The sequence below is a fragment of the Papilio xuthus genome, unplaced genomic scaffold (genome assembly GCF_000836235.2).
Source record: "Papilio xuthus unplaced genomic scaffold, Pxut_1.1 DF827714.1, whole genome shotgun sequence".
NCBI lineage: Eukaryota > Metazoa > Arthropoda > Insecta > Lepidoptera > Papilionidae > Papilio > Papilio xuthus.
Genome location: NW_013530935.1, coordinates 1,210,729 through 1,354,907, shown reverse-complemented (window position 1 = coordinate 1,354,907; position 144,179 = coordinate 1,210,729). Strand labels below are relative to the sequence as shown.

Here is a 144,179-nt window from a genome sequence, read left to right as displayed (position 1 = left end):
AATTAAATAATCTGAATTTATATTTTTAAATTTATAGAGAGTTGAAACTAATTGTGATGGAGTTAACATGAGAATATGAAGTTAACAAAATCGAGTGTAAACAAAATCGCATAACGAACTGTGCAAATTGATTTTCACGTTGAAAGATTGATGGCGGGTAATCATTCGAGCTCTTGTTGGTTCTGAAATATTGACGCTCGATTGATATACGTGAGTCACGAACATACCAGACTCACACACAAATTATGTACAAAAAAAGAAATATTTTTAATATTAAAAATATTAGTAGTGTTTTCTGAACTTATGTGCTAACTAGCTTTCGTACGCGACTCCGTCATCGCTGAATTAAAAAAAAATAGTAGCCTATGTGATATTTCAGGCTATGTTCTCCATCTATGCCAAATTTCAGCGGGATCCATGCAGCCGTTCTAGAGATACCTTCAGACAAACATTGGTCCATCTAAACATTCGTATTTGTAATATTGGTATGATGGTAAGAAGTAAGATATTTATTGTAACAAAAGATCGAAAAATCATGCTGTAGGATAGGATTTAAGATAATAGTTGATTGGCATGATTCAAACCCATGATCGCAAGATCGGTAGTCTACATCCTTCAAGATTACGCTCTTAGGATTTCGCGCGCTTTTTGATATACTCAGCGAATTAATGTAAAGACAAGTAAAACTACGATATTTATAAAGCGACAATTTTGTAGTTTTATCGGAAAAAGATAAGTTTATGGGACCTTAGCATAATAAAGTATCATATCCTTTTATTCCAGCTATAGTTTAGAATAATAAATCACGCTGTAGATATTTTAATTGCTTTTCACTGTAGAAATATCTGTAAAAAGGTGACAAAATATATGGTACTCAGCATAAACATATCAATATGTTTTTCGTAGAATTTTATCGTCAGTGAAAATAAGATAGTCATAATATTAAGGCAGTAATTTAATTTTAGCTAACAATAACTTTTGTTTACAATGTTTCCAAGGTTATTTGGAGTGTTACATTAAAAGAATACAGAGTATAAAGAACGCCGGGAAATTGGAAATTAAAATTTCACACTCATATGTGTTACTTTCAGCAAATTTCATAAATACAGCCTCATACTGTTTACTCACCCTCGCTTGTTGAACGACCTTATGACGTCACAGCCTCTTTATCATACTGCCTGAATTCCAAGGATAAATACAAACGTGTTTTGTATATGTAGTAGGTAGGGTCAGTAAATAAAAGACTCAACTTGTCGAAGTATGTTTAATTAAATATTTATTGGATTTTAACAAATACATAATATATCTTACTAATATAATAAATACTAATGTTTGGATAGATGGATGGATTGGATGGAGAGATTAACTTATTCAAATTTTCGTGAGACATTATTATAAACTTATATATTATAAAAACGGCTAAAACACTCAAAACCGGTGACGGTACAGCAGCAGTGTTTTAGCTGGATGGATAGATATTTGAATAATATATCCAGAACAGCTACATGTAGAACGTAACTTGGAAGAACACATCATCATTAACCTGCCCTTATCCCTATCGAGGATCGGCAAAGTATGTGCTACTCCTCCATACATCTCTATCAGCCGTCATATCCGAGTCTACCCCCTTCTTACGCATATCCTCTTCCACACAGTCATTCCATACTTTTTTGGTCTTCCTCTACCTTTGTAGCCATCCATATTTAATCTCATTACTTTTTTGCTTATATCATCATCATCCCTCCGCATAACATGTCCAAACCACGCTAATCTTTTACTCCTTAATTTCTCGATCACTGGCGCTACTTTCAAACTTCTAATAAAAACATTTTTTGTAGCTTGGAAGAACACATAGGTTACTAAACCAATAGTTTAATTATATATTATTTGTTATAAAAATCGTTGATCGATTATTTTAATAATAGTTATTCTTTACGATATTTTTAATAATGTCAGGCACAAGTCGAAGTAGATTTTCATTTTATCGAGTTAACTAAGAGAAAGGCGTGGATGGGCAGTCTCTGATAGTAAATATCTTGGGATTTGTGGCCTTAACGACGACACGATAGCAGACCCAAGCGTTCGATGTGTCCCCAGGCTGCTTTATAACAACACGAGTTTATACGCTACTTAAGAATTATCTTCAATATTTTCTTGCTTAAGTTAAGTACTTAAATAAAATATTTACTTACTTAAAAATCAGAATATTATTAGAGTATTAATTATAGGTACATGTAATTTGAAAGGTGGGAGAATAAAGTATAGAATTCTGAGTATGAATTCTTTTTAATAATTTATTGAGGTCTTTGACCCCCACAAAGCTTTACATCCTCAAATGTTACACCCTTTATAACTGACTAAACGACTACTAATAATTAAACTGATTGAAATTACTCTCTTTCCGAGAGAGCTGGCGAAACTGGCCTGCATGTATGCGTAGAAATATGAATTTAGAAGAAGCGAGAGAGTTGTTCAGGAGGTCTCTGCCTACCCCTCTGGGTTTCGGGCGCATATAGTAACACAAATTATTTGTGTAATCATAGATCAACTATCTTTAAAATATGCAATACACTTTCGATATATAAATAAGAGTTTGAAGGTGATGACCTTTTCAATCTCTCAATGATTCCTTGATTTATTTACAGATAAAATTACTATAAACATAACTTGAAACACTAAACATACATTGACATAACATACAAGGAAAGGAAAACAATTTAAACGATTCTCAGACAATGCTGTGTTTTGTATTCTCTTGTAGAATCCTTGCATTGCACAGCGTCTGTAATAACGTAAACATTTGAAAAATGCAAAACTAAATTGTAAAATCTCCAGTCTTGTACCGGACAACTGAAGCAAAATGAAATTTCTATCTCGGGATTCATACAGTTATCTCAGATATACATAATATGTTAGGTTTCATACCTTTATTGATGCTTTATTTATTTCTTAACGAATTAACTTAGTGAGTAGAATGTGTTCTTTCAGACTATGCTCTACATGCGTGCCAAGTTTCATCAAGATACGTTGTGTTGTTCCGGAGATTTCTTCAAACAAATATCCATCCAAACATTCGTATTTATACTATTAGTAAGACTCCATCCACACCATCTCGATGGCTGGCAATCCACAACCGTGCAGTTTGCGCGAAACTTCCTGCCTCGCACAGCAGCGTTGTGGAATGGTCTGTCCTCGGCGGTATTTCCAAACCGGTACGACTTAGGGTCCTTCAAGAAGCGAGCTTATCACCACCTAAAAGGCCGGCAATGCATCTGCGGTTCCTCTGGTATTGCTGATGTCCATGGGCGTCGTTGAATACCTCGGTGTTCCCGCTGCTCATTTGCCCCCTTCTGTTATATATAAAAAAAAATAGATTTTATAGGTAAAGATGAAACTTCTTAGCATAATATCAGCTAGAATTTTAAGCATCTTTTGTCCTAAAAAAATGTATTTTTTTTAGGATTATTAGTATTCTCGTATAATATGTAAAACTTATATTCAAATTCATGTTATAAGACAATAATTAAATACTGCTAAGTATTCCAAATATTTTGGCAGCCATTGCGACGCGTTTTCCCGCCAACCCGTTGACAGCTGTCATCTTAATCGCATTACACGCTGAACGGACGCCATTTTGTTGAGCAATTAAGCGAAAGAAATTCCAGTAGACTTGTTTTAGGTTTGTAGAAAACATTTGGTAATCATTTCTACTTCTTTCAAATTAAGAACGATTTTGACTTTTAATTTCAATTGTTTCTACTTAGTTGTCTGCTTTTTTATTTTTATAAAAATTTACGTCAGTTATTTAATTCACGTTCATGTTATAAGTTTTGTTAAGACAGGAATAATTTTAGAGGGCATTAATACGTATTTAGTTGAAAATTAGAAAATTCCAATGAAAATTTTCTTTTATTTTAGATTACAAACTGTATACGAAAAAATGTTTTTGTACATTAAAATTAATTTATTATTCTGATCAGTTTGAATATAAATATTATAATTGATGTCGCCTGCGACTCCATCCGTGAAATTAAAAAATTTCCATTTTATATCCATTTCCAGACTATGTATTATATGCTTGCAAAATTTCATCAAAATACGTTGAACTGTTCCGGAGATACCTTCAAACAAACATCCATCCATCCATCAAAACATTCACATTTATATTAGTAAGATATATTCTGAATTAAACTTGAGATTTAATGAAGTTGGTCGTCATCAATCATTTTGCGCCATCTGTCGCCCGCTGACGGAAACAACCGCCGGAATCTCTCTTGGACCGTGAAATTTCCTTTAAAATTTTTACGATTTATTTGATTACGTTTGAAGCAAGTAGATGCATCTCAATTGTGCTAGGTAGATATGTTTTTTTACTTAATATCTACAATTGATAATATTGTCTCTAGTAAAAGTCAATAAAATACTTTATCTAAATTTTTAAGTAATTAAAACTTACCTTTTTTTACAAATAAATTCTTTACGTGTATGAAAGGCAGTATGGTTGGTTCACACGGGACCATTCAAACCGAGGCAGTAATGATTGATGGTGGTTAATGACGTCACAGTTCGGTGGCCACAATATTGTATACAGGTTTGATTGAAGCGTTGTTATAAAAGTTTGACGTTAGAATTCTACCAGGTAGGTAACCGACTAAGTTGACCACCTGTTGGAAATGGATGCTTGTTGAAGGTAAAAAGTTGAAGTTACTAATTTAATATTATAAATGCGAATGTTTATATGGATGGATGTTTGTTTGAATGTATCTCCAGAACGGATAAATGAAAATCGATGAAATTTGGTATACATATAGAATATAGTCTGGAAGAACGCATAGGCTACTAGTTATGTTTTTTTTTAATCTTGTGCGGACGGAGCCGCGAGCTACTGCTAGTTGAGGTATAAAGTAATAATCAGGATTAATAAAAATTAATTTTGGAAATGGAAATCCAAGTTGCAGACCAAAACAAATTTCAATTAAGCGTCAATAGCCTAATGGTTAAGTGTACGGATTTCTGATTACCAGTTCGGGGGTTCGAATCCCGCCATTAGTCTATTGTCGTAAACCATATCCTAGCACAAGCGTAGAGCTTAGTTGGAATGGTAAAAGAAATATTAGTAAATTTACAAAAAAAATCTGTTAATATTTAAAAAAAAAATTAACAACAGACCTAAAGTGTGTTAATAAAGTTTTTTGTACGCATCCCACTTAAACATTTAAAGTATACTTTTCTTAAAACTTAGTAACATTAAAAAAGAACAATCGAGAACATTCTTAGGAACGTTATCCGTAATTGGCCGATTTTCAAGATGGCTGCATCCTAATGGTTGTTGTAACATTAAGCCATTTAAATGAGTTTACATTTAGAACGTTTACGTGCACATTTTATTGCACTTAGAGTAACGTTGAAATGGGTTTTCACTGCCGGAAAATCTGTACAAAATCATATAGTCATCCCTTTCTTTCATTTTGAAAACAAAGAGATAGCACTGTTTTTTAGGGGCGTTATTTTTCAGTTAAAAGGCATCTTAGCAACTAACATATCGAAATATCTTGTGGTATTGCATTTGATACTTAGTCACTTTTCACAAGCTTATGTAATCATAATCATCATCATCATCAGCTCACTACACGTCCCCACCGAGGGGCTCGGAGCCTATCCTAAGTTAAGGGTGATTAGGCCATAGTCAACCACGCTGGCCAAATGCGGGTTGGTTGACTTCACACATATCTTTGAATTACTTCTCAGATATGTGCAGGTTGCATCACGATGTTTTCCTTCACCGTAAGAACGTCGGATAAATGTACATATGTAAATCGGAAATCGAAAAACACATTGGTACATGGCGGGATTCGAACCCAGGACCTGCAGATTGCAAGTCAAGTGCTTGACCACTGAGCCACAGACGCTCTCATTATGTAATCATTGTAAAGAAAATAAATCATTTTGATCGTTTGTCCCGAAAAAATGCAATATTACTGAAATTATTTTTAAAATACTTGCACGGATAGAAAGTTTATTATATAAGCTACTAAACAAGGCTATATATGTATTTATTATTTCTAATTTATGTATTAAAATATCTATAATTATTAATGCTTATTTACCTAATAGTTTTATCTTAACTTAAGTTTTAATCTAGATGTATGCAGTAAGTTTTTACTTATTAGGTTAAGGAATTTCATTAGGTTTGTGTTGAACGATCACCCATTTTCCAAATTATTATGAAGTTAAAGTAAACTGGAGTTATGTTCATTATAGGAATGCGTTCAACAATTACCCGCAGCCGGCCTTAAACTTTCAAACTCACTGGAGCTCGTTTTAAATGTCGATTTACTTTAAATTTAAGAAAATGAATTTTAAGTGATTCCAACAACGATTTTATACTCAAATATTAAAGTTTTTCCTTTAAAAAATATATATAAATAAGTATTTATACTACAAACACACTCGCAAACACAAATATACACACGCACGTACGTATCCAGTCAGTCTAAAACATCATAGACTCGGAAAAGAAACATTTATTTGATGGTTTATACATAATTTAATTAAATATAATATTTTACACAAAAAACGTAAGGGAGGTCGTTTGCTTCTGGAATACAGTTTTACTAGTTAAAAAGCCAAGGCAATATTTAATATCGTAAACATTGTAATTTTAAAGATTTTTCATCTCCTATTTTCATTTATATATGAGTACAATAAAGAGTATTTTTTTAAGAGAAGGGGGAAAACGGACAGCGGGTACACCGAGGTGTTCATCCACGTCCATGGATATCTACAATACCTGAGGAACCGCAGACGCGTTGCCGGCCTTTTAGATGGTGATACGCTCGCTTCTTGAAGGACCCTAAGCGTAGCGTAGACAAGGTTCGCGAAAACTTCACGGTTGAGGATTGCCAGCCATCTAAATGGTGTGGATGGAATGTGGCGGTCTTTTGTGTCGTCCGATCGTCGATTCTTCAGAGCACTCCCCGTGGTAGGTACGATATTTTTTTTTCGTAGTCAGGTATTTTAAATGAAAGATATCGAATGAGTTGCTAATAAATATTATAAAATAAATGAATCTAACCTATTTAATTTGTAGATCTCGTTCATTAATATTCAAATCAAATCTTAAACCCTGTCAGCCTTCGCCCGAAATAAATTACCAACTTTTGGAATTTTACTACGGATTTTATGATTGGATTTGACATTGCCAGATAGAATTATATTAATACAACTCTATTTACATATTTTATTTATTTAATTAATCCTTCATGAATCTTATTTTTTAATACGCCACGATCGGAAATTAATTATAGAGCGTCGGTAGCTCAGGGGTCAAGCACTTGACTTGCAATCTGCAGCTCCTGGGTTCAAATCCCGCCGTGTACCATAGTATTTTTTGATTTCCGATTTACATATGTACATTTACCCGACGTTCTTACGGTGAATGAAAACATCGTGATGCAACCTGCACATATCTGAGAAGAAATTCAAAGATATTTGTGAAGTCAACTAACCCGCACTGAGTCAGCGTGGTTGACTATGGCCTAATCACTCTTAACTTAGGATAGGCTCCGAGCCCCTCGGTGGGTACGTATAGTGAACTGATGATGATGATCGGATATTATAAATGTAAGCCATTCACTTGTATATTTCAAATTATTTCATTACTTACTAGCCGTTGCTTGAGACTCCGTTTATGAGGAATTTAAATAAAAGACCTTAATTAATAGCCTATTTATTCTTCCTCACTAACTGCATCAAACTAGCTTTCGCCCGCGACTTTGTTTGTGGTGAATTAAAAAATAACTTAATAAGTAGGGTAAATGTTTTCCAGACTACGTTCCACACCTGTGACAAATTTCATCAAGATACGTTGAGCCGTCCTGGAGATATAAACTTTCGAATTTTTAATTTTTTCATAAGTGCGCCTTAAATTCTTGATATATTTTTGATACAAACGATAGAAATTAATAAATACAATAGCGTTACACTCTAACGTCAAGTTTGTTGATCTACTTAAAGGAAACATGACAAATTCCGTAGACGTTCTACGAATCGTAGCTTGGAGAGCCCTACGGCCCCGGAAGTCTTATCAAGCCATTAAGTGTTCCATTAGATTTAAGTGTTTTAAGGCGTCATTTCGACGAGCGGAGGCTTACCATTTGTATAACATACAATCAATAATTTTTATATTTCATAGCATTTTTTTATTCGCGATTATTTTTTTTATGTAATATTATCTACTTGGCAACTTAGTAGCTGTAAGTAGCGATGACAGGTTACATATAAGAGTTTATTAAATCTAGGAATTGAATGAAATATTTAAAAAAAAGCATTAGCATATTTTGGTAATAAACTTAGGTCTCTAGACTTGTGCTAGGATATGGGCAATACTCGGATGGCTGGATCGAACTCTCGACCTTGGAAATCAGTACCTTAACCATTAAGCTATTGGAACTATAAATTAATTACATACTTAGTTGTAAATATATAATATCTTTTTATATTTAAGCAACGATAATCGTATCTTTGTTACTAATTTAGGATGTAACATCTTACTACTGGGATATCGGGTACCGAATTAATCGCTTAAGTACCCTAGTATTCATTAGTTAGCATTGAATAGCACTGAAACACTTTAGGAACAGCAATGGAGCCAGAGTCGGTATAATTGACCATTTTACAGATCATTGCGTTGTAATTGCTACATAAGAACGTTTATAAATGGAACGCTTATTGTTTCCAAAGCACGGAAAGATTGAAGTGAAACAAAAGAATGCTTTAATTACTAGAAATAAATAGTCTCCATTTTTATACTTAAACTAGCGAACCCGACAGACGTTGTCCTGTCTACACGTCTTTAATTTGAAAATTTCAAACTTTTTTCAATAAGCTGAAACATTCTGGACTATTTTGATGAAAATTATTATTCAAATGTTATGACAATATCTAACGTCATTACATGTAAATAATATTTAAAATTTGACACTGCGATGGTAGCGTCGTGTGTCGGATCCAATGTAAAACATTCCAAAATCAACAACTACTAATAAATTAAAAATTAATTAAAAAAACATTGTCCAGCGGACAAAATTGTGAATCTAAACCATTCCCAGGTCCCCTTGAACACACACAAAAAATTTCATCAAAATCGGTCCAGTCGTATAAGAGAAGTTCAGTGACATACACACTCACAGAAGAGTTATATATATAAAGATAGTAGTAATTTAAGATAACAAAGATTTTTTGATAATATATATAAACAATCAAGAAGATTGTTTTGTTCCCATCTTGACATCTAGATCAAAAGTTTTTTTAGTTAAATTAAACTATACATAAACGAAATGTTAATAAAATTAATATGTTAGTTTCGGAGTTTATAGTATTACTAACTATCGCCCGTGACTTAACCACAGAATTTAAATACTTTTATAACTAGCCTATGTGTTCTTCTAGACTATGTTTACATCTATGCCAAATTTCATAAAGATCCGTTGATAATATCCATTATTCTAAACATTTGCGTGTATAACATTTGTAAGTTACGTGTTTAACGTGTAAGTTTTCTTTATTCAATTATCAATGTTAGTAATATAAAAATTAACATCTAATTTCTTACAATAATTCTCTTTAGCCTTAGAAATAATGTTCTTAAACTTTCTAAAAGCTTTAATTGAAAGGAGCTTAAACAAAGTGAGACATTTGACAACACTTCAAGATTTCAAAACCATTTAAATTTTAATTACATCAATGTTAAGATGAATTTGGATGAAAATTGACGACAAGAGAGTTGGACATTGTGATAAAATCTTATAAAATGACTCGCCCGGTGAAATGACCCCGTCAATTAGGATCACACTTACAAGCACTTAGCTCTTACGAAGAGTTTCGAAGTAACCTTGTAATATTTGGACAGTAATCTTGTACGTTTTAGTTATTAAAAGTTACAATATCAAATATGAGAGCGTCAGTGGCAAGGTGTTTAAGCACTTGACTTGTAATCTGCAGGTCCTGGGTTCGAATTCCGTCATGTACCAATGTGTTTTTCGATTTACATATGTACATATGTCCGACGTTCTTACGTTGAAGGAAAACATCGTAATGCAACCTGCACATGTCTGAAAAGAAATTCAAAGATATGTGTGAATTCAACCCGCACTGGGCCTGTGTAGTTGACTATGGCCCAGTCACCCCTAACTAAGGGTAGGCTCCGAGCGCCTCAGTGGGGACGTATAGTGAGCTGATGATATCAAATATTTAGTTGACTTTGATTGAAAAAACACATTGAGTAATACGAAGGAGTAGAATATACTATCTTTAGTATTTTCATTTCTTGCCTCGCACAGCCGCGTTGTGGAACAGTCTGTCCTCGGCGATATTTCCAAACTAATACGACTTAGGGACCGTCAAGAGGCGTCTGCAGTTCCTCTGGTGTTGTAGATGTCCATGGGTGTCGGTGATCACCTCGGTGTTCCCACCGCTAGTTTGCTCCCTTCTCTTATAAAAAAGTAGTCTGTTATCCGCGACTCCGTTCTTTCAGACCTATGTGTTCTTTCAGACTATGTTCTACATCTATGCCAAATTTCAGCGAGATCCATGTACCTGTTTCGGAGATACTTTGTAACAAACATCCATCCATCTAAGCATTTTCATTTATAATATTATAATAGTAAGATAAGATAAAAACACATCGAGTAGTAGAAAGCTATATTATGAGCTTCAACTACTGTTTATAATAAATGGCTGTTTTTTTATTATTATATTTTATTTTTGTTATATTGAACCTCGTAGAAATGTTAGTTCTTCCAATAATGAGAAATAAATTCTTAGGAACTTAAGAGTAAAGTACCTACTCGAATTATAACGAGATGTGTTCTCAGACGGGGACTTGAAAAAATTGTTTTGAATGCTCTTTAATGTTATATGACCTTGATAAAATATAATTTTGTTTATATTTAAAGGTTCTTTAAAGTCAATGAGGTTGTTAGATCAAATATGAGATGAAGGAAATTGATTGGAATGATTAAAAGGAATTGTTTGTTGATTATGAAATTACTAGCTTTCTCCCGCGACTTCATCCGTGAGGAATAAAAAGAACTTAATTATTAGTATTTGGTACTTAGTTCTTTATCTATTTCAAATTTCAGCGATAGTCATTTAGCTGTTCTGGAGATATTTAGCGTGGCATGGTCATGTTGTGCGGAGGGATGATGATGATATAAGCAAAAAGTAATGAGATTGAATGTGGATGGCTACAAAGGTAGAGGAAGACTAAAAAAAGTAAAGAATGACGGTGTGAAAGAGGATATGCGTAGGAATGGGGTAGATTTGAATATGACGGCTGATAGAGATGTATGGAGGAGTAGTACATACTGTGCCAACTCTCAATAGGGATAAGGGCAGGTTGATGATGATGATATTTATTTTCAAACAAACATCCATCCATCCATTCAAACATTCGTATTTGTAACATTAATAAAATGTAATAAAAAGTACAATGCCATTGCCGAAAAATCTACGTTAAAAACCTAAAATTTTACAGTTTAGTTTCAATAAAATAACGAATAAAAACTTGCCGTTTAAAAGTACTAAATACTTTTATAAGTGTTATCGTAGTTCATATCTAATGAGAATCGAGTAAAATTTAAGTAACACTTCCAAATGCGTATTCCTTAAAGTAAATATTTAATTTGTAATGAGAATAAAAATGCGTACCAATCTCTCTCATAACAGGCGGTATCAATCGTTTCCCTTAAAACCCTCGCTAGAGTAGGGATAGGCCGCAAAATGCTTTTTCATTCATTTCCTTCGTATGTACGCATAGAAATAAACATTAGGGCGTGGTTCCACTTACAGCGTTAAGTAGAGAAAAAATTGAAAACATTAATACTTCTTGCCTCGCACAGCCGCGTTGTGGAACGGTCTGTCCTCGGCGGTATTTCCAAACCAATACGACTTGGGGACCTTCAAGAAGCGAGCGTACCATTTCCTTAAAGGCCGGCAACACATCTGCAGTTCCTCTCGTATTCCAGATGTCCATGGGTGTCGTTGATCACCTCGGTATTCCCGCCGCTCGTTTGCCCCCTACTCTTATAAAAAATACAATAAATAACGATATAAATCTTACATACTCGTACTTACATATCCTCCTTATAAAAATAAAAAATTTTGCTTATCTTAGTAATATTATTAATGTTAAGATGGATGGTTTTTTTTAATTACGCTGGTTGTTATATAAATTTTTAGCAACATTGAATTTTAGCATATTTATTTATGTTTTAGAATCAGATTAAATTTAAATATTTAATAATTTCAAAATTAAACTAATATTTATAAGACGATAACATTAAATGAACTCAGCATATATATTTAAAATTTTATAATTATTATATTAGAAACAAAATTTTCACATCGTATAATACAATTCTTTATTCCGCTGTCAGTAAAACCACACCTTTATGTAATAGTCTTACGTTTTAAGAGATATTGTATTGCTTTTCGATCAAGTAAATCAAGTCGATATGTACGCAAGCTTATTACTAAATTGTTCAAAATAAAAGAGTAAAATAAAGACTAAACGCGATATCCTTAAGTGGTTGCCATGGAAATTGAATGCCATGTTTACAGGAATTATCGTAGGTTTCTAAGATAAAAATCGCAATATGATACATATCGTCATCCCTCTCATTATCTTTGACAAAATAGAGATAACAGTATATTTTGATTTTCGTCTTAGAAACTAACGCTTCATTTGTTTTTTTTTATTACGTGAAAGTTATTATTATTAATTAATTTAAACAAGCCTTTTAAAATACGAAATGCCAGCGTCTTTCTAAGAATGCAGTGTAAACGTTCGTGCTTAGGATAAAAGATGCTGTAGAGAGCAAAGCTTTTTAAAACGTGTGTTTCTCAAGTTAATTACCTAATAGAACTTGATTGGATGTGAAACTTAACTATATAATTTTCTAAGCTATAGTTTTTAAAGTCATAATGTTTGTAAAAGGTAACTTGCCTTGGGATTGAGTAAATATTAGTTAAACAAGCTTTTTGTAGTGAAAGAGTTTTGTAAATTAGTTGAGTAGTTTTTGAGTTTATTCGAAATAATATAGTCTTATCTCTCTTTCATCTCCATGTCCTTATTCCACACTTAGGTAGGGTCATTTAATATCCCGGACCTGCATTGCACGTTTCGTCTCTGAGGAGTGCCTACGGGCGCAGCGCCCGAAGCATGTCTAAAGCATTCCCCTCTGAAAAAAAAGGTAGGGTCGTTTCAAGCAATCCGTATATTCCAAAATCTAATTAAAATTTCTCTCTTTTACAATTTTATTCATAAAATAAAAATGAAAATTTTATTTTCCAGGCATAGATGGAAATTGAAAATACATGTATTCTGTATGGAGAATTCTTTAAGATATTCAGTTGGCGAGATTAAATGCATCCCAGCGTGTAGTGAATGGCTTCGAAGGTGGCTTCGCGATCTCACGGACCGGCTGCGTCCACGAGAGGGCAGCACAGGTATAATCTAAGTTCGTCGAGTGTTTCTTCAATTTATTTCACAAAATATAAAATTGAAATAACAAGTTTTTTTGAAAAAAATATTTTTAATGTTTCAAATAAGGATTAAAGTTTATAAAGCAACTAACTTGTATCGGTATTTTTTATAATGTAAGGTTGTAATTGAAAATTCGCCGAAATAGCGAAACGACCGTCACATTTAGACAATTGCAGATGTATTGCCTTCTTATAATCTACAGAGGATACGCACAAAAAGAGAATATTCCCCCTTCCTATGTTTCCCCTTCTCCGGCAAACCTTCTTCCATTTGCCATCCTTTCCTTACAAGAAAAGGGGTGGGGGGGGGGGGGGGTGGAAATTAATAAGCCGCTATCCGTTGTTACGTTGAAAAACACTCGACTTATAAATGGAAATACTATGTAGTTCACTTAAAAAATAAACATTTTAATAGAATATTAAGTGAATATACTTGCTACTTATAGAACATACTTCCGCCTTGTAACAAAGATGCATTACTGATGTTTTCTTATTCTTTGGAAGTACGAAAACGCGTATGTGATAATATTATATAAACAATTTCAGCACTGGGAATGGAAGCTTATACGTATGGAATGTATTTTATGTAGGAATACTAGATTTGCGTCACAACATGTTCAAAATGTCAGTGCAGGTTGCTCTAATCTAAGAAGAAATTCAAAGATATGTGTGAAGTCAACCAACCCACAACCAGCGTGGTTGACCATGGCCTAATCACCCTTAACTTAGTACGCTCCGAGCCCCTCGGTGGGGACGTTGATATGATGGGGTGATGATGATGATGTTCAAAATAAGTGTGTGTTTCTTTTAGCTACTTACTAATATTATAAATGCGAATGTTTAGATAGATGGATGAATGGTTGTTTGAATCTATCTCAGGAACAGCTCAACGGATTTCGCTGAAATTTTGCACAGATGTAGAACATAGTCTGCAAGAACACATAGGCTAACTAACATAGAATAATTAACTTTCTTAGCCTATGTGTTATTATTATATTAGTTATTTAATTAAGAGTAGCGTGCTAGTATTCTATATAAGATCAGTTTTAAGGTTTGAATCGAAGTCTGTAATTTACTTCTCAATTGATATCTAATATTTTTTTGTAAATAAATAATAAAGTAAGAAAGATGATACGTTTTGCTAAACAAAGATTGATAAAGACTCAAACCAAGATAAATCATAGACAAGTTTTTAAATATTTTATCTACAATTCCGACAAATATAAAAAACGTTTGCATATAAAGTAGCTTACAACTAGTAATATAAGCAGTCGGCTAAAAATAGTAACAAGAATGATCGTAAAATCAAATTCGTAATACAAACTAATGTCACTATATAAAAACAAACAGTAAACAGGCGTCGTTCAATCAAAACCAGGACGGAAACTGCCGACGCTAAGGGATCGGTCAAGTTGAAAACTAAGTTAGCCAATTTGGGGTTCCGTATGTTACGTACTTATTTTATGCTCAGTGAATCGACTAGTTTGGATATATTAGAGAAAGTCTGAAAATAGTACCAGTGATAAAAATTAAGAAACAGAAGGTGATGCAACATTATGAGGATGGAAGAATCGAATGGGTGAAGGAGAACTTTAGGTGGAGAGTTGCTCTGGTAGGAGTAGGCCTAGGAAGACATGGATGGATTGCATATTGATAAGATCAAGAAGGAAGTGACGACTGAGATAAGGGAAGATAAATCAATCTGGTGGACGAAAACTGTTGCGCTTACCTTACATAAGTCGGATAAAGACAGGGAGATGATGAGTCTACTAGTAATTTGAACTTGTATCATTTGCGTTCTAAAATTAATGTTTTAGAATGATAATAGATGGCGCTGTTATAATTGCTAAATCACGATATTAAACTCTTCGCAAAACTTGCAGAAAAAACAGAATCAAGAAATCTTAATAATATTATAAACGCGAAAGTTTAGATAGATGGATGAATTTTTAAAAGTATCACCGGAACGGCTCGATGGATCTTTATGAAATTTGGTACTGATGTAGAACATAATCTGGAAGAACACATAGGCCACTTATTAAGTTTTTATTTATACTAAACGAACGTAGTCGCAGGCGACTGCTAGTAATAAGATAAATTCTCTTACATATCTCTGTTTCTATAATATAAGTAAACCAAAGCAAATAACATGAAGCGAGAGCTATAAAAATAAAACGAATGCTGACCTAACTGTGGCAATTAGCAATTAACAGTTGATTGATCAATTGAAGCGGGTTACATCGCCTACAATGCGGGCGGGCTTTGTACAATCTTGTTTTGAGGAAAGGTACATACATGATTACTTGCAATTTTATCTTCGTAGGCATTCTGTGATTTTTCCTTTTTATTCTTAAGCTTTGAAATATTTCTAAAGCAAACATTATTAAAATGGAACTTCTTAGCTGTTGATTTATTCTGATGCGAGATTTTTAACATTAGATAGAGTTGTTACATGATAGAGAAGAAAGATACATTGTTCAATAAGGAGAGAAAGAGAGAGGAATAATGCAGTTTTAACAGTGGTAGAGCCAGCTTTAACATCTTCGCACGAATCGGCCCCGCTCGCCCAGTGATATACCACGACCACACAGAAGACAGGCGTTAAGTGGAAGTAATTCCGCGTTTCGTCTGATGAGTGTGCGTCCCGGAGGCCTAATTTAGTCCTCTTTCCCTTCCCATCCTTTTCTTTATAAGGAAAGGATGGGAAGTGGCAGTGGACTTTCCGGATGAGAGGATGCATGGAAAGGGAAGATATTATCTTTCTGTGCATCCTCTCCTCCGTCGATTAAAGGTAGGCAACGTATTTGCTATTGCGTATGTCTATGGGCAACGGTCACTTCGCTATTTCAGCGATTTCAGGTGGCCGCTTGCTCGTTTGCCACCTTTTGATAAAAAAAAAGTTGTTTTCAAAATTTGTTTCTGTTTTTTGGTAGTTAAGCATCGTTATTTATCTAATATCGAATGTATATGTTGGTTTGTTTTTAATAATTCATTTGTTAATTTTATTTTTAAAATGTTTGCGAACCCGTACACAAGCCAGGCGTAACTTTCGGCCCCCTGAGAGATGCAGGCAATCCGTGTAATTGTTTTTCAATTCAGTTGCCACGGTCAATGGACGAATTTTTGTTGAATGTGAAAATAGAAATTTATGGAGAATTAGCTGGCGTCCGTGATTCCTTCCGTGCGGAATAAAAAAACTTAATTAGTAGTCTATGAGTCCTTCCAGATGTTCTATATGTATGCGCATCCATCCCTCTAAGCATTCGCATTTATAATATTAATAAGACAACAAACCTTTACTATAAACCAGACAAAGTTTTTGGTGATTGAGGAAAGATAATAGATATAGAACGCATTCAATTTTGTGACCTCGATATCTTCATCATCATCATCAGGTCACTATACGTCCCCACCGAGGGGCTCGGAGCCTACCCTAAATTAGGGGTGACTAGGCCATAGTCAACCACGCTAGCCAAGTGCGGGTTGGTTGACTCGATATCTTACCTACTTATAAAACCTATGCAAAAACTGAAAAGCTTGTTTTTGTACGTTTTAAGCGCTAAAAATTCAATTTAATTTAATACAATCAACAAATTCTACTTTTATTACAATGAAAAATAATTCGAGAATAGGATGGTTTGGTCATGATGTCCCCAAGTTCCTAGTAAATGCATTTTACACTCCAAAATCCTACAAGTAACTACGAGTAAAAACGAGTACTTACATTAGTTTCATACGAGCGTGAATAGATTTTTTAATTAACATTAAATCTAGTTATTACTTAGGTTTGTGATTCGAAGATTGTTTAGTTTTGGAAGTAAGCTTGTAACTCCGCGTACTTTGTCGGTATTAAGCGCTTTGTATGTTAGGTTACAGGAAAGCGGAACTATGTTAAATGGATATTATGTTTGTTAACATATGACAATGTTAAATTTAATACTATGTAAATAATTAAAAAGATGTAGAGTTTAGGTCATAAATGCAAAATGATTGTCAACAATTTTGTATCGTTTTTGCACAATTCCTTTAATTGAATAAATAAATTCCAGCTTGATACCTTAAAGCGTTTTTAAGGGTCTTGACACACAGACGGACGGACAACAAAGTAATCCTTTAAGGGTTCCGTTTTTTTCCTATGAGGTACGGAACCCTAAAAAAGAAAGAAACCTTATTGCAAACATTAATACAATCATTCAAACGATCATGCCCTATAGAATAGAAATAATAGAATACAACTACATTCGTAAGAAACAATTTGACACTCCGTTATCATTGTTAACTAGAAACTCGACCTAATTTTGTCTGACTACATAGAACAATAATGTAAAACGAAACAAAAAAAAAAAATTGTAACTATAAATATATTCTACAACGTAGAGACAAGATATAATATTTACAAAACTTACTACGTGTCTTCAAAAGGAGCCTTGAATTAATTATCTATACGAATAATATAAAGATTTGGTTGTTTGTTTGCATTGAATAGACTCCGAAAGTACTGAACTGATTTGAAAAATTCTTTCACTGTTGGAAATGGACACTATCCAAAGGTAACATAGGATACTAGATTTTTTTACGCCGGATAAAGTCGTGGAAAATCTTACATCTTACTAATATTATAATAAAATAAAATAAATATATCTTGTATTAATGTGTACTTTTTGCATATACTGTACATCTTTCAATAGTTACCCACATTAAACTGGCCGCACTGCCCTGCCGTAATACAGTTTTATACTAGTACGGAGGGCAGCTGTACAATACTAAAAACAAACTTGTCTACAACTTTGTAAAAAAATAAATAAACATATAGTAATTAAAAAAAGAGAACAATTTAGATGTATACGTAATAGTGGTAAAATAACTTGTAATTTTAATTTCTTTTTTGCTATATACATGTTATAGCTTTATAATGTAAAGAAGCGTAATTTTGCATATCAGACTATTTAGTTATAAATAAATATTAGCATGTAGAAATTTATTGCTTTGTATTTTAAATTAGCTCTGTTTAATGCTTACATAACTTAGGGTCATATAAATCACAAATATGTAACAACAAAGTTGTGTTTGTACTTATATGTCTGTATTTGTTTGTGAATCTTGTAGTGAGAATAAATAAATATTATTATTATAAATGCTAATATTTAGATGGATGGATGTTTGTCAGATATCTCCAGAACGGCTACACGTATCTTGATAATATTTGGCATAGATATAGAACATAGTCTGGATGAACGAATAGGCTAGTAATTGTTTTTTTTTTAATTACACGTGGAACGTCGCTGGCAACTGTTATTTATTTATAATTTCCCTAGCAATCATTCTTTCGAACGGAAACATCGTTGAATAACACGTGTGATATAATAAATGTAAGACTGTGCTGCCACCTGTCGACTCATTACGTGCTTACATTATTTATTATTCAATAGAAATGCATTTAAAGTACGTTTCTGTTTTTATTTTTATGTTTTATATTGATATGAAACATTAGAAATTGCATACGTATAATTAAAACCAGAATACAGGCTTCAATTGGCAGTAATTCCGCATTTCGTCTGATGAGTGACTAAAAGGAATGCCTACATTAGTCTTTCTGTGATACTAAAATGAAAACTTTATCAGCCTATTTGTTTGGTTTACTTAGATTATGTTCTACATCTATGTCAAATTTCAGCAAGATCCATACAACCGTTCCGGAGATACCTACTAAGAAAAATAAATACATCCAAACATTTTTTTTTATATCATAAGGTGGCAAACGAGCGAGCGGCCACCTGAAATCGCTGAAATAGCGAAGTGACCGTTGCCCATATACATACTTAATTGCATATGCGTTGCCTACCTTTAATCGACCCAGGAGAGGATGCACAGAAAGAAAATGTTTTCCCTTTCCATTCATCCTCTCATGCGGAAAGTCCATTTCCACTTCCCATTCTTTTCTTATAAGAAAAAAGGTGGGAAGGTAAAGAGGACTAAATTAGGCCTCCAGGACGCACACTGATCAGACGAACGCGGAATTGCTTCCACCTTACGCCTGTCTTCTGTGTGGTCGTGGTATTTCGCCGGGTGAGCCGGGTCAATTCGGGCGAAGATGTTAAAGCGAGCTCTACGACTGTTAATTTTCTGTTAAAAACACTCGCATTTCAGTCATTCCTTTCATTATCTTTGATTAAAGAGAGACAACACGATGTTTAACTTTTGCGGTTAACTATATAACATTTTCAATACTAAATTGTCTTACTTTGAAACATAAGAAGGGTGTAATTTAGATAAATAGTGTGCCGTGACCAGGAGTACATATGCTAAGAGGTAATAAACCACGTAACAATGCAGTATATTGCTCCGGCCTGAGAAGTAATAACAAGGGAGCCGTCCTAAATGTTACTTAAGACTGGCTTGGCAATAATGTATAAATATAGTGTGTAAAAAAGTAAACTAACTACCGTGGGTTTCTGAGACAAAAATCCCTATCTTATTAATATTATAAATGCGAATGCTTGGATGGATGGATGTTTGTTTGAAGGTATCTCCACCACGGCTGAAAGGATCTCGATGAAATTTGGCATACATATAGAACATAGTCTGGAAGAAGACATAGGCTAATAATTCTGTTTTCTTTTATTCCGCGCGGACGGAGTCGCGGGCGACAGCTATTTAAAATATTTTTTAATACTATTTTTGTTTCTTAGAGATTTTGGGCTCAGAAACCCAGGATTAGTGAGTTAAATAGTTAACTTATAAATTATCATTACAAAATCAGATAATTGCTTGTTCGTGTGCCTTTTCATTAATATAAATAAAATTTAAAAACAATCCTTACGGAACGGAATCAAATGTAAATCTTTGTATTATAAACATTTGTTTCGGAATAAATCATACTATATATTATAAATGCGAATGTTTAGATGGATGGATGGATTTTTAAAGGTATCTCCGGAACGGCTCAACAGATCTAGATAAAATTTGGCACAGATGTGGATCATAATCTGGAGGAACACATATAGACTACTCATTATTTTTTTTTTATTACCACGCGGACGGAATTATCGGCGACAGCTAGTGAAACATGAATCTCTAAATGCGATATCATTCGACATGGTATGTAGAATGCGCTCAGCATGCATCCAATAGTTTATTTATCCATCGCAACGAGCTCTGTCAGTCGATTACCGGCGTGATACGACACGCGATAGAAACCACGTTATTTATTCCGATCCGAGATAAACTATAGCTCCAATAAAATTGTAAACAGTTTTATATCGCATTCAAATCACATTGAACGGATCCTTTTAAATATTGCATAGTATTTTTTTGTTAATTTACTAACATTTCTTGTACCATTGCAAGTAAGCTTGTGCAAGGACATGACAATAGTGGAATGGCGGGATTCGAATCCTCGACCTCGTGATCGGAAATCCGTACCCTTAACTAGGCCACTAGCTCTTTAAATAGTAATAGTCTTCATTGTATCAAATAATGATTAACACGTAGAATATGGACGGATAATTGTTAAGAAGGCTGTGTCAGAAACAAGTATAAAACAACAAGATATTAAGAGAGTTTCCATTCCAAAATACATGAACAAAAACATATTGTTATCTCAGATTTTAGAAAGAAAATGAGCGGGACCACAATATGTTTTTGAACATGTGTTTTTACACTAGGCTACATCTAATTCTAAAGAATGAACGTTGACAGCAAAGACTATAAACATATAAACTGGGATAGGATATTTTATAAATTTTGCTTTAATAAAAAACATTTCACGTTAGAAACCTGCTGACAAAGCCTATTGGAAGGCGAAAGACAACGTGTGAATTAATAATAAAGGGAAGCAGGTGGTCGCGTCCAATCGATGCGTGATTACATCGCGTCGTAAAGACTTCGCGCTTTGCGACTTTACGCTGGCTTGTGTTTTATGGCGTTTTAAAAAACAGATCAAAGGTTTTTTTTACATAATAAAATAATCAAAATATTAGATGAAGATGGACAACAGATCTTAAAAGAAATCCCAAAATCAGCTAATAGGAAAATCAAAATAAAAAAGAGGACCAGTTTCAACTGTCTATAAAACTTAATAAGTAGCCTATGTGTTCTTCCAGACTATGTTCTACATCTATACCAAATTTTATAGTAATCCGTTGAACCGTTCAGGAGATACTTTCTAACAAACATCCATCCATCTAACGACACTTTTGCATTTATAATTCTTGTAACATTTTCTCTGTCTTTTCAATAAGAGTTTCTTACAAATATTTTTTATTTTAGTTTTGAATTTTGTGACTTAATTTTTTGATGATGAATTGAAGATATTCCAAATTATAACAACGAAATCTGTAATCAGTCTTTTTAAATGAAGAATTTCATTATTATGACAAACAGATAGTTCTGTTTTGTTCCTTTTATTTAACTTTACTTCACCTCAATTGTATTTTCAATCTTCATCGAATACAAAACAAGCATTCGTATTCAAAGTGTGTAAGTCAAGTTTTACAACCGGCACTAATTTAAATCAATTCCTGCTACGTCGCTCAAATTATTATGAGTATACGCGCTTTGAGGTTTCCCAGAAAAATAGGGGTTATGTGTTTATATAATAAAACTAATCTATATGTCGAAGAATATAGTTATGACGTTAATTATTTTGCTCGATTGGCAACATTGCTTGTAAGGTGCATGATTGACGTGTGTCAGTGTCACTGTATCTGTCAGTAGAGCGCGTGGTCGTTTGACAAGTGATAGGCTTGGTCAAGAGACAGCGCCCGCGCCGGTGTGCGCACTGACTGAATAAAGCAGTATCGGATTGTGATATCGAACATTTAAATAATAAACCGCTCGGAAATCTCCGACTATGTATATTGATTTATATATTTTATTTGATATATAAATCCATTGCTGTTTGTTAGTTTCGATAATAACTCGAGAATGGCTGAATGGATTTATCTTATCTTTGTCTTGAAATATTCGTGTAAGTCTAGGGAAGGTTTAAAAGAGAGAGAAAATTTAAGAAAAAATCGATTAATTGGTAGTAAGACCCTATAATCAGTCATTTTCTTTTTCCTATATAAACGGTTGAATGGAACTCGCTGAAACTTAGCATAGATGTAGAACATAGTCTGGAAGAACACATAGGCTAATAAATATGTTTTTAATTACGCGGGGACGGCGTCGCGGGCGACAGCTAGTGAAGTATATAAAATTTATAATTTTTAATTTGTCAGAATTAAGGTTTTTATAAAAGGGTGGAAACATTGTTGCGTTGAATAGGCTACTAATCATGAATAGGCCACGGTCTTCAAGTCCAACATTCTATTATACAGTATGTAGTTTTATTGAAATAAAGAAGTTCCGAAACATAAATAAAAATATATGTTAATTAGAAACTCGTACATCGAAACCCTAAAATAACGCGCAAAATAACTTTTACGATATTATTTCGAGAGTAATTAACCAACTATATGGCATTTTATTACAATACTTTTTATTTGAACAACACAAAAATAGTGGCCTAAAATTATAACTCAGTTTAAATGTCAAACAGAAGCAATATAATCCTATATTATATAATATTTTTAACTAGATTTAGACATTATTAGTTGGAATCTTTTGGCGCGGATGGAGCGCTTTCATTACAAAGTCTTGCGTCAGAATGATCAGTGAGGAGATATAAACGTCGACATTTTAGTAAGGCTAGTGTTGTGCAAGTACACCGGCACACTGCTTTTCATTTTTGGCATTTTCTTCTAGCTATTGCTCACAACTTCTGCATTTTAATGTTATCGATAATTTTAGGCTACACCTGTAAATTTTTAGATATAGGAATCATCATAGAGATTCGTCACTAATTGTACTAATATTATAAATGCGAATGTTTGGATGGATGGTTGTTTGAATAGAAGGTATCTCCACAACAGCTGCATGGATCTCACTGAAATTTAACATAGACGTAGAAAATAGTTTGGAGGAGCACGTAGGCTACTTATTATACGAGTATATATATATTTTAATTCTGCACGGACAACTAGTCTTAAATACACTTCTTTATTCGTCGTATCAGACTCACTCCCTTTTTACGAAAATCCTCAGATTATAGGTTTACTGTTGTAAAAAAAACATCTATGAAAGAATTTGTCTAGCATTTAAAAGCGATTTTTAGAGATGAAATTGGCTAGACTTGTTCTTTTCAGTTTACCGTTCGTCAAGCAGGAAGTAGGGCAATTGAAAGCGAACTGGCCGTTGATCAAGCCGATGTTGTACAATCACGATGACCTAAAGGGCTGCGAAATATTCGCCGCGAGGTAAAGTCTCTACAAATATGTTTTGAGTCATCACAATTTCTCTTCTCTTCTTTCTTTCTTCTTCTTCTTCTTTCTCTGTATCTTTCGTTGTCTATTTCAAACTAAAAACAACAATGAACTAATTAATAATCGTATGTTTTCTATCTTCAAGATTTCCGTTGCCTTGTGACCTAACACTTCAAATGCAATGTTTATTTTAGGTTATTAACCGTTGGTTTCTGAAATCAAAATCTCTGTATAAAACATATTGACCCTGTCATTAATGAAACAGTGATGTAAATATGTTTTTAAATGGTCTTTTTGATTTCAGAAACTCATGATAAATAGTAGTGAATTAGAAATCGCTACTTAATTTTCAGTTAAGCAGGTAATGAAGTTAATAATATAGGTTTTGATTACCAGAAATATTTAAATATCCTAGTAATAAAATCGAATGTGCGATCGTATTCATTTTACAGTTGAGTCTGCACTTGATGTAGGCGTAAACTGGAACTCCAACTCGAAATGTACATTTCATTGTCAAACATAAAATGTTATCGTGTTATAAAAACATTTTTTTTTTCATTTTCCCTGTTGACTATAGCTATTGATAGAATAAAAACTGATCAGTTTAACTGTGAGTTTCTAAGACTAAAATCTCCGATTAAAAAGTATTGTTATATTTTTGTCAAAGATAATGACATGTTTATACAGAGTTTCGTTTCAGAAACCTACCAAGAAAGATAATTTAATGAGTAAATCTTACTAAGATTATAAATGCGAATGTCGCCAGAACGACTGGACGAATCTTTATGAAATTCGGCATATAGGTATAGAACATAGCCTGGAAGAACACATAAGCACGTCTTTTTTTTAATTCCGCTCGGATGAAGTCGCAGGCAACCGCTAGTTTAATGGCTAGTAGCCACTAAATTTAGTAAGGTGTACTTATGTAGAGACTGTATTGATTTAGTTAACATACTGGCTTCATGAGTTAAGTAAATACCTTATTCTGGGTATTTAGATATTTATTAAAGAAAGCTATTAAAATAAATGAAAGAAAGCTTTATTAAAAAAAAAACATAGTTAAAAAGATATTCTAAAATAGGTCAGGTCATCTATTTATTCATATTTCTATAAACAGTTGAAATAAAAAAAAACTCCCATGTAATATACATTTTGGAGATTCAAACGTATCTTGACCCGGACAGAATTTGCTAACCAAAAGTGCGGTCTCACAAAGAGAACACGTATTTCTATATATTGATGTTACATCAAAGGAAACGCCGAATACCATTCAATCTGATTCTTTGCTTTTGTATATTGCAAAGGTAAAAGACGAGTTTGTTGTGTTTTTAAATATGTAAAATATACGATTATTTCATTCTAAATCATGATTATTTTCATTTTATTTCATTTCAACCTGACTCCGTTCGCGCGGAATTAAATAATACGTAATAAGCATGTGTTATTCCAGACTATGTTCTATATGTATGCCAAATATCAACGAGATCCGTTTAGCTGTTCTGGAGAAACCATGAAACAAACATCCATCTAACTAAATATTCACATCTATATGTAAAAGAAAGTCGTGTTAGTTAAACTATTTATAACTCAAGAACGGCTTTACCGATATGGCTGAAAATTGGTGAGGACATTGGATACTGTTTATTAGTTTTTTTTTTGAATTTATGCCTTGAAGAGCTACTTTTTATTTAACTTACTAATATTATAAATGTGAATATTTAGATGGATGTGATGTGGATGGATGGAGCTACACTAATTAAGTTTTTTTATATGTCTACGCGGTCGGAGTCGCGGGCGATAGCTAGTTTAAAATGTAAATTTATTTATAGTTTTAGACAATTTTTAATTAACATCTTTGGCGCACAACTTTTACATTGCACAGTCAAGTGTCAGAATGATTAGTGAGGAGACATAGACCTCGATATTTTAGTAAGGCTAGTTGTGTGCCAGTACACCGGCACAGTGTCGGATTTTCTTCCTAACATTAGAAAGGTACAAAATTACATGCCATAAATTAGGTCAAAATACTCTCTACATCCTTTATAACTGAAGCGTGTTTATTTAGTCAAACAAATGAAAGAAATGATTTCTGTAAAGTTGGCGCGATGTTCCCTGTCAATCGGTAAGAGATTAAATGGAGATAACTTCAAAGGACGACATCAAACTACTTCGAGAGATATGAATGTAAACGATTGCACCTGTCGGGAACTCGTGACGTATTTGTCGATTGCATATGGCGGGAAAGAAAACTGATGCTAGGATTTTTTGTTAAAAATATACTTTAATATTTTGAATAGCCATTTTATTTACTTACATCGGTATCTGATTTATTTATATAGTAATTAAACGTTTGTTTTCATTTAAAAGTTAAGTTTAATTTTTATTTTATAAAAGAAATTTTACAAAAAATCTTTGTACGAAGTAAATATTTTCTTTCTGCACTTTTTACAAAAAGCTTGAAATATTTTTAGAATAAAAACACAGTATGAATTGACTCTAAGAAAATGATATTCAAAGCTTGTTTACAACTTGCTCGTTAGCCGGCGACGGAAAAACTCGCATTGGCTCATACAATCTTAATCCCTGACTCTACAAATATTAACCTGCAAAATTGTATAAACCATTTTGTGTATACTACTGCGTAAGTAAGGCGTATTTCTTAAATTATTCGGTTTATACTACGGTAGCTCGTAGTAGGTGTGAACATGGAATTTTCTCAGTGCGCATCGAGCTTTCGGGAGGGATGGTCGTTTTGCCCTCATTTTTCTCGAGTTCCCGCCGAACGTGTTTCGGCGAACTTTTTTCGTGTACCGGATTCTCTTTGTCTGTGAATAACTAAGCTAAGTGCAGTTAAAAGACAACAGTTATTGTTTTAAAATTGTCGGAAAACTGCTCAAAGGATAGTTATGTAAGTTCTTCACTTTATTTTATTGGATTTTTCTATGTTTTATGTCCGAAAATCTTTCTTAAAAAAGCCCAACTTATTGTACGTATTAAAAGCAATAACTTGAATTTATTTAGCAATAAGTAAAGATAATTTATTAAGTATAATATATTGACGAAGTCGAAGTAAAAATAAATCTTTTACTTTAGGCATTTAATCGAAAACTTAGATGTTTCCGTTAAGTAATTAAAAGTAAGTTCATGATATAACATTAAGTTTTTAATAACAAAAACTTCGTAATAATACCATATAAATAAATGGTGCCATTTTTTTTATTTTATTAAGTAGAGTCACTGAATTGGCTTTAACTTAGCATAGTTTTAAGCCTAAACATGAAAATCCGTTAAGTAGTTTTTAAGCTTATCATCTTTATACATACGCGGTGAGAAAACTTTATAACATTATGTAGTGATAGCAACACATAACTTATTTTAAAGTCACTAATACATTTTTACATAACACTAATTCGCGTTATTTAACACGTAATTTTTCTACAGTATATGTCACCGTTAAATTGTAAACATTGTTAATTTATAATCTAATAAGCGATATAGTCGGTTAATCTTACTTCTTGCTAATATTATTAATGCGAATGTTAAGATGGATGGATGTTTGTTTGAAGATATCTCAAGAACGGCTGCATGGAACTCGCTTAAATTGTAGTAGAACATAGCCGGGAAGAATACATAGGCTACTAATTGACTTTTTTTTAATTCCGCGTGAACGGAGTCGCGGACGATAGCTAGTTGTTAAAATAAAATAATGAGATATTTACAATTTAATTGTGTTACACAAATGCCTTTAGTTTAGAAAAGGTTAATGTTTACAAAGTACTGAATACTATCAGATTCGGTTTTGTAATTGACTGCTGACTCTACTCAAAGTTTGTTAGTCTCTGACTCTCGCAGATCTGGAACTATCAGAAACAATTATATAATTTAGATAACCGTAATAAGGAAAACTGGATAGCGTTAACTTGATAAATCTTACTAAAATTATAAATGTGACTGTTTAGATGGACGTTTGTTAGAAGGTATCTGCAGAACGTCTCAATGGATCTCGATGAAATTTTGTTGCAGAACATTGTTGGAAGAACACGTAGGCTACTATTTTTTTTTATTTCGCGCGAATAAAGTCGCGGACGACCTGTCTTTTTTATACTTGACAGTTGTTATCAATAAAAACAATGCCGCTATTCCATTATTAAATAAAATAATCAGAATTTTCTGTTTCTTTTTTTAAATAGGATATGGCACCGGTACGCATATATTTATTACTATTATTGCATAATAAAATAAGTATTTATTTTATTTATAAGTCTTGACTTGAGTTTTATTTTATTGGTCTATAGTGCGCAATATATTTGTCGGAAGTCGTTCAGTTCACGTAACCAGAGATTTAAATTTTCGATAAAGCCTTGCGTATAATATGGCTAATAATGGTATCACGAATCGTGTTTAATATTGAAATATTTGAACCACATTTTATGTTTTATTTATTAATAGTATCGTTGCAGGTGGAATTATGGACGTTTATTAAATCATATTTCATACGTTATATGAAAAATATATCAGTTAAAATAGAGCAATTAATCATAGATTAGTCCACAGAATTGTGATAGATAAAGCTAGTGAACGATATAATTTTTGTTTAAAGTTTAATTCTGCCAGTTAGTAATTTAATTGTTTAAAATTTTGTAATAAATTATAATATATAAAGGAACAGTTTAATTAGTAACTTTAACAGTGGTAGAGCCCGCTTTAACATCTTCGCACGAATTGTCCCGGCTCGCCCTGTGAAATACCGAAACCACACAGAAGAAAGGCGTGTAGTGGAAGCAGTTCCGCGTTTCGTCTGATGAGTGTGCGTCCCGGAGGCATAATTTTGTCCTCTTTCCCTTTCCACCCTTTTTCTTATAAGGAAAGGATGGGAAGTGGAAGTGCTTTCCGGATGGGAGGATGCATGGGAAGGGAAAATATTTTCTTTTTGTTCATCCTCTCCTCCGTCGATTAAAGGTAGGCAACGCATATGTAATTGCGTATGTCTATGGGCAACTGGCACTTCGCTATTTAAGCGATTTCAGGTGGCCGCTCGCTCATTTGTCACCTTATAACAAAAAAAAACTAAACCATCGTCCGGTAACGGTCCCGATTAGTTTCAGACCCGTCGGGAGTCCATCTTTTAGGGCGAGTGCTTATTTTAGGTTGTTTGCGGTCGTGTCGCGTCTCGCACTATTATTAATGTGTACAAAATTATACATCTTGTCTATAGGTAATCAATTTATTGCAGATATATCCAAATGCTTTTTTTTTGTCCTTTCAAAAGTTTACTGAAATCCTTGGAGCAATCCTTTATCGACTTCTGATATAACGATTTTATTTCCCCCTATCATTGACGGGTCTTCCGTATACCCATGTTTTATATGGATCACTTCAAGAATCATTGTTTAATGAGCTGTTTTTAGGGTTCTGTACCTCGATAGGAAAAAAATGGAACCCTTATAGGATCACTTTGTTGTCCGTCCGTAAGTCAAGACCCTTTTTCTCAGGAATGCGTTAAGATATCTGGAATTTAGCTTGATTTAATTATGTATGAGTTATTAAGTTTAATACAGTCAACCCTTTTTGCAATCATATTGAATAGAATGCAAATTCAATGTCACTGGTGGCCACAGATAGCGGATATTAACATACATTTGCAAGGATGTTTGTCCGTTAATCTGTGGGAATGGACACAGCGCAAAAATTCTGATATTTACACATTTTTATCTCGCACATTTTTCATTTTAATGTCGGCGTTAAATTTAATGTTTAGGAATATGTTACGGTGTACGTTTGAATATGAAAATGACATGTTTTATAAGATAGTAATTTCTGGAATAATTATAAAAGACTAGCAGTTGCCCGCGACATCGTACTCGCGGAATTAAAAAAAATAGTAATAAATATAGTTAGTGTAAACTGGGGATAGTACCAGCTTTCCAAAAGTGAAAGAATTTTTCAAATCGGTTCAGTAGTTTCGGAGCAGACAAACAAACAATCAGTTTTTCCTCTTTATAATATTACTGTATACTATATAATATTAGCTATCGCCCGCGACTCCGTCCATGCGGAGTTATAAAAAAAACAATTAGTCGCCTATGTGGTCTACCAGAATATGTTTTACGCCTTTGCCAAGTTTCATTGAGAGTTATGCAGCTGTTCTTGATATATATTCTAACAAACATCCATCCATCCAAACATTCGCATTTATAATATTAGTAAGATATTAATTTTTGTTTTTGAAAATACTTAAGTATGTATTTTTTGCAGGTAATTACTGGCAGTTTTAGTGATAAAAGTTTTTTTTTTATAAAAAGTACGATGACATAAAATTCGTGGAATCCAAGATGGCGGACATGTCTGGTGGGATAGTGTCTGTGCTGATATTGACAATTTTATTGGACAATGGCTTCTGTCATGCATTGGAGAATGAAGATCTGGGTGAGTTTTATAGTATAAGAGCCTTCAGTTAAATTTTATATCGAGATTATAATAATATTTATTTTTGTGAGATTTAAATTTTATAATAAAAATATTTTGATGTAGCTAAATTTCTATTAGTCGAATTTCTTAAACCTATTTTTTTTAATTCATTCTTTGAGAAGAATGAAGAAAAACATGTTGATTTAGAAAAAAGGTTTTTTCTACATTTTTACTATAACGATTCTAGATTCAAGAGAGACGAGAAAAGTTTTATAGGTTCGAGCTAATAGTGAGCGCGCCGGGTCTGCGCGTAAATAAAAAATATGGCCAACACCTGATAATAAATAGATGCGAGAGTTGTGACAGAATGTCGATTTGATATCGATACTAAATTAATTTACTTAATTTGGAAAAAAAATCTTTTAGTGTTATAGATTATTAAAATTAAAACAGGATATTATAGAACATACCTTATTGGTGGCGACTAGTATTTTAAAAAAAAATCTTTCGCTAATAGCATACCAATGAAACGATGTCTGTAAAAGTTTATTTTTCATTTTAAAATGAATATCGATATACGTTTTATCGATATTGATATTGAACAACACTAGTAAAAAAGAGCGGTTTACTAGCTGAATTATATTTGGAGGCGCGATTACAGAGGTAATAAAAGTTGTTGAGTTTTTATCGTCGGGGGGTAAATTGGAAAGGCAGATGTTTGGTATTCATTTACGGTTGTTGTATGTTTACGGCCGTGGACCGTGGTGTATTGAAATAATTGAGATGGCAACATTTTACAATCAAACTCAGTTAGGATGATGTTATATAAAAACGGCTAAACACTGACGTATATTCGTTCGGTGGCGGCACCGACTAGTTGCGAGCCCATCGGGGGCACTTCATTAGGGAGAGTGGGAGTGGTATACTTGGGAGTGACCTCTCGCTTCCTGGCGTTATACACGCCATGCTAGGAAGCGAGAGGTCATCGACAGCAGTTGCCTCCTTCTGCGAAACAGTCATGTCGCAGAAGGAGGCAAAAGAACGGGAGCGCGAGGGAGACCCCCTGGCGCACCCGCTCAGTCGTAGAAGAGTGGGAAGAAGAAGGCGGCAATATGCCGCCGCCTTCTCCTTCCCACAATAGCCCTTTGGTGATGGACACGGGGGAGTCCATCACCGTCGACTGAGGGCTACCTCCCCCCCGAGAGGGAGCTGCCTCGTCAGCTGACGCAGACGGGGTCGCGGACGGGAGTGAAAGCGTGCCCGTGGCCCATCCCGATGCGTTGCAGGAACAGAGAGGTTTAGTGGGTATTGGACTAGTATTACTTCGCGGACGCAGCCCGTCACTCACTATTCTTAGTTAGGATGACCTAAATTACGATGTTATTAAGCGACTTATTTGTTAAACTATGAACTTATAAGTTGTTTTTTTGTTACTTATATCTTAGCAAAGATTAAAAACCATACATATATAATCATAATCAAACCTTTTAGTAGGTTCTATCTATATTAGGCAGTAGGGAGTTAATTATAACGTATTATTGGCATTGTTATCTTCTAAAATTTACAATTTTCTAACTGTTTATTATAAGTCTTGGCTGGTTATCAAATAACGAAGAGGTCGGCTAATAAAATTGATTACGTAAGATTATAGGACTATTGTTATGTGCAAATATTTTCATATTACAATAATTTTGTATGTATTATTTCGTAATTATAAATCAGCGGTAATTTGCAAAATAAATGTTAATTTCAACATAAAAATAAAATTGTTGAAAACATTGAGTATATAAATCTAGATGTTAATTATACGAAATGAACTTGTTGTAAAAAAAAAACAAGACGTAACAGAATGGTAAGGGGAAGGGAAAGGAAGGGTAAACTAATTTTGTATTCAAGACAGATTGTAGTAGCAAGGGTGTGTTTAATGCGAGTATATTTTAATACCTAATTTGTATTCACTCGAAATATATTTTTAAATTTAAATTAAATACTGCGAAAATAAAAATATCTCGCACATTGTCTTAATAAGAGTAGAAAAATATTTAGAATACATCCTTGTCTTTAATATAATAAAGTTTAAGAGTCAGTTTGTAAGAAAATCAATCTGAATTCCTAATTTAGATTATACACTTTTTTATATTACGCTGCTACTCTTGCGAGCCAGACAGAAATAAGGCAGACGGCGGCGGTCAAAGGTGGACGAAATCAAGGGCTATATGATGTTAAAATTATTGAATAGCCAATAACTAGTGCTGTTACCCTAAATTGACTTAATGTTTTTTTATCTATAACGTCAAAATATGCAAAAGAAAAAATATAATAGTGTTGTACAGTCAGCGTCATATAGATCGTCACAGACAAGATATGCAAATATATAGGTACATCAAAAGTAATCAATTATATCGGTACAACAAAAGTCCTCAAAATAATAGATACATTCACCCTGCTCAAATACATCGGTACATACACAGCGTCAAATATATGAGTACATGCAAGATGCTCATAAATATCGTAGCAGCCACAGCGTCATAAGTAACGAAGCAGTCAAGGTGCGCAAAAATATCGGTACATTTGACAAAATTGAACTCTATCTCTATATACTTGTGATACAATTTGGAATAAACTACTTCTGTTACATTCATTTGACACTTTGTATTAACATTATAGGTTGTCCGGAAAGTTCGTTCTGATTTTCGATATAAAGCTTACAATAGACTGTAGCTGAAGTGGATTCATTTTTGGATTTCCACCATTATCAAACGTCACAAAAATTTCTATATTGTGAATAATTTCATTTCATTGGTTGAAATAAAAACTAATTTTTAAAATTTTATCCAATAATAAAAGACGTTTTAGGTATAGAGTCGTACCAATATAATTTAAAAACATTTCCAAAAATTTAAGAGAACAGGGTTTCAATTTTCATTATAAAGCGGCAGGAACTTACTGGGCAACCCAATATTTTTCTTCTCCTGTCATAACGCTTAAATATAAAAGTTTGTCACGACGAATACGACAGATACGTATTAACTATGACACGCCGAATATGACACACGCACACACATCGGAAAGCTGGTGCTTGCTAAAAGGAAAAAACTACCTACATATAAACAAGAGTAGTAGATGATCATTATTGGTTGAAATATTATATATACTTACTTAACAGTTTCATTTTCTTAAATTGTGTGTCTTTTAATTATCTGTTCGAATATGTTAAACGCATTAAGTATTAAGTAATAATTTGTTAGTTTCTGATTTTTAACTTTATGAATAGTGTACAGCGACCATCTACTATCTATTCCCCCTTTTTCATCTTGGGAAGGGGGGGTGGCTGAATACCAGCTCGACACTGGAATATGACCTGTGTTGGCAAAGCTGAGTCACCCCCTTTTGCCAGCACTATCTCTGTATAACAGTGTGTTGTATATTTTTGTTCAGTTTTTTTTATGGCAATAAAGTTTTATTATTATTATTATTATTAACTAATATCAAATTTTGCCTTGTCACAATATATATAATACTAGTTTGGCGCAGTATTCTAGTATGTTTGCCGTAATATGTAAGTTTACCGGTTCGAATCTCAGGCTACTTTTTTCATTTTATCAATCACGGGGTTATTTTTTCATAACCAGTAAAAATTTGGTAATGTAAAATTTTGCTCGACAATTGTTTTTTATAATTTTCGCTGTCGGGTAGAAAGAAATTTAAATAAAGTTAACAACAATTAGGTCAGACCATCGCGGGTGAAGTGAGTGGGCGGAGCGTGGATTATCTTTGCGGGTTTTAAGAATGGTACGCGCAGAAACTATACGTACAAGTGTTATCTACATATGTGTGCGCGCCCACGCACACTGGAATGTTTATTGCAATCGACCAAAAATTTGATGTAGTTTGGATATTGACATTCAGTTTTTTTTCTTTGTTTCTTAAATATAATCAGTATCAGTAAAAGGTAAAAGTAAAAGTGTTATTTTTACCGGTACAAGTTTAACAAACATGAGTAATAAACAAATTACATGCCAATAGCATCGCTTTATCTCCTTCATTTTTGTTTGAAATAGAAAAGTACTTTAACGGTCAAACTCATTGGTCCAAGGCAATATCAAAAAGTACCTAATAACTACGGCGATAGAGTTTAATTACATGTGCTTCGATATTAAAATTAAAAAGTTTAAATATCAAAAAAAAAATAGTGGCTTGGGATTTGAACCGCCGACCTTACGTACGGCGGCGAACGGTAAGGCCACGAGACCAAACTAGCATATATGATGACAAACTAAAATTTGATGTTGGTTTTATCTACCTAATATCTGTCATCCGCGTCGAACACTTTTAGTAAATTTTGAGAAATGGTTTGATGCAAAGTGTCAAATGAATGTAACAGAAGTAGTTTATTCCAAATTGTATCACAAGTATATAGAGATAGAGTTCAATTTTGTCAAATGTACCGATATTTTTGCGCACCTTGACTGCTTCGTTACTTATGACGCTGTGGCTGCTACGATATTTATGAGCATCTTGCATGTACTCATATATTTGACGCTGTGTATGTACCGATGTATTTGAGCAGGGTGAATGTATCTATTATTTTGAGGACTTTTGTTGTACCGATATAATTGATTACTTTCGGTGTACCTATATATTTGCATATCTTGTCTGTGACGATCTATATGACGCTGACTGTACTTGAATATCGATAAAATTCATATGTAAAATTGAGTTTGTTTATATTTATATTTTGATGTTATTTTATAAAGTCTTACGAAACATAAGACTGTGAATGTTTCAGGTAAGATTTATGGAACCAGTTTTGGTGCAGATTCAACGATGATTCAGTTCAGAAAATCTTACTCTTACTAATATAATATTATAAAAGAAAAAGTTTAGATGGATGGATGTTTCCTAGAACACATCTCCAGTACGGCTGCAGGGATTTATTCAAAAGTGTCATAGATGTAGAAGACAGTCTGAGAGAATCCATATGCTACTAATTAAAATTTTTATTACTCCATGCGTACGGAGTCGCAAAGTCGCTAGTAGATAATATTTCTAATATTTAAAATATTAAATACCCATTTCACAGCTCTACATTTTTTGTTTTATTTACAAGATAAAAGAATAAATTGTATGTAATTGTATGAAAATACCACAGCAACATAGTGGTACATTTGGGGAATTTTATTTCCTAACCATTCGGTAAAATTTCGCTTCACAATGCAGTTAGATGGAAAACTTATCCTCGATGTGCGTATACGGTATTCGAATCTAAGTGGGAAGCGAATTAAATTCTTTGACTACACCTACATATATAGGATATCGATGATATTAGTTTACATGTAGATTCAATCAAGTAAAACTGTAACATGAAACTATTTCTGAGCATAAATGCGTTAGCGTTGCAAAGGTTAAAGATAGACGTTTAACCTTTCAATCGCCGTCGGTAAAGAATTGATTTTCTAACATTGACCTTGTTTAAATTACACAAACTTTTCTAATAAAGGTAATTTACAGTACATTCTCGTATTCAATTTGATAGTTTAAACCAGATTTAATTTTGATAGCAAGGCTATTTACTGATACAGTGATATAGAACAATTAATTCAAAAATAGAGATAGATACCTAAATTACTTATTAACACAGAAACATTGTAAGATAAAAATTCAATAAAATGAGTTGACTTGACTTTGGCAAAAGATTATTTGGACGCGGCATAGTGGAAGGTATTGGGAAAGGCGTTTTTTCAGCAGTAGAAGACAAAGGCTGATAATGATAAAATTAATTGTTATTCTAGTCAAAAAACCAATGATTGAAATGAAATTAAAAAACCAGAGTTAAACTATTATACATTTTACATTTAACATATGTCAATCCTTTTATCACTTGCTTAGTATCGCTCGTGACTCCATCCGAGCGGATTTATAAAAAAAAACTTAGTAGTCTATGTGTTCTTCCAGACTATGGTTAACATCCATGCCAAATATCAGCGAGATCCGATAAGCCGTTATACATACTCATTTATAATATTAGTAAGTAAGATTGATATTAGACTTACCGTGACTAGCGTCCATAGCGGTTTTTTTAATTAATTATGGTTTTTGAAACCTTCCACTTAACGCCTTTCTTCTGTGTGGTCGTGGTATTGCACCAGGCAAGCGCCGATTCGTGCGACAAAAATTGTTGCTGGCGTCTACCACTGCTTACGTTGTCCTCTTGATAAGAGGCGATTGTCGTTCGATATTTCCGATGAACATAAAATACATGAGAAATACATATTTTGACTTGTATACACTATGTATTGATATCTGATTAGAGTGATTCCCTTGAGGTAAGGTCGTAGTTTTTTTATTCCGAGCAAGCGTTGGTAACGTTGTATGAATTTTTGAGATCTCTAGGGAATTATCGAATAGCGGTAACGTAATAAGCTAGATTTAGTTTATATTTTATTATCGCGGTAAACAAACTTCATTGGAACTGTATGTTCGAGTTTGCTATTTATCATATCCTATGATAATATAATATTTTTATTAGTTAATTAATATTGTATTTGCTTTTTAATCGACAAAGATCGTAATGTGTTTTGCGCGTATGTAAGTTTTTTTTTAAATTATATTACAGCTAATAAGCTGTCGCCCTAAGCCGTCCGCGCGGAATTAAAAAAAACTTAATTAGTAGCCTATGTGTTCTTCCAGACTATGTTCTATATGTGTGACAAATTTATTCAAGATCTATTGAGTTGTTCCGAAGATACCTTCTAGAATCGGAGAACTAATTAAGTTTTTTTATTATCTCCGCACGGACATAGTCGCAGGCGACAGCTAGTTCGTTATATAAAATGTATTTAAGGTCTTGTATTATTGGATGAATCGTACCATTACGCAGATCCCAAGCTCTGTTTCCGTCTACTTAATGCAGATTTATTTAAGTACCCGATGGAATATTTAAATAATGGTTAAAATATTTTTTTCTTTCGACAACATCGTCTCTTTATACGGCCGAATTTATCTGACGCAAACGAATTTGCGTATTTTATTTACTGCGTATCTAAATTGCTAAACAGGCAAGTGCGTTATTTTAATTTTTTTTCCGTAAACATTTTTATACAGTTTTCAATGAAAAACAAACCCTTGCCAAATGGAAGTCCGCAGTCTCTGGCAACGTCGGATAAATGTACATATGCATATCGTAAAAGATAATGGTACATGGCGAGTTTCGAACCCAAGACCTGCAGATTGCAAGTCAAGTGCTTTCCTGAACTTACCCCGGAACCACTGACGTTTTTCTTACGACGCATATATTTTGTAACTCTATTTCAAATTATAAATAATGTAACATATAATAGATATGACAATATGAAATAGGTATTATGAAAATTTAAAAGAAATAAAAGCTATCTGTCGAGAGATTCGTATTCCCGAACGCATTGGTATAGTTTTGAAGTGTATCGGCGTATTATAAAACTTTGTATGCTGCAGGTGCGCCGCAGAACTGACTGAGTCCTTTATAAATTCAATGCATGAGGAATATTGCACGTCGGGAATAGAATAATGTTGCTCGGAGACTTGTGATTTATCTAAAAGAGAATCGTTTCGAATGTGATTTTTCACATTTTATTATTAATGTCGTTAAAAACTTTTTGATTTTGTTTTATTTTTCGAATTGGCCAGTAACTAGTTGGCACACTATGTGCGATTTAAAAATTATTACCAAGAAAATTACGGTAATATTTTTTACGTCGGATCTTTGACTATAACTAACATTTGTAAGACTGTTGTATGTTCTACATACTTTTATTACCATATTATTTTATATCAATACCATTTCAATTTTATTTTGTTAGAAGGAAAGTAATAAAACACACTATTGTTCATTAAAAATTGGTGTCGTTATGTACAGTCAGCTGCCAAAATATTTATACATTATCAACTTGTACAGGTCGTTGGTTTAAAAAATACCTTTGCACTTATTCATCAAGAACATGTACTCATGGACGGAAGAATATGGACCGATGCATTCATACATATTTTTAAAACCAACAGCATATACAAGTTTCTATAACTTTGTAAATGTCTACATATTTATGTAGCTGACTGTACAAACAGTGAAGAGACATTTCCAATCAACACATACAATATTTAGAAGTAAAGCAATCAAAATAATAATTACATTACACGACCTAATTACATTATATTTCGTAATTAATTACCAAACTTAATAAGATATCAATCCGTATGTAACTCTCTGTGTAGTAATCAAATTAACTACCGACAAAGTAATTAATTTGGAAAGGAATTATTAAAAAACAGAAAATATTATAAATGCGAATGTTTTGATAAATAGGTAGATGGATATTTGTTAGAAAGTAACTTCAGAATGGCTGCATGTAATTGAAATTTGGTATAGACGTAGAACACAGTCAGGATAAACATATAGGCTACTAACTAAGTTTTTTTTTGTAATTCCATGCGAATGGAGTCGCATTATAGAGTAGTGGATTGATTCTCGAAGGATTCCTGGATATAAACTTACTTTAAGTTTATACAATCTGTAAGTTCTTTCTATCAAAAGTTAAAATTTTACTTTAATAGTCTGCGAGCTAATATTTTAAAAATTAATCAGTCTATTATGTGGTTATAACCAATAATCTATTAAAACTTCAAATTACTTTATAATAATGAACAAAAACCACTTTGTTAGCCTTAAAATGTTATATTTAAAAGTAAATTTTGTATTATTACTTGTCATGCACAACCTTAATTTCAAACCGTACAAAGTAACCGCTAGACTAGCAGTAGACAAGCTACTTACAATGGCATCCGGCTTTGTGGAGTCTAATTAATATAAATTGCATGTAGAGCTCGCATACGACTTGTTTACGTGATTACTTAGGGTATTATTTTATGTTTTATACGAGGAAAATATACACATTTCTAAATCATTTTAACAAAAATGTGTAGGAAAATGTCTAATTTTAGTTCTTACGTTTCATAAGGGGATTGAACTGGGCTGAGAAAGGTACCTATAGGAACGGACTCTACCTCATACTTTACGTCCCCTCCGTCTTATTAAAGAACGATCATTGAACTATGAACTGGCCATGTTTAGATAGAAACACTAGCTGTCGCCCGCGACTCCGTCCGCGTGTTTGTCTAAAAAATAAAAATTAGAGGTGGACAACTCTTAACATTAAGGGGGGTGAAAAATAGATGTTGCCGATTCTCAGACCTACTCAATATGCTTACAAAATTTCTTGAGAATCGGTCAAGCCGTTTCGGAGGAGTATGGGAACGAAAATTGTGACTCGAGAATTTTTTATATAAAATTTAACTACTGTTAGGAAGAAAATCCGACACTGTGCCGGTGTACTAGCGCAACACTGGGATTTTTCTTAAGAATATATCTGAGAAGGAAATAAATATATTTACTCAATTTTGAATCAAGCACATAATCGGTTATCAAAATGCCTAAGGATGTCATTGTAAAACAACGTATGTGAAGTCAATATTCCGCATGCACGGAATTTATAAAGATCTCACAGTTTTCAGTGTGTCTGATGCATACAAATATTCACGCTGTAAAAATGTTATCTTACTAATATTATAAATGCGAATGTTTAGATGGATGGATGTTTGTTCGAAGATATCTCCAGAACGACTGCATGTATCTTGTTGAAATGTGGCATAGTCGTCGAAGATAATCTGGAAGAACACACAGGCTATTAAGTTTTTTTCTAATTCTTGCGGACGAGGTCGCAAACGACATCTAGTACTATTATAAATGCGAATGTTCAGATGGATGGATGTTTGTTAGAAGTTATCTCAAGAACAGTTGTATGCATATTGTTAAAATTTGGCATAGATATAGAACATAGTCTGGAAGAACCTATGTTCTTAAAGCTACTAATAAATAATTTAAACTCTGCGCGGACGGAGTCGCGGGCGTTTGCTAGTGTGCTATATACTACGACCATTTGTTTTAATTTGAATTTAAATTATCGTTACGTTTGTATATGAACACTATTGCTATCTCTGTTTTTCTTAAAGACAATAAAAGAGATCGCAATATCGTCTTAATTCATCGTTCGCGCGACAGACAACTGTTAAAATTAAAGTTAATAAAACATATCTCTTATCATACTATGAAGTATTGTATTCTGTTTTTTATTTTAAACGTTCATTCCTATTATGACAAACTAGTTTCTGCTCGTGACTTCGTCCGTGCGGAATTGAAAAAAAACTTAATTAGTGTATTAAAAACTTAATTAAGCCTTTGTGTTCTTTCCATCCATTCATCCATACATCTACTCTACATAAACTTTACGATGGCTAACATCAGTTTAATGTGAAAATGTATTTTAAAATTACGTGATTATTTACGAACTACAACGTCTCTGTAAAAAATTAACTTAAACGAGTTACTCTTCTCAGTATGCAAGCGAGAAATTTGTGCAAATATTTTTTTTATATTCGACACTATACCTTCTTTACATTATTAATTCAATCTTTTAACGAGAGCCTTTGCTTTATTAAAATGTATAAAGCTTCTTGCTTTTTATAGAGTTAAAATTATTTTAACAGGTTTATAGGAGAGTCAAGCACTTGACTTGCAGTCTGCAGGTCCTGGGTTCGAATCTCTTCATATACCAATGTGTTTTTTGATTTCCAATTTACATATGTACATTTATCCGACGTTCTTACGGCGAAGGAAAACATCGTGATGCAACTTGCACATATCTGAGAAGAAATGCAAAGATATGTGTGAAGTCAACCAACCCGCACTTGGCCAGCGTTGACTATGGGCTAATCACCTTTAACTTAGGGTAGGCTCCGGGCCCCTCAGTGGGGACGTATAGTGAGCTGATGATGATTCAATTTGTGTTCTAAATCGTAGAACAATATTTTAAATTTATAAAACTCTTACTAATTTTGGAAAGTGTTTTTTTAACAATACTGTGTCGAACGAGAACATGTGTATACAACAAAATGTTATTTTTTCTAAATCCGAACAACTGCCGTTGCCTTTTAAAGTTTAGTGACCTACATTGAAATGGACACATTCTAAAAGTGAGTGTTGGATGAATGGAGTTTTATTCTTTTAAAATGGTTTCCTTTATTTTGTTGCAATTCTTAAAAACTTAAACAATCTTTTCCAATAGATAAAGATATAATAACTTTTTACTAGTTTACGACTAAGAACTATTAGGAAGAAAATCCGACACTGTGCCGGTGTACTGGCACATCCCCCGGCTTACTAAAATGTGGACGTTTATGTCACCTCACTAATGATTCTGACACTGGACTTTGTAACGAAAGCACGTCACTCGCACCAATTGATTCTAACTGTTCTTCAAAGTCTAATGTATATTTATAAAAGAAAGTCGTGTTAGTTACACTATTTATAACTCAAGAACGGCATTACCGATATGGCTGAAAATTGGTGTGGAGGTAGCTTAGAGACAGGAGACGGACATAGGATACTATTTATTCATTTTTTTTCGAATTTATGCCTTGAAAAGCTGCTTTTTCTTTAACTTACTAATATAAATGCGAATATTTAGATGGGTGTGATGTGGATGGATGGATGGGCGGGCTACACTAATTAAGTTTTATTATATATCCACGCGGACGGAGTCGCGGGCGACAGCTAGTACTGTTTAAAAGAACTAACAAATTTCACGTTTTCGTATAAATAGTAATAGCTTTTAGTATTTGAGTTCGAGTATTCTAATATCTGTCTGTCAATCGATCGCCCTCACCGGCCACTGGAGAATCTCGTATTCAGCTTAACCGCTTGATTTTCAATCGCTTGGATACGTTGTCTATTCGAATATCAAGTATTTTCCTAAATCATAGTTTATAAGGGATGTGTTTTGTTACGAACATTGGGAATAATATTATATAAAGTTATATTCATACGTTTGTAAGTTACAAATAACAAATATCAGTTTATTTTTCAAATGAATATTCTATTCATGATTCACGTCAGTCGGCCTACTAATGTCTTATCATTCTTTCTTTCCCTCTTTAATGGACAGAAAGAGAATATTTTCCTTCCCAATGCATCCCCGCATCTAGCAAATCCACTTTTTTATACCAAAAGGTGGCAAACGAGTGAGCGGCCATCTGAAATCGCTGAAATAGCGAAGCGATCGTTACCCGTAGCATACACAATTGCATATGCGTTACCTACCTTTATTCGACGGAGGAGGGGATGCATAGAAAGGGGATACTTTTTTTCCCATCCATCCCCTCATCCGGAAAATCTATTTCCCATCCTTTCCTTATAAGTAAGAAAGTGGGAAGAGGAAGAGGACTAAAATTAGGCTTCCGGGACGCACACTCATCAGACTCTACGCGGAATTGCTTTTCCTTCACACCTGTTTTTTGTGTGGTCGTGGTATTGCATCGGACGCAGCAGCCAATTCCTGCGAAGATGTTAAAGCGGGCTCTACCACTGTTGTATAGTTAGGTTTGTTTTATAAAGTTATAACTTTGTTATCATTAAATGAATCAATTTTATTTAATGATAACGTTCGTAAAGTTAACCTCAATTATGAGGACGTTAATCATTAATCTGCATCCGGTAAGCCCCGGCCTAAATTGTAATAACTGATATTAATGATTCGCGAACGCATGAAATTATTTTATACATAAATAAAATCAAACAGGATTATTCTATATTGTTTTTTTATTGGATTAAATATTTTTTATAAATGATCATCGGTGCCTCACATGATTTGTAATCTGCAGGTCCTAAGTTCGAATCCCGCAATGTACCAATGTGTTTTTCGATTTACGTATGTACATTTATCCGACGTTCTTAAGGCGAAGAAATTCAAAGATATATGTGGTTGACTACGGCCTAGTTACCACAGATTTAAAGTTGGCTTCTAGCACCTCAGTGGGCAAGTATAGTGAGCTGATGATGATACAGATTAATGCAATGCATCTACAATTGTGGATGTCTATTTGCTTCGCTATTTCCGCGAATTTAGGTGGCCGTTTTTTCGTTTGCCAACGTATCTCTTTCTATTCTGTTCTCCGTAAAACATATTCTAGAACAAGGGTTGAGTTTAGTTGAAGTGGTTGCAAGAAATAATAGTATTTTTTTTAATAAAACAAAGAAAATTATTTATTGTCTTGACAGTGGTTGCTTTTTCTTATTTATTGTTAAAATAAAGCTAAGATAATCTTATTTTTAGATATAATCTCTGTATTTTCAGCATCGAATAGAAGGCACTTATTAACAGAAAGGATTAAACAAAGTATGTAGGCGTCTTAACTCTAATAGATTATATGAAAAGTATTTTAAATTAAGTATTTTTTCCAATACTTCCTTCCTACACAAGACGGATTTATCTACGTTCAAGAAAGTTTATTCTTAGCATTGATTATTTGTTGTGTTCTCGTTTAATTTAAATAGCTTTTGCCCGCGATCCCGTCGAGAATTAAAAAAAAAATTAGTAGCCTATGTGTTCTTCCAGACTACGTTCTATATATCTGCTAAATTTCATCGAGAGCCATACAGGCTGTCTGCAGATATCTTCCAACAAACTTCCATCCATACATCCAAACATTCACATTTATAACGTTAGTAAGATTTTTTTATTGCTTATGCCTATGGAGTTTTAAAGCACTGAAAATTGAGTTGAAACTTTGTCATGATTAGGACAAAAGAGAATGTTTGTTTCTTTTAAAAAAATGTTTTTTAATTTTGTTTAAACTCCTTGCTTGCGCATTAAATCCTTTGAAATTTTGCTTAATTTTATTGCAACTTTGAGTATATTTAGCAAATTATAAACGTCAATATACAAACCATAATCACCAGAGGAAATTGGAATCTCGACAAAGTAAAACCAAAGGCATATTGCCTGTCAAAGGCAGAATAACCGGTCTAAACCGGTGTAAACCAGTGTACAATGATATATACCGGTTTACAATGGCCATCAGCGCTTTGCTGTAGGTTACAAGATATTGGATCGAGGCTTTGTATTCGATAATTAGGTTTCATTTGATTTCATTTCTTACTAGCTGTCGCCCGCGACTCTGTTCGCACGGAAATAAAATAAAATAATTTGATTAACAATCTCTGTGTTCTCTAAACTATTTCATACATCTACTAGTAGATACTCTAGAGATTATTTCTGACAAACATCTATCCAAACATTCGTATTTATAATATTAGTAAGATAGTAAATTATTTAATCAGTCCTTTTTTAAATATCAACAATATGTTACATTTTTAAACATTTAAACAAGGATATCGTAACTTCTAGATAATTCTTCACGATTATTATATTCAGGAATCAGTCCACGCTGAAATTCAGATGATCCACAGTCAAAACTTTAAGTTAAAATTTTAACACATAATGTATTAAGCTGATCACTTTCTCAATGTCCATTAAAAGCTCTATGACGTAATAAAAGCTCCCAATAGACATATTATACTTGGAAAATTACGCGAAAACATAATGAAACGTAGATAAAGCTTCCGAATTTCTCCTTGGTGCGTGCTTAGTATTCCAGTGGATTTGTGTAAATATTTTTTTTTATGTTTGACGGACTAACGGCTTAACTTTATTAATTCAAATCCGCCTAATGAGTTCCCCTTCTCAAATTATACGAAACGTTTCTCCTTTTTGAACATTTTGTTTGTTAAATGAAATTATCCTTGTTAAGATTTATGTTTAAAGAACCGCTGCTGTATAGGAACTGAGGATAAGATGTTTTATTTTTTTTAATGTCACGTTTTTTAAATGTTATTTTTTATAATCATAAATTGCGAACGAGCTATCAGGCATCTGAATTCGCTGAAATAGCACAGCGACAGATATAGACATCAGAAGGCAGATACCTTGCCTACCTTTCGTTGCCTTGCGTTGCCTAATCGACGGAAGACGTACTGAACGAGGATGTTTCCCTTCCCACGCGTTCGGGTGAGGAATCCAAGGATAAACATAAACTACTTTGAACTTAGTATAGTTTTATTTTTTTTAATTAAAGTTTTAAGTTTATCGTAAGATATATATTGTCTTAAAAAGAGTTAGAAAACGAAAATATATACTTGGCCACTTTTTCTATGTCATTGTAGCTTTGAATACATTGATCACTTTTTATTTCTAAAACTAAATTTAAATAAACTTTTGAGTATCCTAAAATAAACTTTCGAGGTATCTGTGTATGTTCATAGTGACCATTCAATTTGACAACTTTTAATTGCCTTTTATTTGATAGCTGACTGACTGAACTGTGCGGTTAACTCGTAAATAGGCGGAGCTATTGTAATGAAGCAATTGCAATAGCTTGGTTGCGTTTAAAATATATTATAATTTGGGAAGAGTTAAAAACGTTACAAAGCTTCTGAATGTGAGTGATGACAACAGTGGAAACTCACCTTTATAGAAAGAAATCTCTACTACGAGTTAAAGTTTTAGTTTACGTTGATATAAAATTTTATGTGGGTATTGAACGTCGTACATATATTCTGTAGTTCGACTTTTAGTTCCGCCAATACTGTATCCACAGACAGGAGTTGTGCAAAAGTTGCTCGCAATCTGAATGTAGGTAAATACGGGCGCTTAGTAAACAGCCAAGTCATAATTCGCTTCGTAAGGCGGAAGTTTAAATCTAAGGTTATTATTTCACACTTGCATTACTTTTAAGAATTGTAAAATGTTCAGATTTATGGATGGAAGTTTGTTAGTAGTAGTAGATATCTCCAAAACACCTGTATGGAGTCTGGAAGAACACATCGTAGGTTATTAACTTTTTTTAATTCCGCGCGAACAGAGTCGCAGGCGATACCTAGTATAGTATGAATTTAAATAATAACTTAAACCTGTCGAATGTCGCTAGAAAAGTACAGATCTAGATAAAATAACATAGACAACAAAGTAACGCAGTAGTTGGTCACGCGTTAACCCTTTTTTTTCAGGAAGGAATGCTTTATGCATACTCCGCGAATCGGGGGGACGCGGTAGTTATGTGGGATTCTCCTCCATATCGGAGGCATACCCATTAAACCTCTCTGTCCCTCTAAAGTATCGACACGGGGCCACAGGCAGGCTTTCGCTCTCCTCCGCGGCCCCGTCTGCGTCAGCTGCCGAGGCAGCTCCCTCTCGGGGAGGAGGTAGCACTCAGTCAACGGTGATGGACTCCCCCGTGTCCATCATCTAAGGATTATTGTGGGAAGGAGAAGGCTTCCCACGCTTCTACGTCTGAGCGGGGGCGCCAAGGGGTTTCCCTCGCGCTCCCGCTCTTTTGCCTCCTTCTGCGATATGAACGAATTCAACCCTAACTTAAGGTAGGCTGACAGCATAAAAATAAATTAAAAAAACTGTATCTCTTACAATGTTTGAAGCAATTACATAAATAACCAATTCTCTTTACTATTCGCCTTATTGTCTTTCAATTTGAGGCTTTGTGTGATTTTGTTAAACAACCTTATAAGTGCTTTCTCGGAAAACTCGTTAAGTACAACTTAACCGAACAAGCAATTGGAATGAAATAAAAGAAACCCATCTCTTTTTGTTATATTTATGACGTAGAGATAAATTAGCTTTGAAAAATATCTCACAAACGTCTATTCACATGTAACGTATGGCTTGTGTTTTATTACGATTGGATAAAATTTGTCATAAAGAAGATTGTCTGAAACTTAATAAAAAGCAAATAGCAAATATGCCTGACATACCGAACAGTCGATCACTATTTAAACCATTTGAAGATTTTTTTTTTAAGTTAAGGCAAACGATTTCTCGTTTACCTGAATTTTCTGGTTTATCCAAGGCTAAGTTTTACAATGAATATTAAAGATCGATTAAGACCAATTAAAAATTAAAGTTCTCTAAAGTAAGATTTTACTAATTGCAGATGAATAGATGTTTGTTAAAAGGCACCTCCAAAACGGTTGCATATATCTCGCTAAAATTTGACATAGATGTAGAACATAATTTGGAAGAGCACGTAGGCTACTAATTAACATCTTTTTATTTTCGCGCCGACAAAGTAAAGGGCCACTCCCTCCTTATTAAAACGACTGTTCTTAATATCGTTCAATATGACATACATACAGGCTTCTTTGTATCTTCTTGCCTGTTTTAGTATCTTCTAACTGCACTTAAAACCACTTAGTGAAGATTTCGCAAATTGAATCTACACTTAAAAACACCACTCAAAGACTGTAAGAGTTGGGATAATCTGTACATAAAATTGTTTGCATTTCTCTGGTCAAATTACACTTCTTTGATTTATCTTTGGTAAAGTTATCGCCTACGTAATATTCTTTAACGATCCCACAGTTAAGATATCCTTGTCGGTTGCTTTGATGTTCTCTAAGTTAAATCTTGTTCAAAGCTTCCAATCGAATTTTAATTTCTATATAATATTTTTGTATTTATCTTCTAACAAAAAATATATATATTTGCATTAATTTATTAATTATGATTAATAGAAGTATATTGATTGATAAAATTCCTTGTTTGTTGTTAATTTTATTATCAGCGGTAGAGTTTGAAACAAAATTAGCTGCTGACGAATGACCTGAACTGACCTCTCGCTCTATGCAACCATAACCTCACAGAAAGCACACACCACTTGGAAGTCATTCCGTGTGTGTGCCGCAAGAAATCTAGTCTTCGTTTCCGTGCTACCCTGTATATAAGGAAAGGCTGCGAAAGGGAAGTGAACCCAGCAGAGAAACAGACGTTGTATAAAGGAGGAAAACATCCTCATTCAGTAGCTTCTCTTCCCTGTCCTTTTGATATAGGCAATTCATCAACAGCGTTTTCTTTGCCATTTAACTAAATCAGGCGGCCGCTTGCTCGCTTACAATACATACATACATAGTAAAGGATATAAAAAATTGCAGTATGTTTTTTAGTAACTCAATATAAACGAGAAATGTATTCGATTAATATTATTACGTTTAAATGTTATCGTGGGCAAGTTTAATATAATCTTTGAAGTTTCGAAAGGTTTCGTGTAAATACGAGGTCCGGTAAATGCGGGCGGGTGAGTGGCGGCGGGGAGGGCGGGATGCGGTCAATATTGGTCGGTGGATGTGTGCTCAAAGGAAAAGTGAAACTAAACTGTGGATAAGATGCTTTCGATATATTTATGTCTGTATTTATGTAAGTACACTTAAATAGTGATACAGGTTGTTTAAAATTTCTCAAGACATTACTAAAACTAATTAACAACAGCTAACACACATTCTTCTAAGTCTTTATAAACAAACTAACCTAAACCTAATTGAGAAAGTAACAATTATAATATTTATCTTCATTTTTTTATCAAAACTGTTGTAATTTTGTAAAAAATATTAAAATAGGGATGTTACAAGTTTTGCGCATATTTTTGTTTCTTTGCACAGTTTTGATTTGGAACAGCCTATAGCTATTTTTCTAAGGATTAAAACTAACTCTCTATGCATACTCTATGTCGGATGAAATTTAAAGCAAAAGCGTAGCTTAGTTGTTAACGTTTTGACGTTAAACTACTGGACAGCCTAATTTACATAATAGTGTGTGCTCGAGGCTGATTACAAGCAAATCTGTTTACGCGTCCACTAAGCAAGTAGGGGAATTAGTAGGCTTAGTGACACGACCCATCCGGAATACTATTTAAAGGCACTTGTACACTAAGGCTGTTTGTACAGAAGGCGCCGCAAATCTGCGATTTTAGTCACTAAGCGACTTACGCAAAAGAATCTTATATGACGACGCGTCGCTTAGATATTAAAATTTCAGATTGTGCAGCCTTGTGTACGCACGGCCTTAGACCACATTTCCACTAGCGCGACTAGCCGCAACTACTTTTTCAATGAGTAATATGATTTTATATTTTTATTTTGACAGTCCAATCCTACAGCAATAATGTAAGACTTTGCCTTTTAAGGCTAACTTATTATTGAGGTCCGACTGTATCGTATAATTTAGGTATACAGAGTGTCCCGAAAATTAAATGTATAACATAAGTTCATATATTGTTATGTTTATATTTTCTTTTTTACAAAATAATGGTCAATCATTTATTTCGATGCGTTAATTGTTTCACACATTTTTTGAATACAAGAACATCATGTAAGTTAAATCGATTTCTACGAATTGTTTACTTTGGAATGATGTATTTCTAACTTTACTTTTTTTCTGACAAACAAGTCTGGCATAACAATGAATTGATTGTATCCAAATATAGAGATTCTTCGAATTATTTATTTATTTGAATATATTTCATACTAATAAGGACGAGGTTTTACCTTTGCTTATATAAAAGTTTTCTTAGTAGAAATTAGGGGGCTATTTAAAAAACAAATGACTTTAGTTGATTGTTAGTGACAACTAAAGATGTTAAAATAAATCAATCATAGAGCGGGAATAAGAAAGATAAAAATGTAACAAACAAAAGCAAATTCACAGGCGAGTTTCAAACTTGTTACAGTCAAGTCAACTACGATTTGGTTCTTGTTATCCTGTCTATTGTTGAACACAATGAAGTGGAAGTAGTTAAAGAATTAAATTTACTACCCATTTAAGATCGTACACAAAACTGTAACTATAAGAACACTTATAAATATAAATTTAATTCATAATGAAAATTTAATTTTGTATTTTTCCCTACGTACAGGTTCATGTGGCAGCCCTATTCAGCTATCATTTATATCACTTAGTTTGATTTACACCGCGCTACCCCGGATGCGTATAAATGAATTACCCATGCCACAGTATAAATACTATTATAAGCCTTTATTGTTATTAAAATATATACATCATTAGGTGTAAAATATAATACTTAAATAAGTATAGTAAAAGTGACTTCGTCCGCGCGGGATTTAAAAAAAGAACAAAGATGCTCACAAAATGTAAAAAGATCAGTACTTTAGGAGTTTATTGCGAAAACACATCGTGACACGAACTTTTTATATTTCTTATCTTACTAATATTATAAATGCGAATAATTGGATGTTTGTTTGAAGGGATCTCTAGATCGACAATCTATAGATACAGACCATAGCCTGGAAGAATGCATAGGCTGCTAATTACATGTTTTCTTTAATTCCATCCGGACGGAGTCGCAGACGACAGCATTGCATTTTAACATTTCTTGTGTTTCTATCAACAAAAAAAAAGTATTTTTTTATCTTTATAAATCATTCGTACATTAGTTCCGTTGTTAAATACGAATGAAAGTTGAATCAGTTCCGTAGTTTTTGAGTTTTTTCTGAACGAAAAATTATACATTTTCTTTTAAAATAACGATATCATAACAAATACGACTTTTTTAGAGCAAAATATGAGTCTTTAAAGAAATAAGTCACTAACATCAGAGGGATTTTCGTTCACACTTCATTGGATTAAAAAAAAAGCAATAAGTGTTCATGTTTGCGAGCAGGTTTATAGGATTATGTATGCGCTGACCAGCTCATGTCATTTTTTATTTGCTGCAACGTCGACGGTAAACAGGAAAATGAATTGAAAAACCCCACGAGCAATATTAAATTTTTTACATGCACTAGTTAAAAGTGCCAAGCGAAAGAGGTATGATAAGACCGCGACGGAGGTTAGTGGTCTCTGCCTACTATTATAGATTACTGGCGCGATTTATTTTGTTTATAGGTAAAATGTCATCTAAATTTGACTTTTGCCTTTGTTATTTGTTGAATCACACAAAACTTTATTAAAGAAGTTCAATTTTTAAATGATTTTTTCAATAAGTACACAAAGATAAAGTCCATCACGAGATTAAGATAATTTATATGAATGTAAGAACTTTAGAATTCCTCAATTAACTGTTTTTGAAATGATTTCTTAAATAAAGATTTAATATTGTGGCGTCAATTAATAAAAGATAAACATGCCATAGATTAATGTATAATTAGATACATAGGTCATTGAAATGTAATATTTTAGTGAACAATTTTGGATACTATTACTATTTATGAGATTTCACCGGACCTATATTACCTGAGAACATAATTGGCCGGCACTTGGGCAAAGGACGAAAGCTGATTTACATAACAATAGCAGCAAAGGTAATCATGCCCTCAATAAATTTAGTCCAGATTCATGCGTAATCAATTTAGGGTGAAATTGAAATGGACGATGAAAGTGTTTGGTCATAAGCGAGACCTTTACTTACAAATATATGTTTTCGCAATCCGTAATTCCTACAATTTACATATAAAGTTAAAATCGGCCGATTGGAAATTTCCTTTTTATAAGATGTTTTTGGTTCTGTGGTCCAATCGGCCAAATGAAAAGTATGCCGTTAGGTCAATCGGCCTACTGAGCAATCGCTCTAATAGGAAAATAATTTCTATTGGGCCGATTTCTCGGTAATCCGATCGGCTCTACGGGAAGCACCCAAAAGTATTGTGTCTTTTAATTTAAGCAAGTTACACATACACGTTTGGTTTCAGTAGTTCCAGTGTTTATTTTAGACATGACTAGACATTCTAAGGTCTGTAATACATGGTAAATGCTGGCGATTGATGCTACATTTTTTCACAATACATGTAATAAAAAACCGATATAAGAATGATCAATGTATTGTTCTACACATGTTTTTAAATGTCAAACTAAAAAAAGCTCCGATACATTAAGTGTAAAGTTTAACAAAGTAGAATTAATAATTTGAAATTGATCGAAATCAATTTCCCATTCGCATTTACAAGTTTTACTTTTAAACTAGTTTCTTCGATTTGAGAAGTTTCGAGAACTTTATGGCCGCTGTATTGGAAACGAATTCCTATCTCACCGACATTAAGGAATTTATATTTATTATTCATATAAAGCACTTTTATATTTGTTAGATTGAATTACTTTAGTTACTTGGCTTTGAGGTAGATTTTTAATAGAAATATAGAGCTTTTACTTCCGCACTCACAGTCATTAAGACTCCTTTAATGTAGATTTGGTATCAATAAGTAAGAAACACTCTGAGTGTAATATCCATTGCAAATAGTAACTGGCAGTGTAGACAATAAAGGCAATATTAAAAAAAATGCGTAAATTTGAGAGATAAACGGTTGTATCTTTTGATTGCGTTGGTTTAGAAGTTTTATTTTTTCACAGCATCAAGAGACCGCAGATCTGAGTATTTGATATAAAATCCAGCTTGATACCTTCACGCGTTTTTGAGAAAAAAGGTTCTTGACAGACTGACGGACGGACAACAACGTGATCCTATAAGGGTTCCCTTTTTTCCTATGAGGTACGGAACCCTAAAAAATCGTGTTTTCTCTTAAATTAGTCATGTAACTTTGGAATAGTAGTAAAATAGCCTAACATGTTTGATAAAGTCCTTAATATTTAAGTCATGTTTAAACAACCCCTATTTAATTTTTCGTTGTTTCTTCTAAAAAAAAATACGTTAAAATAGTGATGATTTAACGATTTATCATTGTGCATATATTTTTGTAAGCTGAAATCGCAAGCAAACAATTTATGAATATATTATTTACGCAGACGTCAGCTTTCAGCCGGCGCAATGTTCTGGTGATATTTTCCTGGATCAAATAAATTACGTCGCGTCGGCTACAGAGATTTATTTCATCAAACAATCCATTTTTGATGACCGAAAAATGGCGCCACCGTTGCTTTTTAGACAAAAAAGATCAAGTTAATTGTTAAATTAAAAATATAACACTTCGAAAGTATTTATACATGAATGTAAATACAGCTATGTTTTCTCAAAGTAAATGAATAAGGCCCCTCGTATAAATCTTTGAAGCTAATAATGTATCGCGTTACGCGCACTTCGTACACACAACGTTGAATCATCGACGCGCGTCTTTTATTCGGTTAGTATAGAGGCATATCGACTACATGTCAACTGCATATATATATACGCCATCTTGAAAATTGCAGCAATCTCTCACAGAGATTTTAACAAACAGGTTGAGAGCGCGTTGTGTACGAACCTATATGATAATGTACTGCATTAGTCTCTTAGCGATTGACCTTGGAGGTTAGACAAAGTGCATTCGTTCAGAAACGATTCCATAACAAACTTCAAATGTATGGAACTGACAAAACCTTTCGACAAGTCACGTGATTGTCGCGCGTCAGTTACATACTTTTTTTGAAGTTCGCTATGGAATCGCTTCGAAGCGAATGCACTTTGTCTAACCCCGCCGGTCGGTTTTTGAAAATATACGTTACTTTGTGTACGAATAACTTAAGTTTTTTTACAGATATTTTAGCATTTATGGTAAGATTGTAATGTATCTGGGAAGTAGTAAACTCGGCTATCACTTGCGAATAAATTAATTTATTCTGCAAGAGGAGTATAGTTCGAACAATTTAAATATGCAAAGCTTCAACCGCTAAATGTACGCGCTCACAGGGCTGCCAGCTTATCGTAATTACTTTTTAATTTTGCCGGATATTGTGCTTGTACAAAGTTTTCAAAGCTAACAAAAGGAGTAAAAATGTAAATGAAAAATAGTTTGGTTAAAGAAGTTTAAAAAATATCAACTAGCTAAATCATTTTATAATTGTAATGTTTTTATAAAAGGTATTTGAATAGTGTTTGGTAAATTATTTTACAGGGTTACAAATCTATTTTCCATATATGTATATAAAAGACATAAAAGGGTCCTTCAAGAAGCTAGCGTATCACCATCTCAAAAGCCGGCAACGCATCTGCAGTTCCTCTGGTATTGCTGATGTCCATGGGCGTCGTTGAACAGCTCGGTGTTCCCGCCGCTCGTTTGCCCCCGTCTGTTATAAAAAATAAAAATCAATTGCTGTTCGTTAGTCTCGCTAAAACTCGAGAACGACTGAACGGATTTATCTTATCTAGGTCTTGAAATGTTCGTGGTGGTGCAAGGAAGGTTTAAAAGGTGAGAAAATTTTGAATAATTGCCGGGAACTAATTAAGTTTTTTTCATTCCATGCAGACGGAGTCGCGGGAGACAGCTAGTATATTATTTTTAGGACACGTGTTTGTTTTAAAATTAACTGTTGTCGAGGCTAAATATACGAAATAAAAATGGGAAAATAAGGTGTTAAGATTTTGTGACTTGCTTAATTTGCTTTAGGACTTAATAAATAAATTGTTAGCCAATAAAGTGAACTTTAAAAAATGAACATCAAAACGAGAGGAGCTATGAGTCAAAGCTATTCGTTTTTAAAAGTATCGTCGGATGAAAAACTTTTTAAGATATAACAAGAAAACACGCTTAAACAAACGCGATAAAACTGTTGTACGCGACTGTACCGTAGCCTGAATGGATCGGTCACACGTTCCTCTTTCAGAGATTAACAGATTATCGAAGCTGTGTTTTGAAATATGAACAAAAGTAAACAATCAATTATTGTTAATAGGCAAACTTGGAAATCTATGCTAGAATTTTAAATGTTAACCATGAGTTTCTAAGACGACAATCCCCGTTTATAACTCTGTTTCGTCAAAGAGCACAGGGATGACGATATGTTTAATACAGAGACTTTAGTCTTAGAAACCCACGGTAAATCATCATATAAAGCGTTACAAATTAAAAGCATAAAATAGTTTCTTTATTTAAAATCATAGACGGCGTTGATATCAATTTTAAAATGGATGTTACTTAGAAATCTTGGTTAGAATTTAAAGTAGTAATGCAAAGTTTTCTAGCAACTTTTTTTATATTTTTCTACAAATAGTTGACATTATATGTATTAAACTAAAACGTTTGCTTTGAAATATATTATCAAATCTTATTATAATAATAACTTATTGTTTAAACTTCACCTATTTTTAATCTTAAATCGACTTATATAAGATTGTTTCGTACACAAAAGGTATAAAAGTGTTTTTACGAAAAAATTTCCATGCAAAATTTTGCGCTGTTCCGACCTACGTATTTGCATACCGCTTTAACCGAATAGACCTTTTTACGAGTTCAAACGTTCTTTGCTCTTCTAATTTAACGATAGCACGGTTCGTCGGACACGAAAAGATAGCGCATTTCGTATTAAAAGCTTTGCCGATGTTGCTTTCCACTTTCATAATCAATATCATTGTTATTACTTAAGCGGTTTGCAAATTTTTATTTTCATCTGCCGTGTTTTGTTTTTTATAGAGTTTATTTTATAAGTGTTATAATTTATTGCAAATGAGCTATCGTCCGCGTGAAATTAAAAAAATAAGTAGCCTGTCTGTCCTTCCAGACAATATTCTACATGTGTGCCAAATTTCATCAAAATGCTCCATTCCGGAGATACCTTCAATCAAACATCCATCCATCTAAACATTCGCATTTATAATATAAGTAAGATTAGCTGTCGCCAGCGACACTGTCCAGGCGGTGTAAAAAAACTCAATTAGTTGTCTATGTGTTCTTCCAGAATGTAATAATAATAATAATAATATTTTTTTATTTGCATAGACACACACAATATTACAAAATGTGTTCTACAACTATGTAAAATTTTAGATTCATACATCCATCCATCTAAACATTCGCATTTATAATATTAGTAAGAAGTAAGATTAGATATTATAAATAGGTAACTAGTTACCGCGCCATCTATTGTAATTTTGTGGTATTACGGACTTCTAAATATAAGGTCATAGGTTCGAATCCTGTTGCGGAAAATGACCTAGTAAAAGCTTAGATTAGTGACATTTAAAGCAATTAATAGTTTGTGGTTTCTTATAAAGAATGATTGTCATCATCATCAGCTAACTATACGTCCCCACTGTGGTGCTCGGAGGCTACCGCGCTGGTCACGTGCGGGTTGGTTGACTTCACCCATATCTTCTAATAATTTCTTCAGACATGTACAGGTTGCATCACGATGGTTTCCTTCACCGTATGAATAATGTCTGATAAAGTTATCGTATAACGAAGTCGATTGTATTTAATGAAAGTTAAATTCACTGTTTAAATTGTTTAGTAACTTTGAACTATGCGGAGAAGCCAATATGTTAAATTCGAACAATCCTTTAGACCCTTTGCGGTTTCTCGGTAATGCGAAGTTGTAATCATTTGATTTGATAACAAATTATTTAATTTAAAATACATTTTAAAACCACATGTCTTTTAGGAACAGCCAGATAGACTAATGAGTTTTGAAAAAGTTTTTTGTTTTGTATAAAAAATTCTTAGTTACATCTTACTAATATTATAAATGCGAAAGTTTAGATGGATGGATGTTTGTTAGAAGGTATCTCCAGAACGGCTCAATGGATGTCAATGAAATTTGGCACAGATGTAGAATATAGTCTGCAAAAACACACGGACTCTTAAGTTTTTTTTACAAACCATGCGGACAGACTCGCGGGCAACAGCTATGTACTATAAATACTTCACATTACACACAGAATTGTGTAGTTCAAAATAACTAGCTACAACCTAACGGAAGACATGCGCTCAACTTCCACACGACATAATGTCAATAAGCAATTTGTCGGTAATTTCCTTCTAAGACCGATTTATAGACTGATTTCTATGTCGGTTCTTCAATACGCCCGACCTAGTGACCGAGAAACTATTGCAATCAATTGCACGCGACGTAACAGATAAATATCTCTTTAGGATTAAGAAAAGAAATGATTTTATAACGTATTTCATGTATACAAAGATTAGCAAAGATCTTTTTTTTTTTAGAAAAATATTAGCAGATTTTTTGTAAACCATTCCAACTAAGCTCTAGGCTTGTGCTAGGATATGGTTTACGACACTAGTCGAATGGCGGGATTCGAATCCCCGACCTCGTAGTCGGAAATCCGTACCCTTAACCATTAGGCTATTGACGCATTAAATTTTTGATCTCATAGTTGTGATATAATTGGTCATAAATTCTCAAACTTAATTTAGGAAATTATCATTGCGTTTAAATTCAATGACAGCGCCATCTAGTTTTCAAATGATTCCAACTAGTTTTAATTCTTTTGTTGTAATCATCATCAGCTTACTATACTCTCCCTAATGAGGCGCTTTAGCATTCCCTGAGTTAAGGGCGATTTGTCCACAGTTAACCACGCTGGTCCAGTGAGGTATGGTTGACTTAACACATATTTTTGATTCTCTGCTTAGATGTGTTGCATCACGATGTTTTCCTTCATCGTTAGAACGTCCGATAAATAATACATTTGTAAATCGAAAATCAAGAAACATATTGGTACGAGTACATGGCGGGATTCCAACCCAGGACCTGCAGATTACAAGTCAATTGGTTAACCCTTGAGCCACTGATGCTCTTGTTTTAAAATATATATCACTGGTTTCTAAGAGTAAAATCCCAGTTTTAAACTTATTGTTATCTCTGTTTTGTCAAAGGTAATGACAGGGATGACAATATGTTTGATACATAGATTTTGGTCTCGGCAACCCATGGTAAATTGTACTTGGTTAATGTCTAAAATAAAATCTTACTTGACTAACTTAAGTTATGCGCTACACTATCCTGCATTTACTTTGTACGTGAGCGTTGCACCGGCTTCCAGTAATTACTTAAACATAAAAATCGGTATCGCCTACACAAAGTTTCTATGCAACTAAAAGAATCAAAGTAGTTATAAGAACTGTAGAGTAGTTAAAACAACATTCAATATAAAACTTTTACTGCGAGTTTTATGTTTGAGATATTTTAAATGAATTTATCGGAAGATTTTTTAATGCTGAGGTCTATTGTTTATTAATATCTGTATAAAAACGTAACCGTTCTATACACTTTTTAACAGTGGTAGAGCCCGCTTTAACATCTTCGCACGAATTGGCCCGGCTCGCCTGGTGAAATACCACGACCACAGAGAAGACCGGCGTCAAGTGAAAGCGATCCCGCGTTTCGTCTGATGAGTGTGCGTCCCGGAGGCCTAATTTAGTCCTCTTTCCCTTCCCACCCTTTTTCTTATAAGGAAAGGATGGGAAGTGGAAGTGGACTTTCCGGATGAGAGGATGCATGGAAAGGGAAAATATTATTTCTTTCTGTGCATCCTCTCCTCCGTGGATTAAAGGTAGGCAACGCATATGCAATTACGTAAGTCTATGGGCAACGGTCACTTCGCTATTTCAGCGATTTCAGGTGGCCGCTCGCTCGTTTACCACCTTATGATATAAAAAAAAAATATTTATATGTATAGATAAGTTTTTAATGAAAGCTCAAAGTATTGATCTTTTATCTTTTGTTTTTCAATAAGGCATCTTTATACAAACTTTTTGTTTGATCAAATAAAGAGATATAGGAGTTTTTAAAGACACACATCGTTAACAATTTCCAATATACGCGATACGTAAATATAGGAGACGAGATATTGCCGGAGCACACTCTCTCGGTTATTTGTTATGCAAAAAGTTTTGCACGCTGTTATGTTAATTTCAAACAAGTTAAATATTAAAATTCCGAGCCCTTATTTTATATTGTTAGTCGCTATTTTATTTTAAACATGTTTGAGTTCCCCTTTTGTTTTTTTTACTCTTTATTGCCAGACCTAATTTATTTTATTTTTCATGATTTTGAAATGTGACGTCACATAAATAGTATTTTTCCCTCAAGTATCCTTTCTTTGTATTGGGGGGGGAGGTGCCTGCTTTTTGGGGGATAGATTATATTCTTTACTAATATATAAATAAATAATTATCAAATGAATAAATGTGAGATTCTTACTTACTAAAACCCCCTCGGTGGCCAATTTCAAGTACGACTTTGGAGGGTCCCGGGATCACCAATGGAACACCGGAATCCCACCTAAAGTATTCTAGGGAATTATTGTGTTTCATCGTATTTAGTATTTCAAAATAATTACATGATTAAAATGTATATAAAACTTTCTGGAATATGTTAAACGAAAGTAAATTAATATAACAAAATGATATTATAAAGAAAATTTATAGCATTTACAAAGAAATAATTTTCACTTAAACAATTTTAAAAGTGCAATGTTCAAAGAGCTTTCTAGTTTTATTGCACGGGACGGGTTACAACGATAACGACTTCCTTCTGGCATTGTTTTGACGGGAAAAGTATTGTAATTCGAATTTCAACTTTTACAAACACGCGATTTAAGGGTACCCTAAGTTAAGCGTGACTAGGCCATAGTCAACCACGCTGGCCAAGTGCGGGTTGGTTGACTTCACATATATCTTTGAATTTCTTCTCAGATATGAGCAGGTTGCATCACGATGTTTTCCTTCACCATAAGAACGTCGGATAAATGTACATATGTAAATCGGAAATCGAAAAAAACACATTGGTAGATGGCGGTATTCGAATCCAGGACCTGCAGATTGCAAGTCAAGTGCTTGACTCCTGAGCCACCGACGCTCTTTATGAAGTATGTGTTATTTGTATGTACATGTATGGATGTATATATGAGAGACAAGTGCTACGATTGTGCATCAGTTATTTCAGTCTAACTCATCTTAAATTAGGTGAGTTTCTTTTGCTAGTTTTTACTAACATTTTTACAAAAATATATTGTTCTTTGTTTTTTTAAAGAGAGTGAAAGGGATGACGATCTTTTCATACAGGTGTTTCAGCCGTGGAAACTCAAAGTAATTAAATTAAATCAAGGAGAAATTTGGCGATATGCGATGAAAATTAAAATATTTGTAAAGTCAACCAACCTGCACTGGGCCAGCGTGGTTTTTTAAGGTCTAGCCACCCTTGATTGTGGGTAGACTCCGAGAGCCTCAGTGAGGATATAATATTGAGCTGATGATGAAGGCGATATTTGTTGCTAGAGGCAACTAAATGTTTTTTTAATCGTGTCTCCATACGGTAACAAAATCCTTTTAATACTAAAGTATTAGATGAATTTCCTCTGGCCTCCGTAAATCACTTTTATGTTGGACCGACTGGGAAGCATTCGTACAATGACTTATATTTGGTAGCTTATGTCCTGTCACTTTATTTATAGCTTCTTTTATCTACTTTTTAGGATTATATTTGATTTTTATAAGATTACTCTGCTCAACCCTCTAGGTTACTGACATGTCGTTATGTTATTTTATAACCAATAGGTGTCTCCCGCAACTCCTCGCGAAAAAAAAAACTTAATTAACGCCGGAGGCCTAATTTAGTCCTCTTTCCCTTCCCATCCTTTTTCTTATAAGGAAAGGGGGGAAGTGGAAGTGGACTATCCGGATGAGAGGATGCGTGGGAAGGGAAAATATTTTCTTTCTGTGCATCCTCTCCTCCGTCGATTAAAGGTAGGCAACGCATATGCAATTGCGTATGTCACTTCGCTATTTCAGCGATTTGAAGTGACCGTTCGTTTGCCACCTAATTATATAAAAATGTGTTTTTCCAGGCTATTTTCTACATCTATGCCAAATTTCAGAAAGATCCATGCAACCGTTCTGGAGATACCTTGTAACAAACATCCATCCATCCAAACATTTGCATTTATAGCTTTAAAAATTCATAGTTTAAAATGTACTAAGTGTTTTATCTATACAATGTTTTTTGGATAGTCTACAATAAAAAATATAATTAATATGTCAAATACAATTTACAAGCATTATTTTTGACATACAAAGGTTTTATATTTTTTAGTATTTCAAATGTTTTTAAAAGGAAAGCTTTAGACAAAAAATCTCTGTACCGTCGGCCGCATTGAACATTTACACACAATTTTTTAAAGCGACCTTTTTCGAAATATTCTTTGGTGTTTTCATTTAATGATATCACAAGCCGACATACCGGAGATAGCGACGCTTGTATACAAATAGGGATGTACCAATGTTATCGATAGAATTTATTTTATTTAATCCTAATTGTAGAGAGTGTTCACTTCCCTATCTACAAATTTCTGAACATATCATAAAGTGTTTATTCTACTACTGATTTGATTGTTGATTCCCACAGCCAAACCGAACCAACAGTGATGTATTGACAATTGTTTCGATTCTATATATCACGTTAAATAAATTAAACTCAATCTTTGCTCAAATTAATGCTTCAAGATTCCTCACGAACTAACACACATAAAAAATATAAATAAAAGCTTAATAAAGTGGCTAATAGATATTACGAATCCGACTGAATATTAGTAAATTCATTAAACCGAGTTGGACTGTCGTGACATCACTAAAGCCATGTTGCAGGGAACGCGACAAAACTCTTTTAACGAAATAATCTTCAGGATTACTCTTTTTACTGCGACCTCACAATTAACACCTTTCATTTCACATCCAAATATCATTTACGTGAACGAACAGTTAATTTGCTTTAACTTCACTTTGTATTGTTTAGTTTACACCAACCAAATAAAATATTCACTAAAAAAAAAATTGAAACAAACTAACGTAATTTTTTTTGGCTCCGGTGTTTATTTTGCTACAGAAACTAAACAATATGATTAACAATTTATGATCTTAGCCGTCGCCTGCGACGCCGTCCGCGCTGGATTAAAAAATAAATAGCCGATTCTCAGATCTACTGAATATTCATGTAACATATCATAAATATCGGTCCAGTCGTTTCGGAGGAATATGGTAACTAACATTGTGCACAAGAATTTTGTATCTTCATTATATTATAAATGCGAATGTTTGGATAGATAGATGGATGTTTGTTTGAAGGTATCTCCATAACGGTGGGATTGATCTTGCTGAAATTTGGCATAGATGTTAGACATAGTCCGGAAAAACACATAGGCTACTAATTATTTTTTTTTTATATCGCGCGAACGGCGTCCCGTGCGACAGCTAGTAAAAGGTTGAAAATACCTAAATAAACGCATAGAGCAAATAGTTGATAAATTAGTGATTTTTTTGCTCTAACTTTAATCTAACTCAGACTACTTTAATTATATTTAAATATATGATTGTTTTTATTTTTTTTTCCTAAAGAAAATCCGGGAGTTAACCTTAAAAGTAATTAAGGGAAGCCAGCGTACGTATTCTAAACATTAACGGGGGCCACAAAAAAAGCTTTCGCTTAATTAAAACTTGTCGTGAGTTAATTTTTACGAGACGTTTCACTTTAACGACGTCTCTCACTGCTGCAGACTGCACGGAAATTAATTTTTATTTAATAATATAATTAAACATTTAAAAAAGAACTGTAGAATATCGATATAATTACAAGTCAACTTTATAAAGATTTTAGTATAAGTTTGCTCAAATAGACCGACAAGGATATCAGTCCCGGTGGGCAGAAGGCACACTAAATTATGACAGCCTATTAACGCTTTTTGTCGACGTCAAAAAATTCACGTCATGTCTTTTCTTTTATCCCATTTTAAAGCCCATGTAGGTTTTACACATTTTCTGCCAGTACCTAAAATAGTACCTCTCTCACCGGTACAGACAAAAAAAAATTAAATAGTAATATAAAACGATCTACGACTTTAAAGACAAGACCTGTCAAGCGCGCACAACCCCTCTCACAAATGATAACTAATAATAAATTCTCAAGTGGCAGAATTTATTAATTACAATGGCGATTCTTTGTCTAGTCCGTCTATTTATAGTCAAAGGTTACGATAGGTTACTTTTTAGGTCTATCTCTCTCTTGTGTTTTATCACCTCATTTTTACTCATTTGGTTTTTAAGGAAAGTTTTGTATTAATAACATTACAACACTCAAGTTCCAACAAATTAAAAAAGTTTTCACCCTTTATGATGTTCTCTGTCTTCTCTTTCTTAACTTTCTCACTTAATTTTGTTTGCTAGAGAATAAAGTTCATATATTAAATGATAAAGGGAAGTAAACGTGATTGTTTTAATTCAATTAATCGATATTCAGTGACGCTAAAATATGAAGAAAGAAAATTAAAAAAAAAATCACCACTTTTATTTCAGTTGTTTTAAGGTTGACAGGTGTAAACTTTAGTTATGATGATACAGTTCGTGTGATTTTTTTAGAGAAATAATCCGTCTAAAGGTCTTAAATAATTTTATTATGAGAACGAACGAACACCCTATTATTATCATTAGCTCACTATACGTCCCCACCGAGGGGCTCGGAGCCTACCCTAAATCAAGGGTGACTAGCCCATAGCCAACCACGCCGGCCCAATGCGGGTTGGTTGACTTCACACATATCTTTTGAATTTCTTCTCAGATATGTGCAGGTTGCATCACGATGTTATCCTTCACTGTAAGAACGTTCATTAAATAAAACATATGTAAATCGAAAAACTTGGTACATGGCGGGATTCAAACCCAGGACCTGCAGATTGCAAGTCAAGTGCTTGACCCCTGAGCCACCGAACGCCCAATATTATGCCGCAATGTTTACAGTGTTGTGCACTTTACTAAGAGACTTACTACTTAGCTTACCTAAAGCACTGCTTTTTTATATCTATAAAGACTCCTACGATTTGGAACATCAAAATATTTATTATACTAACGGTGTAGTCTGAACGAGACAACATGCAAATGACCCGCGGGCCAGGGGCGCTCGCCGTGCGGTCGCAATGAATAATGTACGTAAATCCAACTGGAAAAATACCACGCAATTTGCGCCGGAAATAAAAAAGTGGTTTCACTTTAAAAATAAACAACGCACTTACATTTTATCCTTCAAATGATTAAAATGTTAATACATGTGAAGAGTTTAAGGACGCAGTTTTGTGAGTCGTTAGCGCCCGTATGCGTCGTCCGAGAGATTTCCAATTTAAGCATGCTATGCTCTGCATGCGAGGACCGTTTTCATTAGTGGTTAGACCCAGCGTTGGTCTTTACTTTTCCTTACTGCGTTATACATGTCAACTAAGTATAACGCGAGATTTACATCGACCAATTATTTTTATTATTCCTTCGCTCTTATACAGGGAGTTCTCGCATGCTGCAACGACAGACTCATTGAATTAAATTACCACACCCTGTAACACTTGTATTGATGTGAAAATATTAATTTATTATTTATCCATCATTGTGTAATTTATAAAGTATTTGTTTTTTTTAATAACGGATTAAAATTCCAAGAAGTCTGAGAATTTTCCAAAAATGTTCACTATTTTAATAACGCTAATTCATTTAACTAAAATATAATATGAATTTCACATTATTTTAATGATAATATTGAAATCACCGTCAAAGGAAAGAAAATTTAATATTATAAACAAGCGGTCGCCCTCGACTCCGTCCGGGTGGAATTAAAAAAAAACTTAATTAGTTGCCTATGTGTTCTTTCAGACTATCCATCCAGCCATTTAAACATTCGCATTTATAATATTAGTAGGATAAGAAGTGACAAAGTAAAATTTGAATGTTTGAGATTGATAGATGTTTGTTAGAAGGTATCTCCAGAATGGCTGTATGGATCTTGCTGAAATTTGGTATATACGTAGAGCATAGTCTGGAAAAACACATAGGCTATTAATTAAGTTTTTGTTTCTGGACTGAGTCTCGGGTGACTAGTAAACTAAATCTTTATTGAACTGTTGTAAAAGAATCATTATGCTAAGTCTACGTTGAAAGTTGTAACTAATTACAAGTGGTTGTAACCGAGCGCTCGAAGACGGGCACAATATTCATGACACGGCATTCAAGTTAATAAATGCAAACGCTCGCTCAGGATACCAGATAGTTCTAAAATGTGGTTCCGACTTCACTCTGTTACAACTAAACCACTAGATAGTGTATTGCAGATACAGGGTGTCATGTTTTTTAATAAAACTTATAAGACTTGACTGCAATTTATGGTTCTCTATCGAAAATGATGTCTTGATTGTGAACTGAGTTAGTTAATAATGTGACTATACTTTTTAATGTTAGAAGATTTTTTGAAACATTTCCTGTACTATTCCAATTAAGCTTTAGACTCGTGCTAGTATATGGATCACGGAAATAGTCGAATAGCGGGATTCGAACTGATCTGACCACGTGATCGGAATTCTCTTAACCATTAAGCTATTGACGCTTAATATCTATTATAACTATTATCAATTAGACAAATAAAAACTTCTTTAACCAATATTTTTTTAGGCAATTTTTTTAATCCATTGCTTTGCGTATGTGGAACGATGACTTAAATTGCTTACGTATAAACGTCCAATGGTAGAAGCCAAGATACCTGAACACACCGAGATATTTAGCTTTATATCATTATATGAAATCAAAGTAAGATTGTGTAGTTTTTATATTTTCAGTAGTGAGCTGAGAGCACGCTACAGTATGTTATTTTATCTGCAAAAGCTTTTAGAGTTCGGACGTTACCTGTTTCTTTAATTTAACGATAGCACGGGGCACGGGGCTCGGGGCACGGGAGGTACGCTTCGAGCTGGGGCTTGTGGTCTGAAATAAAACAATCGACTGACTACGTTTTATTTATGTTATTCTTACATTCAGTTTATCTTGTGTGTATTTAATTAAGTTAAAGATAAAATCGTAAATAGGAGTTTACAATTAAACTAACACCCTTTATCGTAATCTTACTAGCTAGTATTTTAAGTGGATGGATGTTTGTTAGAAGGTATCTCCAGAACGGTTGCATGCATTTTAATGAAATTTGACATAGATGTAGAACATAGCTTTGAAGAACATATACGATACTAATTAGGTTTTTTTAATTCCACGCGTACGGAGTCGCGGGAGTCTACTAGCGGGCGTAGTTACACTGAAATATTTTGTCTATACGAATACTATTTTAAAGTTTGAGAACTTCTGACTTTTAACTAAACTAAGATTCATGAACCTCATATCTCATACTGTAGAACACGAAGCGAAACAAACTTTAAATAAAGATATTGGATATCTATTTGAAAGTTTGAGAACAACTGACTTCTAACCGAAGTATAACTCATATTGGAATATGAAAGAACTGATTTGATGTTGAAGTAGTTATTGAAGTGTAAAATATTTAAAAGTAAGTATATATTTATATTAATATTATATAAATTAATAATGAGGTCAAAAATTTGACTTAATATAAACACAGTATAGAAAATCGGTGGCTCAGGGTTAAGCCCTGGATTTGCATTCTGCAGGTCCTGGGTTCGAATCCCGTCATGTATTAAGTATTTTTCAATTTACATATATACATTTATCTGACTTTTTAATGTTGACGGAAAACATCGTCGAAGTAGCACTCCTAAAATGATGTCTATTAATTTATAATAGATGGCGCTAGTTTCAAAAGTATGCAACAAAGATTTGTGTATTGCATTTTAATATCGACTTGCCTACATTGTTAGTTAAAGACGCATAAAATAAGTTTTTGATCTGGTAAGCGTATTAACAATAGAGTAACTGCTAAACTGACTAAACTCTTAATTTAATTTACGACATATTACAACTGTTTCATAACCTAGAAATGTCTAACTTCACGTACGTACTTGTTTATGTAAATTCTTAGCTTCATATACGGTAAGGCGAAGTATTTATGCCAAAATCTAAATGAAATTCCTTTGAACTGCATCATGTTATCTTGTTGCAAATAGCACAAATAACTTCTTAGTAACAGTAAACTATAATATGCATTTGACGCTCTTACATGTTAGAAATTAAATATTCGGAATTTATAGAGGTGAGGAGAGCCTGTCCAGTGATAAAATATCTCCAAAGTCTGCCAATTGAATAAAATGATGAAAATAATTATATTTTGAAATACTAGATGGCGCTGTTAGAAACAAAAGTTATAAAATGTTAAAAAAAAGTATAATTTACTAGCTGTCACCTGCGACTCCGTCCGCACGGGAAAAAATCTAATAAGTAGCCAATGTGTTCTTCCAGACTGATATATAAACACGGCTAAACACTCACGTATATACGTCCAGTGGCGGCACCGACTAGTTTCGAGCCCGTCGGGAGCCCTTCATCAGGATGAGTGGTACTGGTATTATTTCCTCATCATCCATCATCCTGATGAAGGGCCCCCGATGGGCTTGAAACTAGTCGGTGCCGCCACCGGACGTATATACGTGAGTGTTTAGCCGTGTTTATATATCAGTTTAGTATAATGTCTCACGAAAGTTTGAATAGTGTTCTTCCAGATTATGTTCTATATCTAACTCAAATGTCATCAAGATCCATTGAGCCGTTCCGGGGATAGCTTGGCATAGATCCATTCATCCACGTCTACTCATGAAACTGTTAGATATCCTATTCAATTTAATAAGTTTTCTGATATGAAACTACGTGATTTTAACCGACAGTAATAACTGTCCTGAAAATTATTGTCACCCTACAACACTTAAAAAAACAGACATATGTTTTACTACAGATGTTTCGGTAGTGAGAACTCACGGCTATATTGTACTCATAGTTGTCACTAACTCTTGTAATCGTGAAACTAAAGTCTGTAACATTTTATGAAAATTTACTGAATTTTAGTAAAGCAAGCAATTTTGTAAAGTAAAATTATGACACGTATTTTACGCGAAATTCATTCAAATTCTAAGCATAATATTCAAATCGACGCCGGCGAAGGATATTTATGTAAATTAGAACCCAACACATAGAAATTTACAGCTAACGTATCTCGTAAACTATTTTTCTTGCAAAGACTAAAAAAGTTTCACGTAAAGAAAAAACTATACATAACTTATCGTATTCACAGAGATCGAACAAGCCATATATTATGGCATCATCATCAGCGCAGTACACGTCCTCACCGAGGGCCTCGGAGCCTAACCTAAGTTAAAGGTGATTAGGCCATAGTCAACCACGCTGGTTGTGGGTTGGTTGTCTTCACACATGTCTTTGAATTTCTCAGATATGAGCAGGTTGCATCACGATGTTTTCCTTCACCGTAAGAACGTCAGATAAATGTACATATGTAAATCGGAAATCGAAAAACACATTGGTACATGGCGGGATGAATGTTTGTTTGAAGGTTTCCCCGGAACGGCTGAACGGATTTTAATTAAATTTAGAACACATATAGAACAGAGTCTGGAAGAACACTTAGACTACGTATTAGGTTTTTTTTAATTACGCACTGACGGAGTCGCGGGCGACAGCTAGTTTGTACATATTCTTAGTTTCGTCAAAGGTTATTTGAAATGCTCAAGTCAAAATCTAAATGAAATTCCAACAAACTGCATGTTACAGTCTTGTTTGTTAACATTTTGCGAATAACTTAACTACAGGGTGCTCGTGTGCTTTATAAGAAATTTTACTCAAGTTAAAATTAGTTTTCTCAGTTACCTGTTACATATATGCTTTTGAAATTGTTATTTGAAAGTGTAAGTAGTATAGAGTAAGTTCAATAATCAACAAAAAATTTAAAAACCTTTTTTGCCCAAAAAAAACATTTTTAACAAATTTGATAGGGCCCTGTCTCCCGAAATAATTAAAATTGTGTTTCGAGAGACAGCGCCTTCTCTTAACTATTACTTAAAGTAATTAGTAGTTAGCATTATTTTTGGTTATCTTACAAATAATATAAATACGAAAGTTTAGATGGATGTTTGAAGGTTTCTCCATAACGGCATAGATTGAAATTTGGCATAGATATAGAACATCGTCTGGAAGAACATGGAGGCTACTATTTTTTTTTAATTCCGCGCGGATAGACTCGGCCACAGTTAGTTAGTAGATAATTTAACTGTAATTGAAAGACTGTCAAAGTTTATAGGTTAGGTTAGTTCACTATTCCAGTTTGGATATCGTGAGTGGAACTAAAAACATTTCCATTAGCCCGTTGTTCTATAAAACGTATATCACTGGCGTTCGGAATAAATTTGCAAGAATTATTTAAAGTATACATAAAGACAGTTTCGTATCGAATTTCTATACGAAATCGCCTTTATATCCGTACACGGGTTCACTAAACGAAACCCTAAGCAAACATGTAGCAATTATGTTAAGTAATTTTGATTATACTAAAATAGATCGTTAAATTTGTTCAGCTTTTGGTCTGTGGTCTCTTTGATGTGTTTAGTACATGAACGAAATACTAAGAATAATTGATACCAATGAACATTCCAAAATTTTGAAACTTTGCAACTAGCTTTTGCCTGCGACTTTGTCTGCATAGAATTCAAAAAAAGGATGAAATATATCTCATGTGTTAAATGAGACTATGTTCTATGTCTATGACAAATATAAATAATATTTGTTGAAACGTTGAGGAGTTATCGTGTAAATATGTGAATTAATCTCACGGGAACCGTACACATCATAGGTAGCCTATGTGTTCTTCCAGACTGTGTTCTATATCTATATAAAATCATGATTTTTTTTTTATCATAAGGTAGCAAACGAGCGAGCGGCCACCTGAAATCGCTGAAATAGCGAAATGACCGTTGCCCATAGACATACGCAATTGCATATGCGTTACCTACCTTTAATCGACGGAGGAGATGCACAGAAAGAAAATATTTTCTCTTTACATGCATCCTCTCATCCGGAAAGTCCACTTCCACTTGCCAACCCTTCCTCATAAGAAAAAGGGTGGGAAGGGAAAGAGTACTAAATTAGGCCTCCGGGACGCACACTCATCAGACGAAACGCGGAATTGCTTCCACTTGAGTCGTGTCTTCTGTGTGGTGGTGGTATTTCACCGGGCGAGCCGGGCCAATTCGTGCGAAGAAAGCGGGCTCTACCACTGTTGGTTATCTTACATGTACTACTTTCTCATTGTTATTTTTTTTAATTAGGTGCGGATGAAGTCGCGGTTAAAAGCTAGTATTAATAAGTAAGATGTTATTATAATACAATTGAAGTGTTAATAAAGTGTACAAAAAGTAGACCGAAATAAAAAAATTTTCTTTGATTTTTGTGTATTTTAAAGTCTTAAAAAGAGAGTGAAGTTGTTAGTCTAAATATGTATGTCAAATTCTCTATTCAAAAAAAAGGCTTGCGAAAAGCGAGGTCACCGGTTAAACGTCGCAAAACAAAAAAGAGTGTTTTTTTATCAAAAAGAAGACACGTAAAAAAAAGATAAAACGCGTTCGTTACTTTCGTGTTTACAGAGTTGAACGAATTGAAAATTTTAAAGCAAAATGAAATCGAATTACTAAATGAGTGTGATATAAAATGGTCATCGTGTTGTAATAAATTGATTAGTACATATTTAGTAATTCATCAAACTTGTTTAATAATACTGATTGGATCAATGTCAGAAAGATTGGGCAATATTTAAAGATTTTGACGACAACACAGAGCTTTTGCCGCAACTTAGTCCGCGTAGTTAAAAATTATTATTATTAGTGCCCTATGTGTTCTTCCACACTATTTTTTTTTTATAACAGAAGGGGGCAAACGAGCAGCGGGAACACCGAGGTGTTCAATGACGCCCATGGACATCAGCAATACCAGAGGAACCGCAGATGCGTTATGCCTTTAATCAGGAATTCTTGATACTGATACTGCCTTTAATAAAGATCCGTTTAGGCGTTCTGGACTTCGAATAAACAAAGATCGATTTTGAGAGTGGTAGAACCCGCTTTAACATCTTTGCACGAATTGGCCAGGTTCGCCCGGTGAAATACCACCACCACACAGAAAACAAGCGTGAAGTGAAAGCAATTCCGCGTTTCGTCTGACGAGTGTGCGTCCCGGAGGCCTAATTTAGTCCTCTTTCCCTTCCCACCCTTTTCTTATAAGGAAAGGATGGGAACTGGAAGTGGACTTTCCGGATGAGAGGATGCATGGAAAGGGAAAATATTTTCGTTCTATGCATCCTCTCCTCCGTCGATTAAAGGTAGGCAACGCATAAGCAATTGCGTATGTCTATGGGCAACGGTCACTGCGCTACTTCAGCGATTTCAGGTGGCCGCTCTCTCGTTTGCCACTTTATTATATAAAAAAAAAGATCGATCCAAACTTTCGCATTTATATTAATACTAAGAGTAAGGTTCTAATCTTTTGTAGTCTTTTTAAGGGGAATTAAGGTGATGAAAATAATTGAATTCAAGGGTTTTAATAATGGAAACTTATCACGATACACTGAAAATAACAAATACAACAGTTTAGATTTGTGCTAAGTATTCCAGACGTCATATAAGTACTAAATTTTACTCGCAAGTATCATGCTCAAATAAGGCCTTGAGACTAACTTAGAAGTAGTAATTTTTATCCAAGGTTCCCTTCTAAGTTTATTGTGGCGGTACCTTAAGTTGTATCGGCATTACTTATATTAAGATTGTGTTGCTGATAAGTGTACTTTAAGTGATTTATGTAGCTTAACCGCTATACCATCCCCTAACTTGTTTTAATAGAAACAATTTTGTTAAGGGTAATTTTTTGGAAATTGTTTTTTTTAATTATAGGGTTATGTTATTTTACTTAAAAGAACATATTATTTGTTAATTAAAAAACGAGGTCTTATTTGTACAGCTTTATTTTTGTCTTCATTTACAAGTGTGCACATCTTAATTTTAATTTTACAAAATTCCATGCAAATTATTAAAAAAAATGTACTGTTTATACTATAACTAGCTGTCGCCCGCGACTTCGGAATTGAGGACTAGATAGTAGTCGATTCTTAGAGCTACTGATTCTATAATATAAAAATGAATCGCAAAATGTGTTGGTACGCGCATAACTCAATAACACCTGGACCAATTTGGCCAATTCTTTTTTTTAAATGTTCATTGAAGTTCAAAGATGGTTTTTACGACGAGAAAAATTCGAATAATTGCCGGGAAACCCTCTAGGAACCTTTCTTTAATCGCGCGCGGATGGAGATACGGGCGACAGCTAGTATGTATATAAAATTACATAAACATCGGTCAAGCCGTTACGAAATATTGTAACTAACATTGTGATATGAGAATTTTTTACATAAGACTAATCTTGGAATGGCAATGTTCGCTTTTATATAATATTAGAATAATAACGTATCAAGTATATAGTGTTTTTATTAAGTTTTCTTCTTAAATAAGGATAATCTTACTTAAGATCCGGTTCGTACAAATTTTATGCGCCAAAGGAAGTTATGATCGCGTGACGGACCATCGTAATGGTTTTCTGTTTAGAGTTCCGCGATACAGTGTTTTAAAACCTTTTTATAAACCTATACTAATATCAATAAATCAAAATAAGTATACTATTTAATATTTGCCACGGAATTATTTTCATTGGTATTTGTTAATTTATTGACAGTGGGTTTCTGAGATCTAAATCTTAGTGGAAACATATTGTTATCTCTGTTTTGTCAAAGATAATGACAGAGATGACGATATGTTTCATACTGCGGTTTTTATCTCAAAAATCAACGGTAAATGGCGGGAATAAGACACTTTTCATAAATTAATGTTAATAAATATTTTTAATAGACTAATTATAAAATAATGTGTTAAAATAGCCCTTTAATTTTAGCCTACTTCAAAAAGAAAGAGTTTGTTTAGTAATATAATACATTACAATACATACATTTATAGTAATACATTTTACGCATGTATTATACATACATACATAAATGCAGTTATTCGAAAACTATGAAAATGTAAGCATAATAATTTCATATAAAAATATACGGGACCAATTATTTATATTTCGCTTCTTACTTACTCATTTTTATTTGCCTATTTAGTTTCGAAACCCTAAAAAGGTTTCGTAAGTAGGTTTCTATCCTAAATCTAAAGCTTTAAGGGATAAAGTGTGGTAATTCTAAATATACCATAAATAGTATTAAATAAGAGCGATTTTCGCTTGTACATCATATCCCTTGTGTAAGCTTGTATTAGGCCACGTTTAGAAATAGTAATTTACATTTTTTTTTCTTAGAAAAGTATTGCTCAGTTCATCAGAGCGTTTCAGTTTTTCTGCCGACGTGGCTTCTGTGAGGCAATCGTTCAAAACAATTGTGGCTTTGACCCAGTCACAATGAGTCTTGAACTTTTTTGTTTTCATTTTATACTTTTCAGTTGTGCCTTGGAACAAGTTGTTTGTCTGAAATGGGATACATTAACGTTTTTTTTTTACACAGAGTAACTAACATTAATGCTCTGTGTATATTTTTCTATAGTAAATTTGTTTCCCAATTTACTTTATGGAAGAAATTTAACGATGTGTAGGTAACTTCACTGGATCATAGTGTTAGAAGCCTAGTCACCCTTAACTTGGGACGATTAGAATTCCCCGGTAGAGGTACATATGTAGATTAGTAGCAAATTTTTGTTCGAAGCAATATAATATAAATACGCTAGTTACGGCCACTTAATATGAGATCGTCAGATTTACGACCACATCCCGTCAGAAATAAGGAAGCCTAGCACTTTTCTAGTTTCGTACATAACTTATCGCTTTTACGCTAAAATAAACAAAATAATATAATGTTTCTATTGCAATCTTACTGATATTATAAATGCGAATGTATGGATGAATGGATGGATATTTGTCAGTAGTTTTTCCAGAACGGCTACATGTATCTTGCTGAAATTTGTCATACATATCGAACATAGTCTGGAAGAACACATAGGCGACTAATTAAGTTTTTTTTTTTAAAACCGCACGAACTGAGTTGCGGGAGACAGCTAGTATTTTTATACATTTATATTTAAATCTGTCGATATTGAATAATGTCGGAAGTCCATGGTACGTGTGTGATAAATTGACAAAGTTCGTACTGACGAACGACTGGAAGCCAACATATTGTGGTTTCCCAGCGACATACGTAACTCAGTACAAATAAACTGGAAGCGTCTTTAAATAAATACGTCGACGTACATCGTCTCTAAATATTGTCAGACAAAACAACGACAATATTATTGTCTAAATCATAAGTTTAATGTTATTTCAGTTCCATCGTAGAAGCTGTTATAAATCGTTATAATATCCAATACATTACAATAATACGTTGTCAAATAACTTGTCAACTTACTAATATAAACGCAAAAGTATGCAATCTGCATATCCTGGGTTGGTTGCGATCTTGTGTCGGACGCCAAGACCCACTTTGGATCGATGCGCCAGCGGAGTAAGTATATCCTGGGTTTGAATCTCGCCATATACTAATTTGGTTTTCGATTTTTGATTTCGTATGTACATTTATCCAATGCTCTTACGGTGAAGAAAAACATCGTGATGCTGCACATATCTGAAAGGAGATTCAAAGATATGTGTGAAGTCAATCCGCGCTGGGCCAGCGTGGTTGACTATGGCCTAGTCACACCTAACTTAACGTAGGCTCCGAGCTCCCCAGTAGGAACGTATAGTGAGCTGAGGTTAATAGGTGTTTGAAGATATCATCCAAACGGGTCAATGGATCTCGGTAGAATTTGGCATAGATGTGGAGCACCGTCTAGAACAACACACGGAGGGTAACGAATTAAGTTTTATTTTTTTCAGTATTTCCTAACTAGCAAATTTAAACTGAATGAAAACAACATTAAATATTAAAAGAAACTGTAACAAATCGTTTCCAGTATCATATAAGAATATGTCACCGGAAATACGACGTCGGAACAAATGGTAAACGCTCAAGGTTCCGTCGATACGACGCTAATGTCTGCGCTGTGAGGTTCCGTGAGGCGGTGTGAGGCGCTGTGAGGTGGTGTGAGGCGCTGCGAGGCATATTAGGTTTCCGGCGGAGCTGCCGAGAAATATTTAGCAGTATCTGTCAGCGATAGTAGAAAATGTTGAGAATATTCAAGACATCGGAAGTCTAATTACAGCCTACATTAGAAACTAGAGTATCTTTTAATGAGTTCTCTATTTGGAATTTTGTTAACTTTTGTATATGACAGGAAATATATTTAGTAATGAGGATTACATTCATAAATATACAGATTAAAATAAAGTCCAATGTTTACATTAAAACCATTTTAATAGGTTTTAGCCTTAGGTCATTCACAGAGTGGTATAGTGCATACTTTTTTTTTGAACTTCATTTCATCATCAGCACACTATACGTCCCTGCCGAGGGGCTCGGAGCCTACTCTAAGTTAAGGGTGATTTTTTGAAGTATATTAACATTAATGTATGTACTTTTAGACATTATGAGTTAGAATCCTTTGCCGTGAATAGCGCGTTTTCGTTACCAATTCAAGTGTCAGATTGATTAGTGAAGGGACATAAACGTTGATATTTTAATAAGGCTAGTGTTGTGCCGATAAACCGGCACAGTGTCGGATTTTCATCCTAACAGTACATAACATCGCCAAACCACATCTGTATTTTATAGGCATTGCATCTTCTAAACCAATATACTTTAAAAAAAAAAAAGAAAACAAATACATATCTAACTTAAGTCTAAACTTGTCCAAAACTTAAGCAGCACCTTAAAGTTTTTCTCATACTAAACTTAATAAAGCCCTTAGCCACCAACACTATACAACTAATTTTTCCAATAAAAAGACAACAATATTAAACACTATTTTATGAGTTATAAAATTGCAGTCTTATTTCCTAGATGTTATTATCTCGATATAAGACAAGTTGAAATCTCAGCTCTATAGTCGTTCTTGTAAGTGGTATAAATAGAACTTGACATTTTACAGAAGAATAGGGAACAATTTATCGTAATACTCAGGTAGTAAGAATAGAAAGAAAGAACTGCCTTGAGATTTCATTCCAGTTGCATATCGATTGAATGAATATTTAAACACAAAATATAGGTCTTTTAAAGTGTAAAGACTATTGTTGCATTCCGGTACTTTTCTACGTACATTTTAACCCAAGTATTAAGTTAGTAAGATTAGTAATACTGCTAATTGTATGCTACATATAGGAAATAATGTGACATGTACAAGTGACAAAATAACCTAGGGTTTCTGAGACAGAAAACCTCGTTTAAAACATATTGTTTTTTTTTTATTTCAAAAGGTGGCAAATTAGCGGGCGGCCACATGAAATCACTCAAATAGCGAAGTGACCGTTGCCCATAGACATACGCAATTGCATATGCGTTGCCTACCTTAAATCGACGGAGGAGAGGATGCACAGAAAGAAAATATCTTTCCTTTCCATGCATCCTCTCATCCGGAAAGTCCACTTCCACTACCCACCTTTCCTTATGAGAAATAGGGTAGGAAGGGAAAGAGGACTAAATTAGGCCTCCGGGACGCACACTCATCAGACGAAACGCGGAATTGCTTCCACTTCACGTCTGTCTTCTGTGTGGTCGTGGTATTTCACCGGGCGAGCCGGGCAGATTCGTGCGAAGATGTTAAAGCGGGCTCTACCACGTTTGTTGTTTTTTCTTCAAAGACGATGATAGGGATGACGATATATTTACATAGGGGATTTTTGTCTCAGAAAGTAACGGTAAGGTTTGATGAAAGATAACCTAAAAAAATATTTAAAAATTTCATCATTTCACTCATGTTCTTAACATAATTGAAGTCACATTACCGACAGATCCTGTCACAGACTAATCAAACATTGGCTAAACTCAGGTCTTGTACTCTAGGGTTCCGACTAACTTTGCACCCATGAGAACCCTTCCACAGAATGGGTGTGACTGATTCGCGTACGCTAATAACCTACCCTTAATAATAAAAAAACCTGACAGAGAACCTAATAGAAGAAACAACGCCATCTATTAAATGCCTTTTAAAAAAAATAAGATTTTTAAAATTTTATTTTTAACTAAATAAACGTTAATGTAACATTTTCTTATATACACAAAAATACATAAAAACAAACATTACACTCCTTGTCAGTCGGATAAAAATAGGTCAGTATCTAGACCACAAAACGAAGAATGCACAAGAATTTAAACGTTGTTTTAGTGTATTGAAATATCCCAGCATATTTTATAATTACCATTGTCTTTTTAAAAATCAGACAACATTAATGTTATCGAAGTGGTCTAACTTTGTGATAAAGGTAGACGTATTGTTAGAGCCATAAATAGTATAGCCAGTGTCCGGAGTTAATAATAAAGAGAGAAAACTGCTCCTGAGGCAGACGTACGGACAACAAATAAAAGTATCGACTAAGCTACGGCACTCTAATAAAAGTTAACTTGAAATACTCAGTGTTTGTGGTAAGGAAGTCACTTTACTACTAAAGAGTATTAAATCAGTTTGAAGTGTTTGCTTTTGTTTTGCAATATTTTAATTTTAGGCATAGAAATGCTGTCGCCCACGGCTCCGTCAGCAAGTAATTAAAAAAAAACTTAATTAGTAATCTATATGTTCCTCCAGATTATGTTCTACATCCATGCCAAATTTCATCGAGATCCGTTCAGCCGTTGTGGAGATACCTTTAAACAAACTCTATCCATCCATATAAACATTCGCATTTATAATATTAGTAAGATTTCAGAGAAATGGCAGAGGTAATAATATGTATTGTAAAAGTTTTTCGGCGATGAAACCCCACAGTTTCTTGGGTTTCTTGTGTTTTTAAAAATATTATCAGATTTAAACTGATATAACAATGGCTAAACACTTACGTATATTCGTCCGGTGGCGGCACCGACTAGTTTCGAGCCCATCGGGGGCCCTTCATTATGGTGAGTGGGACTGGTATTATTTCGCGGACGCGGCCCGTCGCTCACTGCGAGTGTTTAGCCGTTTTTATATAAGTTTAATATGATGTCTCACGACGTAAAAGTTTGAATAATTTATTAGCAGATTTGTTTGTTAATTTAATAACATTTCTTGTATCGTTTCAATTAAGCCGTAGGCTAGCGCTTGGATAGGGTTTACGACAAAAGTCGAACGGCGGGATTCGAACCCGACCATTAGTCTAGTGTATGGAATATTACGACAAGTTAGTACAAGAAATCATTACTCGTGTTTCAGTGGCATCTCTGGCTGGACGGAATTTCGAAAGTTCGGAGTCATACGATTCTTTTTCTTTCCAGGAATATAATTGAGGTACAGTCAGACGTACGATTTATTTTTAAGGAAACAGCTATTTTAGTTGTGTTATTACTTTGATACAGCACGCGTATTTAACTCCTAATAAATAGATTTTATAAACGGAGATGTTTTATTTTGGTATATAATGATTACGCTATTATTCCCGATGTTTTCATTACGTACACATACATAAAATAACAACTAAAATAAACGTGAAATACGTAACCGTAAAACGTATTGCAGTCAATGCAAACGTCCCAGTTACGTAGGATTTCGGGTTTTATGTAAGTCAAGAAGAAAGTTACGATCTGACGCATAAAGATTGTCGTCGGCCAAATACGTTTCGAATACTTCCCAACGGTATGTTAGTGGACCATTTTATTTCTCGTAAAAGTGAACGACTCTCATGCCAGCCAAAACGTCTGTTGAACATTCTTCGATAAAGTTTTCACTGTAAATGCGACCTTAATAAACTCGAGAATGAAAATTTGAAAAGGATCTCAATTTGCGTGGGTTATAATTGTCGTTTCAGATGTTTTTAACTCACTTTGTAAATTGCAATTTTTATATTAATTTGATTAAGTTCAATTTTAATTACTTTATCATTGTACAGTCAGCTGCACAAATCTTATTTAAAATTTACGATACTTAAGAAACTTGTGTGGCGATGAGTTTCAAAAATACGTATGCATGTATTCGTCAGTAACATGTATTCATGGTCGGAAATAAATAGATTGATATAAGCGTACAAATTTAGGAAACAAGAGGTGTATACAAGTTTTTGAAGCTTTATAAATGTATACATATTTCTGTAGCTGACTGTACTTTTATTAGTAAAATTAGTAATAAGTACAATCTCGTCTGTTGAAGATGACTTTCCATCGTCATCTCGCTGTCTATTAACATAGAGTCAGGTATAATCCTTAGTTTTCGATAATTTTAATTTAAAAGTAAATTTCAGATACATTTTTGGACAAATTTTTGTATTTTAAAAAGTTCATTTTAAAATTCGAATGCCAATATTGGAATTTTAGACAGAAAGTGAAGGGTTCAATAATAAAGTGAAGTATTTTTCATCTCGATGTAATTGCTACAAATTTATTATTTATTGAAGTATTTCCTTTAGAACTGTTCGTCCGTTTATTACATTCTTTCTAAGGAAATTTTCTCAATTATATACTAGCTATCGCCCTCGACTCCGTCAGCGTGAAAATAAAAAATAACTTAGCCTATGTGTTCTTCCAGACTGTGCCAAATTTCACTGAGATTCGTTCAGCCGTTCTGGAGATACATTTAAACACACATCAATCCATCTAAACATTTGCATTTATAATATTAGTAAGAAATAAGATTCTGCACTTTCCCTTCACTGTATTGACTACAATCAGCTCATAGATTGGCTATACCTATAGCCATACCCTAAAGCCAACTAATACACGTTCAGTTTGATTGTTCAGTAGAAACTGTATAGCTTTAGTTTGAGCGTAAAAGAGAGTAAGACTACGCTTAAGTCGTTGCTTCAGTTCAGATTCGCATATTTGAATTTTATCTTAGATAAATCTACGTTGCCCTTAAACTTAAGAACATCGAAAATACATCGGTATATGGCGCGGATCGAACCCGGAGCTCTAAATTACAAGGTTTTAACCACTCCACCATCTCTCATACACTACATATAACAGTAAATTATAGCTTATAACACTAAATGTTGATTATCTTTTACAACGATATTCATGACACGCACTGAGGCATATCAACGGCCACCTGCGATGACCTGAGATACAGTGGAATTGCTGAGATAAGGAGCACAAATTAAACTACATATTACATAACTGTATATTGCGAGTTACCGTCGTCTTACGTTCAAGACGGCGCTATGTTACATACTAGTAACTTAACCCAGTTTCGCTTGTAGATACGAGTAAATAGATGAAATATTACATTATTCGTAACTCTATTCTACTAGTAGAGCACTATATTGGTAAAAAAGTTTTAGAGTCGCTTTTGTAGTTTTTGAGTTTATCCGGAATTAATTAAATATACTATAGACCACTAACCGAAGGTTTCTGAGACCAAAATATCTTTTTAAACATATCGTCATCCTTATCATTATTTTTGAGAAGAGATATAACAAGTTTTTATTAACTGCTAGCTGTCGCTCGCGACATTGTTTGCGCGCAAGTAGCCTATGTATTCTACCAAGCTATGTTCTACATCTATGCAAAATTTCAGCGAGATCTATGCAGCCCTTCTAGAGATATGTACCTTCAAACAGAGATCCATCTAAGCATTTATAATATTTGTAAGATTTTTTATTTTGCAGACGTTTGTTTCGCAAATAAATAAACCGGTATCAAGAATTTTCTGTTAGAAATTACAAAATGATTTCCTCGTAAAATAATCGGATAAATTAACGATGACTGAACGATCCATTCAATCGAATGAAATATGAATCACTTGACAAAGATGAGCGATAAATTTGTACACCGTTCGCTGGCAAATATTAATTACAATGATTCTCGGAGAGTTTTAAACGTAATTTTAGATCTTGATAACTAACGAGCTAAGTAAATGTAAATATTGTTATAATATGATTTAATTAATCAATGACATTTAATATAAATTGTTATGCGCTTGAATTTTTTTGCTAGTTTGATGTTATTGTTTATATATCTTACTAATATTATAAATGCGAATATTTAGATTTTTTTTCTATAATACAAGGTGGCAAACGAGCGAGCGAGCACCTGAAATCGCTGAAATAGCGAAGTGACCGTTGCCCATAGACATACGCAATTGCATATACGTTGCCTACCTTTAATCGACGGAGAAGAGGATGCACAGAAAGAAAATATTTTCCCTTTCCATGCATCCTCTCATCCGGAAAGTCAACTTCCACTTCTCATCCCTCCCTTATAAGAAAAAGGGTGGAAAGGAAATAGGACTAAATTAGGCCGCCGGGACGCACACTCATTAGACGAAACGCGGAATTGCTTCTACTTCACGGCCGTCTTCTGTGTGGATGGATGTTTGTTTGAAAGTATCTCCGTGGATCTTTATGAAATTTGGCATAGATGTAGAGCATAGTCTGGAAGAACTCGTAGGATGTTATTTTTTTTATTTTCACGCGGACGGAGTCGGAGGCAACAGCTGTTAAGATATTATCATAGATATTACCTACAGTTTTAGGTTCACTTTAGGTAATGTCTATTATAATATGTCTTAATGTAGTGTGAAGTTTCTTAACAGTTATTTATTGGATTTCTCTTTTATTATGAGTATAAGAGAGTTAAAAAAAATATTTTGTGTATTCCTGAAATGTATACTTACATCGAAACACTCAATTTGACGGCTGATAGAGATGTATGAATAAACAGTGGGTTTCTGAGACTATAAACTCCGTTTAAAACATTTTGTTATCTCTGTCTTATACAGATATTTTTGTCACAGAAACCAAAGGTATGCTATTTTGTGCCGACTTTTTAGAGAGACGTTTAAAACATTACAAAATGTTCATCATTAAAACATTGAAGTTCATCCGAGGTGCTTATAATAATAGTGCTCAGGTCTCGAGTCAATAAAAAGTTAATTAAGAAACTACTTGAGAGCGTCGAGCAAAAAGATCTGGAATAAAACTGTCTCGCAGTTGGTCTTTTTCGTTTGACGTTGACTTCATCAACGCGAGTGGCTCGAGTTTATACTGGGATAGTTGTCTATGGACACATTTTTCTTTAATTTTATTTACGATGAGGAATAAATTAAATTAACAAGACATCTGGACGTTTTTAAGAAGAAAGTAACGTTGTATATTCAATTGTTTTTTTTTTATTCAAAGAATACCACCTACAATATGAGGTGCCAATATCTATCTTTTTTAATATATTTTAAGGGTGCAAACGAGCAAGCGGTCATTTTAATTCGCCGAAACAGAGCAACGGATGCCCATCATCCGCAATAGCAGATGCGTTGCCTTTAATAGACGGAGGAGAAGACGCACAGAAAGAGAATATCGCCCCTTCTTTCCTTCATCAAATCCACTTCCTCGTGGTTTCGCCCACGTGAGAAAGTGGTAACCTTTTAATACTTAAAACAAAACTTAAAGCCGAGTAAAAATAATGGAGTAATATTGAACTAAAAAGTTTTTGTTACGTAAAGGTCAAGAGGTTTACGGCCGAGAACGTAAAGATCCACGTCAACGTCAACGAGTGAAAATTTGCGGTAAATTTACCAACGTCCTTATGTTTGTGGATTATTTTATTAAGCGTAAAACGAAACGACCTAACTTATAAAAAGCAAATGTTACACCTTCCATGTTTATTATTATCAATTAAATGGAATGTCTCAAAATTGTGACAAAAATCTAAACACATTTATTTGAAGAAATAAATATTTCTGTAATAATTAATTGTAGTTACTAAAATAAATATAAATAACGTAAAAATATTTAGCCAAGCATGAATTATGACACGGTTATGAAGCGAATAACATCTCTAATTCTAGTGGAATACGGTTCTTATTAGAATGTAGTGTGCTAATACGTTGGAACATGACAAGGCACTTTGACTATTTAGAAATGGACTAAGCAAAGAGCCGCCGTTGTAGTCAATACATTTAGCTATTTTGGGGGGAAGGCAAAGATGACAAACGTGCACTGACTCTTACGTTTCTAAAAGTATTTACTGTATGTTAATATTTGATAGAGAGAAATTCGCGCGCTTGAAAGATCCTGTCAATTTAAAGTCGAAGTAAAAACGACTTTGTACGAACGTCTGCTCCTTCATTCAGCTGTATACGTAACAAATTGCATCCGTGGTTACATTTTATGGCTCCGGGGTTCCCACTCGGCTTCGATATCGAATGAATTATGAACGAACGAATGATTAATCTGTATGAATGAACGAATAATCGCTCTGATATCCGATGAAATACGTTGACTTTGTTTATTGGTACACTAGTGAATAAATACATACGGAAAACGATTCGTAAGTCAACGTTCTTATGATTTATTATGAAAGAAATTGATTTATATCACAATAATTGCTGTCGCCCGCGACTACATCCAGACGGAATTAAAAAATTAATTACAAAGTAGCCTATGTGTTCTACCAGATTATGTTCTATATCTGTGCCAAATTTAATCGAGACCTGTTATTCAGGTCTAGAGATACCTTGTAATAAACATCCATCCATACATCCAAACTTTAGCATTTATAATATTAGTAACACTTGAATTGTAATTTTCAATATTTTGTGTAGATTCGACCCACTATGGCACTCTCGAATCGGAATGCTAAACGCATAATGTGACAGCGTAACCCGAGGTCCCCTCTTGGGGTTTCTTGAGCTCGGTCACTCCATGGAGCGTCCACTAAAACCTAAGAGGTCATTGACCTGCCAATGTGGGAATATTGTTGAAGTAACAGCCCGAGCAGAAGCTCCCGAGGGAGTTCTTCAGCTTTGTTACTTTTAAAAGAAGTTTAGGCTAAGGAAAGGTGAATGCCGATTCAAGGCAAACAGTGACTATGCAGTCATAAAACAATGATATTTTTAGTTTCTTTTAAAACATCATGCTTTTGTGGATATTTAAATGTATGTGACATAAGAGAAAGGTTATTAAAATTTTAATTAAAAATGCAATTCGCAATATAAAATGTCCGCGATGATATACTACAGCTAGCTTTTTCATATATGAGATATCTAAAAACATAATTTTAAATAAACTAAAACATATATTATGACATTCAAATAAAATGCAACTTGTTTAAAACTTATTTTTAAACAGCCATCGCTGGTTACTCCATTCCCGCAGAATTCAAAAAATATATATTAGTAGTCTATGTGTTCTGCCACACTATGTTGTACGTCTGAGCCAAATTAATCTATATCTTATGTATAAAATCCTCGTGTCACAATTTTCGTTCCCATACTCCTCAGAAACATTTTGACCGATTCTTATGAAATTCTGTGAGCATATTGAGTAGGTATGAGAATCGGCCAACATCTATTTTTAATCCCGCGCGGACGGAGTCGCGGGCGACAGCTAGTTACAAAAAAAATCTGTATTACTTGATGGGGACACACCAATTTTATGGGAAAGCTTCCCATTTCTGTGCGCCCCCTCCGTCGATGAAAAGTAAGCAACGCATTTGCGGTTCCTTTGGTATTGCTGATGTCCATGGGCGTCGTTGAACACCTCGGTGTTCCCGCTACTCGTTTGCCCCCTTCTGTTATAAAAAAAATATATATAGCGTTCTATTTTGGTGTGAACAGATCATATAAGCTCAGATATAGTTGACTTTGTTCCAGTATCAACGGTCGACGTGCAAGCGGTTGTGGGCCGCACCGCGCATCTGCCCTGCGACATCGAGCCTGACACAAACGAGGATAGGGTCTACATGGTGTTGTGGTTCCGACACGCGGGTGGCAAACCGTTGTATAGGTAAGATTTTACAACTCACAGGAAGAATTTGTAGTACCAGGTGAACAGCCAATGCTTTAATTAATTGTGGGTTTCTGAAACAAAATCTTTGTATAAAACATATCTTCTGTCATTATCTTTAACTAAACAGAGATAACAATGTGTTTTAAATGGGAATCTCGTCTTAGAAGCTCACGGTAAGTGTTTCATATCATTACATTAATATTATATTAACCGTAGTCTAAATAGGGTTTGTTGTTTGGATACAGGGAGAACTGATTATGCGTGAAACCTCGATTCGCATTATCAGGTTAGAGAAAAAGTCGCGGTCCTTTGGACTGTTGCTTATCCTGGTTCGACTGTATTTCAGGTTACCTTGTCTTTAAGTTATTTTTGTTAGCTTATATTTTATTATAAAAAATATACTGAGGAAAAAAAAACTAATTTCAGTTGAATCAATTTAATATTCAAAAACAATTTCGAGTGTACTAATTAATTAATATTCAATTATATTTCTTATTTCTAAAAACCTAAGCAAAAACAATTCTTGTAATTAATGCTAATGAATGTAAAAATTGTTAAAAATTATTTTACTTTTGGAAGAAAACTTGAGTTAAAAAAAACATTTTAACGAAACCCTTAATATCGACCATAAAATAAAAAAAACTTATTTGTTATTGTAGAAAACACCCTGTATTTGAAAACTTTTTTTTATCACATTTTATTATCCTGCCACTAATACCGTTGGTTTCTGAGACCAAAATCTTCGAATAAAAGATATTGTCATCCCTGTCTGTCTTTGTTGTCAAATATAATGACTTATCTTTGACAACAAAGACATAACAATATCTAAATGAGGATTTTGGTCTCAGAAACCCACGATTACTTTTTAAATTTTCACCAAAGGAGACACTTAGTGAAGTTTTAGTATGGGAAACATAAGCTAAGTTGATATCTAATTTGCCCTTAAACAAATCGGAGTGCGAGTGCTTTCGTAATTCCTTAGCACAACGCTAAAATAAACCCTTAGTGAAAATATAGCAAAAGAAATCACTAACGGAGTGCAAACTTTAATTTTACACATAAAACTACCATGAGAATTCTACAGACTTCGCAGAGTAATAAAATGCAGAGTTAAACATGGGCACATATTTATAGACTCGCTTAAATATTAAATTATAAAATATAAGTATATTAAATTTTACATCGACCAATCTGTCAGCACATAACCATCACCTTGCAGCCTTAAAAAAAACGTGGACACGTATTAAACACATATCGGAAACTGCCGTAAGCGAACCGACACGCCTCGTTAGCGATGCGACTAACGAAGTGAACAGCACGGATTACCGACACGATACGAGATGACACGACATATAAGGCCATTTGTACACAAAGCAACGTATATCATTAACACTAATATTGCATGGTTGTCACGAGAATCAAGCGCACGCTCTGTTCACACAACGTTGAATCATCGACACGCGTCTTCTATTCGGTTAGTAGAGGCATAGCGACTGTTCCGCCATCTTCAAAATCAAGACAACTTTTCTCACGGCGAACTTGACAAACAACGCATCTGCAATTGCGTATGTCTATGGGCAACGGTCGCGTTACTTCACCGATTTTAGGTGGCCGTTCGCTCGTTTGCCACCTTATGATATAAAATAAAAAAAAGGTTGTGAGCGACTGGCTTTGGCGATGACAGAAAAGTCGGCAACGGGCGCTGTGGACGAACCTCTGTGATTTTGTATCGCGTAAATCGCTTAGTGACTGAACCCCTCGGGTTTCGAAGACTCACGTTTCCTTGTGTACGACAGACCTAACTATGATTCACAAACTGCACCGACGAACACGTCATTATTTCGATAGTCTATGAATACGGTCCTGTAATCGATATACTGACGCTTGGATGGACAGATTCTCCATTACTATAGTTATTGTTTTAGCAATGAAAAGGACAATTCGCAAATCAGTATATTATTAATGAGAAAAACATGTATGTTTCCACTTACGATACATCTGTATAGATCTCTGTTTTATCATAGAAATTGAGAGGGACGCTTATGGACAAATATATAAACGTAGCTTTTGCCTACAACTCATTCCGCGCGGAATTAATAAATAAATTTAACAAGTAGCCTATGTGGTCTTCAGACTATGTTCTATATCCATGCCAAATTACATCGGGATCCGTTGAACCGTTCTGGATATATAATACCTTCTAACAAACATCCATATCTAAACATTCGCATTTATAATATTAGTAAGAAGTAAGATATTGATTGACGAGTTAAATTTATTTATCACATAACAAAATATAAAACATAGCACAAAATGTCGTGTAAATTAAGTTAGAAGTAACACTTTACAAACAACAATTTTATTTGCTTAATGCAATAAAAAGCTTTATTTCTAAGTAAAATTTAAATTTTACTTAGTTCACTTAGCTTCTTATCTTTGTATGATTATTTTTATATTCCAAGGTGACCCGACACCTAAGTTATTACTTAAAATGAAACCTTCAAAGTTAAATGACTTGATTAAAATGTAACTTAACGATACAAATACGGTTATAACAGTAAAATACATGTTTATGGAGAATAAACCCAGGACCTAACACTTGTAAGGGGCCATAAATCGGATCCTTATTAAATATAACTGAAAATTCATTGGAGGAGGTTATTCAACCTTTGAGTAACAATATGCTGTAAATAGTCAACAATCTTATACTAATATTACTAATAATAGTTTGGATGGATGGATGTTTGTTAGAAGATATCTCCAGAACGGCTCAACGAATCACGATGAACTTAGGCACAGATGTAGAACACATAGGCTAGTTATTATGTTTTTAATTATACGCGAAGAGGGTAACGGGCGACGGCTAGTATTATAAACTAGCGCTCATCTGCGACTTCTCATGCGTAAAATACACAATCATACCCGCATGCATCCAGCTACCTTCCCATCAAAGTAATGTCAAAATCGGTTCAGATTTCCCGGAATAATCGACTTAGGTTCCTTCAAAAGCGGCCATACCATTTCCTTAAAGGTCAGCAACGCATCTGCAGTTGCTCTGGTGTTGCAGATGTCCATGGGTGTCGTTGAGTGTACCCGCCGCTCGTTTGCCCCCTTCTCTTATAAAAAGGCGGTGTAAAGCAGTCTCAAAAAGTCTCCTTCTCACTGTTGCTTCCGAGTAATCACAATAAAACACTGGTTATATCTTGGTGCGAGTCAATTTTAATGAAATGCAATCGGCAGGTCGATACATATAAGAAATAAATTAATACCGCGACCCAGCAATACAGACGCCATCTATTGACATAATATTATAATTTAAATTGTCATAATAATTGACACGCGGTCTTGCGGCAAAACAAAATCATCGTGTCTCTTTTTATTACTTAAAATATTTTATTCCGTATAACCCGTCTTTTTTTTAATATATCTTCTTGTTGCTCTTCTTTTTATCCATTCCTGTAAAGCAATATCATGTTTTCATAAAGTAAGCATTTTTGCATATTTAATAGATTTAATGCAACTTTTTTATGCTTAACGTTATATTATCTGTTCGTTAGAGAATCATAATTACGAGGTTCTTGTATTACTAAAAGATTGCTTGGAAATTTTTCTCATTTAATGCTAATGTGAGAAATAAATTGTACATTAAAATTGCACAATTTAAAATTTCAACACACATCAATATGAATCTAACGCTTCGTAAGCTCTGAAGCCTTCACTTATCAATGTCATTTCAAAATCTGCGGCATCGTTAAATGCGCATTTTTATATGAAAATGTGTCAACTAGATTTTACGGTAGCGTTTGCAATGAATTACGAGTTCAAAACTCGACGCATCTTCATGGATCTGTATTGCGAATATAACAACCATTTTGATGGGTTGTTAATAACATTTTAAAACGGTAAAATGTCATGTGTTTTAGTACAAATACTAGCGATCGCCTATAATTTCGTCAGTGAAAAATAAACACGCCCGCGTTCATCAGCTACGTTCCGGAGATTATGCGGAACAGACACAGCCTTGTGATCAGACATAAAGACAGACAGACAAAAATTAAAAAAAAAAATTCGTTAACAGTAACGCAAATATATCACGTGTACGAAATATTTTTATCTACATATTAAATACAGACACTTCAATTTAATTATATATGGATCGTTTCATTATTAAGACGTCATTACGTAAGTAATTAAGGTCTGTTAAAATCTTTGGGACAAGTATAAGTACAGTCCTTAACCTTCCACCTCATTACTCTACCTATTTTTTATTCCTACAAGGGATATCATTCACGGTTCTATAATAAAATTAAAATATTAATTTGACGTAACCAAAATATAATTGGGCCAGAAAATCATTCTTTGCGATAAAATTTGATCATATCTCAGCATTTAAAGATATTTTTAGTTCTTCTTATTTTATTCCTAGTTGTAGTTACAGCTATTCCTTTTCCATATTTATAAACGAAATCTCAGATTACAAAATAGTTTGAAAGTAGAGAAAAATATTAATAGAATTTAGTTTCAGCAAGTCGCCACAATCAGATTATGACGTCATCAAAGCTGCACAAAGTAATCCTCGGAAGATATAAACAAGCGAATAACTGGAACAGGCAATTGCAGAAATGACAGAAAGAAAATCTTTCTGCTAATAATGCAAAATTTAAATCAATTTTTAGTAATTTACTGATTGTTATCACGATTAATTTTAGTTGGTATACATAAGCATACTAATTGCTATGTATTAGCAAAGATTGCTTAAACATACATTGTATAACATAGATTTCACTTATATCATAAACTAGCTGTCGCCCGCGACTCTGTCCGCGTGGATATATCATCATCAGCTCACTATATGTCCCCACCGAGGGGCTCGGAGCCTACCCTAAGTTAAGGGTGATAAGGCCATAGTCAACCACGCTGGCCAAGTGCAGGTTGGTTGACTTCACACATATCTTTGAATTTTTTCTCAGAGATGTGCAGGTTGCATCAAGATGTTTTCCTTCACCGTAAAAACGTCGGATAAATGTACATATGTAAATCAGAAATCGAAAAACACATTGGTACATGGCGGGATTCGAACCCAGGACTTGCAGATTGCAAGTCAAGTGCTTGACCCCTGAGCCACCGACGCTCGTGGATATATAAAAAAACTTAATTAGCTACCTAATGTTACTACCTACCTAAACCTATGTATTCTTTCAGATTATGTTCTATACGTATGCTAAATTTAATCGAGATCACATCCATCTTAACATTAGTAAGTTAATAAAAAGCAGCTCTTCAAGGCATAAATTCGAGAAAAAAATGAATAAATAGTATCCTATGACCGTCTCCTGGCTCTAAGCTACCTCCTAACCAATTTTTAGCCATATCGGTGAGCCGTTCTTGAGTTATTAATAGTGTAACTAACACGACTTTCTTTTATATATATAGATACGAATGTTTGGACTGATGGATGTTTCTTAGAATGTATCTCCTGGATGTATGGATCTCGCCGAAATTTGGCGTAGATATAGAACATAGTGTAGAGGAAAATTTACGCTACTAATTAAGTTTTTTAATACTGCGCGGATGGAGTAGTAGGCGACAGGTAGTCTAGTGACAAATATAGCCTATGTCACCCGGGGATAGTGTAGCTTGCCGATAGTGAAAGAACGAAATTGGTTTAGTATTAGGAGCCTATTCAATATAAACAAACAAACTATTAAATGATTTCTCTTTAGCATCAATATATTGATCTTTGTTTCCTTTTTCATAGTTATTACTTTATCTTCATAAAATGTAGCTGAATGCTTTGATTTTATTAACTTCATATTTCTATTGAATTTCTTGTTTACGTCGGTCGCGGATTAAACAAGCTCTTTATGTACAGCAAGGGATTTAAAAGTATAAGCTTCAGTAAAGCTGTTTGCTTTAATAGATTAATGGAAAAAATAAATTATTGTACATATATTGTAAAAAAAACCACTACAAAAGCACTAATATTTTAAATACAGAGGTAAACCCAATATTTATGGCAACTTTTTTCAAAATATTATTCAAATAGCCGTCGCCTGCGACTCCGTCCGCGTGCAATTAAAAAATAAAAATTAGTAGCCTATGTGTTCTTCCTGACTATGTTCTACATCAATGTTAAATTTCAGCGAGATTTATTTAACCGATCTGAAGATACCTACAGCCTAACATCCATCCATCCATCCAAATATTCGAAATTATAATATTAGTAAGATTAAGTTATTGACATATACCGGACATTATTTTATTTATTATAATTTTCTATAACATTCAAATGTTATTAAAAAAGAAAGCTTATCTACGCTTTCTTTTTAAATTGAACTTAGTATTGGCTTTAGTATTACGACGAAACGTAATTTAAGTAAATAAAAATGTTAAACAGACAGACGGACGGACAACAAAGTGATCCTATAAGGTTTCCGTTTTTTTCCTATTAGGAACGGAACCCTATAAATATGAAAAAAAAACAAAGAGCAAATACTAATTTCTTTTTCTTATTTCGGTATAATTAAAAACTTGTATAATATAAGGTGTCTTGTATCATAAAAGATGGGTCCCGTCTTCATTATATTGGTATCAAAGCTCTGCTACGTCACACGTTCGCGTCTGAGAACGAGCTCGAGCGAAACAACGACATGATATTGAAATTTCATCGAAGCAGGAAACAAAGACAAGAGTCACGTCTCAAAGCTGCGATATCAATGAGCTTGCGGCCCAAGAAGTAAGCGACACCGGATTTTATACATTAGCGGAATAAAAAATACTTAACTATTAGCCTGTGTGTTCTTCCAAATTATTTTCTACATCTGTGCGTGTCAGTGAGATCCATGCGGCCTTTCTGGAGATACCATCTAACTTACATCCATCCATCCATCCATCCATCCATCCATCCAAACATTTGCATTTATAATATTAGTATTTGGCGGAGGTCTCGTTTTAGGATTGACAAATAAATATTTTGTGTTCATATATTTTAATTCAAGGTTTTCGAAATCGAAATGATAGAATTCAGTCATTATAAAAGGTACGAAGAAGCTTACGCATCACTTTTTTCTTCTTTCTGTGTTTTTGCTTAAGTGTATCTAAAAGTTTTTTTTTTATGTCCACTGCTTAAGTAAAAGTGCTTTTACAAATTCAAATAATCGTTGAAACAAAAGCTAGAATATCATTCAATGTGTTCCATATTTAAATTAGAGAATTTACGTGTTCCCACAAATTGTATTACTCTGTGATTACAGAGTAGCGTGAAAACCGAAATCATGCACGGTGACGTCACTCCTCACTATTGATAATCCATTTGTCGGCGCGCTTCGTTACCCGCGGCTCTAACGAGCGTCTACCAGAACAGATCGGAGACGTTCCTACAATTCAAGATTTGCACACACAAGAGAATTACGATTAGATTTGTTCATTTCATCTTTTATTCATTCTAAATGAAAAAAAATTAACACTTCCACAACATCCTTTATGCGTCATGTCAAAAAAAAAGTGCATATGTCTAGGTCCATTTTATAGTCGTTATTATGAGGTCTTAATTTTATATTTTCTTAATTGTTTGGAATCAACTCCAAAACCTAAAGAACTATTTTTAAAAGTATTTTATCAACAGAAAGTTATTTTTATCGTAAAATAATAACACACACAACTCTAATAGAGGCAGGACACAGACCTCCATTTGGCACGGTTAAACGAACCTTCGCAACCTACCGTTAAGCATTTCGGGAGACGAAACGTTAGGGCATGAAGAATAACAAATGCTATAATATTTCCTTAACTTTCCAAATGTGGATGAAGCTAGTATTTAACATTGTGTTATAGGTCGTTAAATCGTTACCTGAACCCATATTATAGCTGAAGTGATCCATCGCTGCCACGCCACCTGGCGAGCTACCAAACAAGCCGTCAAGCCTGAGTGAGCTGGCATTGCGCCAGTCTTCTGGCTGATGCCTCTTATTTTATCCCACCAATATTCTAACCGTACATTACTTTGACAAAAGTCGAAAAGACCTCATTAAAATTGTCAACAGTTAATATTAATCTTGCGAAAAAATTTATTATGTACCTAATCATTAATTTTAAATTTTGAAATTTAAAAAAAAAGTCGATAATTTTTTTACTTATACATTTAACTTACCAATAGTTTGGAAATATAAAAAGGGAATACGATTCTAATAAATATTTTGAAACTATTAATAAAGACACATTTTGGAATTCCTCAAAACCAAAATGTGAAAATTTAAATTTCTAGAATAACAAGCGTAAGTACGAAGATCCTCATTTAACTTAAGATGTCTCGCTGGATGGGCTCACTAAAATAGTTCCAGTGTTCTGTGTGAGTAATTGACGCAAAGACGACACGTACGACCAAAGTTGTATATAAATAACATTATGTATATATAATAATATACATGTGTGAATTTCATTTGCTAGACGCTCGTAGCACTCGAGCCGCGACACGCCTCGTTACGCCCGATACTTAATGGCGTGTGGCTCACCTCATAAGAGAAAGCGGTTACTAGTTAAATTAGTATATTACTGGGCAATGTATTGTAGTGTTAAATTGAAACTGAGCTACAATGTTACGAATTTATATATCAGTGCTACGAATCGCTACGAAATGCTACACTGTTCGAATTCAAATTTTATGGTCCTATACTTCAATAAAATATTTATATAACAAAAACGTAGAGTAAATAAAACTTTTTGCCAAGAGCGTTTAAATCTCATTTCAATGCTTAATATTTTAAACATAATTTAAGGATATCCCATGTTCAAAAGTTTAAATTTCTGAAGTCCTTTTCTCTCAAGTTACTGATTCTTCTTTAGCGAACGTTTCAAACTAATTAATTTTTAATCATTACAAGGTTTGTTAATTTTTAAAATTTCATAGATATTCAAGTAATAAAACGTTAAGACATAGAAACAATATAAAATGCACATCTCAAATTTCCAACTAAGATGACTTTGAATGCCGACTCACTTTAGTACGATGTTCAGAAAATTCACTACTACATTTTCCTTGTTGTAGCAAAGAAAACAGGCAATAATAATAGCTTTACCTGATTTGGACTAAAGATATACAGATAAGAAAACACTTTTTCACCTTTATTTCGGCACATGTAACAAATTTAGTTTTAACATTTCCACAAAATAAATGTGGAATGTAAGCCCTACTTTCTTTTAAGCATTAAATGTATTAAGATTTTATCTCATTCTCCGTAAAGGCGTCTTCTAAACCTATTTATTTTATTTGTTAAAATACTACGTTAAGATACGAGACGCACACAGCCTTTGAAGATATTTACTTGAATTACTTTCTGCTTAATCATGAAAGAGCTAAACAATTAGATAATGTTATTTCTATTTTATATTTTTTATAAAAGTAGGACGCAAATGAGCATCAGGAACATCGAGGTGTTCATCGAAGCATATGAACGTTTGCAAAATCAGACAGAGGAACCGCAGATGCGTTGCCGGCCTCCGAGATGGTGATAACCTTGCTTCTTGAAGAACCTTAAGTCGTAGCGGTTTGGAAATACCGCCAATTGTTATATTGATTGATGTCATTTTAAAGGATTAAACTAAGAATTATATTTATTTAAATGTGAATCTGTGGTCGCTGCCTACCCCGATTACATTCTAATATTTATTTTTCCTTGACAATAACTTTCTTGTAACAGAGATTCATTATTGCATGAAACGATGAACGATTATTTGCCAAAGCTGATCATAATTTGGTCAAATTGTTTAATAATAATATATAAATTTTTGACACTCTGTAAAGCAGTCTCAAAAAGGTCTCCCTCTCACTGGAGAAGTATCGAGTAGTCACAATGAAACACTGGTTATGTCTTGGTGCGAGTCAACTTTATTGTAATATGTTCCGCCATCTATTGATATAATAATGTAAACTTAATTGACATAGCGTTTGACACACTCTTTGACAAATTATTACGTTCTGTTCAGTTTCATGTCAATAATAAAATTACAAATCCAAATCGCTTGGTAATCAACAATGCAAAATATAAGCTATTAAAATGCACTTAAACTTTCAATATACCAAAACAACGTACCCTTACTAAGTTTGTATACTATGTATGTAATACACCGTAACTTGCGTTATGGAGGGACCCTTATTTAAACTGTCAGACCGTTTCTATCTTATAAGATATAAACAAGCAAGAAGTCATTTGCAAATACAACAATAGTGACCCAAATCTAATATCCCTGTGTGTAGGCGGCTTTAGAATTATTACAACCTGTGTGTACTCACCCTAACAATACAGGGATGTCAGTTTACAAGGTCGACAAAAAGGTGCACGTGTTATCCTCCTTGAATTTATTATGAATAGCTCACGCCCTCAACTACGTTCGCGCGTTATTAAAAGTAGCCTATGTGTTCTTCCAGACTGCTCTACATTTGTGACAAATTTCAGCCAGATTCGTTTAGCTGTCTTGGAGACACGTAAGAACAAACATCCATCCATCCAGAGCCCTCTGTGCGACGATCCTACTATCTTTATTTGAGTTCTTTTAAATTATTTTACTACTGTTAATAATTTTTAAAGACGTACGTTGTTTTCATTACATTAACGTCTTCGCAATTATTGAAGTATCTACGTAGTTATTTCTATGTGAACTTACGAGCACAATCCTCAGTTTAAATTACCAAGAGCGGAACGAATACAAACTCAGACACTATTAAGGCTATGCCACACGAGCGAGCAACTAGTATTAAGGCTATGCCACACAAGCGAACAACTAGTTACTAAGTAATTACAACGTTAAAAGCGAATAGCGTCCCGAACGTGAGCTGCCTGAGAAAATAATGGAGTTGGAAACGATGATAAGGCTTTTATTAAGTGCGATTAAAAACATGTTAAATAAAATATCGGTTTTAGGCTCTGAATCGATAATTCTAAGTAAATAAATAAATAATTTTTTAGTATGATTTCAATTTGAGCGATGTACAGTCAGCTACATAAATATGTATATATTTACAGAGCTTTAGTCACTTGTATAGGTCTACGGTTTAAAAAATATTTATGCACAAATCTGTGAATAACTTGTTTTCATGGGAAAGCATACGGACTGATACGTACATATACATGTTTTTTTTATTCTTACGGTCTATACAATCTTCTGTAGGTATGTAAATGTGTAAATATTTATGCAGCTGACTGTACATAATATCGTCGAGGTAAAAAGTCAATTCTTGATAAATATGAATACAATTATATTTTTACTGTAATAAATAAATCAATCAAAATACACTCCAGTAAAAAGTTAACAATTTCCATTCACGGCAAATAGTTTTGAGAAATATTCGAAATTCACTTTTTTATATATCAGTAACAATCCTATACAAAGATGTAATTCCAATAATAGAACAAAGGTAACATTCAGCATTGAAAGATTGAATACAATCCGAGATAGAAAAGCCGTAGCGAAGGTATTTGGTCCCTTTTCATATACCTCAATGCTCCTCTTTTAATGCCTTTGGGCGTAAAATACATGCATACCCCACTATATAAAAAAATATACAAACTCTCATTTTTTTATCTTTCGCTATAATTTCAGTATCATTTTCAGAGTACTACCTTGGGTTTCTGAGATCAATGTCATATATATTATGATCCCTGTCATTCTCTTTGACAAATCAGATATAACAATATGTTTTAAACTGTGATGTTGGTGTCAGAAGCCCACGGTTAATTGCTAGAAGAAAACGGAGATAGATTTTTTCGTAATGAAAAGTGCGTATTTACAGATAATACTTATGCAAAATACTTAAAGCTTTTTACAATATTGTGAAAAGTAAGATTCAAAAAAAAAGTTGTGACATAGTTCTGTTTCGTTAAAAGCGTTTAATAAAGAAAAACATGTAGGATAAGTTACTGGCAGTACTACTAAAGATAGGAGTAGGCTACGACATAATATCTGACATAAATGGCCGACGTAAATGTCGGTTTTGTCCACACTTGTATATGGATTTTTATGCATCGCCTAATGAATAAAAAATTTTGCAATTAAAGACACTCACTGTATCGTACAGTGTCTTAGTCGAATCGTACTTTTAAAGTTGTTCTGTAGATAAAAAAAGTAACAAAATGACTTGACTCATAAGAATTTTAAACTAGTAAAAAGCGACAACACAAGATCTTTAGATTTATGAGTCTTTTAGGCTTATCTGCCTTTGTTTATACGCATTTAGAGAATTCAACGACGCGGTAAATAAGATCATATACAAGTAATTTAAAAAGCTAACGAAGCAGCTAATGAAGCTAGCAAATAACATTCGTGACGTCATGTGACCTGAGCGGGTTCATTTAGTCTGCGTATTGAGCCATTAGTCAGTCTGACCTGATCGTATGCCTCGTTACCATTCCTAATTATACTACACAAAGTTACGTTGATGTTAAAATTAGATGTATTTATGGTTTTCTGTCATTTAGTTATCGTTATCGGACAGTTATGAAAGAGTAGGAATCTCACTTATTAATGGGAAAGTTTAGATAGATAGACGGGTGTTTGGTAGGGTGTTATCTTCGGTTGTGGAGAGAGTCCCACATAACGGGAGTGTCTTTCCCCGAGGCACCCGGTATGCGTAACGCATTCCCCTATTAAAAAAGGGTGTTATCTCCGGAACAACTCAACAGATTTGAATTAAATTTGGTACAGATGTAGAACATAGCCTGGAAGAACAGGTAGGCTACTTATTATTTTTTTATTTTCAATCTTACGAAGTCGCGTACGACATTGGTGATCATTCAGCAGAAACTTACAGTCAAGAAATATTTCTTGACTCTATCTGCTTATTTTTAAATAAAAATTGATCACTAGCTTTTGTAAATCGCCTTGTCATTTCATTTATTCCTTTTTGCAAGTTCCCTGAAGCACTGAGGCGTACCTTTCAAAGTTATTTTAATGATAATATCCCGTAGATACGTCGTTTTGTGTCGACGAAGTAACGAGATATAGAGCGAGGCAGTTTCTTTGTTGTTCATATCAGTGACAGGCGCCGCGGGTGTTTTACGAAAAGTATTAAAGTCATCTGTTATAGCATGAATAGCTTTTTGATATAGATATATTGTAAGTGTAGGTTTTCACTACCGAAAGACACGGACACAGACAAAACTCATTTTGTCTTACTCTTTCGCGTTGAAAAAACAGAGATGACATTATACAGGTGTTTAGGATATGAGATCCGATGTAATAATTTGTCAATATCAAAATTTGAGATAGACGAATAAAAATAGTTAAGTAGTTTTGAGTTAAATCGGAAAAAAGTTATCAAATTATATTTTTTTAATAAACCATCTCCTCGATTGCAATCCGTTACAGATAAACAATTAAAAAGTCTAGTCCAGGATATCAGCGATAGAAAGAATTTTCTATCTCAAACAGTAGATTAGTAGTTTATTAATAACTAGCTGTCGCCCGCGGTCCGTCCGCGTGGATGTATAAAAAAAACTTAATTAGTGTAGTCCACCCATCCATCCATCCACATCACATCCATCTAAACATTCGCATTTATAATATTAGTAAGTAAAAAACAAACATATTATAAATAAAAAACAAAAAACTTAAATAAAAAACAACTCTTCAAGGCATAAATTCGAAAAAAAATTAAAATGAATAAATAGTATCCTATGTCCGTCTCCTGGCTCTAAGCTACCTCCTCACCAATTTTTAGCCATATTGGTGAAGCCGTTCTTGAGTTATAAATAGTGTAACTAACACGACTTCCTTTCATATATATAGAGATAAGAAGATAAGCAAACCTCAAACAACGTAAAAGTCTTATAACATTTGCAAATGTAACATACACGATCTGCACATGTTTTTCTGATAGAAGTAATTGCTACCAGCATACTATATGTAAGTAAAATCAGTCAAAGGATTTTGGCAAGAGTGCCGCACACTGCTGTTTCGGTTCGTTAGCTGATCTCCGCTGGCGTCGGAGCACGGCGACTGGAAATCAATACGTGTTTAGCTTAATCAAACGTTTAGCAAATATTTATCTTTATCTTGCCATTTTCAATTCTATTTGGATTTTCATTTGAATTTTAGAGTAAAATTGTAAATGGCGTGACAGAATGAACAGGAGAATTAAGCTAAATCTAAACAACAACGAAAAGAAAAAGTTACTCCGAAGATAAAGAATATGACTCACCATGGGTTTCTGAGACCAAAATTCCCATTTGAAACACATCCCTGCTTTGTCAATGGTTATGCCAGGGATGATATGTTTTAATAAACATATTTTGGTATCAGAAATAAACGGTAAGACTGGCTACTTAACGGTAGTTCAGATACCGTACCAAATTTATCTCTAGCTTTTGTTGTGATGGCAAACTTACAATATAACAGTCTTCTGCGATGATGGCTGTTTATTTTTCCATTTTATATTCAAGTTTATAATAAAATATTTTATTATTATTATTATTATTATTAAAATATTTATGTGGTTTGACTAAACATGTATGGACTGTGTAGTCGCTCCGTTAGATCTGAGCGTAACGAACCGATCTCCTTGGCGGATTGAATTCTTCTAGCCAAATATGACGTCCAGTTAACTTGTTTTTCATACAAAAGTTACTGGCAGAATACATATTTTTCTTCTTTATTTAAAATCTGCTTTAATATATTAGTGATTAATTATTTAAATATATATTTGAATACTAGCTTTCACCCGCGACACCGTCCGCGAGGAATTATAAAAACATAATTAGTAGTCTATCTGTTCTTTAAGATGTTCTATATGTATGCAAAATTTAATCGCGATTCATATAGCCGTTCTGGAGATACCTTCAAACAAACATCCATCGAAACATTCGCATTTGTGATATTAATAAGATTACAATGACATACACAGAGTGATGGATAGATTATAAATTTCTATTGAAAAGTCTCGTCAGATTTACTTTCCTTTACAACCATGTAACTTACCTTAAAATAATCCTTCAATGAATAGATATGGATTTTTTTTATCTATAATTTTATAATAAAAAAAATATTTCACATAAAATAAATTATAAATGCTACATACATCGGTAGCTAATTAACATCATAAGCCTGTAAGTATTCGTTCACGTCGCACGCCTTTTGATGAATGTGACATGGATTTAGATAAAGCGTTTGAAAAAACGTTTCCCCTAAAGTAGGCGCTTTGTTACATCAACCGGAATCAGTTTGGACACTTTTGTGTTTATACATTTTGTAAAGTGTTTTATCTTTCGAAGTAAATTAGTTATTTTCTTTGAAACAGTATTTTAAAAGTTGAGAAAATGTGAAAATTGATGATTTTAATTGACGGATTAAAATGTCTTCAGCATGAAAGGAACCTTTCATAAATTACGTCACACGATTTTATGACCCCTACTGTAGCATTCGTTGCGTTATATTTGGCTCGTTCACGTACCGACACGTCTTGCCGGTCCAAAGGTCTGACGTCCCCTCTCTCCGGCATGTACTTATGGCGTGTACCCTCGAGACAAACATTATATTTATGCGAGCTCTACACCTTCCATGGAAAAAAGTATTTTTTTTAATAAACATAAAAAAAAAATTTCGACTTTATATAACAGTTGGATTCCATTGCCAAAACATGAAACTATACATTAATGGAATTTGGAGGACAAATTATTGTAATAATAAAGAACAATTAAAGAGTTAAATTGTTTTTTGTTTGTATCGCAAGTTATTACTACTTCTGACGGTAGAGAGATTACAAGGGATGTTGTGACGTCATGCGGAAATAGAAACGCTTGTGTACCGTGCTCGAGGGACGCCACCGGAACTGACCTACACGATGTTATGTCGCTACTACTGAGACAGCTTTGAATATACATATCTATATCGTATGCTTATGACGTCACTAGACTTCTAAAGAGATGAGAAATTTTGTTGTAATCATAAAGGATATCAAAGACGCAAACACATGTTTTATGCGTCTTTATGCACTCTTTGTAGCGTAAAAACAGTCCCTAATTTTAGATTTAGTATAGAATTAAATTTGACAACTGATTTCATTAATCGTGTAGTTTCTGGATTTTTTAATTCTTAATATAAAAGCAAAAAAGATGGCGCCACTGTCACAATAAAATGTTCTTATTTTCTCAGTTTCGACGTACGCGGGCGAAGTTTCAACAAAGCACTACACTGGTCGGATCCGGCTGCATTCGGGCGGCGCGCGTACTTCGTCACAATGTCACGACCGTCCTCACTCAATGTGGAGGCGGTCCAGCTTGATGATGAGGGCATCTACCGCTGCAGAGTCGATTTCAAGAACTCACCGACACGCAACTTTCAGATACGACTCAACGTTGTTGGTAAATTTTCTTCTTAAATTCTAAACACGAGTCATTTCTTTAAAATATAATAGTAAAATACTGATTTTGAAATCTAAATCTTCTGGCCTCTAATCTCCTAGTACTATAACATAACAATATCTCGGAAAAATCCACTAAAAAACTTTTTGACGAATTATATTATTGCAAAGAAAAGATGACCAAAAATCGCTACGGTCATTATGTCTTTAACTGAAAATCAGAATTTAGTACAAAATTATGCATTAGTATTTTTATAATATTAAAAATAATAGTGTATTTTTAATTTTAAAAATATTGTAATATTCAAATATTATTATATTTTAATATTATAATTATAGTATTAAAAATATTATTTTCAATATTATTATATAATTAGGAATCATTATCGTTTAATGTTTAATTTGTGTAGTCCCACCGCATCAGTTGCTGTTATATGACGAGAATGGTAGAGACTTGGCGGGAGTAGTTGGACCATTGGAGGAGGGCGGCAACTTCACGCTGCTCTGCGAGTTAAGAGGCGGTAAGATAAGACCCTTTCTAACAACGTTATGTTCTCGTGTTTTAGTTATACTAACTGTTGCCCGCTAATCTGTCCGTTTGGGACAAAAAATAGATAGTAGCCGATTCTTAGGCCTACTGAATATGCATATAAAAATTCATAAAAATCGGTCAAGCTGTTTCGGAGGAGTATGGTAACTAACATTGTGACACGAGAATTTTATATCTTATTAGTCTTACTTCTTCTTAATGTTATAAATGCGAAAGTTTAGATAAATGGATAGATGGATGTTTTTTGGAGGTATCTACGGAACGGCTTAACGGATTTCGATGAAATTTGGCACATATGTAGGACATAGTCCGGTAGAACCCATAAGCTACTTTTTATTTTTTTTAATACCGAGCAAACAGAGTCGCGGGCGACAGCTAGTATAAGATATGATAACTTATTTAATATATGGTTTGTACAAAAGACAATTATTTTAATTAATATCAGCGCCCTCTTTCGTAAGACATGACACTTTAAAAATTACCATTTGAATAATTTTTAATTATGATATTAAAAGATATAACATGTAGTATTAACAATATAATGTAACCACATCAAATATGATCAGTGTCCGGAAGGTTAACAAGCAACATTTTGATCCGCCCGGTGCCGGAACCTTGAGACCGTATAGTAACTGGGCTTTATAACCTCAAAAGCAACTTATACCTTAAAGGTTAAGGCAAAGTCGAATGCAATTTATTTCATAAATTATAATTAATTTGTTAACACTTATTGACATTTATTATAAGTTTATCTCTTTAAGACACATTAGAAATAATAAAAAAAAGAATACGGACCAAGCAAAGTTTTGCAAATGTGTTTTATAAGGGGTGTTCTAAATAAACTTTTACGTTATGTTATATAAAACTAAGCAGTGCGAGAATTTAAGTTAAATATTAAATACTTAAGAACATATTAATTCTTGATGTTAATGTTTACTTAAACAATGTGTTAATTTTAAACTAGATTACAATGTTGATTGTATTTTAGTAGCAAGCTAAGTTGATAGGAACATAAACATCAGAAGGAGACCATTGTCAAAATGTTCAAGTTGTTTAAATAACAAACATTTGAAATGTGTCTCGGAATGTTGTGTATTTTGGGTTCTCATCGCCTATAGTTTGGCTTTATTTTAGTTTGCGGGTGCGACGACGAATGTTAATGTTTCGGGACACCCTGTTTATGTTTGTTCGTAGTTGTAGACAATTGTTGTTTCATATTATATATTAAGACAATATAGTGGTTGTGTTTGACCATTGTAAATGACAAATAATAACATTGATTTAAATAGAAATAGAAGGGGATTAATTAATAATATATTTTAGTACTTTATTTTGCCAAATAAATTACACGAGTAATTATTTCAGCATTTTATCATTAAGCATAAAGCGTCTGTGGTTCAAGGGTTAAGCACTTGACTTACAATCTACAGGTCCTGGGTTCGAATCTCGCCTTGTACCAATGTGTACTTCTATTTAAGTTCTTACAGTGAAGAAAAACATCGTGATTCAACATGTACATATCTAAGAAATTCAAAGATATGTGTGAAGTCAACCAACCCGCACTTGGCCAGCGTGGTTGGCTGTGGCCTAGTCACCTCTTAGAGTAGGCTCCGAGACCCTCGGTAGGGACGTGTAGTGATCTGATGATGATGAAATATCCTTAAGCCACAATGCTTTTATTTTATGTATTTCGCGTAAATAAATTGCTCCGGTAATTTTTTTTTAAGTTCTTATACAAATATTTCGACAGTGACAAACCACGTTAAACATAATAAACTAAGGATATTATTATTGGTATTATACGTCACATGGATATTTATCTATCAAATGGAACACAAATTATAAACACAAAGGCCGGCCAACTTGACATGAACGAAACGTAAAGAGATTCAATTTATAAAATGACAGATTTCAAGAAAACATCAAAGGAATGAAACAACAGAGGCCGCATAGAAAGGAAGGGTGCTTTGTACTGCGGTGAAGGAAAGAAAATTGCTTTTCGTTATAATTTTCGATATTTTCTTATTTACCTATAATAACAGTCAATATGTTAGTCGCTATTTAATTTAAATATCTTCTTTAAATTATCATTATATAATAAGATGGAATAGTTTTTGTTTAAATATATGTGACTCGACGTCGACCGTGACTCCATCCGCGCGGAATTTAACAAAAACATTATTAGCGACCTACGTATTATACCAGACTATGTTATATATCTATGCCATTTCATCGAGATCCATTCAGCTGTTTTGAAGATATTTTGTAACATTCATCAATCTAAACATTCTAATTTATAATATAAGATGACAAACGAGAAAGCGACCATTTTGTTTTGTAGAAATAGCGAAGCGACCGCTGCCCATAGACATTTGCAATTGCGTATATGTTGCCTATCTTTAATAAAATAATTGAGGAAAAGATAATATAATTAAGTTACTTGAGTTACTTTGCCTAAAGTTCTGGTGATATCCCTCTTAGTCAGTTTGAAGAAAACAGAGAGAGGACTTTTTGTACACATGTGGTAACGCAAAATGGGTCTACTGAGATGAATAAAATGTTTTTGCTAGAAATATCATACTTTTTAACCATCCCAATATCATAACGATGTTATGGTAAATATAAAGCGTTAGGTACAAATTAAATACATATATCCACCATATATATGGCTTTCCTACTCGAAATAGCCGGAGTGGTGGGCAATCTCGGTCACCTTTCGTCCTTTAGATTGTGCCCTTTGTAAGTCCGTGAGAATGATTCGAGTTATTTTATATTTTTCCGAATGAAATGTTACTTGATGTCACGTATATTTCGTAATTTATTTTCACTGTATAGAATAAGTGAAAAATTGCGTGTAAACGCTATTTTTTAAGTCAAATATATTCAATTTAATCTAACTGAAACTCCTTACGTGCGGAATAAAGAAAACTTTCTAATCTATATGTTCTTCTAGGTTATGTTTTACTATGCCAAATTTCAGCGAGAACCATGCATCCGTACTAGAGATACCGTTTAACAAAGATTCATCCATCTATCCAAACATTCTCCCTTGACAATATTAGTAAGACACGATAAATGGACTTAATTTCTTGGGCTTGTATGTCTGGGCCGCGAACGAGAACGAAAGCGTGCCCGTGGTCCCGTCCGTTGCGTTGGAGGAACAGAAAAAAAATAGGCTTGTATGTCTCTGAGTAACAAGTTAAAGTAATATTTGTCGTTAATTGACGTATAAAGAATATATTGTTGATATCAAATTACAGTCCAGTATTGAGTAAAGGAAAACATCGTGTTGTAACTCTACACTAGCGACGTCTTATGTTAGTCTTCATAAAACAACCTTACATCGCTGAATAAAGTTATCATCTTTTGGTTAGTTGGTGTCTTATTTTATATTGTGACGTTGAGTTTGTTTTGAATGTTTACCACATTTATTGTTTTTGAATCCTTACCCAGCTCGGAATACGAACACGCCTCTAACGCATATGCCTTCAACGCAATTTTGTATATTTCGGTCACACAATACTCAAAGGAGATGAAAGCCTATAGAAGCTCATAGTGGTTGGGAACACTGATGGCAGGAGGTCGCGCGACAACTCACCGACCAGATGGAGCGACCAAGTAAAGGATCAGTCGTTTGATTTATACCCAGTCGAGAGAGACATACTGGGCCGTAGTTGGTAGACGCGAATCGTGTACTTATGATCTAACCCTGATGCTGACCACGATCCTCAGCTACGAGGGACCGATTCTAGAAAGAGTTTTTGATATAAGCTACAGTAAAAAGTTGTCTGCGCGTCTGTCCCGCGACTATTCGTTTCCGCCGTTTGTTATAAATTTATTTTCATTACATACGACAACAATGGACGTCCAGAGCGCGTTCATTTTTATTTTACGTTGAACAAAAGTTACGAGTCCGTAATTTACTTTAGCGAGTGCAATAATAGTGGTACATTTATATGTCCTGTGTGTTTGTGATAGTTCACGGAACTCTATTAGCTTTGATCATCTCAAATTAAGATATAAAACTACAAAAAACAAAAAAAAAATAGTGTTGTGATAGTTATTACATAAAAAGAAATTTTATTTTAGGATAAGGCGTTATTTTACGTTCTAATATCTAAGGTGCGACATTTTATGTCTAAGAAATGTCAATCGGTTTCTATTTTTTTTTATATCATAAGGTGGCAAACGAGCGAGCGGCCATCTGAAATCGCTGAAATAGCGAAGTGACCGTTGCCCATAGACATACGCAACGCATATGCGTTGCCTATGTTTAATCGACGGACGAGAGGATGCACAGAAAGAAAATATTTTCGGAAAGTCCACTTCCACTTCACTTTCATTATAAGAAAAAGGGTGGGAAGGGAAAGAGGACTAATTTTTGCCCCCGGGACGCACACTCATCGGACGAAACGCGGAATTGCTTCCACTTCACGCCTGCTTCTGTGTGGTCGTGGTATTTCACCGGGCGAGCCGGGCCGATTCGTGCGAGATGTTAAAGCGGGCTCTAACACTGTCTATGGATGGAATCGGTCCAATAGAAAAAGTAACATGGCATTGTGAAATAAAATTTAATCCATATAAATCATTAACATCTTGTTATTTCAAAGCTATTTATGTAATAAAATTTGTCAGTGGTAAAATTGAAAGACAATTTAAACGCAAGCATTTCACCTGTATCCGTAATAACCACGACATCAAAAAAATATAAGGACAAAGGTAAAATGTTAAGTTGACAGAAACAGGAATAAGAAGATCCAATTTATCAAATGACACGCCGCGCGCCGGCGGCAACATCAAAGGGCCGAGACACCGACGTAAACAAGTCGGAGGGGACTTGACTTGAGCCGTCCGAGCCGACCCACTGAAAGACGAAAATATTTCCGGTTCAAATCATACATTTCGAGGTTTACACGTTGTAGAAACGTGTCACTTTTATAAAGTAGGGCTTTCACGGTTCAATGTACATCTTAGTATCTTTGTTATCAAAAAAAAAACAATTTTAATACAAAATTTTCCGTAGTGTAAACCCAGGGTTATATTTTTTTTAATAAAATTAATTAGATTTATTTATTCCATATGTGTGAAACTTAAGAACGTGCGGATTAAAGCAATATTTACGAGGTCCCATAAAGTATTCACCTGCTATGTGCCGATATGCAAATCAATTTGGATCGTGGTAAAAGCGAGTTATTAAGGAATATATTAACTACTAGATGTTGCCTGCGACTCTGTCCGCGCGGAATAAAAAAAAATCTTTTTCTCTTAGACTATGTTCCAATTCTTGTAGTTGTTCTGGAGATGTCTTGTTGTAAACATACATCCATCCATGTAATTATTCTCATTTATAGTATTAGTAAGATAAAATGTACAGATAATAGAAAATAATGCTTTAGTAAATCAGACAATTATTCCATTTCTTGTTTATAACGAAATGATAAGATATCCTTATATTACTGTGTGAACAAACTCAGCGACGACAGAAGGTATATCCAGAACACCTGCATGGAATTTGAAATAGCTGAAATTTGGCATAGATGTAGAACATGTCCAGAACGAACACATTTGCTATTAATTAAGTTTTTATGTAGAAGTAAGTATATGCAAGAATCAAAAAAGGTTTTATACACTGACAATTTTGATTACCGGTATTACTTATTGGCCTACAAGTGAAACATTATGAAGATTCTTCACTTCAATCGGAAGTATCGTATTCTTTGACAGAAAGGTTTTCGTTACCATAATTCTACGCTTCAATACATTCCCATTCATCCATTGCCCTCGAGTTTTTTCCATGGTGTGTATATTGATTTGCTTTCAAGTCGATCTGGAAGTAGGTCGTGCGGCAAAGGTTAGGTGAAGTTATATTTGATTTGATGAATTACTTAGTAATTTCTTCGTACTATGTATAGACTTGCAGAATGTTTTCGTATTAACTTTTGTATTACAAATTATTTTCTATCGATTGTGCTAACTTTGTAACTTTTTGCTTTAACAGTGGTAGAACCCGCTTTAACATCTTCGCACGAATTGGCACGGGTCGCCCGGCGAAATACCACGACCACACAGAAGACAGGCGTCAAGTGGAAGCAATTCCGCGTTTCATCTGATGAGTGTGCGTCCCGGAGGCCTAATTTAGTCCTCTTTCCCTTTCCATCTTATTTCTTATAAGGAAAGGATGGGAAATAGAAGTAGATTTTCCGGATGAGAGGATGCATGGAAAGGGAAAATATTTTCTTTCTGTGCATCCTCTCTTCCGTCGACTAAAGGTAGGCAACTCATATGCGATTGCGTATATCTATGTGCAACGGTCACTTCGCTATTTCAGCGATTTCAGGTGGCCGCTCGCTCGTTTGCCATCTTATGATATTAAAAAAACTATCAGGTTCATTTTGGTAACTACGTAGTCAATGAATTTTGAAATGATGTTTGTAACGAACTAATGTAATACATACAAAAGACGGAATTTCTAATTTCCGATATATTTTTACCTATTAATGGTTCCAAATAATATTTTACACGTCAAAATTGTATTGGTAGTGTTGCTTTCAGTCGGCCATTCTACAATGGATCCAATCTTAGTGGCAATAAGCGACCTGGTTCGAACCGTATGAGGTCTACTGTACTATATAAATGATCTTTCTATTCCAGACGAACGAACGTATTTTTCAAAGCAACAATACATCGGTAGTACAACAGAAACAGCCACGGATCTGACTTAGTGAATACTTTTGGATTCAATTTTCTTACTGTAGAAAATTTGTTATATTTTGTTTCTTATTTACAGATTAGTTTAGTTCTTAATTATGTATTTATTTTGATATTTATTTATAAAGTGTCGGTGGCTCGGGGGTTAAGCACTTGACATGCAATCTGCAGGTCCTAGGTTCCAATCCCGCCATTTTCGAATGTGTTTCAATTTACATATGTACATTTGTTTGATGTTCCTACGATGAAAGAAAACATCGTGATGCAATCTGCATATATCTAAGAAGAAATTCAAAGATATGTGTGAAGTCTACGAACCTGCACTGGGCCAGTTGATTGACTATGTCCTAATCACACCTAACTAAGGGCAGGTTAGGTGCTAGGTGCTCGAACCCTCTTTGGGAACGTACGAGCTTTGATATTTTATATGTGCCTTTTATCCTTTTAATAATATCACAAGATTCTTCTAAAAATGATTCATCATCATCTGCAGAAAAGTTAAAAGTATTTGCAAGTCTTACTGATAAGTTTTGTACCGTATTATATCGAGCTTCTGTATTTTGTAGGCTGATCGAGGAAATCTAGAAAACTTTGTGACAGTTGGTATATCTTAAGCTAAGTTTGGAGCTCAACGCCACGGAACGACGGTATTGGATTTGGCAAGATTGGCTTCCAATCGCCTGGCTTGTTATATAAACTTTTTAAACTCTTTTGAGCCTTATCTGATAGGTTTTTGTAATTTTGTTTTGAATTTGTTTTGTTCTTCTCCAATTATAATATGTTACATTTTTTACATCACAGATATGATATGATAGAATAAATTATATGTAACATTACCTTTTTAATAGCAATCAGAAAGAAACAAGAAGAATTAGATGCATTTTAACATTGTCAAGATTTTGGAACCATGAAAAATCTATGACGGCTGGCTTCCTCAGGCGCAATATTAGAAATACCACTGACCATCAGCCCTTACAATTAACCTTACATAGTAACATAGTAAATTTAGAATTTTTGTTACCCAGGTCGTCCACAACCAACGCTTACGTGGCTGATCAACAATAGAACAATTGAAGATCATACCATACTGAAGAATGATGGGAAGGTGATTGTAAGTAAGATCTCCATCGGCGGAGCAGAAAGAAGCTGGTTGAACACAACAGTACGATGCCAAGCCACCAACACGGCGCTACTCAGTCCACATGAGAGGACAGCAAGAGTTGAAATGAACCGTAAGTAGAACGGATCTCCTAAAAGTGTCTGGGTTTTAATTTTCGTGATTTGTAAATATTATATTACTTGTAATAAGTGATCGTGTTACAATATCTCTATGTACTGTAGTAATTAATTGTTTTTAGGGTTCCGTACCTCATAGGAAAAAAACGGAACCCTTATAGGATCACTTTGTTGTCTGTCCGTCCGTCTGTCAAGACCCTTTTTCACAAAAACGCGTGAAGGTATCAAACTGGAATTTATTAAAGTTTAATAGGACCTCGTTACACCAATTTTATCATTAGAAATTTAAAAACTATTATATATGTAGTATTAAGTTTACATCATATTTAATTTATTAAGAAACTGATAGAGTTTACATTAAAAGCACTATTAAATCTTTCGCTTCAGTTGCAATTAAAGCTAAACATTCGAGTTTCAAATATAATGAGGGAGGCTATTGGAACGTATCGGGGATGCTTCAGCAAAGGCAATTACCAGAATTAAGTTGCGCCAAAACCGAGCACACAAATCGTGAGATACGAATTTGTCTTGGCACGTTGCTACGCTCCTGATTAATGCAGCGGGGATTTGCAGTTGAGACGATTTGACTGCTTTACGGCTTGTTCGATACATTTCTAGATATTTTGATGCTGCAATTAAAGTCTGTTTTACTGATTATTTGTTTACTATTTGTAACTAACCTTTTCTTTTAATCCAATCGACAGAAATTGCAGGTGATGTTAAATTTTCGGGTAACTGGTCTGCTATTCTGATGAAAGATTTAAAAACTATCAAAATACTTTGTACTTAAACTAATAATCTATTGTTTCATGAGGGAAGTAAGTCCTTGGCTACTTAAATACAGTTTCACTAGTTGTGGAGTCAAGGCAACATTGAATATTCTTAACTTAGCGTCTAATAATAAAGATCTTCAGTTTTATAAAGTAATGCGATAACAATTTATAACTGTAGTTCCTAATTCAAATCGATATTTTTTGCAATCTTGCTAATGCTTATGATTTCAATATTTTAACAGTAGTAGAGCCCGCTTTAACATCTTCGCACGAATCGGCCTGGCTCGCCCGGTGAAATACCACCACCACACTGAAGACAGGCGTGGAGTGGAATCAACTCCGCGTTTCGTCTGATGAGTGTGCGTCCCGGAGGCCTAATTTAGTCCTCTTTCCATTCACACCCTCTTTCTCATAAGGAAAGGATGGGAAGTGGAAGTGGACTTTCCGGATGAGAGGATGTATAGAAGGGGAAATTTTCTTTCTTTGCATCCTCTCCTCCGTCGGTTAAAGGTAGGCAAAGGATATTGCGTATGTCTATGGGCAACGGTAACGTTTTCGTGGGTTCAACGATTTCAAGTGGCCGCTCGCTCGTTGCCACCTTATGATGAAAAAAAATATTTAACTGTAGTTCCTAATTCAAATCGATAATTTTAGTATAATTTCAGTTTCAAATTGCTTATGATTTCAATATTGTTAGAAGAAAATGAATCGATACATTACATCTTGCATCTCAGTAAAGTGCAGTTAAATTTGTTTACCTCGTCGTTAGGTAAATAAGTTCTGCTTAATTATTTACGTAATACGAGGTATCCAAATATCAGTACATGTACTAAACTGCAACGCGTTTAATGGTATAAGCTCCCAAGTAGTTAGTGTCTCGAATGGATTTATGTGCATTCGTGTAGGAGATTTCCTGTGCACCAACTCATTTGCAAATTTACTACTCGCTTAACTTAGTTTAAACAGATTACCGTTTTCAATTTTGGATAATTATTGGTTTATTTATATCCTTGCAACTTAGTCCTACGGCTATGATTTCTTTGGGCAGCGGTAAAATTGTTTTTTTAGCTCTGGCAATTTGCTCGATTTTTGTAAAAAGATTAAAAAAGCATAAATAAATTAATTTTAAAAAATGTGTTGCTCTAGTTCGTCCGACATCTGTGTACATAGTGGAGAAGCCATTGCAAGTCTCCGCAGACACAGAGGTGACCCTCGTTTGCATTTCACATGGCAGCCGTCCGCCCGCACAGATCACGTGGTTCAGAGAGAACAGGAAATATACCAGAGGAAAGGTACGATAATACACAAGGTATACCAAAATTTAGTTTTTTTTAATGCCTGCATGTCCTAGCACAATAGACGAAAAAGGTTTATAGCTGTTAATTAAAATTTTTAGAAGTCCGAATAATTGTCTGTGTGTCTGACATAAATACGTATTTTAATTTAAACGAACTAAAAGCCTTATCAAATCTAATTCTTATAATTATTAATATTAAGAAAGTAATTACTTAAATAATAAATATGGTGTTATAAAGAAGCATCTTAATTTCCATTTAAATTTTAAATTACCAGTAAATAGAACATTTTCATTTTTAAATTTCAATGTAATGTTATTATTGTATTTGGTGCCAGACTACGGAGTTTTCGAACGAGACGTCAACAATAAGCAGGCTGACGATGCTCCCTCAGCCGGAAGACGACGCGACGGTAATAAGGTGTCGGGCAGACAACCCAATTCTTAGAGTGGCTTTAGAAGATTCTTTCAGAATGACCGTAGTCTGTAAGTATTTGTAATGATGCTCATTTATTTTGTAAATCGTGCTTTCATTTTATTATTTCTAATTCAAAGATTGTTGGATAATTGGGAAATTCCTTTAGTATCTTTCTAAGTAATTGGAGGTAATAAAAATTTCAGTGAAACGGATTTATATCAATTAACTTAAAAAGCTTAAGGTATCAAATACTTTTAAGAAATTTAACAGTGGTAGAACCCGCTTTAACATCTTCGCACGAATTGGCCCGGCTCGTCCGGTGAAATACCACGACCACACAGAAGACAGACGTGAAGTGGAAGCAATTGCGCGTTTCGTCTGATAAGTGTGCGTCCCGGAGGCCTAATTTAGTCCTCTTTCCCTCCCACCCTTTTTCTTATAAGGAAAGGATGGGAAGTGGAAGTGGAGTTTTCGGGTGAGAGGATGCATGGAAAGGGAAAATATTTTCTCTCTGTGCATCCTCTCCTCCGTCGATTAAAGGTATGCAACGCATATGCAATTGCGTATGTCTATGGGCAACGGTTACTTCGCTATTTCAGCGATTTCAGGTGGCCGCTCGCTCGTTTGCCACCTTATGATAAAAAAATGAAATTAGTGAGAAAATATGCTACTAATTCAATATTTTATAATAAGTTTTTGACTCCCATACGTCTTGTGGTCCTAATAAATATGATCACACTTATCCATTTAGCGCAATGCTACCTTTTCCTACATAGGCGATATTTTATGACATAAATAACATGACAAGTTTATATAACAGACAGACCAGTACTCACCATGTCACTGGGCAGTACACTCAATCCCAATGACATAAAGGAGGGCGACGACGTGTACTTTGAGTGTAACATCAGAGCCAACCCTAAAGAGCATCGCATTTCCTGGTACCATAACGTGAGTGAGTTAACACAAGTTTATTTGAAAATAATATTAACACGGTCTTACATCCGCATACTTACCATCAGCTCAGTATACGTTCCCACTGTGTGGCTCGGAGCCTATCGTAAGATAGGGGTGACCACGCCATAGTTAACCACGCTGGCCAAGTGCGGGTTGGTTGACTTAACACATATCTTTGAATTTTTTCTTCACGATGTTTTCCTTCACTGTAAGAACACAGTAATTACATGACTAATAACAATTTTAGACCAGCGTACTATAAGTTAATTTAAATTATTTGGTATTCATAGAAGATTTGCAGAGTGGCAACAATTTGTATAAGGATAGACATACATTAAATTGCTAGATCCTGTATAGAATTGTCACACACTGGTGCAAGAGTTTTGTAATTTATTGATTTTTGAACAATAATTCACACTTAATAAGTCCCATGAAGAAAGACTATGAGATATGAAAGAAATTTAAGTATTCCTTAACAATATATCATAATAATGTTTTGTTAACACAAAATTCAAATGGGAAAGTAAAATTTCAAATTTAACAGAAATAAATGGCTTATTTCCGCCGTGAAATTTCCCGCTAAACCTCCGATCCACCAAATAGCGTTGTGGTTTAAAACAAGGAACATAAAATATAATCACGTACAAAATACTGCGTCCGTTGCCGCCGGTGCGCAAATTGGCCAATATTTCTCAAGCATCCGAGAAGTAAACCTTTGTGTGCGCACCTGAGCTGAAAATCAATACACTATTGTAACTTTTGGATGTTAAACATTCGGACCAAATAATGTGGAATATAGTAAAAAGCAATTGGGAAGAGGGGACGTCCAAAAGGGGAAATATTAAGCATCTTCCTGTAGACTCTAGTCTGTCAATTTAAGACAGGCTACACAACGAAACTCTGTCAACTTGTCGATGTGTTTGAGGGGTATGGGTCTCTTTGTGATTTTAGCAAAAACAAGTAGCCATTTCATACTATAGAAAATAATATTGCACCATTTTTTGCAAATCACAAATGAGAATCATAAAAATTACATCTGAACATCAGTACTGTTTCTAGGACCAACAAGTGACACAGAATATGTCATCTGGAGTCTTCATCAGCACCAAGTCGTTAGTGTTGCAGCGGGTGATGCGACGCGACGCCGGCCTCTACACGTGCCGAGCTGCCAACCAAATAGGCGAGGCCAGCAGTCAGGCGGTATATCTAAGAGTACAATGTATGTAATCTTTTTCCAGTTTGCGTAAAATATTAAACTGAATTAATGGGAACTTAAAATATGCTGCAAAGTATATGAATTATAGGGACTTACGCTTTTAAATATTATTCAGCTTTTTAATTCGATATATTAAGCTAAAAAGTTTCCTTCTCAATCCTTCTCTCTTCTTTCTCATCTTCGTCAGTTTTCATTCTTTTCTCGAAAATGACTGTTAATAGAATCTGGTTTTCTTACAGCTTTGATTAACTTCATATACTTATATTCTGTAGATGCACCAGTCTGCGAGCAGCCTTCCCCACTACTGATCGGCGCGAGATTCGACGAGTCTCTACGCGTGCGCTGCACAGTAAGCGCTGATCCCGCTGACGTCAGCTTCTATTGGCAGTTCAACAACAGTGGAGAGAGCTTCCAAGTCTCACCTGCTAGATATGGTAACATATTCAATGAAGAAATCAACTTTCATAATATTATAGATGTCAATTCTATCAAGAGAAAATGTTGAAGAGCGAATAACATGAATGACCACACTTAATAGTCTAGCTGAAGTTGATTCTTAAGCAAAATCGATATTTCGCTGTAGTATTATCAATGACATATTTTAAGCAAGTTCTAGATTAATTTACTTTTATAATCGTGATTTAAAAAAACTACTAAATATTAGATAGAATTTACAACTTAATAGCCACATGTCGCTGTCGCTGTCGCGTCGTGTAGCTGTGGAATATCTTGTAAAAAAATATTCTACAACCTTTAACCTTGGACAATTTACTGATGAATATATTTCTCGAACAAGTATCAACGGGAGGCACAGCTAGCGAGCTGAGGTACCGCGCGGCGAGCGAACGCGACTACGGTGCATTGCTTTGCCGCGCCACCAACGCCGTCGGCAGACAGAAGAAACCCTGCGTCTTTCAAATTGTACCAGCAGGTAACTTATTGTAACGTAGTTGGATATTTCATTATTTGTATTGATTGAAATTATAGATTTTTAAATAAGAGTATATTAACTTTAAACGTGATGTCATAATTTTTTTTTTCATTTATTCAAACCACAAAAACTCTGAAGGTTGGTGTGAAATAAAGCAAAATTTTAAAATGAGTTTCCACTATCCTAACAATTCTGATGAAACTTTCCTTGTTAATTTTTTAAGAGCTTTATAGGAAAAATTCGAAATTTCTGGCACTGATAAAAATTTTCGTAGTACACTTTGCATTTGGGAATTGATTCCGAGAAATATTCATTACATTGTTATATTTTATGTTTTTCTGTATGATTTAGATTAATTGCTTCAATGACATGTAGAGAAAACTTGAAATAAATAAGTAGTTTAATGTAAAACTCTTTTACGAGTACACAAATATACGTCTTCACTCCTGAACTAAGGTTGAGCCTTTAGTTCCCAAAGAAAAATTAAACAGCTAATTCAAATTTAAAATGATTAAAAAATAGACCAACATTTTTAAAACAAATGCTGGGGCTGGTAAAACAATTGTAAAATAATGCCTTGTCGAATTCCCATAAAGCAAAAGAAACATCATAGTAAGCAATCCGTTAGAAGTGATAAACAAAATGATTAATTCCGGGAGCTTCATTAAAATGTGCCGGTATATCAAATTTCGCGGTCCACGGCTGAATTTCGTCGAATACGGTTTAAAATACGAGCGAAGTTTGCAACTCGGAGCAATCACGAACGCGTCCAATATGGAATGGGTAACGAGAAAACTTAGTACGTTCAACTTTCTACTTATCCATTTGGTTTCCTAACATGCGCCGAAGTCCCATTCAAGGAATATTTAAAATGTGCTAAATTTTATAACAGTATTTGAGTGTTATTGTTAACACTTTTAAAATATCAATACTGCAACAAAAAATTAAAGAAAGATAATATTAAAAAGGTAAATAGACTTATGGCCCGTAAGATCTTATTCTTAACATAAACTCCCAACATCAAACCTTATTATTAGCTGATTTCCTATGTAAAAAACCTTGAACAATTTCTATAGCTCGTCCATCACCACCGAAGAATTGTACGGCAAAGAGGATAATGAAAAATGGTGAGGTTTACCTAGCGATACAATGTACAGCCGGGTACGACGGTGGCTTGTCACAGCATTTCACTTTAGAAGCTTTAGGAGATGCTGGAAGAGTCCTCGTTAATGCAACAGCCGAAAGAAATGGCAAGTATTTCTTACAATTATTACAATGCTAGTAAATTATTTGGCAGATGAAATGTGAAAATTATAAGTATGGATAATCAAAACAGTATCTTAGGAGATTGATCAGAGCAGTCTTCTGTCCGAATCAACCTTTACGTAGAGATTTTTTGGATCTTTTGGGACAATTACTGGTCAATATTTGGAAAACCATTTATGAACTTTATAACATATATAATTTATTAACACAATATTAAGTGTAATATGATTCGTTCGGTTAAGATCTATTTAATTTTTTAGATATGGTGGTATGGCTGAACATTAGTTTACTTGAGCTTGATTCTTTAAATGAAGACGAGACGCTGGCAATTTTTGCTCGAAATAACAAAGGTGCATCAGATCCTGTAATTCTTAGAGACAAGGTTTACAGAGATGCTGCGAAACAAACAGGTATGTTTCCCTCTTACGATTCTTCTACGAATTTCTAAGACTAGTTGTAACAATGCTTAGACAAATTGTTTTATTTAATTGTAACTGATTTTTGTATTTTTAACCTTCTTTAGAGAACACATCACGATCAGACTCAAAATTCCCGGCCGCTGCGGCATTCGCAGGTTTGGCCGCTTGTTTAACTGCGATTGCCGCCATCGTTGTCCTGGTATTGAAAAAGTAATTTATTCTTTATTTATTATTAATATATCAGATTTGATATCATTACATTTTTATTTAGTATCCAAACTCATAGCATTTTTCCGTTTGATCGATTGAACATCTTATTTTTGGAGATATTCTAACGATTTTTTTCTATAATCTATCTGTCTTCTACAGTATATCTTACAGTTATTTTAGAATTGCTACTAGCATTCATCGTCTTCACCATTGTCATGTCATCATGTCTATAGTACATGTATTTTTTTTTTATTCTTTTGTACTCAGGCGCAGTGATAATGCGTCAACGAGCAAGAGGCCATCGCAAAGCGTGGTGCAAGTCGACGCCAACGGCAGACGATATCTCATCGCGTATCCCGCGCCCGCTGACAAGATGGAGACCAAACCAGACATACTTAATCCTAAATCTGGTAAAGCATATTCCTACAGCCTCTATCGAAGGACTTATTTCTTGTGATATATTATGAAAATGATGATTTTTCTTGTTAAATTGTTGTTTGTCGCTTTTGAATATATTGTTCAAACGAGTTTAACAGAAATTTCATCCTTTTCGTTACTTTAGCATCTCGTTTAAAAGGTGTGACAAAAATTGAAATCTATTTCATTATTTAGTTCTTATCTAAAAATATTATACTACAGACATTTTCTTGCTACAGATAATATAATTTAAATAATGTCAAATCCTAAATCAAATAGATTTCATAAATTGTAAAATTAGGTCAGACGTTAATACATTATGCATCACTGAAGAACTTTCACTTTGAAAACTTATAATGAATAATTTAATTCAATTATACGAATTCATTTTAACTTATAAATACACTTTACGTCAGTTTTGAGCTAAAGTTGAATCTTTTATTTTTACTAAAGTAAATGCCTTTGAAACTAAATTAATTTCTCAATGTAAGACTAAGCATATTTTAAAATTTGTATAGCAACAGCGTCGGTGGCTCAGGTGTCAAGCACTTAACTTGCAATCTGCATGCCCTGGGCCGAATCCTGCCATGTACCAATGTGTTTTTCGATTTCTGATTTGCATATGTACATTTATCCGACGTTCTTATGATGAAGGAAAACATGATGATGCAATCTGCACATATCTGAGAAGAAATTCAAAGATATGTTTGAAGTCAACCAACCCGCACTTGGCCAGCGTGGTTGACTATGGCCTAATCACCCCTAACTTAGGGTAGGATCCGTGCCCCTTGGTGGGGACGTAAAAAATCCATATGTATATTTCAGTTCCAAAATATTTAGGTCACCAAACACAAGTATTATGAAATCGTCATCGAAAAATCACGAAATTTGTTATTATTAAAATTTGCAACTCCAAAAATTAATACAGTGAAAATTAATGATATTCCACATGGTCGCTTGGGATTCAGTTCAGGTCCGTCACACACAATTTCTAAAGCGACAATGCTACTTTTCATTGGGGCTTGTTTTTGACACGATTGCGTTCGGATCAGGATTGTCGTCCGTAGACAGATATCGATTTTGCATCTATCATTCATCACACATATATCAATACCATACTTTATCGCGTTGAAAAATTTCGTTGGTGATATCGGATACACCTTTGTGATTATATCGATTTGCTTTGCAATTTTTATAGCATCTGCGCAGCGTGTAGTGTGTGACTGCCTTTACTTACCTTAATTAGTCACACTGTTTACGGCCGTGATTCATAACAGTAATTCGGCGAGTTAGGAAATTTATTAACACCTTGCCCTACTGGGCAAGGTCAACCCCTACTAATTCACTTCTCGCGTGCTCTGCGTCGGCATATAAATTTCAGGTACCAGATTTAAGCCGATCAGCTGTTTAAATTTGACATTTTGTGGTCACTGTAATTATAGGATCTAAGCAGTATTTATAATGTGATTTAACTTTGACCCCAATGACTTAAGGAAACTTTGCTTTAATATTTTAGCATTTGGACTCATTTTAAACAAACAACTCTTTGTCTATTCTTGGACTTATTCCTCATCGTGTCAAGCATTAGAAATTATAGTTTTAGAATTAAAGTAACACGACATGATGAAAATTACTGCATTTGTAAGGCTCGAGACAATCTGTCCAATGCTTGAATAAAGAAGATTTTTCATGACATTGAAAGGGTTTAATAATGGTCAATAATGTATCTACTTACAATCAAGAAATTAGTCTCTTTGATTACCTAAGATTAATTTATGCCTCAACGTACCAACAGACAGCGATCCTCCACGCGTAGTGCTGGAGTCCAGTGACAGCAAGAACTACACTATACGCGACATTCACAAGGACGGACATACTTCCGCCCCTGCACTCCAAGCGTCCTACGCCCCTCCCCCGCCCCAAGATGATATCGTAAGTTACAACACGAAGCATATTCATTGTATATCTTCCTATAATCCGTAAATTCGCAGCCGCTCTAGTGGAAATGAACTTTTTTAAAAGAAACTGTAGTCGCGCATCTAGTCACTTAGTCAGTGGAATTAGGGTCTAACTATGTGACATCAGTTCTTTAAAAACTTATACAATAATAGTAAATGTCTCTAAAGACTGTAGTTTAATGTTGATAAATTGTAACAAAATTAAATGTGAATTGTTGCCAATTTTGCAAAAGTTCATACAATTTTTCAGATATTAATAGCCCACTACACAGTCGTACCTGGAGCGAGTGTCCTAGGGACTGCGATATATACACGTTACTCTTTGCCGAATTTCTCGCTTATGCAGGTTGACCCTCGGGACTGTGTGCGAAGAGTATTCACATGTGCCCACACCCCGGTAAACAGTGAGTCGAGGGAACCAGAGGGGGTTTAGTGGGTAGCCTCCTTGTCCCTTTAGGAATGTGGAGAAAGTCCCACATAACCGGAGTAACTTTCCCTGAGGCACCCGGTAAAAAAAAAAGGTTGACCTTCGGAACAAGACAATGTCTCTCGCTTATTCAAGTTCTGTGGAAGCAAAGTTATTTATTTTATTTATTTTTTACCTGTTATTAATACCTACTTTTTTATCCCCAGATGCCGCAGAGATAGCAAGAAGAATGGAACACTAGCGTCCTGTAAATACATCATCCAAAGACTATCATTGTAAATTCCAAATATTGCCAATGAATTGTATTTAGTTAATAGATCAATTCTTCCATATCATTTTTTAAAAAAATGTCCTATTTTATAGTGAGTATTTAAATAAGGTTTCTATTAATTCCACACGACTAGAGATTTGTCTCCTAACATTTAAAAAACAATGCTGTTTAGATTCTAGGCCATTCCATTAGGAATTTAAATATACATACAGAACAATATACATAAAAACAAACTAACAAACGCACGAAAACTTTACTCCTATTGTCATTCGACTCATTTCTTTCGCCCCTTTTTAGAGATTTTTGTCTCCTAACACTAAAAAAAACAACGTAGGCATTAGGCTATTCTAAAGAAATTTACATATACATACAAATAAACTAACATACCCTAATATCACCTCATCGTCAGCTCACTATACTTCCCCACCGAGGGGCTCGGAGCCTACCCTAAATGAAGGGTGACTAGGCCATAGTCAACCATGCTGGCCCAATACGGGTTGGTTACACGAATATATTACCGTCTTATCATCATCACCTCTATATACGTACCCACTGAGGGGCTCGGAGCCTACCCTAAGTTAAGTGTGATTAGGCCATAGTCAACCACGCTGGCCCAGTGCGGGTTGGTCGACTTAACATATATCTTTGAATTCCTTCTCAGATATGTGCAGGTTGCATCACGATGTTTTCCTTCACCGTATCAACGTCGGATAAATGTACATATGTAAATCGGAAATCGAAAAACACATTGGTACATGGCGGAATTTGAAACCGGGACCTGCAGATTGCATGTCAAGTGCTTGACCCCTGAGCCACCGACGCATTACCGTCTTATCAATCAGGTAAAAATATTTTTTGTATAAGTTTATGATAGTTTATTTTTTTAATTAGTATCAAATAGAAACCTTCTTTAAATTTATCTCGCTTTATGAAGATTTGCATTATATAGAAAATTATATGTATATTTAAGGTAAATTTTAATGTATTATAATTATGAATGTTGATTCTTAAATAAATAAATAATTAAATAAAAACTGTTTTTTTACAATCGTTGTTTTATTTTAACAATTAGCTGTCGCTCGAGACTCTGTTCGCGCGGAATTAAGAAAAAACATTATTAGTAACGTATGAGTTCTTCCAGACACTGCTCTATGTATGCTAAATTTCAACAAAATCCTTTCAGCCGCTCTGGAGATACCTAAAAACAAACATCCATCCATCCATCAAAACATATTAACATGAGTTGTTAACCACTAAACTGTAGCTGTCATATGCTACATTGATTTTACACTGAGCTAAACACTGCAGTATTTATGCTATTTATCTTACTAATATTACAAATGCCAATGTTTGGATAGATGGATTAAATTATTAAAACTTTAGTGAGACATCATAATAAACTGATATAAAAATGGCTAAACACTGACGTATATTCGTCCGGTGGCGGCACCGACTAGTTTCGAGCCCATCGGGGGTCCTTCATCAGGGTAAGTGGGACTGGTATTATTTCGCGGACGCAGCCCGTCGCTCACACCCTCGATGGGCTCGAAACTAGTAGGTGCCGCCACCGGACGAATATACGTGAGTATTTAGCCGTGTTTATATCTGGATAGATGGATGTTTGTTAGAAGGTATCTGCAGAACGGCTGCATGAATCTTGCTGAAATTTGGTAAAGATGTAAAACTAGTCTGGAAGAACTAATTGGCTGCTAAAGATTGTTAAATCCATGCGAATGGAGGAACAGCTAGTGTTATATAAAAATTAAATGAATTTAAAATAAAACGTGGGAGTTCAACACATGCTGTACCCCAATAAGTTCACCTTTTATTCACCATTTAAATGTGTTATTCATTTATAATGTCACACTTATAAAAAAGGCTTGATATGCTTTAAATTAAATACGTGCAACGTTGCGTCGACAATATTAAAAATATATATTCGGTTTTAAATTAAAGAGATGCACAAATATTCTGTAGCGAATATTTTGTTTGAATCAAATTAATTTTTCGTTTCGCATCGTACGTATTCGTATTTAAATTTATGTTATATTTTTATTTCATTTACCAAAAATAATATTAACAAAGATAACAATTTTATAGAATGTTTTGTTTTAAAACATTTAAATAGTGTAGCTCGCGAGGTGAAAGCTATAGTTATAGCCATGTTGATTTGCTACGTACATAAAGGTATTCTTACAAGAACTACGTAACTATTTCTTATACCCTAAGTGATGTTCATTTATTTACTTTTTCAAGCGACTTACTGTTCCCAATAAAGTCGATCGGAGCGATCTAAAGGCGTCGTATTGAAACAGCGAGGTACAAAATCAAATTACGCAAGCACGACAAACTTGGTAAGGAATCGTAAATCATAAGGCGTGGATATTACTTTCGGAAATTGAATATCTGCTTGCGCAGCTCCAAATCCGAATTCAACTTTGATTTCCCTTTCGTATACCTACACAATTTATTGTTGATAATGTTTAACAAATTACGATTTTAAATGGCAAGTAATAACTCAAACATTTGACGTTACGTATAATCCAGATGGAGAGAAATCTATCCTACTTCTAGAATAACAAGAAATACTTCAGTCAACTTGGGAAATATTTATCGTGGGTTTGTGAAACCAAAATCCCCGTTTAAAATATATTGTTATATCTGTTTTGACAAAGATAATGACAGTGGTGATTAAGTTTTACATATATTTCTCAGAAACCAACGGTTAACCAATGTATACAAGGGTTTCCATTGCCAAAGTATTAATAAAAAACAAGGTGTCATCTATAAAACACTAGTTTTTGCCCGCGAGTTCATTTTACATCTGTGTCAAATTTCATCGAATTGGACATACATCGTAACAGACCTCCCTTCATCCAAACTTTCACATTTATAATATTAGTATTGTTAGGAAGAAAATCCGACACTGTGCCAGTGTATCGGCGCAACACTAGCCTTATTAAAATGTCATCGTTTATGTCCCCTCACTAATCAATCTGACACTTGACTTGTTAAAAAAAGCCATTCGCTCTAAATTATTCTAATATTGTCTAAAAGTATGATTGAATATATGATTAGAAAGTGAATGAACTATAATAATGAATGATTCTCTACGTTAGTAACTAATTTGGTAGTGATTTACCTCAGGTGTTCCACTCATTGTAGTATTTGGTCCGTATAAAATATATTTAACGAAACAATGGCCGTTCTGATTGCGTTTCCTGTACTCATATCGCGCAGTTGATGTGCGCAATAATTAACTATGCTCTCTGAATGATTATTTTACACACGTAATTAAATTTAATAAAAACACGAATGTAATTTTATAACGTGCGAAATACATCAAGAACAAAATTAATTTGTTTCACGCAATTTTATTACGATTTATGAATATTTAAATTATTCAATTTGGTTATAATGAAATTATTGAAAGAGACATAGATCTAGTTTATTCACTTGCACATAGTAATTAAACAAAAAAACGAACACGAATAGTGAATGAATAGTTGTTTTTGTTTATAACAGTGATTTTTTTATCTATATATCATAAAGTGGCAAACGATCGAACGGCCACCTGAAATCGCTGAAATAGCGAAGTAACCGTTGCCATACGCAATTGCATATGCGTTGCCTACCTTTCATCGACGGAGGAGAGGATGCACAGAAAGAAAATATTTTCACTTCCCATTCATCCTCTCATCCGGAAAGTCCACTCCCACAACCCATCCTTATAAGAACAAGGGTGGGAAGGGAAAGAGGACTAAATTAGGCCTCCGGAACGCATACTCAACAGACGAAACGCGGAATTGCTTCCACTTGACGCCTGTCTTCTGTGTGGTCGTGGTATTTTACCGGGCTAGCCGGGCCAATTCGTGCGAAGATGTTAAAGCGGGCTCTACCACTGTTCGAACTGTTTAAAGAAATCTATGAAATATTTGATACTAAATAGTTTTTAAATTTAAAAAATCTAAATACATCCCTTTCAATGCATAAATCTTGTCATATGCATACAACAGCCAACAACACTCAATGCAACTGAAGCTAGTCAACCTTCATACAATAAAATCGATGCGGCATTGAATGTGTTAATAGTAGCTAGATGTCGTTCGTGACCCGATCCACGCGGAAAATAAAAAATAATATGTAGTGTATGTGTTCTTTCAGCGAGATCCATGCAGCTGTCGTGGTTATATAATCTCACAACCATCTATCCATCCATACATACATCCAAACTTACCATTTATAATATTAGACTACCGACTGCGGAATCCCATGACTCAAGGCGGTCAGGGCTGCAGAGACAGAAACCTCACCAATGTTACACGTTTACTATCTTTGGCACGAATGGCGCGCTTACATTATGAAGTCAAGTATCAGAATGAGTAGTGAGGGGACATAGACGTCGACATTTTAGTAAGGGTAGTGTTGTGCCAGTACATCGGCACAGTGTCGGATTTTCTTCTTAACACTATTTACTTACTCGGGTAAGGTTTATAAAAACGTGCGCTGACCCCATATGAATGCGATAAGGCCAGGAAGAAGAAGATTACTAACTGAATTTCCTCTATTCCTGTTGGAAACTTATCATATTTAAATAGATAATATAGGACGCAAATCAAACTTCATCAAATAATCCAATATTGACAATTTCAAAAGTAAATAGATTGGTTTATGATTGGTCATCAATGGACGGTCTGATTGCTCTTCCTGTTAAATCATAATGTTCATTTCGTGTTATTCATGCGCTTTATTACTAAAAACGCTTTCTGAATTTTAATATTTCACACTTAATATATGCATAGTATAAAAATTGGAACGCCGGTGGCTAAGGGGTTAAAGCACTTGACTTGTAATCGGCAGATCCTGGGTCCTAATCCCGCCTGTACCAATGTATTTTTCCATTTCCGATTTACATATGTACATTTATCCGACGTTCTTACGGTAAAGGAAAACATCGTGATGCAACCGACACATATCTGAGAAGAAATTTAAAGATATGTGTGAAGTCAACCCGCACTTGGCCAGCGTGGTTGACTATGACCTAATCACCCCTAACTTAGGGTAGCCTCCGAGCGGCTCGATGGGGACGTAATGGTGATGAATAAAATTGGATTGTTTGTAAATTCTGTGCGGTTCTCCACCGACGCATAGAGTTGGTCAAGGCATCTCCAATTGTTTACCACCGTATATAAAAAATGTCTTTCTGTCAGTCTGTAAGGCTGCGTTTATACCTGGTAATCTCCGGACTGATTGCTGGCGTATAGGCTCCGTTTTTTTTTTAATTCTGCGCTGACGAAGTTGCACACGATCGTTAGTATATTAAAATATTGTAGATAACACCAAAAGGGATTATTTCCCGTCATTTTACTTTTTGAAGGAACTTTGGTAGGTCTTGTTTGAAGATGCCAGAGAAGGTTTCTGATATAAAATCTAAAAAGTTAAATAGCTAATAACTACTTAAATGTTGTCGAATAATCGGGAAAAACCTCGGCAAAATATATCCGTGTCATTTCTACTTACTTCACAATTTCAATGAAAAAATTATAAACACAAATTAAAATATTTTATAATAATTAATTTTCCGATATTCATAAATGCTGATTTTCGGTTGCATTCAACGCGTGACCACAAAATGGGGAATAAATTTGAAAATGCTTGATTTATTGGATGTAAGATTAATGACAATATAAATACGGCTTGTATTGTTGTAAATTTCATTACATTTAACAAATAGATTTGAATTGATTACTAACTGTGGCCCGCGATTCCGTCTGCGCGGAATTAAAAAATGCCTATGTATTCTTCCAGACTATGTTCTACACCTATGGCAAATTTCAGCGAGATCTGTTCAGCCCTTCTGAAGATACCTTCCAACCAACATCCTCCTTTCATCCATGCAACATTCGCATTTATAATTACTTATTCGTTTATTAACCTTATTCTCATATTACATTTCATATAAAAAATAAAAAAATTATACAAAATATATTATATTAAAAATAGAGCACCACCAGCTGCGGAGTCCCATGACTCTAACTACCAGTGGTCCGGGCTGCAGAGACAGGAACCTTCTCACGATGCGTGCGGTTACTAGGATAACTGCCTTTTGTATCGGGCCCTTAATCCAACTCTTTAGCGAGAACTTCTTGAGATGTTGGTTGCATTTATAGTATTAATATGATTTACGTGTGAAGTTCATACGTTTACATATATTTTGTAGTCTCATCTTTTCTCCTCCCCTCTCCGTTTTCCTACTTCTACTTTATTTGATTCCTTTATTATTTTCATACATTTCTGACGCACAAATACATTTAGTAAACTTACAAATTTTTCTAAATAAAAAATAAAAGTCAATGTCTGAAAACATCCGTCGCAACTGAATATCGGATAGCACTTATCATTGATATTTTCAATATTTGAATAGCTCTTATCGAAATTGGACTAGAGTAAAGATTTTTATTAGTTTTAATATTTGAATCGAAATATTATTGAGCTTGAACCAATAGAAAATACAAAAAATATATCTGTAAATTATAACCAAATACATTTTTTTAATAACAGAAGGGGGCAAACGAACAGTGGGAACACCGAGGTGTTCAACGACGCCCATGGACATCAGCAATACCAGAGGAACCGCAGATGTGTTGCCGGCCTTTTAGATGGTGATAAGCTCGCTTCTTGAAGGACCCTAAGTCGTAGCGGTTTGGAAATAAAATTGATATTACAACTAGGTATGGTACGCGACTCTGTCCGCGTGGGATTAAAAAAATGATAACCGATTCTCAGACCTACGTTTAGACAATATTACTTACAATCCTTTGGCGCGAATGGCGCGCTTTCAAAGTCAATTGTCAGAATTATTAGTGACGGGACATAAACTTCGACATTTTAGTAAGGCTACTGATCTGCCAGTACACCGGCACCGTGTCGGTTTTTCTTCCTAACACCACTGAATATGGATATAAAATTTCATAAAATTGGTCAATTCGTTCCGAAGGAGTATACTATCATTGTGACACTAATATTTCATATCTTACTTCTTACTAATATAATAAATGGAAATGTTTAGATGGATGAATGTCTGTTTCAAGGTATCTCCGAAATGGTACAACGGATCATCATGAAATTTAACACAGATGTAGAACATAGTCTGGAAGAACGCAGGCTATTTAATAAGTTAACTTCGCTCGGATAGAGTCACGATTGAAAGCTAATAAATAATAAAAGCCTTGCATACGTATTACAAGTGACACAAAAACATTAGTATTCAATTTCTAAATACAATTAACGTACAAAATAAACATCATCTCGTTTGTTAAACGGGGAAACGATTAAATTCAATAGAATATTTCGGTTGCTAATTACCTCGTTGCTGCTATTCTATACCATTACATTTTCTAATGGAACACAAAAGGGAAATTAATGTCATGGAACAAATAGCACTCTAATACCTTTTGAGGCATTATGTAACTGTAATTATGTCGGCGGGTGAAGGAAATCGATTGAAAATGGTCTAATAGACCGGCAACGTCACCAATTAGGGTCAAAGTAACATTCACATAACACTAATTACGGTATTTAAGTCGATACGACAAAGCAACAGTTAGTTATAAAAGGAATCACTTACCGTGGGTTTTTAACACCAAAATGTATGTATAAAACATATCGTCATCCCCATCTTCCATCTTTGAGAACAAAGATGAAATGTTTAATTTTAGGCCTCTTTCCCTTCCCATCCTTTTTCTTATCATGAAAGAATACGGAGTGGAAGTGGACTTTCCAGATGAGAGGATGCATGTGAAGGGAAATTATTTTCTTTCTGTGCATCCTCTCCTCTGTCGATTAAGTAACGCATATGCAATTGCGTATGTCTATGGGCAACGCTTCGCTATTTCAGCGATTAAAGGTGGTCGTTTACTCGTTTGTCATCTTTTGATATAAAAAAGAGATAATAATATGTTTTAAGCGGGGATTTTGATATCAGAAACCAACAGTTTCTCTCACAGGTAACAAGCCACTGCATTTAAAAGTATTTTTTTTTATTTAAAACAATTTAACAAACTTATAAACGTTAATATGTTATGCAGTGGTGTTAGAACGTAAAACAAATGTCTGATGAAATTATGTAATTCTGATGTGTGCGTGTGAGTGTGTGTGTGTGTGTGTATGTAAATATTAATATTTCTTCAAAGATTAGTTTCATAGGATACTGACAATAGAGTTACGAATTACGCGTAGTGACGTCACAAAAATATTGCCTCAAGGGACCGGTTCGTATGATTGGATACTTGCCTATTATGATTTACCAATATCAGTTGATATACGCAATTTGTTTTTGTATCCTTGTTGGTATATACATTTAAAAAAAATTAAAAAAAAGGTGTTAGACAAAAAAGTATAATAAATTGTATTTAAAAGGTTCCTAAATAGCATATATTAACAATTGGACTTGACAATAGCGCCTAGAAAGCAATGAAAAATATACTGTAAAGTGCTAATATCTTAAATCAATTATCTTACGTCACCCGAAGATTGTGTAGCTTCTCAACCGTGTTATAATTTTTCAAATCGGTTCAGTAGTTTCGTAACCTAGTCAATGCAATCAAAACTTTCCTCTTTATAATAAGTATAGAACTACTACATATTTGTTTAAATGTTGTTCTCATGGACACGTGTTCAAGGTCATTTATCGAAACGACTATCAAGTTATCTCATATGTCTTTTAATAGCAACACATTCAATAACGTATTGATTTTACAATTCCATCTGTTAGCCTGCACAGTCTAATTTATAGTAGAGGGAACATTTTAATTATGAATATATTTATTTCTACAAATCCCGATTTAACAGAGGAATTCGGAGACAGATAGGTTATAAAAGGGAGTAAACTTATTAAAGTACTTCTTACTTATGTATTTAATTATTTCGTCAATGGAAATCCTTATATTAAAATAATTTTCTTTGCTCTAAATGTCTAAAATTAATTAATATTTAATTGAAAACCTTCTGTATTTTATTATCCTATACTTATTTATATGTGTACGGAATTGAATTGTATCCTCAAGGGATGTCGATGTATGATTGGAAACCGCGATGTCCTACCTCACAAATCTTTCTCGATGATTCTCTATCAAGCATTTTATGAATACAACTTTATCTTACTAATATTATAAATGCGAAAGCTTATATAGATGGATGTTAGAAGGCACCTCCAGAACACTGAAACGATCGCTGAATTTGGCACAGATGAAGAACATAATCTGGAAGAAGACGTAGACTATTAATTCATTTTTTAATTTCGCATGGACGGAGTCGCCTGCGTCAGCTAATAGACTAATATAGTAGTTCTTACTATGTACATACTACTGGTGACAATCCTATCCTAAATTGTGTCTGGTGTCTTTTGGACTTTTACCACTTGACGCCTGTCTTCTGTGTGGTCGTGGTATTTCACCGGGCGAGCCGGGCCAATGCGTGCGAAGATGTTTAAGCGGGCCTTACCACTGTTAAAGATGTGGTTAGGGTAGAATTCGTTTTCTAAATCTACTCTCTTTAGGTAAATAAAGGTCTCTTAACTGTGAGTGCGTATATAAATATTATAATTAATGTTATAAAGTTGTAAATATATAGGATAGGATATAGGATGTTGCAATTAATAGTAAACTCTGGCACATAATAGCTCGCTGTCTTAGATGTTGCGAGTGTGTCAAAAACCGCGTAGCTCTCTCGGGCGTCATTACAGCGCTAGGGTTGTCCACAATATAAAATACGTACCACAAACCATAACTTCCTTGTCTCCAAATTATATTTCAACTAATATCTATTTACTTAATTTTATATTTATGATGTTTGATTCCTTTAAAAATCCTTACGACCACTTAAATTTTGAGATCAAAGCAAAAAACACAGGTCAATAATAACGAAGTCAATTACAAATCCGTACTACGTTTTATGAAGACCAATTAAGCTCCTTTTTATATTGCAATTTAAATATAATTTTATATCCGTTGTTGTTCTCATTAATGTAACAGTTTCTTTTCCGAGATTCTTTCATCATTTAAAGTAATAGGATAAATTGAAAGCAAATATTTCGCTAATATATACAGAGCTATAAAGAAAAGAGAGTGTCGGTGGCTCAGGAGTAAAGAACATGACTTGCAATCTGCAGATCCTGGGTTCGAATCCCGCCATGTACCAATGTGTTTTTTGATTTCCGATTTACATATGTACATTTATCCGAGGTTCTTACGGTGAAGGAAAACATCGTGATGCAACCTGCACATATCTGAGAAGAAATTCAAAGACATGTGTGACGTCAACCAACCCGCACTTGGCCAGCATGGTTGACTATGGCCTAGTCACTCTTAACTTAGGGTAGGTTTCGAGCCCTTCAGTGGGGACATATAGTGAGCTTTGAGATTGTATTTGCTACTAGCTATCGCCCGCGACTCCATCAACGCAGAAAAAATATCTTATTAAGTTGCCTATGTGTTCTTCCAGACTGTTCTACATCTATGTCAAATCTCAATAACTTCTCAATACCTTCAAATAAATATCCATCCATCTTCTTCTTATTCGTCATCGCAGTCTTTTCGGAGTAGTCGTGGACATCAGGTATCACTCATAGGCGCCACCACGCTATCTATCCATCTAAAAGCTAGCTTTAAAAGCGTCAATAGCCTAGTGGTTAAGCGTACGGTTTTCCGATCACGAGGGCGGGGGTTCGAATCCCGCCATTCGACTATTGTTGTACACCATATCCTAGCACAAGCCTAGAGCTTAGTTGGAATGGTAAAAGAAATATTAGTAAATTAAAAAAATGAGTATATCTATGACATAAAACAGATATACAGATGAAGAATTTAAAGTTATTGTTATAAAGAATTCGTAACACGAAATATGTTTGACTTTGTCAAATCAAACTAAATTTACAAAAAAATCTGCTAATATTAAAAAAAAAAAAACTTCTCGATTTAACCATTACTTTCTCAGTTCAGTTACAAAGACGTTCGTTTCTATTATTTGAACACGCGAACTGATATTTAGTAATAAGTAAATCTATATTAACTATACTTTGTCCCAAAGTAAAACATGCAAGTAATCAGAAAATTAATTCTTTCAATTTAAATATGTGAAATTCACAATAGAACGCGTTTATAGAGGCGTAGGTATACGAATATTGTAGACCAGATAGGATCTTGATAAATAATTTTTGGAGCAAATTTATATTTATATTTTTTAACAATTATTTTGAAGTACTCAATGTAAGCCCATATATTTATTTGCCCTATAAACACATTTCCACTAGGCTTTTTACAAACATCTCTTTTTTAAAGTTTTTCACTGGTTGCCTTTTATTTTATTTTTCTCTCGTAACATTGAAATTTAACGCAATTTATTCACAAGCTATTTAAATATTTTATTGTTATGAAAATGGAAACCAATGAATATTCCCGGCCGCCATTTTCTTTTTCAATGGACTGTCATAATATAATTTTAGTCTAACGATTGGAAATTCCGTTCGAAATTCGAAAGCTGTAGTCGTTTTAAACGTAGCGCGGTGGGTGACAAGCGGTAAAAAAATAAAAAGTAATAAAATGGCGAACGGCAGTACATTCCGCGCGTCGCATCCGGGGCGGGGGGAATTTGAAAATTGTATCCCAGGAATGTTATAGATTCCAGAACGGATACCTCACCTGGGAAATAAAACTCGATAAAGACATCGGAAAGATTTAATAATATTTTTTGCTTTTTATAAATATAAAAAAAAATGCTTTTTTTGCGACGACAATGCCAGTAAAATTTTTGTGGGATCAACAGTATTACCGGAGAAAGGACATGAAGAAAAATACTAATATGCAGTACATAAAGATATCTGTGGTTGTCGAAAACTGGATGTTTTTGACCAATGATTGTACTGATCATCCATTATCTTGTCTTTTTCCCACATACGGCACAATAATAAAATACTTTTTTTTTTTATAAAAGTTGGAGGCAACCTTGCAGCGGGAACACCGAAGTGTTCATTGACGCCCATGGACATCTGCAAAACCAGAGGAACCGCAGATGCGATACTACTCATCACCCATCTTTAACAAATCCTCTTCGGATATAATCTTAATGCTTACCTTAGCCTTCCCTTAACTGTGATTGTACTGATGATAAAAACCTTTTATTGTATTTACGTTACATTTCAAAGTGTGTACTCGAGTTGCGTCAAGTGTACACTTAGTGACAATTTACTCAGAACAAAACTTTCAAATACATTCAAGGGATGTCCCCGCGGAATTGCCAGCTGTAAATAATGGTGTAGAAAAATGGCACTCAAAGCATGCGACACGAATTGCGTTTCCACGCGGTCTCTTTACGACTAAAGCTACGAAGCGACGTCTTGTCGAGAAGTTACTTTGTCTTTCTCACTTTAGCCTAATGCCTTTGTAAATACGTCCGGCTGTATTCAAATTGCTACTGTGGAATAAATGTGTACTTCATTTTCTTAGCAGTCTAAATTAGGTAAGAAAATGTACTTACACTTCTTAACAAGTAAACTGTCTTCTTTATAAACGCATCTTAAAATAAAAATCGTCCCAATTCTAACTCTGCTTTTGTATATTGATAAACGTCCGCTGGAGGTCAATTAATACATTTGACAGGTAATCCTTAGTTAATCATAGTTAAATATAATTTCGGTTTATAAAATGCCTATTTAAACTTACTAAATTACTTACGTTTAAGAATAAGGGACGGTAAGATTTACTCTAGATCTTCAAGAAGGCTTGATTGATTTATTTCGATAGTCATATCTCAAGTTATGTCTAAAGGCCATCACCAAATTAACTAAAGTGCAGTATTTAAATGCATAAGAGCTTATTGTAAATATAGTGCAATTAAATTAAACAACAATTTATATTAACATATTCATCGTTATTCAGAGATAAAGTAATTTGTTTGGCCGACAAGTGAACTCATTTAAGCCAACGTCAAGTGAAACGTAGGATTTATGTTTCGCGCGCAAATGATTGGTTGGCATTTTAAAATAAATGCAAACGTATTTACCGAACGTGTGGTGATTTTATTGAGACTGTTTTTGTTGATTTTTCATTATATTACCTTGGGTTTTCACCGCAATACAATTACAAAAGCTTATTATTATTTCTCTTTTTATAGAGAATTAGCTGTCACCCCTAACTCCATCCTCGAGAAAATTCTTAATAGGTAGCCTATGTGTTATTGCAGACTGTATTCTATATTTATGCCAAATTTCAGCTAGATCCATGCAGCTGTTATTTTTTTTATATCATAAGGTGGCAAACGAGCGAGCGGCCACCTAAAGTCGCTAAAATAGCGAAGTGACCGTTGCCCATAGACATACGCAATTGCATATGCGTTGTCTACCTTTAATCGACGGAGGAGAGGATGCACAGAAATAAAATATTTTCCCTTTCCATGCATCCTCTCATCCGGAAAGTCCACTTCCACTTCCCATCCTTTCCTTATAAGAAAGGGGTGGGAAGGGAAAGAGGACTAAATTAGGCCTCCGGAACGCACACTCATCAGACGAAACGCGGAATTGCTTCCACTTTACGCCTGTCTTCTGTGTGGTTAATAGGTAGCCTATGTATTATTGCAGACTATATTCTATATTTATCCAAATTTCAGCGAGATCCATGCAGCAGTTATGGAGATATGTACATTCTAATAAACATCCATCCAAACTTTCGCATTAATAATATTATTAAGATGAACAGGGATAACAATATGTCTTAATACAGTTGGAGAAATATAAAATTATAGGCATATTCCGTGGTTATAGTTTTTTTCTATTATTTAAAGATAGATTTTATTGCTTCATCGAATATTAATAAGTAAACTTCACGCATGGATAAGAAATTCGTATTGACAATTTTGTGTCATAGATAAAAAATTGAACTACGCTCAATTCTAGGTAAAAAAAATATATATAGTAATTACATAAGTTACTAATTAACTTAACAACGATGTGGACAAGTGATCTAACTTAGTAACGATAATAGGAAGACATAGGTAAATAAGTTACCAAATCAAGTAACTAAGTGTATGTAAGCACAAGGAAAGCTTTATCTCTTAGTACCTTCCGCAAACAAAACAAAGAAACGATCTTCCATCACGTCGCTTGAACAGGAATTCACGCTTAAGGTCCCACTTTTAGCATCTTAGACCCCTACCATTGTCTATTATTTCTAGAATTAAATATAACTCGAACGTAATATTACTCTACAACATGATGGTATTTTTAAATAAAAAAAAATAATAAACCTTCTGTAGAATATAAATAATTAAATTATTGTTAACAGACAACTATGACATTTTTTCAATAGAGAAAAAGAAACATTTAATATACTAAGGATAAAAAGTTATTATAATTCATCTATTAATTCAGTTTAATTTGATTGCGCTACTTTTGTATAGAATAATTCATATATCATACTTAATAAATAATGTAATGAATAGTCTTAAATCTATGATATAAAATAAAATAAGGTTTTTTCAAAGATGTCCTTTCGACGTGAAAACGAACTGAGACTGTAATTGTTTTTACAATTCACAAAATATTGTACATAGACATTTTTATTGAATTTTAATCGGTCGGAATTTTGTACAGTTAATGCATTTGCGACTAAATTCGAGAAAAGAGTGAGTAAATGAACAATAGTAGGGGTAAACGTTCTGTTTATTACGCCGCCATTGATTCCCGCACGGCGACTGTTAATTTGATCTCGAGTCGGATTCTGCGCCGCCGAGGATGTAATCTTAAGAAACAATTTATTCAAAATCATTTCACGTGAGTTGATTTAAATAGACTAATGTATTGTTGGTAATTTGAGAAATACGTTTCAATTGTTTATGGTAGGTATTTTAAACACGAGTTTTGCATTATTATTGGGTTAATAAATGAATTTAATCATCTTATTATCAATGGATAGTCTGTCCCTTATCGTTAAAATTTGTCAAAACCAGCTTTGCCTGCGACACCGTACGCGCGGAATTAAAAAAACTTAATTAAGGATATGTGTTCTTTCAGACTGTGTTCCAACTATGTGACCCTTAAGCCGTTTTCAAGATATATGGATATGGAGATAGATATAATAACAAACATCCATCCAAACATATCAAATTTACTGTTAGTATATTTTTGTTAATTTGCTTAGATACTTTCTGCTATGGAATAGAACCTATGACTCGTTACTTTATGCTCGTAGCTAAAACATCCGTTAAGCTAAAGGTATAAATAGGATCATGCACCAAAAGTTCATTTATATCATTTTGGTTAACGCAGCAAAGTCGTGAACGCATTTTGGCACATCAATCTTCGTTGCGAGGGTTACTTCCACAAACGAACGTGACATCGTGGCTTCTATGCAGCTGGGTTATATTAAGATATATTAATATTGATTCAAGTTAAAGCTATGTTTGGTATATTTTACAGTGGTAGAGCCCGCTTTAACATCTTCACACGAATTGGCCCGGCTCGCCCGGTGAAATACCACGACCACACAGAAGACAGGCGTCAAGTGGAAACAATTCCGCGTTTCGTCTGATCAGTGTGCGTCCCAGAGGCCTAATTTAGTCATCTTTCCCTTCCCACCCTTTTTCTTATAAGGAAAGGATGGGAAGTGGGAGTGGACTTTTCGGATGAGAGGATGCATGGAAGGGGAAAATATTTTTTTTCTGTGCATCCTCTCCTCCGTCGATTAAAGGTAGGCAACGCATATGCAATTGCGTATGTCTATGGGCAACGGTCACTTTGCTATCCAGCGATGTCAGGTGGCCGCTCGCTCGTTTGCCACCTTATGATTTAAAAAAAAAAACCTGTAACTTTATTCAAGTGCACATAAATATTATTATAGTAATATTAAATTATACAGTATTTTCTTTTAAATATTACCAATAGCTTCCGATACAAAAATAATTGTTCCCCACTTCATACATATTAAGTAGTGTTCAAGTGAAACGAAAACATGTTTACGTAAGTTGCAAGTTCGCTCGTAAATCCTGTTCAAATGGTAAAAGTTCCAAATTCAAAATAAACCCCCCTCTTGCCCCCCTCCAGCCACCACAAACGCCCACATACTAAGTTCCAAATATTTATATTGGTAAAGTTTTGTGTTCATTGATCGACGAGGTTGAATCATTTCTTGAATATGTTAAGAACTCAATAGCTCAGTTGTTATAAAGTCAACTTATGAAGACGTTGATGAAGGTAACCAAGTTATGGTCCAGGTATGACATCGCATAATGTTGACTAATACTTCAGCTATGACTACATGAACAAGATTATATATTTCTTTGTTTTCTTTATAAGTAACTAAAAGGTCTTATATTTTTATATTGTTAGACAAAGTAGTAATAGTGCGTTAATTATTTTCGACATTTTTCAAGTTAAGTTTAGTTTAGAATTAACATTTTAAAAGGATACTTTTAGGTACACTTTGTTTGAACATTCGTATTCAAATTATAATTCACATAAACTTTAAAAGTGAATGCGCACATGTAAAATATTTTAAAAAGATTGTAAAATTTTGCGAGTGCCTTTGGCTTTCTCTGTGGCTATGTCTCTCCCCTATTTATGCTTCCTCTGGGAGCTAAGTTCTAAAGTATGTAAAGTGTAACATTGTATCTAGCAAGCGGCCATATTATTATATTTTTAAATTTTAAACATATTTTACTTTTATATTTTTAAAACGATGTGTTTTCTAAAAACATTATTTATTAGTTTGATTAGGTCAGAAATTACCGTAAGGGAGTGATGTCTGAGATGTCTGGAGATATATTGACATGGGGGACGAAAACTAGTTCGCCTACCTAGAAGTTATTAGAAGTAAATATATTTCTTTTATTTTAAAATAATTTTTTTATTGAAAAACTAACAAGACTTTTATTCATGTATTCACTAGCTGTCGGCCGCGACTCCGTACATCTGGTATTAAAAAAACATAATTAGTAGCCTATGTGTTTTTCCCGACTATGTTCTACATCTATGTCAAATTTCAGCAAGATCCAAACAGCCGTTCTGGAGATACCTTCAAACATCCATCAATCTAAACATTCGAATTTATATTAGTAAGAAGTAAGATAAGATTAGTACGATTTTCCATTATTTGAATCTTTGGAGCAGAGGGGTACCTGGCCCATTTACAATCTACAATCTTGGCGACTCCAGTGTTTTAAGAATAAAAAACATATTTGTTCTGTGTATCTTTAATTTATTACGTAATTGTTAGCGACAATAAATATATACAATGTGTATATATATGAAACGTGATCTCTAACAAAGGCCTTTGTGCAAGCTTTTATGCATATTGGTTACCTTCCTTTGAAATCGTATCAAGAGTAATACGTCTTCAAAGACAAACATTGCTTCTATTATTGGTATTAACATTGTTAACAGCTTCCGTACTCAGAATAATAACTAAGGGTGATCCTTGGTGTAGTTTATAAACTAATTAGACTCTGAAAATCTCTCTTAATAAGGAGTTAACGAGGAGTTTAACAGTCATGTTAACTTAAAATCAACCTTAGTTTTTCGACCTCTGTCTCCTTATCTTATCAAATAAATTATGGTAATAGTTTTCTTGAAAACTTACAAGTTAAAAGTTCATTAATTGTTGTATGCCCTCCAGACATTGTTACGGGGAAATTGATAAGAATATTAAGAAATTGGAATATTAAGAAATTACCTTAATTTTAACACTAGAGTAATTGCTAATATATTTTAGCAGGCGTTCTGCTTAAAGATTGTAATTATAAAATTCATTAAAAACTAATCTTTAAAACACTTGATTATATCATAGATTTTGCTTCTAAGAAAAATATATCCTTAAGGATAAGTCGATTTCTCGGCTCATCCCTTCAAATGATCACTTTTATAAGGCTAACGTGAAAATATAGGATCCGTCCTATTAAAATTTATGGTCACCGCCTATGTTCCATCAATTTTCATATATGACCCAGTATTTTCTTCCTCATGAATCCTTAAAGGTACTTTATATCTTCGACATCGAATTTATTACATCTGTGTACTTTTTATAACGTTAGTTTTATTAACCAAATATTTAAGTAAGCACGTTTTAAATAAAAAAATAGTTAAGTATGTCGAAAAATGTCAATCGTAAAAATTGCTAATTTTTTTTAAGAGTGAGAAATGACAGTAAGTAATTTGTATCAATACAAGTGTCATTGTAAGTGAAACCCTACATGTATGTTGCTACAAGTTTTATACTTAATTCTGAACGTCAATTTATATTTCACCGAAATGTGAAGTGAAGTAACCGAAATTTTCCCTCCATCGGAGGTAAAGTACGACAACATATATCATACAAATTTTGACATATTATTTTTAAATGACGTTAAGAAATTCATCATCATCAGCTCGCTGTAAGTCCCACTGAGGGGCTCGGAACCTACCCTAAGTTAAGGGTGATTAGGCCATAGTCAACCACGCTGGCCCAAAGCATGTTGGTTGACTTCACACATATCTTTGAATTTCTTCTCAGATATGAGCAGGTTGCATCACGATGTTTTCCTTCACCATAATAACGTCGGATAAATGTACATATGTAAATCGGAAATCAAAAAACACTTTAGTACATGGCGGGATTCCAGCCCAGGACCTGCAGACAAGTCAAGTGCTTGACCCCTGAGCCACCGACGCTCTAAAGAAATTACATACCACAAACATTCGTAATAGACCCTCTTTTCGTAAGTATGTGTCAATCAGTTAACGAGGTATTCCACGACTTTGATAGACGTCAAGCTTTAACAAAATTGTATGGAAGTGAAATTTGATGCCACAAATCACCGAAAATGTGGTACGAATGTCACAAAAACTGTTCCCTACAAATTCAACGAAACATATTGTACCTTAAGTATATTGAAATAAATCTGCAAACTTTGGTAAAGTAAATTGTAATACATATTGAAAGTCGATGCCAAAAAATAAGATACATTTTTAAGGTTTCTGTATTTATAGCGTAATTGTTATAGTGTTTGTTTAAGGTATATTTTTAGGTTATAAAACACATTAAACTCTATGTGTGCAGATTAAAAAGCTGCGTCCTATTGTATATTGTTACTCATTGTCATCTCAATGTGTTCAAAACATTCAAACAGCTGTACCTTTAAAGTGATACACCGACAGATTCTCTGACTGTACATTTAATAGAGTTATAGCAGTTTACAAATTAAAACTGAGGTCTGATGTCAATAATATTATTAATGCAGCTTATATTATTATAATTTTTTTTATATAATAAGGTGGCAAACGAGCGAGCGGCCACCTGAAATCGCTGGAATAGCGAAGTGACCGTTGTCCATAGACATACGCAAATGCAAATGCGTTGCCTATCTTTATTCGACGGAGGAGAGGATGCAAAGAAAAAAAATATTTTCCCTTTCCATGCATCCTCTCACCGGAAAGTCCACTTCCACTTCCCATCCTTTCCTTATAAGAAAGAGGATGGGAAGGGAAAGAGGACTATATAAGGCCTCCGGGACGCACACTCATCAGACGACACGCGGAATAGCTTCCACTTAACGCCTGTCTTCTGTGTTATCGTGGTATTTCACCGGGCGAGCCCGGCCAATTCGTGCGAAGATGTTAAAGCGGGCTCTACCACTGTAAACTGTATTATGTAGATTTGTAGCTAGTTCAATAAACTATTTTGATCGAAAAATAAACTTAAAAAAACGATCGAATTTCGATCAACGAGAAACCAATATTGTATGTTTATGTAGATCTGACATTTTAAATAAAAAGATTATTTGGAATGTCTATACAACTTTTCGGTTGTTCAAAATTTTAATATCAAAGGTATTATATCTAAATCGTAATCATTTTATCTATTTAGTAGAATTTGCAGAATTTTCTGAAATATAAACATGTCTACCGCAGGCGATCTTTTACGATAATAAGAAAGATTTTTTTACCAAACAACCGGAAAATATATCATGTCTGAGTTGTATTTAATATAACATTTTCAACGAGTAATATTAAAAAAAATACTAAGAGTTTGAACGAGACTTTTATACGATAAGCTTAAAGTAATCTGATTAATTAAAAAGACTTACAGCATGGGAAAAACAGAAGATAAATCTTACTAATATAATAAATGCGAAAGTTTGGATGTATGGATGGATGTTTCTTTCAAGGTATCTCCAGAATGACTAATCGGATCACGACGAAATTTGGCATGAATATAGAAGAAAGTCTGGAAGAACACATAGACTACTTATTAATTTTTTTAAATCCGCGTGGACGGAGTCGCGGGCAACAGCTAGTCACATATAGAGCGGACATTGTTACTTTATGCTGGCGTGTTAAATTAGACTTGATACAAAATTAACACGTTTTTGAATATAGTTTAGTTCGTGTTTTGTATTTTAAACATATTTGGTAATAACACAGGTACATACATTGCAAATAGAAATAAATTCCTGCTTGATACCTTCACGCGTTTTTGAGAAAAAGTGTCTTGATAGACAGACGGACGGACAACAAAGTGATCCTTTAAGGGTTCCGTTTTTTCCTATGAGGTACGGAACCCTAAAAAAAGTTTAAAGCTCGTTGTTTTGTGTGTATGAATAGCGTCTTACATAATAAGCATAAGCCTTCTCTTTTGGGAACCATCGGCTGTTTAATGTTTGTTCCGTGCAGGTGAAATTAGATTTAATCCAAAAGTTTTGTTCGCGTTTCAACAATGTCAAACTTCCTCCCACTCTCCCGGGGCGCAAAGAAAATATGAGATAAGATTCAGCTCTATACAAACTCTAAATAAAATTAATTACACGCATGCTTTATCTTGAATAAAATAGTTATAGTTAAAAAAGAAATAATGTAATCTTACATTTTTCAAAGAAATATTTATACAGAAAATTAAAATAAATTTATTCTTTCTCGATTCATTCTAGACAAACCCTTAACTGTGGATTTGTTATCTCGTTCTTTTCCCTTGTAAGAAATGAGACAATATATATTTTTAATACAAGAGTAAAGAAATTGAACAGAAATCGTAGTCCATTGAATATTTAGAAGTTGACACGAACTTGTTTTCCTCGTTTGTTATAATTTCTTGTGCCCCTTATCTTTGAGTTTGAAGACAATAAATAATTCATGTAAATCCATTGAACTGTCTAACAAAATATTAACAATGGTATACCGCTATAGAATCTTTTTCACGAATGGGCTGACCCAACCGATAATACTACGACCACCTAGAAGACTGAAGTGGAAGCAATTACGCGTTTCGTCTGATGAATGTGTGTTCCGGTGACTAATTTTAGTCCTCTTTCGCTTCTACCTTTATAACTAGGATAGGATGGGAAGAGTATTTTCATATAGCGGAGAAGGGGACATAGGTTGTGAAATATCCTGTTTTTCCCCTTCTTTGTTGATTAAAGAAAAGCAACGCGTCTGCAAATACGGATGACTATGGGCAGGGTATTGTTTATGTTACAATAATGGAGACTCACAAGAAAGCAACTTATAAGATAAACTTAGAAAGATTGTACTTAAATTATAACTCCAATCTCTAGTGAAATCATAACTACGAAGTTTGTCAGTTGAGTTATTAGTTCCGTGTTGACAGTGACAGGATTTGTGTTATGTTCTAAGAAACCCTTTGCTATATCAAAGCTAACACAATTTTTTAAACAAGAAACAAAGAAATAACGCTTATAACAATATTTTATTTTATAGACAAGCATGTTTAGTATATATCTTTCTTTAGTTACTTGTCGACTGATCGTACACCCAAAGAGTGGCTCGAATTTTACCTATACTATGAGTGACTAGGCCTCAGTAAACCACGCTGACCTAATGTCAGTAATTTTTATAAACCAAGAAATCTATATTTAAAAGAAAGTCGTGTTAGTTACACTATTTATAACTCAAGAACGGTTCTACCGATATAACTAAAAATTGGTGAGGAGGTACATTAGAACCAGGAGACGGACATGAGATAATATTTATTCTTTTTTTTTTCGAATTTATGCCTTGAAATCTTATAACATAAACAAACGTTTTGGCACTTAGTGATAAGTTAGAATAAGATAAATTGAATTCAACTGTTTCGCGATTTGTACGTTTTCTCCGAATAAAATGGAAAGCTTTCACAAAACATAACACATTTTTATCTACGAAACCACAATTCAATTATTGAAAGGGAATCCTTTACACGGCCAATTCTTATTTCTTCCGCAAAAAGTTTCCCTGAATTCGGAACGTGTTTAATAAATAATTCATTTGTCACTTTCACATCCATTCAACATGGATTTTCTACTGCGTATAGTGATATTTATTTTTATGTGAAGTTTTTGATGTCTTTTTAGTACAGTCGCCGTCGTTAGCGATGTTCCATCTTAAAAGCGATATTTGTTTAAACGTCTTGTATGGCTTAAAAAATAAAAGTAAAGGTCAATTTTGTAACAATAGCGTTACAAAACAGAATATATAAGGATTAATGATGTAACTATGCAATGTTTCTATTTTGATCAAAACACTTATTGTTTACTAGAGATCGCCTGCGACTTCGTCAGTGTGGAATTAAAAAAAAGTAGCTTATATGATGGCATATAATGTATATGATTTTTATCGATATTCCATATATAAACTCCAATTTCATTTATATGTATGGATATTAAAGAAGGGATGCAGTTTAAGTTATTTGCGAGATTCAAAGTAATTTTTCTGTAACCAGAACACCGCCAACGAAGGCGACTGTACATTCGACACTCGTTCGTTTCTTACAAAAGTCGTGTTCGCAAACTTTAGAGTGCAACGGATTTGTTGTATGCCTTTGTAAGTTATAGAAGTGTAGAGAATAGCACTCGCGCTCGTATTTACCCTGTTGTTTATCTTAAATATTTAAATGTAGAAAGAAAGCAAAGTTAAAGAAAAATGGACTCATTGCGTCGAAAATCAACGTACCAATGGAAAATGTAATTATAAAACTATTTACATAATAACTTTATTCATACCAAATAAATCCGTTTAAAAATGACACAATTAGTGCAACAAACAATATTAAAAAGCTAGTAATTTAGTAAAAATTCTTAAAGAGACTGTGAAGAGATATAACTCTTTTCATTTTATAAGTCCTTTTTGCACTTAATCATGGTTACATTCATGTAGTTGAACACATTTCTTAGTTTTAGGGTCGCGTACAGTTGGGGGGTCACAATAGCAGGCGGAGTAGTCACAGATACGACCTCTCCTCGGCTTTGGATGGGGCTCCGCGCACGTGGGTTCCGGTGTCAGATGACCACAGCCAGTGGTGTAAGCGTGGGTCCCCAGTTCACAATCCTCTTGACCTGAATAAAATAAGTTTTCATACAAGAGATTGTATGTAATACGACGTGGAAACAAAGCAAGGCTGAGGCGGGTCGCCATTTATGAACGTATTCAAAACAAAGCATGTAAGGAAATATGAACTAGTATAACTTCAGCTTATGACTTAATATAACTTAAGTTAACGTCACTCCGGTGCTTTAAGTTGTGAGGTTTAATGGATTAGCCTGCAAGGCGCGATCGAGCCGCCAACTTTCAAACAGGCAGGTGTTAATACCATGAATTATTAATTTACTAAGTATTAACAAATTTAGGCCACGCCTTTTGACTTCTGTTTATCAGTTTAAGATACTTTCTTTATAGATAGAATATATTCCTTAAAAAAAATGAATTACTCTATTTTCTTAAAAAAAATTATATGAAAAAAGCTGAACATCATTAAACTTTATTTTTGTGCTTTTTTATATGATATATAAATGTTTCTTTTTTCTTTTGAATTCCTTTTTTTTAGTTGTGCTATTTATTCCTTTATATAAAAAGTATCAAAAAGGGACCCACACAAAGGCATCTTTGTGACCAGTAAACTAACTTGTATTTATTACACAGAGTTGCACTCATAGATGTAAAAAAAAACTCCCAAAGTGTAGCTATAAATAAAACAATTGAAACTCAAATTTTACTTACAAATTCCGTCAATATAAATACATCCGCGTGGATGTAAATCCTCTGCGGAGACCAGGAATATCACAAATAGGATGGCCAAAGAGCAATATTGCATCTTGTATAGACACAAATGTATACACAACTTTAATGCAACCATACACAATATAGACTGCAGTTTTCCTTAAATCAATTTATACATAAACCTTGTTTTTACAATCGTATAATTATAAAAAATCAAGAGAATCAGAGTTCAAATGTTGAAGACACGATAAGTCCAAGACTGCACATAAATATTAGCAACTGTCAGAAAAGAAGATATGAATGGGTTTGTATTATAAAGCGTGTGGAAAATTTCCAATTATACAAGTAAATATCCCCGATGGACTGTTGATCTGGTGAAGGTTGCAGGAGTATTCTGGATGCGAGTAGCACAGGACATTCTGGGCATATGCCTCCTATGCCCAGCCCTGGGCGTCAAATGCGGAAGATCTCCATTTAGAATAGGCAACAGTTCA

The 144,179-nt window shown here is 34.1% G+C and overlaps 2 protein-coding genes across 2 annotated transcripts; one reads left to right on the top strand and one right to left on the bottom strand.

Moving 5' to 3' along the window:
• The first annotated feature begins 30,162 nt into the window (after positions 1-30,162).
• Positions 30,163-120,059, top strand: LOC106116584 (nephrin). Its single transcript, XM_013310463.1, has 17 exons — positions 30,163-30,275; positions 84,129-84,276; positions 100,420-100,628; positions 101,038-101,148; positions 108,911-109,117; positions 111,041-111,186; positions 111,527-111,674; positions 112,427-112,557; positions 113,623-113,782; positions 114,052-114,213; positions 114,576-114,710; positions 115,787-115,960; positions 116,237-116,386; positions 116,500-116,605; positions 116,873-117,015; positions 118,818-118,954; positions 119,614-120,059. Exons 1-17 carry the CDS (start codon positions 30,182-30,184, stop codon positions 119,626-119,628), a joined length of 2,376 nt encoding a protein of 791 aa, XP_013165917.1. The 5' UTR covers positions 30,163-30,181; the 3' UTR covers positions 119,629-120,059.
• A 22,646-nt stretch (positions 120,060-142,705) lies between these two features.
• On the bottom strand, positions 142,706-143,863 carry LOC106116645 (uncharacterized). The gene is made up of 2 exons (XM_013310535.1): positions 143,686-143,863; positions 142,706-143,024 (listed from the first exon to the last, which is right to left on the bottom strand). Exons 1-2 carry the CDS (start codon positions 143,819-143,821, stop codon positions 142,822-142,824), a joined length of 339 nt encoding a protein of 112 aa, XP_013165989.1. The 5' UTR covers positions 143,822-143,863; the 3' UTR covers positions 142,706-142,821.
• Positions 143,864-144,179: the final 316 nt, after the last annotated feature.

What these genes read in the sequence shown, in the direction of transcription:
- LOC106116584 (XM_013310463.1), top strand. Translation starts at nt 30,182, where the DNA reads ATGGCGGACATGTCTGGTGGGATAGTGTCTGTGCTGATATTGACAATT. An exon ending in GGTATATCTAAGAGTACAAT is followed by an intron (nt 113,783 to 114,051) that starts GTATGTAATCTT and finishes TATATTCTGTAG; the next exon opens with ATGCACCAGTCTGCGAGCAG. An exon ending in CATACTTAATCCTAAATCTG is followed by an intron (nt 117,016 to 118,817) that starts GTAAAGCATATT and finishes ACGTACCAACAG; the next exon opens with ACAGCGATCCTCCACGCGTA.
- LOC106116645 (XM_013310535.1), bottom strand. Translation starts at nt 143,821, where the DNA reads ATGGTTGCATTAAAGTTGTGTATACATTTGTGTCTATACAAGATGCAA. An exon ending in TATTTATATTGACGGAATTT is followed by an intron (nt 143,025 to 143,685) that starts GTAAGTAAAATT and finishes TATTTTATTCAG; the next exon opens with GTCAAGAGGATTGTGAACTG.